Source organism: Mesocricetus auratus, unplaced genomic scaffold, assembly GCF_017639785.1.
Source record: "Mesocricetus auratus isolate SY011 unplaced genomic scaffold, BCM_Maur_2.0 Super-Scaffold_15014, whole genome shotgun sequence".
Taxonomy (NCBI): Eukaryota; Metazoa; Chordata; class Mammalia; order Rodentia; family Cricetidae; genus Mesocricetus; species Mesocricetus auratus.
The window spans coordinates 22,726,139-22,870,317 of NW_024429186.1; the positions used below are offsets into that span (position 1 = coordinate 22,726,139).

At 38.1% G+C, this 144,179-nt stretch overlaps 1 protein-coding gene across 3 annotated transcripts; it reads right to left on the reverse strand.

Moving 5' to 3' along the window:
- Nucleotides 1-17,683: 17,683 nt before the first annotated feature.
- Nucleotides 17,684-109,347, reverse strand: Flrt2 (fibronectin leucine rich transmembrane protein 2). 3 transcript variants are annotated; one of them, XM_013112231.3, is made up of 3 exons: nt 109,235-109,347; nt 108,752-108,999; nt 17,684-24,394 (listed from the first exon to the last, which is right to left on the reverse strand). In XM_013112231.3, exon 3 carries the CDS (start codon nt 23,991-23,993, stop codon nt 22,011-22,013), a length of 1,983 nt encoding a protein of 660 aa, XP_012967685.1. In that variant the 5' UTR covers nt 23,994-24,394; nt 108,752-108,999; nt 109,235-109,347; the 3' UTR covers nt 17,684-22,010. The 3 variants fall into 3 exon arrangements, with proteins under 3 accessions (XP_012967685.1, XP_005068488.1, XP_005068489.1); XM_005068431.4 differs by lacking the exon at nt 109,235-109,347 and having other exon boundaries at nt 108,752-109,178; XM_005068432.4 differs by lacking the exons at nt 108,752-108,999; nt 109,235-109,347 and adding an exon at nt 105,368-108,688.
- Nucleotides 109,348-144,179: the final 34,832 nt, after the last annotated feature.

The window sequence follows — 144,179 nt, forward strand, 5'->3', positions numbered from 1 at the left end:
CTCTTAGCCATCAGTCTGGGGTTCAAGTGCTCCCCTTGTGCAGTTAGCTGTCTTTGTGGATTTCACCAGCATGATCTTGACCCCTTTGCTCATCACTCCTCCATTGCCGTCACTGGATTCCAGGGGGGTCAGTTCAGTGTTCAGCTGTGAGTATCTGTCACTTCTTCACTGAATGAAGGTAGTCATCAAACTTAACATCAGGTAGGGACTATTAATGTAGATAAGATTTTTTTAAAGACCAAGAGGTTTTTTTAAATATTCACAGCAAATATACTTGGAATACATTAGACACCTACTGTTCTTCATAAGCTATATATACAAAATCATGTGACATACTTTGAATCTACTCAGCTCATTTTGAATTTGTTCTGAGAAGTGTGGGAATCTTCTTTGTCTCTTTCCCATAATGTTTCCACATGACATCTACTACAGGAGTGGGTGGAAACCCCATTCTACACTCATTACTGTAGACCACATCCTTTATTCTTAATGACAGCACTCTCAATATCCAATGGTAATTTCATTGAAATGGTGCTATAACTGAGTCTTCAATAGTCCATTATCATGTTTTAAATAGCTAGCTGCTGTATGCAGTTGATGGCACATAACATTAATGATAGCTATTGACTCTGTCCCCCTGGGTCCAATATCTAAGGTTTTGGACTCTCCCAAAATGTATTCAAAGTTCAGAGAGTGGGTATGAAGAGAATATTAATATTTTAAAGAAGGCATGATTTTATTTTAAAGCCCCAATATTCTAAATTGTTAATATCTTTCAGGTTTGGATTATTTTCCTAACTGTAATACATTATTCTTCTAACACTTTGCACATTAGTGAATTTTCTGAATCATAGTAACTGATGCCAAAGATAGCAACTAAGATGTGCATCTTAGAAAGTGCATTCTTTTGTAATGAACTGAATATTTATGGTCATAGAGATAGGCTGCAAGTATCTAAACAGCAGATCTACAAGTTGAGTAAGGTCTTTCATATATTGGAGAATGCAACCAGAGCTGACTCTATTTAGACAAAATTATTCCAATATATCCCAAAGAACACAGAAATCTGGGAAATTTTGGCAAGTTTGCGGGTTTCATATCCACATTTTTCTGCCTTCTGGAATGCATTTGGATTTCCAAATTACTCAGGATGGCTTTCATTCTCAGCTCTCCATCTCCAGTCATGTGATATATTAAATAAGGGATAGCCTCTAGTGTAAGAATATTATACAGCTTCAGAGTAATTTGTGATATCCTCATATGCTGTGTTATGATTGTTTCCAAAAATTAATATTTTGGAAATTCAATAACTAACTTATATCAATGATCTTTGGAGATACTCCCAATATGGTAACCAATTTTATATAAAACCATCAATTTAGGATATCTCTAGTGTCATTACTGATTTTAGAAGAAGAAGAAGAAGAAGAAGAAGAAGAAGAAGAAGAAGAAGAAGAAGAAGAAGAAGAAGAAGAAGACCTATGCTACTATAGTTGCTCTGTCTTCACACTGTTAAAATGAAACTAGTTGTTTCCAGGTTCTGGCTATTATGAATAATGCTGCTATGAACCTAGTTGCAGCTGACCTAGTGGAAGCACACTGACACTGGACTGATAGCTGGGGAACCTGCATAGGGCCGAACTAGGACTGTTGAATGCTTCTGTGGCTTGGGCAGTTTGTGGGGCCACTGGAAATGGGACCAGGATTTATTCCTAGTGCATGAACTAACTTTTTGGTGCCAGTTCCTTGTGGAGGGTACCTTACTCAGCCTGGATACAGTGGTACGGCCTCAATTTGATATGCCAGACTTCGTTTTCTCCCCATCGGGGGCCTTATCCTTACTGAGGAGTGGATGGGAGTGTTGGACAGCAGAAGGTAGGGGGTAGCAGGAGGAGGAGAGGGAGGGGGAACTGTGATGGGTATGTAAAATGAAAAAAATACTTTTAAATAATTAAAGGAAAACAAGAAACAATTTGGCCCTCACCAGTTGCGAAGCAGATCCCTGCAACATAAACTTGTACTTTCCAGTTACCAGTATCGAGCCAATGAAATATCTTTTCTTTATAAATTATCCAGTCTTGAATGTTTTTGTTGTAGCAATAGGAAAAAACACCATGGCATCATTAGTGATGCTAATTAAGTTAAACCAATTCATGAATTTTCATTGTTCACTGACTTTTATAATCAAAATAAAGTTTTAGATTAATAAGCGGCTACATCTGACATGCCACAGTGTAGTTGATTTTGCTGTTGAAATTTGTAGTTGAAATTATGACTGTAATCACTACTATAGTAAGCTCCTACTGATCTGCCAGTTTACTGTCACAGCCAACTTCTTCATGGAGAAAAGAAGAGAGTCACATGGAGAAACAGATATACCTCAAAGAGTGCCTTCAGTCCAGGCATTGAGTGAGTAACTATTATTTTGCATTGGGATGATTAATCAGTTTTCTATTTGCTAAGCCTCGCCTTTTCTTTAATTGTATAATTTGTATAATTCAGATACAAATTAAATTAAGGGATTTTTGTATCCATGCTTTTATGCTGAAAATTTACTAATCCTGAAGAACTGGGTTGAATCACTGTGTTTCTGTTATACCTTTTTACTTAATATAAGGAGCATCTTTAAATTGTGTTTGCATTGTTATTTGTTATTGATCACACCAGTATTAATTACATTATCATGACTTAAACCCAGAGCTCATTTCAAAGGTGCCATTTATACCTTTATCTATGTCCAAGAGAGAAAAACCCATGTTATATTTAATTCTGATTGTTAGCTTGATGATGTCTAAAATCACATAGAAGAGAAGTGCAGGAATATCTGTAATAATTTGAGTTGGGAAGACTCATTTTAACTGTGGCCTGGTAAATGGGCTAAATTAAAATTAAACGTCATCTGAGCATGAGTGTTCATTTCCTTTGATTCCTGATTGTGGACACAATGTGGCCATCTATGTGAAGCTCTTGCTTAAATCATACAGTGATGAACTGCTTCCTAGAACAGTGTGAAGAAATAAACCATGATTTCCTTGACCAGTTTTGTGTTTTGCTTTTGTTTGCTTTTTTGTCATAACAAGAAAGATGTAAATAATACAGAAATCAGGCAGGAGAAAGTGGGGCCATTTTTGAGATAAACCTGAGTACATGATTCATAGACTTTTGGAACTAGTCTGTTGGAAGACTGTAAGTATTTAGACTTCAGACTTGAAACGTCATTAAATAAAGTGAGCACAACATAATGGTCCTTGCTGGTAGAACTTGGAAGTCAAGAATGCTGTGCAAATTCAAAACAGTGATGGCTCAGGTCAAGAGGTTTTGGAGAGGAATAGTAACTGGATTAGAAGCTGGGCTATAAGCCATTCATGTAACTATCCTTGGGAAAAAAATGTGTCAGTTTTCTTAGACCTTGAATTAGATCATATTTAAAGATAATAAACTCTTATAGAAATTTCAATTAAAGAGGTTCTCTTAGGCTGTGGTATGACTACTGCTTATTGTAGTGTACTACAAAAGACAGGTCTGCAGTGAGAAAGAGCAAATTTTTAAAAAAAATATTTAGTGAATAGAGAAGGATCAATTTTTATGTTGTGGTAAAGGAATGTGCTGAGAAGAGGCCATAAAAGCTACGAAGAAATATCTTGCTATATGTTGTGACAGGAAAAAGACACCATGTATCAAAGGCTTCAACTGTAAAAATGCAAACGTGTATGAAAAGGAAATTTTCCAGAACAGGAAGATGATAGTTTGCAAGAGCTGGTATGGATGGAAGACTCCAAAGAAACAGGGCCTTCTAGATATAGTAGGACTGATACATATATGGACTCACGTAGACTGAGGCAGCATGTACAGGTCCTGCTCAGGTCTAAGGAAGATGGGTGCCCTGCGCTGACAGGGGGAGTTGATACAAGCCCACTTCCCTAAGACAAAAGCTACCTTTAATCAACAACTGCTACAAAGAAAAAAATTGTTTTCTACTATGGAATCTTACAGGGTATACAAACCATATTTAATGGGCCCATGACCAGCAGCAGACAAAATTAAACAAACTCAATGGTATTTTTGGAGGATTTTTTCTCATAATGCTTTGTTTGGGCCCTTTTTTAATCTTACAAATCATTTGTTTACTATATTTTTCCAATTTTGTGTTTTTATAGCATTTTTGTGTGTGCAAATGTGTGTTTCTCTGCACCTGTATGTTTTTGCTTTGGTGTGTTTTTTTGGATCTTTCTTTGTAGACCAAGATGGCCTCGAACTCACAGAGATCTGCCTGTCTATACTTCACAAGATCTGGTAGCAAAGGTGTATGCCACCACACTTGGCTATTTTGGTTCATTTTTAAATATTTGCATGTTTTATCCTATTATGTTTGGTTTAATTTTTCTTAGTTGCTTATTTGTTTTATAATTAGAGAGAGAAAGGATGTAGATTCGGGTCAGTGGGAACCATTCTCTGCATTCAATATGGATATTTGCCATAGGTTCCTGCTATCATAACTCCCATGACTCCTATACTGTGAACTAAATTTATACTTCCTTAAGGTACTTTTGTTAGGTATTTTGTCACAGCAACAAGACAATAAATAATAAAGTCCTTACTGAACACTAAAATTGGTCAACATCAAATGTCAGTTCAGTGTCCCCATTCTGCCTTTATAGGTTACAAACTTGAATAGCCTCTAATTTCATGTTACTTTTATAAAGCATGGTGACATTTTGGATTTGTTTGTTGGAAAAATGTGACATGGGAACTGATATCTAAACTAAATAATTCCCTTTAAAGAAGAGACAAAAGACGTTTCACTATTGTTAATCTATCTCTGTGTGGTGTGTTTGTGTCCCCTCCCTCATATCATTCTCCACAAGTATGCATATGCATGTGCATATGTGCATGTGTGTGTAGTTGTAGGTATGGGAGAGTGTTTATTGACATGCTGAAAGCAAATTTGACTCTAAACCCGGTAGCAGTGAGGTAGTAAGAAGAGGTTATGAGTAAAAATGTTACTCCCTTATTTGTCACCTCACCAACTTGGTTCTCCAAAAATGGAAGAACTAGTTTATACACAAATGGATGAGTTACCTGTATAAGCAATGAAACAAATGAAATTTGTTAGTTCCAGAAGTCTGGACTTTCCATAATTCTGATGCCTAATGCTACTGAGAATCTATCTTTTAATTCAGCTCTACATATGATTAGATACCCTATTTTTTGTCAACAAGAGTCCTCAATTGTCAGACTGTGAGATAGCAGTCATGGATGATAATTAGTTTACAGACTTACCTTGAACTAGTATTTAATCCCATAATTGCTGAATTTATATCCTCATCATGAAGTTCTATTGGAACAATTATACAGTCCATGAAAAGCTTGGATTTAATAGACCCTGTATTACATGTGACCTCAGGCGATAATTTAGTTACATGATACTTTTATTTTATTTTCCTTTTTTCACTGAAAGGCATTTTTGTTACAGATTTATTATTCAGTAAAAGAGTCTCTCTTCTTTCAAATTTAACCAGGTTAGGGAACCAGTATAAAATTACATCCTTGAGTAGACAAATCTGCAATAGTATTAGTATCAATAAAATGCAGGAAATAGAAAGTATTCCACATGCTTCCCACAAAAAATAAGATACTTACTACAAGCCTTAAAGTTGTGGAGATTGTAAGAACTCTCTCTTGAACAATTACATCCAAGGACACATCAAAATAATCCTTCTCAAGGAATCAGAACTCTCCTGCATCTACTAGACTTTGGACATAGGAGCACTTATTATTCACTCTCTGATTGCTTTTGTGTCTAAGTCCAAATCTTGTTGTCAAGATAACTCTCTCTACCTTTGCAAGAAATCTGATACATGCACATATGGTTGGCAAAGCTTAGTTCATTTATAGAATGTAAAAGGAAAGGATCCTATCAAATAGGTTTTTTCTTTAAAAATTCAAATGAAGAAAAGTAATTATGTATTATGAAGACCAATCTGATCCAGGGCTTTGCCAAAAGAGTAAATCTTCACAGTTTGCTCCCTCATCCTTCAATATCAGATTTTCTTCTCTGTTCCCCTGAAGTTGTTTTATATGTAAAAGCTTTCTTTTTTGTTACATATCATTCTCAAGGGGTATTTTATCATATGTAACTAATTCCTAGGATAAATACATTGTGGGTGGCATTAATTACTACCTTTATTATAAATACATGTACTAGATGTGATACAAGTGTTATGTACATTTTGAACTGTTGGCACGGTATAAGCAATTGTCCCCGAAATGTTCTGGCCAGTAGAAAGGTAAATCAAGATGGTCACAAGGGTGACATAGACATACTGGATAAAAACTGGCAGTGGAAGGGCAGATTCCAGTGCTTGTTTACACCAAGTGGGGTAAGACATGAGTAGCAAGGGCTACTGGGTCTCTCTCTCTCTCTCTCTTTTTTTAAAAAAATTATTTGTTTCACTTAGAAACAATGTTATTTTACATATCAATACCAGTTCCCTCTCCCTTCCATCCTAGCTTGCCCCCCACCGACCTCCCACCACCCCACCCCCTATCCACTCCCCAGTGAGGGTGAGGACTTCTATGTGGGATCCTCAAGGTGTGTTACATAAATTAGGGGCATGGCCTAGGCTGAGAGAGTGTCCTTCCATAGAGAATGAGCCCCCAAAGTCCATTTATGCACTAGGGATGAATACTGGTTCCACTGTCAGAGGTCCCATAGACTGGTCTCTTTAAAAGGTGTGTTTGTCAGAATGTGTAGTTCTCTAGGTTGTAGTCAACAGGATTAAATCAAGTTGCAGAAACGTGCCTCACTCTGCCCACAAATACTAAGATTATAAGAGGTGTGTGTGTGCGTGTGTGTGTGTGTTTGTGCCTCTGTGTGTGTGTGTGTGTGTGTGTGTGTGTTAGAGGTGGGGGGAGATATCGGGAATGGTTTTCTGCACATTATTCTTCTGTAATTTCTATGAATCAAACTTACATCCCTGCACTTGCAAGTACTTTATAGATGGAGCCACTGTCTAGCTGCACTTTTCTGTCTTTAAAATGGATGATGTGTTTAATGGAGGCTAAAATGCCTATGCATAAAAGAAAACTCAGCAGCTGTCAGTCAGTCAGACTCCTGAAAAGCAAGCATCTGAAGGTAAAAGCAGGAGTCACAGGACTCCCACTAAGCCACCTTTTGTTGTTGCTTGTTTTGCTTGCAAGAAAGAAAATATATTTGAACCTTAACTGTCAGATGGTTTTTAATGTCCCTCCTCATTTTTCTCATACAGATAAATCACTTTCAAGAAAAGCTTCTTATTTTAAAACCATAAACCACTTTAGAAGGAAAATTCAATTCTCTTTTATTCCTGTCAAGGCTCTGTCAACTTAACACGAAGACTTGCTCACAAACAGCATGCCATCTGATTAACTGAATTTGCTAGGAGTATTGTCACTATGAAGGAAAACAGAGCAGCCATGAGTGGGAATCTCCACTTTCTCATCTTCTACTCAGCAACTGAGACAGTCCTCGGGATCCTGCAGGTATCATTAAAATAATTGGCAAAAAGTGGCTGCAGAGTACAGGCTGCCAGCTCCTAAGATCCCGTTGAATTTAGTTTATTTCCTTTCATCTAAGCCTAGCAGACATTTGCCCTATAACACCAGGAAAGTTGACTACCACTTGCTTATGGGTTTCATGTGAAGTGATAAATTATTTTTGTTTCATTTAAAGGTGTGGGTGTTAGATAAGCTTTGATTGTGTTTGTGCACCAGTTTGTTTCCAGCATTACAGAGTTGCATCCATGAAATTACAGTCATCAGAGAAAGGTGCAATACTGATCAACCAGCATAGGTGTACAACATACAGATTTGCCGTAAAATGTATACCCTTAATGTTCACAGTTATTCAAATTCACAGAATGAGAAGAATCAAGAGATGTTACAAGATGAAATGCAATTTTATTTCACTTTTCTCAACAACACAGGCAGTCCTTTAAGCTCAGGCTTTCAAATTTATATAGCTAATGTTTCTATCTCTGATTAAGTTTAGGAACGCCTTTGCAAAAATCTTAATTCGCTTTACAGTTTGCTTTAGTGGGGAAGCAGGCAGAAATAAGCAGGCACAGTCACACTAGGCTGGTCATTTGAGATGGACACCAATCAAAAGCGTGGTAAAGAGACAGGATTTGTTAGAGGAAGAAGTAGTATCATGATGGCATTTAAGTGGGAGTCGGAGATAAGCCTGCATCTCATTCAGAAATGTATGGCACTTTGGAGCTAGTCTATTTAGTGGAAGATGCCCAGGTGCCCCTTCCCTGCCTTCTTTCTGAAAAAGAGGATCTAACCTCTATCATATCTCTCTTCAGCTTGAGTGATGTCAATGGGAGCTGACAGGAGGTTTTAAACTAATAACTCAGTAGAATTTATAGGGATACCAATCACACAGAAGAAGCTATCTTTCCTCACTGCCCTTAAATTGAAATCTTCCTGGATGTCTGTCCATCTGAGAGGTTCGAGATCAAATTTCTTTCATTTGCCTTCATATAGTCTAGATTGTCTTTATCCCACCCAGGTTCAGTTGCTATTAAGTTTTTGTGGTTGTTGTTTTTTAAATAAAATCATGAAGAACTTTTCTTCACAGGGACTTGAGGAGAAGAGAGATTAATCTGGGATTAATTGATTAATTCATTAATGTTGCCAGTGACAGGTGAGCAGCAGTAAGTCTAGACAGAACACACTGGAGGGATCTAGAGACTTAAAATACCAAGAAACTGTGAGGATCCTATTTCACTGCTGGGGAGTGCCACCAGCCAGGGCCTTCATCCTTGAGATAGCATAAGCTTCAGTACTTCTATAATAAAGAAGTTTCCTGGCTCCAAAATTCTGCTTCTTATCCCTACAAATCATTGGAATTAGGGAGCCCAATACCGTGGCATATCTCATTGGGATACCTGTGAAATGGACTACCCAGGAAGTCCTTGGAGATCACATTCAAGTATGGTGAGTTCAATAACCAGATAAAAGTATGGCTAAAACTTTATGGAGGGCAGAAAGAGAAGGACAGCAACCACACTGGGAAGTAGGGTCACTTACCAGTATCATAGGCAGTAACTTGAGACTGTTCTCTGGGGAAAGGTCCCAAATTGTCTCTTCAAAGCCAAACAACAATTGACCAGCAAAACTGTCAGGTGGGTGTCAATGCAGAATAGTCAAGTAAGAAGGGAAATCTAGAAACCTAGGCTTCATATGGCCTGAATGGACAGGGATTGGATGAGAGAAATCAGTTCCCATGACACCTTTGGGTAGGTAGGAAGGGAAGTGAAAAGAGGAGGTGGTACCAAAGGTACAAAAAATGCAGTCATCCCTTAAAGACTCAAGCAATACAAACATTGCCTCATTTCCTCCCCTGCCCCCTGCCCTTTCAAGGACCTATTTATTGCCCCATTTAGCCACCCTTTTCCATTCAGGTGTTGGGGGAATTTGGTTGATCTTCACATATCACTCAAGTAAGCTGTAAAAATGTACAGATTTATAAACAATCCTGTTAGAGACTTTGATTCAAATATACACTGCAAGTCAGGGATATCGTAAGCAAGTAATCCATAAATGAGTTTTTTTTAAAACCTACTAATTAAGGTTACTTTTCAAGGAATTCTGGGAAATTTCATCAAGTTCTGGATTTGGTTTCTTGATGTCTTGTCTATAGTGCCTCAAACCAGGTGATTCAGAAAGACAGAGCATCATTTTCCAAAATGCTGACAAAAATTATTTTTCTCTCTCCTCACACAGGTTGTGGTTACTATCAGTGAAAAGCCAGAATATGTTGTTCTGGGTCACCTTATGGAACCCAACAATTAAGAGGTCCGTTTGTTAAAGATCCAGGCCCGCCTTAAATTTCTCATTCAGTCACTAACTTCTGTCAAAGTGCCTTCTATGAAATATTGCTTCTTTTTATGTTTTAAGACTATATTACATGAACAGGCAGGAGGTGTGAGACGTTAAGCAAATGTTCCAGGAGTCCTGTGCAATGGGCATTGTGCTAATGCCATAATTTTTGTATAATAGTCTCAGTGGTCCTGAGATGTGAGTGGTGACTTCATATGGTAAAATCTGAGTCTGGATGGGATGGTGTGGCTCTGCCTGCCTCAGACTCTGTCCTTGCTCAGCACTCATTCCTTGACATTTTCAAATCTAGATGCTGAATTACTAAGCTAGGAATCATATGAAAGGCTGGGAAAGAGACCAGGTAACAACATGTACATGTCTGTGTATGATGCGTGGACTCTAAGTATAAAGATTATGTTAAACCAAAATAAGGATTCTAGAGCAAAGAATAACAACAGAAATGCAAGCTATCTATGACTGACATGTTATAGAGGTGCATATAATTAGATCTTCTGTACTACTGGTATGAGATTAAAATGTGAATATAAGTGCAAAAAGAAGTGGTCATCATTTAAATCTTATTTCAAGTCAATTGATATATCACCCTGCAAGGTATGGGAAGAAGTGAGCAATGAATCCATATTTGGGACTACATCACTACTGTTCATATGGGAGTACAGAAATTTTGAGGTGTTAATAATAGCAGTCAACTTGTCAGTATTGAAAGCTATCTAAACTGTTGATAGTGATTCTTGGTCTAAGTAAAATTTCCATTGTTTTTAAATTAGACTGATATATATAAATCACAAAAGTTTTATGGTTAATGAATGCTTACTTATCCACCACATATACTGATTTTTAAAAAAAATATGTGAGGTATCACCATATTTTGTTCCTTACTGTTGCTTGTGAGAATGTGACCAATTTCATATAAACACTATTTTTAAATAGACTCTTTCTTTATATTAATTTGATGCATACTTTGGGACAACACTGGTATCTGAAAAAAGACTTTATAGTAATGAGTTCATTTATAGCAACTATATTTAGTAAATTGTTCCAAAGATGTATCTCTTCTAAATGTAATTTTTTGTCACTGTAAAGAATTAGGTGGTATTAATAGGACTGTGGCATATTTTCACTCTTGTTATTTCAGCTCTGATTTTCTGCTGCTAGATAGCAGGCTTGATGTCCCTAAACCGTCTGGTAGAATTTTAGTATTTGCAATAATTGTATCACTAAATACTTTTATTAAATTTTCTTTGTTAAATTCCTTTTAAAATATATTTTGCTTCTACTTAGAGGAAGCATAATATTTATGCAATTTCAAATTACTATTTTAATGATTTGGTATCTTTTATCATATTCCCTTACAGAATTAAAGTTTTAAAATTTTATAACAAAGAGCTAGTAAATTAGAAATACAAATAATAGTTAATAAAAGAATAGGTAATGATACTTCACTTTCAGTCCTGATGATCACTTTTCAATTGTACATTTGAAAGCCATCAATTTAAAAGTCTTAGTCATTAGACAATTATAAATTACTGGGAAGTCTAGGCTATATAAATATCCTTACTAAAACAATGTTTCATTATTGCTTCAGGTGTGTGATGTGATCAAAAGAAGACTGTTTATAGACAGGTATTCTAAGTCTAAACTTTTGCAAATTAGTATCTCATTGTTATATGTTCAACAGTAGTTTTATCAATATACTGAAGATGTTGAGAGAAGAATCACATAATTATTCTGAAACTCATCTTCTGATAATTTAAAAAAAAACTGTAGTTTTTCCAGATTGGGAGGATAGAGTAAGCAAGTTGGTATTCTGTTTATTCTAAACTACATGCTGATGATTTAATAATATCCTTTGTCTTATTCTCATGATTTCATTTCTCTAAACATGAAGCAATTGCCACATTCAGACATCAAAGACTTGGAGAAATAGAAGACAAGTTCAACATTTCAAGGGATGGTTGGGAACCTCCAGATGTTCTGAGAAATGAACCTGGCTTCTCTTTAAGAACAGTAAGTACTAAATTGCTTAGCCACTGCTCTTGCACCACTTGTTAATTAGCATGCCAAGAGTTATAATAAAATGAATGGAACAGATTTCATGGACACTCTGTATATATCCTCTATGTGCCTTCCCTAGTTTTTGATGTTTAAGATACAAGGCACAAGCACAGGACTTTTGATACCACAACTACCTCTTCTGTTTTTTTTTTTTTGACAGAAAGTAGAAAACAAGAAAAAACAGTGGCGAGACCCATGGTCCAGTAAATAATTGGTGTATACAGAATGCATTCTAAAAACCAATCCCACACATTTTAGAAAGTTGTCTTTATTATTGTGCATTTGACACTTGCTAGTCACTGTGCTGTGCTGTTACTATGGAGGTGAGTAATTTAATTCCCTAATCCAGTTGAGAAAAGTAATGTATAAATGTGCTTCTGATTCACATTAGTATAAGCTGTGTCAGAGTTCTGAATCTAGTTCTAGATAGCTTTCAGCCCAGGATTAAAGAGATATGTCATGTTTTAATATGTTAGCTTTTTGTGTGGTAGTCCAAGGTTCTATAGATTGCTACTTTCATTCTCATGGGATTGAACTCCATTACAAAACAATCCACTCCAGCTGCTCCTTACTTCAGAAAGACTAGAGAAACCAACAGTAATCTTGCTAGTGAGGACCAGTAAAGAAGGGAACAGAATAATAAGAACAGAGAGCCAGACAATCAGCACCTGTCCAAAGAAAATAGAGATTGGTTTTACTGCAATACATAGTGTTGGTTTCCTTGGAGAGTTGGCCAATAATTTCATTTACCTAAATTATAGAATAAAATTAAGGTGGGAAGAAAATACATTTCAATGTAAGAATTAATTGTCTGGCTTTCTCCATTTTTTTGAAGAAGATAGAAAATATGAGGAAAGGAACGCTGATGAAAACTATGGTGCAAAAGCAGATTCGAGGCCATTTACTTTTACTGACAAAAAGTATGTAAAGAAAAAAAATACAAAAACAACCTGATGGGGGATGTAGAAATGGCTCAAAGATCCCACAGGATAAACATTCAATTTCTAGCACCCAATGGGGCAGTTCACAACTATCTGAAACTACATTCCTAGGAAACCCAAAGGCCTCTTCTGGTTTATGGGCACAAGGCATATGTGTGGTATAGTGACATGCATCAGAGACAAAAAACAACATGCAAATGAAACAATAAATTATTTTTAAATATAATTGAGCAGAAGAGCATGAGTAACTATAAATTTACTACCAGAATACAAAATTAAGTCTCTCATTGATTGCAAAATGTAAGTGGCAAATGGTAAAAGTAACACCTACATTGCAGAGTCATAGAAATGTTCTCTCCTTGGGTTACTGCCTGCCTGGCTATTGCATTCCATGGGTGGATTTACATGTTATAGTGCTGGCATGGTGGCGTAAGGTACCATCAAGCCATTTAAAATACATTTTGTGGAATTCAGAGTACAGCTTAATGTAAGGGCTTCGGTTTGATCCTGAGCATGGAAACCAAATAATAAAGATAATGGTGATGATGATGGTTGTTGTGATGATGATGATGATAATAATAATAATAATAATACATAAGATTTTAAGATAAATGCATTATAAATCATAGTTTTGTTTGTTTTTGTTTTGTAGTCTAGTATCTTCTGAATGATCCATCTCAAGGAAACATGTTGTTTACATATCTTGAGCTGACTTTCCAGAATAACCACACCTATTTGCATTCTGCATGATGGAGGTAATGGGTAAATACAAAGTAGCGTCTTCTCACTTCACTCAGTAGTGTTCAATGTTACTCCTCACCAAGAAGGAGCAAGCCTGCTATTTCTTTTTATTATTATTATTATTTTGATTTTAAATAGCTTGTTTCACATGTCAATTCCAGTTCCCTCTCCCTCCCCTCCTCCTGCATCCCCACATTCCCCCCAGTCTCCCACCCTATCTCCATTTCCTTCCACATAGGGGATATCCAGAGTCTGTCATTTCACTCAGGGCAGGGTCCAGGCACTCCACTAAGAGTCCAGGCTGAGAGAGCATCCCTCTTTGTGTTATGGATACACGATATCTGTTTGTATGCCAGGGATAAACACTGATCCACTGCCCAGGGCCCCATAGGTTGCCCAGGCCTCCTCACTGACTCTCACATTCAGGGGGTCTGGAAGCCTGCTATTTCTATATACTATTGTGAGGCAACTTACTTCCTCCAGCTCTTTCAAAACAAGAGCAATTATAAAAAATTGGACAATGTAAAATTGTCTGATTGTGATGTCAACAGTTGTGCACAATTAAATTTGATTTGGAAGGCAGTTACATAGAATTCTGTTAACTATTCTAAAGTTTAATTTTCATCATATAGGTGTGGATATAGGTGTGGTTTGTTCACCTTGTATTGAACAAACAAAAAACACAAAAGTCATTCACTTAATGTTTCTTCAGAAACAAATACTACCAACTGTTCCACAAGTTGATGAATTTGTAATATCATCATTCCCATTTACACAAAAGGAAAAGGAAAGAGATAGCTTCAAGTTCAAGTTATTGCTGTGGTTAGTAGGCTAGCTATTAGTAGGGGCAGCTTTCTAAAATGAAGCAGACTTCTATTAAGTCTGACTTTTTAATTACCTCCAACTCTATCATTATGCAGGAAGAAACTACATTGTACATTATAGTTGGAAATAAGAGGATACAATGTGACCATATGAGTGATATTTAGGTATTTTCATTTGGGTTGTGACAATGAATAACGATGATTAGTTCTGATTTTACTGCTAACATTGAAAGGAACATCTACGAATGCTTTTCAAATGTGGAAAATTGATTTTTAACTTCCAACTGTCAGAATGTTGGATGCAATGAGGACTGGTGTGCTTTGTTGACTTTTCATGGTTGTGTCATTTTATTACAAGATTATTTAAAAGATTTTCTTTCATTTGCCTTTATTACCCAGAACTGGCTCAGATTTTTGAATTTTGCCTGTAACATAAAATTCTTCAATTCATGTAAGTTGTTCACTCAGCTCTACCTTGAGGCATAACATGATTCTATAGAAAATTTCAAATCAAATATATAAGCCTCATTTTTCCCTGTAAAATATATATGAGTGTGAAGACAAAGATTTTTTTGAGGGAGGAAAATATTTTTCATTCTGTATGTAAAGAACATTTTAAGCTATTTGGGCAAAGCTACCTCACATGGTTCAGGAGGAGGCATTTTTGATTTAAAACTACTGGTACATATCAGGGCCCTGGATTTTACTTAGCAATGGATAGGCTAAAAGAATTGGTAGATGATAGACTATGTTCAAGATTTCCAGGGTGTCCAGAGTATAAGAATGAAACAACTCTATGAAGCCAGTGAGGAGGCCTAGGTAATCTATTGAGCCTTGGGCAGTAGATCAGTATTCATCCCGAGTATACACATGGACTTTGGACTCCCATCCAACAATGTGAGATGCACTCTCACCGTGAACTCTTGGGGGAGGGTCTGGGCCCTGCCCTGGATGAAATGACAGACTGTGGATGCCCCCATGGAGGACCTCACCCTCCCTGGGGAAATGAGGGGATATTGGGGGAGTTGGGGGGAGGGCACAGGAGGAGGGGAGGGAAACTGAGAGGGACCTGGAAATGACTTTTGAAGCAATCTTGTTTCTAATCTAAATTTAAACTTAAAAATAAATAATAAAAAAGAAAAAATTAACATGACAATGGCTAGAAACTCAACTCAGCGTGTAAAAGCATTTGCAGCCAAGCCTGACAAACTGAGTTTGATCCAGGGATCCAAATATCAAAAACAGAGATCTGATTTTTGGGAGAATCTTGGTCATGTCTCAAGTCCTTAAAGTTTCTGGAAGACATTTTGATGCAGCAATATTAACTTCCCTGGAATATTGTACCATAGTACCATACAGCACACAAACTCTCAGCAAATATTCAATGAATGGTAAAAATGATAAAGCGATACTAGCTGACCCTGACAATTCAAGGAGTTTAACAGAATCCAAGAATGGGTTATGTATCATTAAGGAAAGATTACCCCAGTTTGGAGGTGTATAAATTACTGAAAGTATAAGAACTACCTTTCTCTGGTAAATATCAATATGTCCATCTATATATAGAAATTAGTATTAGCAACCACTGAAAGCCTGAAATAGCTCTGACATCAAAGCTCTATAAGATTGAATATTATCTTATTTCAAAGGTCAGTCTTATGGCTAGTTAATTTCCTGGAGATTCTATGTAATCCTGCTGGAGTTTGAGTTCTGATTCCACCATCTACAGCATTTGGAGTTATGAATCAAACACTGAGTTCTTTTGAAGTTCAGTTCTAAAACCTGAAAAATGGCTGAGAATGAACCTTATATGGATATCTTAGAGACACAAATGGAAAGACAGAGAGGGAGGGAGGGAGGGAGGGAGGGAGGAAGGAAGGAAGAGAGAGCAAGAGCACACTTATCTTCATGTGTTCGTCACACTTATCAGGTATGTTTATTCAATTTCATTGTTCATTTTCTGGTTCTGAATAGAACTTTAATAGCTTGCATGTATAATTAGCAAATGCAGTTTCAATTTCTTGCTAGGAATTTGAAACTTTAATACCAACTGAGCCCCTAATTGTCAATAAGCTATCACTGCAACAATTTATGACACTATATGAAAAATGTATCTTCTCACTTCTTCACCAGTAGATATGCCTCTTTTATTATTGTGGGCATACTGTTACGATAGGTAAACACTGCAGAATACATTAAAATGTCTTAGAAAAATTGTTTAGGAAGCGATCTTTGAGTTCCTAAGCAGCAAGGTTATTCTTCTCTGAAACTAACAGAGTAAAATGTAGCGGTCCCATAAAAAGTAGGTTACATGTAAATACATCAGGTACACATTTTTTCCAGGGTCTAGAAAGTACAACTGGCTTTTCTAAGATTTCATTATATTCTTCTAAAATCTCTGAAATCACCCTAGAGCCCAGCCAGGGAATGAAGAACTTAATACATTCTATTAAATGGATGGTTCTTATTGGCTGACAGCCTAGTTACAGTAGACTCTGCAACTCATCAAAAATAAGCAATATTAGCAATTACAGTATTGTATGTAAAGAGTTCTCAATGTAATATGAATTGCCTGTTAACCCTGGTTTTCACAGTTCACTACCCAGTTGAAGTCTTACAATTAGAAATGCTGGTTAAATGAAAATTCATCATTTTATTTCCCAATTCATTCACCCCATGTCAAATACATCAGTGGTGAAATGGTGGAGTTCTAGAAAGTTCTAAAGAAAGGGGTTCTAGAAAATCCTTTAAGGCTACTCTAGAATCAAATCAGAGTTATTTGAGTAGATGCACTACCTTTAGTAGCCTTTGAAAAGTAGAGTTGAACTGTAATACTATAATAAAAGGGACAAGAATTCTCTAAGTTTACATTCAAAATCAAGTGCATATTGTGAAAGAGACAGACTTCTGTGACTGTGTAAATATTTGATACACGTGTCTGTATTTCTCAAACACAGAATGCTGTGCTTTCTGTGATACTGTATATATAAGATAATTTTCTGAAAATATTTCAGTGGGAGAAAGGTAGGAATATTAGACTACCACATTATTCTTTTACACAAAAGACCAGTGTCTTTAAAAATAGATGTTGCTTTTTGAGTAGGAGGGTATAAATACTTTACAAACTACTTCATTTCTGCCATCTTTGCTGTATGAGAAGAATTTCATGTTTTCATTTACCTTACAGCAGCAATACTGGTTATAGTCGGTTGAACTTACTCAGATAAACACAATGAGTTTTCTTTTAAAATAAGCCTTTACTGAATATATCAACAAGGTACTGTATAGTGTAGAGTGAAGTTTGAAGTTAACAAAGTGTGCAACATGGTAGGTCTCAGAGGGTGCATGACACAGAATCTTCCAGCCCCTTGCAGTCCCTTGTCAGAGAAACACACTAAACACAAACCAGAATCAAATGAACATGTTTCAAACAGTAACAGATCATCAAAGTTAACGTTCAGTAAATATTATCATATGAGGGCATACATTGGTGATGCCTCATGTTGCCATAACTGGTTACAAATCTCACATCCCACAGACACCTTTACAAACACCCCATGTATACGTATGCATGGATTTGCATGTTTTATATTAATTTAAAAATGCCTGTTGCAATGGCCTTGGTTTGTGCTCTTCTGGTGGATGTGTACCTAGAAAACCAAACACTATAACAAAACCTGGTTTGCTAAAACAGTATCATACTGTGTACAAAATGTTTTCCCCACAATCAGTGAAAAGCATCCTCATTGCCAGCAATTATTCCAATCCCATTGATGAAACTGGAGGATATAGATACAGTTTTCTATCATTACTTATTTTAACTTTAAAAAAGAAAAGAAGCTAAGTTTGACAAGATTCAGAATTGAGAGTTGTTGTTTTGTGTGTATATCATTTTCTTGTTGGGCACTCTTCTGTGTTGCTTTCCCATTCAGTGGGAAGAACAAGTTATGAACATATGTGTTATCCCTAGTTTCTAAAGCAACAACTAAAGTTCCCTTTAGATAGGTCAGAGATAAATGCTATAAACAAAGACATCAATGAAAATTAACCACTTCACTGTCAAAAGCCACAGGGGATGCTAGAGCTGAAGTTTGTTGATCCAGTGTGGCACTTGCCTCTGAAGAAAACAATGGTGCCTTGTGTTTGGAATGGAAGCTCCCCTAACATGAAGAGCTATGTTTCCTCCAGGGGAGAAGGAAGCTCTGGCTATGTGGCATGACTAAGACCATTGTGACCTCCTTTATTAAGAAACAGAGGTGCAATATTAGCGATGCCATTATTATTTTTCCCTAAAAGATCACATTATAGTTTTTGTTTTTAACCCTTGAGAGAAAATATCTAATATTGTTTCAACAACTATCTGAAAAATTAGGAAAAGCATTATTTCTCACAAGGAAAGATTTTTCTACTTATATCATAAACATGGAAACTCCCTTCTTATGTCCGCTGTGATTGTCCCAAGTGTTATATTGCCAAGTCAAGGCATGTGAGAGTGTTTACATGAAACCCAAGGTCTCCCTAGGGTAATTTTTATCTCTACAAGCAAGGAGGTAGGTATAGGTGACCACTCTGTTTAGCTACTGATAACATTTGTGTGACCAGGCTCTCCTTTTCCTTTCACAATGTTCTCTGTATAGGTACAGTTATTGTACTGACAGGCTGTGACACTGAGATCAACTTACCTTTGACTCTTAACTAATCACCTCAAAATAAATATTGATGAGGCTGAGACAGGGGCAAACACAGGGGAAATATAACTGCAGGGCAGTTTCCTGATGAAAGCTGTCAGTCAAAATGACATTCAGTAAGGATTGCTGCTCATGTGTTTTTTGTTGTTGTTGTTGTTGTTTTAAGTTTCACAAGCTAGTACAGATTATATGATTTGATTTTGACTACGATGTAGGAGTCCTTCAAGCATACTTTTACAGATTGTAGTCTGATTTTCATGGTAGATGTCTTTGCTGTGTTGCTCATAAGATCAAAATAAAGATTCCCTTTTTCCAGAAACACCTTCTACCAGGGAAATATTGAAAGCATCTTAACCATATTACATGACTCGGCCTCTAAATTACCACTTTAACTCTCAGTAGTGTTGTGGATGCCATACATTTTTGGGAACCTCTCTGCTCTTTCTCCAGGGACAAAGAAAAGACATTTCCATGGCCAAAAATTCCACTGGGAGTGAAACATACAATACAAACAGATAAAAATGATTATCTTGTTTATAACAAAATAAAAATCCTCAAAAAAATCAAAGTACCATTATATTTTTCAGCACACAGTTTTACTTATAGTGAAATGTAAATGGACAATGAAAAGGAAACATTCAGCTAATACACAGAGCTCCATGTCACTGTCCTGATTTTAGATGATGTAACTTGCTACACAGATCACCATTCCAGATGGCCTTATTCCTTCCACTGTGTGAACCTACTTTTACAGAAACCAACAGCCCAGACCCTCTAGCTAATAGACTAAAGAGGAAACCCGAGTCACTTTAGAATTAAATTAATTCATAACTATGTTCAGCTCTACTGACTGCACAGTTTCAATGCTTGTGTCTACAACATTATCACTGCAGTTATATTTTCTGCTTATTCTGAGGGATGAGGGCGATTAAAACATATAAGTCGGGGTATATTATTAAAGAAAATAAAGCTCTTGCTATAAAGAAAAGCTTGCATAGCATTTTATACCTAAACTTTTACAAGAAGACACATCACAGTTTTATTTTGCTTAGAGAGAAAGACAAAGCAAGAAAGTATGACATTTACTTCATGAGTCCCTAAAGTGATGGATGACTGTAAAGGAACACAGAATGAAATGCCTAAATGTGGCTTTGAAAAAAATTCCCCAAGGGTAAATTTCTTTACACAATGTATGTGGTCTATAGCCCTTCTACACCTAAGGGATGACAAAAATTAGGGTAAATTATGCGTGTTTTAAAATAGACTTGCTTCAAAAAATATCTAGTATCAATAATGGATATCCCACTTTCGTCTACTCTCTGGTATTGGCTGTTCTCTGCCATGGATAGAGAAACCTTGCCTTCTCTGACTTATTCATTTTCAATGGTAGTCTTTTAGCATAAGATTATCACCCTATAATTAGCAAAATAGAGGAACATCCACAATCTAAAAATGAACAAATAGAATTTTGAATGTGGGAAAGAATCAAAGTTAATTCAAAATGGAAACATAGTATTGCTTTTTAACAATGTGCATTGTTTGGCCAGTTTTGGTGTCTTCACAGAATCATTGGCAATGAATGGTAATATGGATTTATTATACAGAAATGCACAGGGATATTTTGTGCAACCAGTATTTTTGTTCATAATTTTCCTTGAAATACCAAGCAGAGAGGGAAATACAGGTGACATATACAACATAATCACAAAAAATATATGAAAGATGATTGGAAGACAAGAATTTGAGAGGGGGTATAGGTATTAATTCAAGCTATTTCAACATGATACAAAGTCAGCTGACACAGTGTAAGAGAATCACTTATTTGTTTTTCTAAGTGGTATTGGTAATTTTTAAATAAACACATTATTGTAAAATATTCCAAACACTGTTCTTTGTTGGTCTAAACACCATGTTGATATAGCCTCAGTGAATCTACCCAAATAGTTTTCATTATCAAAAATAATTCCATTCAATATAATTCTTCCCATTATTTTTATTAGCCTCTTCTAAAAAATTATTCTAGAATATAACTCTGTTGGATAGGATTCAACCTGACATGTGATTTGAATAGTGACAGTTTTGAGGGAAATTTTCTTGCTAAGATTGATCATATTGGTCCCTGAAGATGACTAGAATCAGACTCAGGTTTCCAACTCTGTTATCACACAAGGCCAGGGAAGCATGAAGAGTGATGTTGAAGTTCACAGTCAGAAAGCCAACCCTGGGGTTTTAAGGACATTTCAGATCTCTCAGTTTCTTTCATTTGGTCAAGTAGGCCTAACTTATCTCATGGGAACTAGCTTCCTTGTGATGTTCTATTTCTTGCACTGGGTCAAATTGGAATAACTACCTCTATTATTATATTATGGATTTTTCAAACAGTGTTTCTTCCAGGTCAGGAGGTATAGAAAACATAGAAATAATTAGGCCATTCTCTCTTTACTCAAACAATCCGTCTTACCCTGATGAGCCCATCTGAATCTATCCTTTCATATGACTATCAGCTCTAGAGAAGGGATTTATTCTGACAGCTTCAACAGCAAAGTGGTTAATATGCATCTTAAGTATGAATCACTCATTCTTCTGCCTTGGCATTGGGTTCTCATTGTACAACCCAGTACAGTACTTCAGCAACATTTTTTTAATTTTAAAAAGCAAAGAGTTACAAAACTGTTTGTAATTAACTTGAAATAGAAAAGATAGCACTTTTTTTTAAATCCCATTATATAGTACACCGTATAAATTACAGAGTATGCAAATGCACAAATGCATCTGGGTAACATTTATCAAATGTAATTTGCGTGTCTCTATGTGCACACACATGTGTGTTCTTGAGAGCTTGGTTGTCCACCTGTCTAACGTGGGACCTCTGGCTGTTACGTGTGGCAGTGCTCCAGATCTGGCACACTGCTGTTGCAGTATCGCATGTTGTTGGGGATGTGGCAGTCTGTGTAATTAATGCCCCCATTTGGGGTGTAAATGGGCTGCAGTCTGAAATCTCCTTTAAGAAGCTGATCGTTATTTAAGGAGACGATCTGAAAACTGGTTTCCGTCATCTCCAGGATGGAGTTGTCTTTTTTGGTGCCTGCCTCGCAATAGTCATCTTTCCGTCGACCCCTGTTGTATTTCCATTTCTGGGAGGTGTATCGTCCCTTTTTGTGCATGTGCCAGCAAAAAACGCTGAGCAAAACCACGAGCACAAAAATCACCGCACCCCCAATTAACCCTGCGAGCAGGAAAGGGGAGCCTATGCTGTGGGAAGTTGTTTGCTCATGGCTGGAAGCAGTGTTGCTGCCATTGTTCAAATAAGAGGCATGGGTAGTGGCCTCAGAACAGATGGTATCTTCCACAGTGCGGTAGTTGAATGCATCCAGTGGCACTAAACAAATCCGATAGGTGGATCTGGGCTCTAAATTAACCAAACTCAGGTGCTGCTTCTCACCACTGACAATTCGTTCTTGAACAATGCCCCCTACGAGACTGTGGCCCATTTTCACCCATGTCAGTTTGTATGCCATCACAGTAAAGAGAGACAGCCAGCCGACTTGAATCGAAGTATCATTAACAAAATGGATGGAAAGTTGGATCCTCTCAGAAATAGGCGGGGTCACTCTTTCTCTGCCATCCCAGTCAGGGATGGTGGGAAGTTTTGATGGGGTAGGAGCTGGAGGCACAGAGCCTCTGCTGGGGCTTGGAACAGAAAGAGTAGGAGACTGAGTTGTTGGAGAAAGTGTACTTGGAGCTGGCGTGAAGACAGGTAGGCCAGGAGTTGTGGTGGGACAAGATAAAAGATTCATATTCAGCTCCCTGACAGCCATGCCCCTGACTTGCTCAGGACCTTGGCACATGAAACCCCGCACATTGAGAGAAGACGGGATATATTTGAGCCATTCTGTAACCCACTTAATACTGCAGTCACAAAACCAAGGATTATTCCGAGCAGTGAGCTGTTTCAGGTTGGAGAGATGATCGAAGACCCCTTGAGTTAACATTCGTAGCTGATTGTTGGAGATATCTAGCCGTTCCAGCTTACGGAGGTTGGAAAAGGCTGTCAGTGGGATGTGGTTTATCTGGTTATCTTGCAAGTAGAGTCTGACCAGATGCGTACCTGGGAGGTCAGGAGGTGGGTGGGAGAGCGAGTTCCGGACTATGGAAAATTCCTTGAGCTTGGTGAGATGGCTGAAGGTGCCCTCAGCAATGCCCTTGTTGGTCAGGAGATTCCCATCCACAATCAGACGCTCCAAGCTAGTGAGGTTCTGAAAGGCCATGTCTGATATGACTGCAATTCGGTTTTCGTCCACTCTCAGCTCTTGCAAGTCTACAGGAAGTCCAACAGGCACGCTGCTCAGGTGATTCTTTGATAAAAACAACAGTTTGAGGCTGATGGCCTCTCGGAAAGCTCCGTCCTCCACCCCCACTGTAGATATGGAGTTGTCGTCTAGGTGTAGTTCTTCCAGCTTCAGGAGCTGGGCGAGAGCAGCGCGAGAGATGGTCTGAATGTTGTTTTCCTGCAGATGGAGGACCCTGACGTTCTTGGGCAGGTTCATGGGGAATTCATCCAGTTGGTTGCCATAAAGGTAGACCGTGTGCACTGACTGTACATTGTGCAGCTCTGCAGGAAATCCAGCATTATTAATTTGGTTGTTGTGGAGGTAGAGTACGGTTACGCCCTCCGGGATCCCAAGAGGCACTGAGGTCAAGCTTCGCTCATTACAGTAGACAAAGTTCCTGTCACAACGGCATACACTAGGGCAGGCCAGGAGTTTTGACACTTGTGAGTATAGCCCCAGGGAAATGATAAGCCAAATTTTTAGGAAAAAAGCCCTGTGGCTGGGCCACTTTGTAGTCTGCAGGCCCATTGCTGAAGGACAGAAATAAAATGCAATGTGATGGAGGGGAGGGTGAAAATTAAAACAAAAGCAACAGCAAACAATAGCAAAAACAAAAAGCAAAAGCAAAATGACCAGACCAGGTTCTGTCAAAGTGCAGAACTTCTGTTGGAAGAAATGACCTGAAGGCAGATGGTAAAACAATCTTTCCGATGTCTTTAGTCTGTTCTGCCTATGTTGCCCTCATGTAGTGGTCCTCCATGTGTAAAACAATTCAACAGGGAGAATTTTCCACACAAGCAAAGAGTAATGCCAAGTGATAAGTACTGCCAACAGAAGTCCAGCCAGGAAGGACAATCTTGCTTCTTCTATAGTATGTCAGGCCAGCATAGAAGAACCTAGGGATTCCTTGGTTAAGCAGAGTCTTCAATCTGTTGTAGAAAAGAAGACATGAGTCAGTTAAGTGTAATAATGGTATAAGTATTACTACAACTAACTTCTGGAGCAAAACTGTGACTTGGACTAAATACTGGGAGTCAGGTTGGTGGCATTTTAAATAATAATAGTTAAGTTTGAAAGATTTTTGAGAAATAAATGATTGCAGTATGAAATCTTTAAAAGGAGATGACACTACCACAGTTTATTATCAAAAATCCTAGGCAAATTTTAAACCTCAATCAATACATTATTTCTTAAATATATATTAGCATGCTCTCATAGGCAAGTGCAACTGATATCTTGTTGAATTATTGGTGTCTTGTTAGTGAAGATTCGTTGAAAGCACTATTATTTCAAGATGGAAGATAGAGAAGTTTAAGAGAAACGACACGCAGCTCTATGGAATTTTCAACTGTAAAAATGTAAAATGGAAACTAAACCATTTGAAACGCATCCCTATTAAGAAATTCTCCCCAAAATGTGTTGCATTCCTAAACATAGTTACCATGCAATATTTTAGATATTGTAAGCAAGTTGAAAAATTTTAAGTTTCCACCTCTTGCAAAATATACATTTAAATTCTGGTACAAAATCTTGTTTGTGCTTAATGGGGAATGCTAGAGAATGAACTATAAAGAAAGGGGGAAATGAAATAAGAGAATAAGGGCATCCTGAGACAAGTATTTACTTACCTTCCCCCCTTTTTTGCTGTGAAAACACAAACACACACACACACACACACACACACACACACACACACCAAAAGTGGAACAATCATCTACGTTTGTGCTACTTGAGAGTACATTATGACTATGAAGACCAGTATCATTAAATACACCATATATTTTTCTTCTGACACCAAGATGAAACAAAACAACTATGAAGGCAATGATTTCTCTTTTATATTCCTCTTCCCTTTTTCTTCCTGTGGAATAACTTAAACTCATTACCAAAGAGACTGACAAATAACAATATAAGACATGTATCCACCTATTCCCTCCATTGGACTGTCTAGGTATAACTCAATTACATCATTGTGATTATCCTAAGAGTTGTCAACCTCAAATTGGGAAAAAATTTATTTCAACAGGACCATCTTCCAATGAGAGCACTTTCTTGCCTTTACAGGATGACTTTTTAGCAAATTTTGAAAAGACAGAAGCTACAATTAAGATAGTCAAGGCAATTCAAGGATAGCACTCATGCCTTCTTTTTCCACACTGTGTTCCATCTGCCTTTAGATGGAGAGGGAGAGAAGTTAATTGAAAGGTGCCAGATTTGATTTCCCTACAAAATAAGTTAACATGACAGGACAGGGCTGGCTGCAAGTCCCGCAATTCACACCAATGGAGAGATTGGAACAACTTGTATCCACAGCACAGAGGATGTGTTTGAAACTGCTCCTTTAGCTATCTTTAGGCTTACAATTTGAAAATAAAAAAGGAGTACTGTAAATGTTTTCTAAGTAGTACAGATAGTATACATTTGTTCTGCAATTAAAGGATAAAAAATCAAAAAAGCTTTGTAACACCATATATAAGTGTGTGTGTGTGTATGTGTGTGTGTATGCGTGTGTGTGTGTGTGTGTGTGTTTGTGCCATACTTAGCTAAACTTACAAACACATGAGTTGTTGGTAGGAACACAAAATTTCAAGATATGGATGTACATTTGAGCAAAAGTCTTAGGAGAAAACTGCAAATTGTCTTGAATTTTCCATATAATCAGCTTTTACAACCTAAGTTAATTCACAGTTTCAATCTAAAGTCATGTATTTTTCCATGTTCCTGACGCAGAAAAAAATGCATATATATCATTTGCTGAAATCAACAAATACAGACATTGGAAGCAATCTTCTAAAATGAATAACTATCACAAATGTTGAATACAACATTTACAGATATTGGTTGATAAATAGAGGTATTTGTTGTACTGTTTGTTGCCTGGGTCATTTGAGATCAGTTGAACCCAGTGACATAATTTCTTGTAAAACTCTGTTAAAGTTGTTATATAAAGTATCTTGTTCCTTCCACGAAATACTTGTTGTACTGTTCAATAAAGACAGAGCAAAGCCCTTTCCTCGGGACAGACACAAATAACCACATAGTCACACAGCAAATAGACATGTAAGGACAGACTCAGATACAGACCCAGAGACAAATTCACAAGACAGCCTTCAGGCAGGCACAGATTCAGATTCATATAACAGGCTGGACAGACAGACAGAAAGATGGACCAACGGACGTGATAGATAGACAGACAGAAGACATAGACAGGGAGCATGAAGTAAAACGTTCAAATCGGGACTGATTCATGGTTGAATATCTCTAAGGGGAAGTACTTTTATTTCCTTCCTTAATGCAACATCTATGCATTATTGGTAACTCACAGTTAATTGCTAATGTGCTTAGTTCATTCATAAGCTGGCATGTGAATTTTGGCCTAGGGCATTTAGATGTTTAGTGAGAGGAAAGATTATGCAAGCACGTAATTAGCAAACTATATCAAAAGTTGTGACGTTATAAATCACAGAGATCTGGCCCTATGTAATGGTCTTTAAAACTAAATCCAGGCATATAAAAAAGGAACAAAAACATTCTAGAGATAAGATGGATCTGAAACACAGAAGTGTCAAAGCAAGAGTCCATCTAGAAGTTTGTGCTATGAACACAGACTGCCTGCAACTTAAATCAAGAAATAAACCCCAGCCCAAGCCAGAGGACTAAAGTATCTACTGCAGAACACTTTCTGCAAATATTTATTGTCCTTTTAGAATACAATAAAACATTTAAAAATCATTATATACTCCATTTACAAGTCGGTAATAGAAACAATTTTTTTAAGATGAATGCAAAATATAGAGAACAAACTTTTTATTTTTCCATACTCATATGAATACTATCATCCCAGGAAACCAGATTAGGAAGAATGGCTATACAGAACTTTTTGGGCAAAAAAAGAAAGTTGCACCAAAAGCTAGATTGTAAAAAAAAAAAAAAAAAAAAAACGCTGTTCAGAGACAATGAGAACATGTTCCATACAATCTTTTGAAGGTGATAGTGACAATAGCAGTTATTATAGGCTACTGTAAGTTAATTTAACTCCTTTCACAGGAACTAAGACTCAAAACATAAAAATCATGCAAAAGCTGTCTGCACATTTCTACCATAGTTCAGCCTAAGAAGTGAGTCTTTTTAATTAATTCCAGAAGACTGAATAGCAGAGAATGCTTAATAAACCCAGACAATAAAAATCACAGAACAGAAAATAAGACTCATCAATAAGCACTGCCAATCATATCACATAATTATACCAGGATAAACCTAATAAAATCTTCATGGTTCCAGAGCTAGCCTCACTCTCTGTGAAAGGACTGTGAAAGGCCAACACTTGAGTATCATGAGATACCTACAAGAAAGTAGGTCTGATCTTGAAATTTTCAGAAAAATGCATGGAACTAGGAAAAAATCATCCTGAAACAGAAAGACAAACATGGTGTGTACTCACTCATAAGTGGATATTAGATGTAAGGCAAAGCATAACCAGGCTACAGTCCATAACACCAGAGACTCTAGGTAAAAAGGAGGACCCAAAGAGGGACACATATGGATGGTCCCAGGAAAGGGAAATAGTTAAGATCTCCTGGGTAAACTGGGAAAGGTAGTAGTAGGGAGGGGATAGGGCATGGAAATATGAGGGCTGGAGATGGTTGAGTTGGGGGAGGGACAAAGAGGGGAGAGGGGGAGCAATGAAAGAGATATTTTGACAGTGGAAACTATTATAGACTTTGGGAGAAACCATGTACTAGGAAAAATCCCAGAAATCCCAAAGAATGACCCCACCTAAGATTCCTTGCAATAGCGGAGAGGGTGCCCGAACTGGCTTTTGCCTATAATGAGAATAGTTACTATCTTAATTGTCATCATAGGACCTGCTGGAAGCAGATGCAGTGACCTACAGACATGCACTGGGCTGAGCTCCTGGAGAGAGAGAGGAAGGATCATTTGAGCAAGGGGAGTCAAGATCATGATTGGAAAAATAACAGAGAGCTGATCCTGAGTTCGCTGACTCTGGACTGACAGCTGGGAACCCTTCATGGGACCGAACTCAGCCCTGCGGATGTGGGTGACAGTTATGTGGTTTGATCTATTGGGGGGCTGGCAGTGGAACCAGGACTTATCCTGGGTGCATGAACTGGCTTTTTGTAACCCGCTCTATATAGTGGAATACCTTGCTCAGCCTTGATACAGGGGGGAGGGGCTTGGTCTTACCTCAAGTTGGTGTACCACACTTTGTTGACTTCCCAAGTGAGGCCTGACTTCCCTTGAAGGAGGGGATGGACAGTAGGATGGGGGGAAGAGGTGGTATAGGAAAAGGGGAGGGAGGGGAACTGGGGCTAGTACTTAAGATTAAAAAAAAACATTTTTTTTCAAGACAGGGTTTCTCTGAATTGTTTTGGAGGATGAAAAACCATTTAAATAAAAAGAAAAGCTAGTAGGTCTGGGGATGCAGCTTAGTTGGGAGTGATACACATATGCACCAAGTCTTGGGTTCCATATCTATCACCAGGTAAACTGGCGTGCTGATGCATACCTATGATTCTAATAACCAGATCAGTGGTTCAAAATCTTCTTTGCACACACAGTGAGTTCAAGGCCAACTGAGAGAGAGAAAGAGAGAGAGAGAGAGAGAGAGAGAGAGAGAGAGAGAGAGAGAGAGAGAGAGAGAGAGAGAGAGAGAGCGCACTGAATAGGGAAAATCTTTCCAGGATTGTGTTCCACATTTTTTGGAGTGTAGCAATTTGAGCTTTAACTCAGAACCTTAAAGCTGTAGTGTCCACACAGTCATCTGGCCTGTGAATGACTTCCTTGCAAGCTGGACTCACCAAAGCAATTTAGAGATCTGGTACACAGCTCTTCATTCCTAAGCACAAGTTAAAGTACAGTGACATATCAATGGAAATTACTTGTTAGATGATCAAGCTGTGGAATTAGAAGAGAAATTTGAAAGAATCGCCTCACCCCATCTTGGAATCATCCACCCCTGAAATATATCATCAAGTGAATATTCTTCTTTTCTGAAACAGAAACGGACATGAAACGATGCCAGGGAGGAGAGAAAGATGAAGGGAAAAAAATGAGATAGTTTAAACTGTGGTTCATTTCCTGGCTCCAGTACGTCTAGAGGTGAAAATATTAAAAGTAAAAATAAAACGTACTTTAGCCAAGCATAGACCCTAAGGGGTTTAAAAGGTTTTTCTCACAAGGTTTCCACATAGTTAGAATGGCAGAAATAAACTTCAAGCAAACAGCCACCATTGCAGAGTCAGATACAAAAAAATCTGAATATACATTCACTGCTGCCACCCGTCTGGCTCATTTTACTGGGAGTTGCAAGTGAATGCCTTGTGTTTCCTGCAATATCAGAGCCTGCCAGACAATGACCACTTTCCACATTAAGCATCCTAAAACTTAGTTTGAATCAGCAGTTAGCATGACCCGTTGTCTTGATGGACACACATAAAACAATTCCTGATGACCAATGTCAGAGCTGTTGATTAGTACTCATGCAAAGCAAACTGTAGAAGGAGAAAATGAAATAAGAAAAGACAAATGGAATATGCATGGCATATCAAGGATGACCCTCCTGTAGTTCATACCTATAAATATGTTAGTTCATTTTTTAAGGTGACTACGTATTCATGTTGTATTGATGTTTCCCAGGTAACTGATAGTCTATCCAGCTATGCTCATGAAGAACTACTTTCACGGTATCTTAACTGTATGTTCTTCTCTCTTCTGCAATAGTCACAGAGGAGTTGGTTTGGCATTTTGAAAGATCAGTGAGTTTGGAGTCAATGATCTCAGGTTATCCACTCACTGAAGTAAGAGCAGTGTGGTGGTGCCAGGACTCACTCTAGATTAGCTGTGTTTTCAGAACATTGGGAAGATTAGGTTCTGAAAGGATAACCATGGAAGACTAGCAATTGAACACAAATATACTGGTTTAAAAGAGGCAGAGCACAAAGTTGTACTGAGTAAGGGGTGGTATCTGAGGACCCCGAAACTCAAACAGCATTTTTACTTATTCTCTGCGTTGTCTTGAGCAACTGACTTCACCTCAAATAACCCACGTAATCTGGGTAAAGAGTACCAGGAGGAAAGAGTACCAGCATCTATTATCATCAAGACACAGAAAACGGTGTTCACTATGATGGTCTTCCCTGCTATTAGTTTAGACAGCACTTCCTGCACCCCAGAGCATCTGGTTCTCATTCAATTGAGGTACATCTTTCCAACCCAGACAAATTCACTTTCCTTCTTCCATTCATAGGTTACAACTTTCCCTTTGGTTTTATACTGCCTCTTTTCAGCCACCAGTACTGTAAAAGCATGTAATGGATGATCAGTGAATAGGAGACATGGCTGGAATCTGAGGCCAGTTATGAGCCATGTGGCCTTGTTCCTTCATGCAGTCTCCTTGGAGACAGAAGCTGGTCAGGTTTTGATCTTGGTTATTTCGCCAGAACACAGATCTGCATGTGGCGAGCATTTAAGTACTCTTTATAAAATGAATGAATGAATCAAAGAGTGACCTTCAGACATTGCTCAGTGTGAAGAGGCAATCTGTAAACCTTTTCAACATCTTCAATCTGAGGTTCCATAAGTAATCATGAAGCTAATACTTCAAAATGGCTTTTAAAAGTTTTAGCTATGCCAACCTATGCCTAACTACTGAGCGATCGCGGAATGGAAGAATAGTCCTGAGCATTAAGAAACTAGGTGACCTGAGAGAGAGGCAGAAAATGTGCAACCAGAAAACAATTGCAAACTCCTGTAACACTGTACTTGCTTTACAAAATAACACTAAATTCTTTGGTCTTATTTGCCTAGCAATAGGGTCAATGTGAAGCATGTCCACACCTAATGCTTCAGTTCCATGAGGGCTGTGAGCTGAAATAAGGAAACACTTTGTGGAATACTATAACATGTATGTCTTTCAGGTGACATAACATCAATATCTTCTAAATATTTACAGAAATTCATTGAGGCTGTTCAAGTGAGCTTTAATTGCATAGCATTTTATCATTCTACATAGTCAGTATCAATAAAAAATAGGTCAGTGTCTTTGAGAGCCATAAAAAAGGCAATGGGAAAAAATAAACTGAATCCAAAAATATAAACATGGCCTACTTCTCCACCAAAATATTTCACCACACATAATATACACATCAGAAGAGCCTCTGTCTCCTTCACAAGGAGAATGAAGATTTCAGTGGGCAATATTAATTAGACATGAAATGAAATTACATACTCTGTATTTCCAGGTGAGTTATCTGGGTTTGAGTCTTTAAAAAATGAAAAATTCATCACAGGAGTTCATTTGGCATCCTAGTCATGGCTCTAAAGTGAAATGGTGGGAAGTTCCTTTCTAAGATGTTAGTCTTTACAATGCAGCTACTCATCCACAAAGCCCCACCATGCTGAGGCATCAAGGCTGCATTCCAGGAGATATTTCCGGAGTTGGGAAATGAAAAGGGGAAAAAGGAGAAGAAAGATTATTTGTCCTTAGACTGACTGTCCCTCTCTCATTCTCTCAAGGATGGTCTGTCTGCACAGCATGATGGGATACAGGTTAAGATCAAATCACTTCCAATACTTAAAATAAAACCCCAGATAAGCATAATTAGCAACTTATCTGAGGTAGCTGCACAATGCATAGGAGAAATTTCTCAAAGGAAAATACATAAGACATTACAGAAGCCTCCATATATAGGGGTGCGGGTGTAATGAGGAAGAGAGTGGTGACTGAGAAATCACATAGATATGTAAACATACAAGCAAATCTTTGTCTGGATTACATAAAGTCAGAATGCTGACCATGTATTTTGTCCCAAATGTAAAACAATTATGCACTGTGCACTTGTACCTGTACTGCCAATTGGCTTAAGTTATTCAATTATAGAGAAGAAGAGAGGAGGGAAAAGGGAAGGGAGATGGAGAAGGAGAGGTGAGGAAGGGAGTACAACAGAAGAGACCACATATGCCTCTCCCCCCAAACAAGGTACATTTTTACATATCCTTATTTTTCTGTTTAAAACTCAGGCTGAGTTGATATGTCTTCAGGCCTATGTGAATACCATCACAAAGGTAACAAAATTGAAAGGTACCCAAATCTCTCTCTCTCTCTCTCTCTCTCTCTCTCTCTCTCTCTCTCTCTCTCTCTCTCTCTCTCTCTCTCTCACACACACACACACACACACACACACACACACACACACGAACATAATTCACATGTAAGGCCATTCAGTTCCATCTTTTAATCTTTGTTTTAACCAGCAAATTCTTGGGCAGAACACCAGTGCTCTTCAATGTTAAATGCAAATGAGGTAAAAATGTCAGAGAGTAGTAATGAAGAATATTTGAAACAGAGACAGCTTTGAGGACATCGTTACATGCTTGCATGTGAATGGACTACTCCTGCCTTCTTTAGCTTGGCTGAAACACAGGCCCTGGTTGTGAGGAATATTGGAAGTCCACAAAACAAAGATCCTTTAATAAGCTACCATGAGAACGTGACATCACCAGCCTGCACCTCCAATTGCTCATGTAATGCACAGAAGTGTCAATCTTCCCCAATCATCTAAACTTCAGGTCCCTCATATGGTAGACACATTCAAGTCCACTCCCTTCCTTCTACCCATGGAGGCTGTTTTGATAAACAGCTGTGGGAAAATGAGTTGAGATGGAGCCACCATGGGTGGCATTTTAGAGAACAGCACTCCACTGTAAACTTGAAGAGAATGACATCCAATGGCAAATCTTACTCAAAAATTATGGCAGAGTACAAGTCAAGGAGAAGGACCTATGAGCAGATGACCCATGATTGTCATTTTCCAATGGACTCCACCGTGAAGGGACAGTTCATGTCACCCCCCACCAGTATTCACATTTTAGTGATTACTACCCTTTCACTTCAGATCCTCAACATTCAAAAATTTGTTATTATAAAACAATTAATTTAGACTAGTGACAATTTAAATCAAGTGAGGTATTTCAGACATTTGACTGTATGTGTTTATATGTGTATATATGTGCATGAATGTATTATGATCATGGCTGTGGGTAGAGACATGTGTGGATGGTACACATGTGCGAAAGTTGGAAAACAACCTTGGACATCACTTCAGGTGCCTTCCAAATTTTTGTTTGAGACACAATGTCTCATTGAGCTGAAACTTTGCCGACTAGGCTAGGATGGCTGGGCAGTGAATGTGGAACGTTATTCTATCTCTACCTCCCATCTTGCCATCACTGAGGTTAAAGGCACATGGAACTATGCCCAGATTTTTATATAGTTCCTGATGATCAAAACCCCACATTTGTGAAGCCAGTGCTTTACTGGTTGGGTCGAGTTCCTAGGACTAGATATTTGCTTGCAGCTGATGTTTCTTACTTAATCATCCATTGTTTAGTGTCTCCTGTGTGGTACAAAGCAATAGAGTCAGCAATAGAGTCCTGCAGTCAGCACAGTCATATGACTAGAAATTTAAAAAATGTACAATCAAAAAGGCAACAAATGAGATTTTCAATGATAAAAGTATCAGTAATGTCGTGAAGAAAATCAAATGTGACAAGGAATACACGGGAAGAGGTATAGGATGAACCAAGACAGGGCAGACATGAAACTGTCGTGCAGAATGAGATGTGAGAACAGCTGTTAAACATGAGGACTCGGGAGAAGGAAGGACAGTGCAGTCATTATGTAGACCTGTTCCAAGCCAGGTACAATGCCATTAGGGGAAAACATCCTGAATGCCTTAAGCAACTGAGAATGATTAGCTTGTAATGAAAAAAAAAGAGTCAAGAGTTCTGCTGGGCTAGGATGCACAAACCATGCTGCTTTGGTAAGCTTTGAAATAATATTCTTGGAGTGATAAAAAGGCTGCTTCTGGATGCCCTTGAGAAAAGACAGGATATCAAAAGAAGACAGGATTTGGACATTGTGTGGATGAATGCAGTGAAGAACCAAAAGAAAGTCATAATGAACCAGATAGGGACATGTGTTGTTGACAAGAAAAGAAATCTTAAGATCCCCCAGAATCTTTCAATAATGACTTCAGTGTCTCCCAAATACTCTGCATATTTTCCTGCTCGCTCAGATTCTCTTTGCAACTAGATAAAACATAAAGAACAAACAAACAAGTAAAAATAAATAAACAAACAAAAAACACTGCTTTGAGCAAGAAATGAATTTTGAAGACAAAATGGTTTACTGGGACTGGATGAAGGCAGTCATTTAATTAGTTAGAAGGGTCTTCTCCCTTGTCTCATGAACATAGAAGCCTCCCTTTCAACTTACCATAGCATCCATTCCACAGGGATAGGCACAGGCTTCCTGTTTTTCTTTATCAAGTAAATTGGTCACTACCTATAAATTATTTGGTGTGGTGAAGATAATCCCTGCATCTAGGCTCTATGCAAGCCACACATACATTAAAATAAAGTGGTTAATGAGGTTTGTTACTTTTTAATAATTACATTTATGGAACACTTCTCTACACAAATGTGTCAGGAAGCCTTCCTGTTGACAGGGGCTCCTCCATCAGATGTGATGGCTTGTTACCATCAATTGTTGCATAAATAGAAACATCATTGAGGAATTTTGGATTCTAAGTGCACTGACAAGGCAGGCAAAGCACAAAACTTTAGAAAATGGCATACTAGTTAACTGCTAGATTTTCTAGCTCCAAATCATACTGAAATTAAATAAAATTTCATTATCCATTCATGCATGCAAATTCATTTGCTGAAGTCTTAATCTACAAAATTTTAGAATGAGGCTATATTTAGAAATAGAGGCTATTATCTTACCTCTAATGTCTTTATTTAAAAAGACAAACCAAAATCACTTAGAGTCATACTGAGGACAGACCATGTCAAGACACACAGGAAGAAAGTATGGCTTTATACCATCCAAAGGGAAAGGCCTCATAAGAATCCTGTCCCTATCTTTACTCTGAAATTTCAGTCATCAGAATAAGAGAAAATAAGCTATCACTGCTCCAGTCACCTAATGAATTGTGCTATATCATGGCAGGGCAGTTAGTCCAGAGAGACAGACCTATCTTCATAATACAGCAACATGTGCAATAAGCACATGATATCTCAGATAGCAAAACTCACAGTTACAGGGGATAATTAACAAACATCCACCTTTAGCCAGAGACATAACTCAGTAGCAGAATCATAACATGCAAAAGGCCATCAATTCATTTTTCAACCCCCTGCCTGGCTATAAGGAGAAAGAAACGATCCACTTGCATCTACCTTGCACAGTATGTCTGATACATATATTTAACTAGAGGACATGCTTTTGTACATGTTGCCAATTTTGAATCTAATTTTGGTTGCAGGCATCCCCCCAGAGCACTTCTTATTCTAAGAGATGAAAACTGTCATTTCCAAGGTGCTGTGGTCTTAGTGGTTCTAAGAATTTACCTACCCCCTCTTGTCCAGGACAATGAGTTATGACGGTATATCTTCAACGATGATCCATTAACAAAAATGAAAACTGCTGCTAAGTGTTCATTAAGATAAGTGATATCACCTAACTCTAATTGCTTTCTCAGACCATGGAAATCACTGATGTACTTTGATATTTTATTGACCCTCTGCACGAATAGCTTCAAAAACTAATTTTCTATTTCAGGAGAGAAATATGCCAGAGAGAGGGAAGTGGAACTTTCCAGTTGACATTTGATCAATCCCAACCATGTTAAAATGGTTCCCTAGTGCTTGAACTTTAGAAACCACAATACTGGGAACAGACCCTACATCCTCAATGAGGGCAGAAAGCATCAGAGGATGAAATTTGGTTCTTGAAAAAAGGAGAAAATTTACCTAGGGTTGTGGTATTGTTTGTATTCCTTCAAAGACATGAATTAAACATAAAAAGTATGTGAGCTACGCTTTTGGATAACAGTAATAAAAAGGTATGAGTGACAAGGTCATAGACCACTAATCATGGAAGTAGTTAACATAACAGAGAATCCAGCATCATGTGAAAGCAAGTGGAGCACATTGCTGTGTGAGATTTGTCAACTGATTTTATCTTCCTGATAGGACTGTGAAATAGCATTACTACATGGAACTGACAGTCAAATATTTAAGTCACTTTTCTAAAGTAAGGTAATTCAGAACTCCCTGCTAGGGTCTACGTACTGGAAGCTTCCCTGCCAATACTATACTTGATACTATCTTCTCCTGCCCTTAGTAAAATACTCAGGTTAATATACAAAGTATGAACAGGATGACAAGAATATATTATTCTAGTTTCTCTGCCAGTATTCTGTTGACATGTTAGTTTGTGAAACGTGACAAATTGTGCAGAGCATGTTGATCTTAAACATTCAATCCTCCCACATCATCTTCCTATGTGCTAGGATTGCAAGTATCCAGATGATCTATGCCTACTGACAACTGATCACAAGAGTCCAAGACTATGTAATGTCATCAATACTTGCTTTTATTTTTCACTATAACTATGTAACTAAATAAACTTTTTGTAACAAAACAAAATATAGATGCACAAAGGAGTTACTCATGAATGAAAAATTAGTTGGTTAGCTAAAGGATAGACAAAGCAAACAACCAAAAGAAGTCCCACATTTTCATGTCCCAATCTTTTACTGTTATATTCAAGGATGAAGGGGGAGAAAGGAAAGATTGGAAGAATGGGGAGAAACGTGATTAGCGCACAACAGAATTTGTATGAAATTAAAAAGTAAATAATAGGAAGTAAAATAATAATACACAATAGCAATATTTTTAAAAATTCACTGATGGTAAGTCAGTTAAAAGTACTACTGAAGGGAGGCAAAGTGGAAACTTGAAATATTCATTCCTGAAGAAGAGAGATGGGAAAGTAGAGATGACTCCATGAAAGGAGAAAGCCAGGCTGCCTGAGTCAGCAACTCCGTATGAAAAGTGAAACCTGGGCTCCACCCCCTGGCAAGTTCATGTCAAACCATGTATGGTTTGCGTATAAATTGCCATTTAATGCTTATTTCTTCATTTTACTGTTGTAGCTACCAATTCTACCTTATATTGGATAACTTGACTACAGCAGCACTTTCCAAAAAGCACAGTTTCTTAGCACACACATTCAGTAAGGGAAACCCAGGCGTTCACCATCATTCTGTTTTATGTCCCTTTAAATAACATCCCTCGAGCATAGCTCCAAAGTTCAGCTATTCAGATAAATCTCATTTTTCTGTACCCTTTTATTGATGCTATAATCTGTTCAACTAAAAGAAAAACCTAAAAAATCGTGTTGAAAAAATCCCAAGCTTCCTTTTAAAACTTTCTTGGAGGTATATTCCAATTATTTCTCAGTTTTCCATTCCTATCAATTTCAAAATTAAATTAAATCAACAGTAAACATTCATCCTTGAAGTGTGATCTACCAAAAATTGTAATGTCAAAAACATGGAATAGATGGTTAATCCTCTGCCCTTAAAGTGTGACCTGCTGGTAATGATAATGTCCAAGATATGAACTAGGTAGTAAGAAGTCAAAAGATGTCCAATATAATATTTTTGAGATTTTTTAAAGTCTTTGGAAAATGTAGCCTCTCTTGGTAAACAGAATTGACACAACAGATAAGATTCAAACATGTAGAAAACACAGAAAAAATTAAAAGCAATTCAAGATCTGGAGAAAAGTTGGAAATTCTACTTTGAGTTCTGAATAATACACAAATGCATCTGTGTCACTCAGCCTTAATTATCACCACTCAGGGTACCCTCATAGGAGTGAAGCAATCTGTTTTCTAACTATAATATGTGTGACAACCTTCCAACATCTATCTATAATAAACAATACAACATTCTACAAGTGGAATAGCTTCATGAGATTATTTAACTCATCAAACTAATGTAAAAAGGAATGGGCATGAACACTGATGAAAGAAATACATCTTAATTCAATCAAAACAACCCAATTTCAACACATGAAAAACTACTTTGTTACTTAGAAACCTGTATGATCTGTACATTTACACACACACACACACACACACACACACACACACACACACACACACACACACACACAGAGTGTATCCAGCCCTCTGTAAAATCCAATGCCCAGGATTTCAAGTTGCCTCTTCCTTATAGCACAACAGGGTCTCCATCTCCTCTCCTCTTTCATTGACTACATAAAACTAATTCTGTAAGATCATAAAAGAGCTCATAAGTGGACAGTGTATACAAAGCAGCTTTTAGGAACAAAAAAATAAATAAACGGATGAATAAATAAAGCATTCTAATGTCTCACCTGAAAATTATTTATGACACAGAAAAACAAGGATGAGGTAATGAATAACTGCAGGCAGAACATCAAAATGGGTCCTTCCTGTTTCCCAGACTCCCTGGCAGTGGGATTGTAGGCTGGCATTGCCTGATCCATGTCTAAAATCCATACATGAGTGAGTACATTTCATGGTTGTCTACATACCATGTTTGTCTTTTGGCAGGATCTCTTGAGCAGATTGGGAGCATGGGGGAAGGGGAGAGGGACCCGGGAAAAAGAGAGAGGGAGAAGAGAAGGGAAAGGGAGGACATGGGGGAACAGGAAGTTTGAGTTGAGGCAAGAATATAGATCAAGATGAGAGATACTGTAATAGAGGGAGTCATTATAGGTTTGAGAAGAGTTCTGGCACTAGTGAGATTTCCAGAAATCTACAAAGATGACACCAACTGGCAAACTAAGCAATAGTGGAGAAACTACCTTAAATGCTCCTCCCTGATAAAAGAGTTCGACTACTTCCTTATATGCCATCCTAGAACCTTCAACCAATAACTGATGGAAGCAGAGGCAGACACCCAAAGCTAAACACTGAACTGAACTCCTGGACAAAAAGGGACAGAGAGGGAGGACTGATGAACAAAGGGGTCAAGATTAGGCTTGCTTAACCCACAGAAACAGCTGACCTGAACAAGGGGGAGCTCTTGTACCCTAGACTGATGGCTGGGAGGCCAGCATGGGACTGATACAGAACTCCTGAATGTGGTTGTCAGTGAGGAGGCCTAGGCAATCTATGGGGCCTTGGGTAGTAGATCAGTATTATCCCTGGTATACAAATGGACGTTGGGTGCCCATCCCACAATAAGCGATACTCTCTCAGTCTAGACTCTTGTGGGAGGGCCTAGGCCCTGCACTGAACGAAATGACAGATGCTGGATATCCTCCATGGAGGGCCTTAACTTTCCTGGGGAATGAAGTGGGAATTGGGTGGCCGGCTGGAAGGATTGGGGGGGCGTGGGAGGAGGGGAGGGAGATGGAGCTGGGGTTGATATGTGAAGCAACCTTGTCTCTAATTTAAACAAAAAAATCTAAAATTAAATAGACATAAAAAATGAGAGGTAATCAACAAAGTTGTACCTTGTACAAAAGAAGGAGAAGCTACTTATTAGGGAGACCTGAGAAACTGGAGAGGAAGTTGCATGTGAGATAAGTTGTGTTTTCTTGTTTATATTCTCTAGTGAGATGTAAGAAAATTATTCTCAGACATACCCTCTCCCAAAACACAACACAAGAGCATGCATGGCCTTTTATCCAGAGTTAGGGCAGATTTCTCTGAAACATATCTTCCAATTGATCATTAGTCTCATTCCCCTCAGCAGTAAAATGTCTCCACATAAAATCCCATGCCTGAAAAGATGCACTATTTATCTGGGACATTATATGCAACTTTGATTTCCAGTAAGTTGCCAGACCAATACAGTTGACATGACAAAAGCCGCTAATGTGAAAGTGAGGTTGATAAAGTATGATTGTTCCTTCTTCAATTCATTCTTCAAAAATAATAAGAATGTTGGTCCAATTATACTTCTTTGCCCTGTGTGTAGGACATTACTCAATGACTCTTACTTTGAAGACTCCAATGTTTTGGACAAATCCTGATGCAGACAAAGCGAGCAGGGAATGTAATCAGTCATGATTTCTCCAATTTGTTCTTTGAGCTGCAGGGTACTTCTATGAAATCAGAAGTGCCCTTTCCAATCAGAGACAGACAGAGAGAGAGAGAGAGAGAGAGAGAGAGAGAGAGAGAGAGAGAGAGCAGAAAGAAGAACCACGGATACAATAAGACTTCTTCCATAAAGAGAAATCCAATTACAGCAAAAGGATTGACCCAAGGTTATATCAGCAGCATTATCAACAGCATTATGACTCTGAGAGATTCGACCAACCGTTGGGGAAACACCTTGGCCAGGAGAAAGCAAGAAAAATCATCAAATGCACGTATCTGAGAAAAATCCATGCATACTTATCTTCATTTACTGTGTTTATGTATAACTACAATATATCTGAATAGGTAATACACTACCATACACCATTAATAAATATTTAATGACAAATTTTGTTCATATTAATATGTTGTTAGAAAGGTAGCACCTATAATAATCAAGAGAATGAACCCACATCCAAATCTTGAAGTACAATTCATAGACCTTTATAATATGAAGGGAAACATTCGCACACATGAGTATTCTGTGCCTGGTACAGGCCAGCACAACTTTAGTGCTCCTCATGGCCATCTCAATCTCTGAAGCTTTAATAATAATGATGATTAGTAAAGAGCTAATATTTGTATGCAACTGATTCATTAAACAATATTCTGACACACCTCATTGGACATGTCACAGTATCTTGGAAGCAATATCATCACAGGTCTGTCTCTATTGAAATGACAAAACAGAGCCTTACCAAGGATTTGCTTCAGCTGGTCTAAGGAACAGGGAGCATAGCTTGGAGTCAAGATCTTCAGGAATTATTCTCTGGGACATTTATCTATTGTACCATGCCACTAACCACAGGTGCACCCAGGTGTCTCCAATTAATGAGAGATCTCCAGTTTTCACAGGTGATTGGTGATACTGGGCATAATTTTAGGCATACAAGTCTGACTATATTTCAGAATCCTTTTATGAATTTCTGGCCTGATTTAAAATTAAATGTGATATTAAAGCAACTCTGGCAACAGGGAAATATCCTTCTCCTGTGTTGAGCTACAGCAAGTTCATCTTGGTTCACAATGGTATGGAAAGCCATTTACTGCCCATCAGAAGACATATTATGCTATGGGTTTCTATCATAGTGTACTTCCCTGAATGTTTCTTTCCCATTGTGCATCCTGCGCCTCCATGAGGACTGTCTTATATCCCGTATCAACCCAGAGTTACTGGGCCTTAGTCACTTTCTTTATGAGCTCAACAGTGTGTCTCATACATCATCCTTTTTCACCTCCCTGTCTACACGGATTCATGACTCAATAACACTTTCAGAATATATAATGTGAGGAATATGTACCACTCCACCTTGACATTAGTCATTCAAATACCATTTTAGTACTAGAAATTCACCAACTTCCCACTCGACCTTGTCTTTGATTTCATGTCATATATTTACCTTTGATGTTGGGCATTTATTACAAATGAGATAAAGTGTCCCATCCCCTTAATCCTTTTCTCTATTCTGTCTTATGAAATGAACTGGAACTATTGACAAAAGCATTATGAAAGTATCCTTGTGCCCATCACTGTGACAAAAATGTGAAACACCCCTTCAGTTTTCCATGGGTGTGTGTAGCCCACCTTTTTGTTTTTATTTTATTCCAGATATAGTATCTCTTAACTATTTGACATAGGATAAATCACTTTCATTCCCATGCTATGATTCACTCATGTGTAAATTGAACATATGAATGTATTATAAGCTGAAAGAGTCCACAACACACACACACACACACACACCGAGAGAGAGAGAGAGAGAGAGAGAGACAGAGACAGAGACAGAGAGACAGAAAGAGATAGCGACAGAAAGAAATTAGATCAAGTTAAAGTTAATATTTATTCAACTAAATATTAGTATGCCACATAAATTTTAGAGTTAAAGGAAATGATGTTCAATTCCTTAAACATTGTAAATATGTGTATGCTACTGAGAAGAAACTAAACGTTGCTATGTCACTTTTTGTTCTCTCAATATAAGGTAGTAGCAACACCTAACTCTCAAAATTACTTTGAGGACTGGGAACAGAAACATGTTTTACCTCTGGTCACTACCTACTCCACTGTCTTTTCTAAGAGGTATGTGTGTGTGTGTGTGTGTGTGTGTGTGTGTGATAGAGAGAGAGAGAGACAGAGAGACAGAAACAGAGAAACAGAGACAGAGACAGACAGAGAGAGAAAGAGACAGAGACAGAGAGAGTTATGTATTGTGTGATAGGTATATGTGTGGGGGAGTGCATGTGACTATATGTGTGTATATAGGTCAGAGGAGAACATTAGGGGTCATGATCTATAAATATCGCTAGTCTCTTGAAACAAGATCTCAATGTACCTGGAACCTGAGACTTGGTTTTTTGAGGGATAGGCTCGTGGCCAGAAATCCTCCAGAAATCATTCTGTCTGTGCTTTCTTCAATACTCTGTATAGATGCTCATGATCATGCCAGATTTTTACACAAATGCAGAGGCTTTTCAGCTCCATTCCTCATACTCAGAAAGGATGCACTCCTACTCACAGAGACATTTGCCAGGAAGCACTCCTTTTCACAGAGACATTTCCCCAACCATAATAAAGCTATCCTTGAGGTTTATCTAGGATAACAAAAAAAAAAGACTTTGACTCTGAGCAATATTAACTCAAAAAGATCACCTTGATTCCATTTGCCACCTTAATATGAAGGATCATTTTATTCCTTTTATTATATCCCATGCATAGCTGAACTAAACAGATTATGCATGGTTAAGTCAACCATGTAGCATGTGTAGTAGAATGAGGAGACCCTGGATTCCAGACTTTCAATCTTTGTCTTCATTTTGTCGTTGATTAAACATCCTGGGTGTCTGGGGTTGTGTGTTTTGAAATTGTAGCAGGAGGGAGTTTTCACAATAAGTAGGGTCTCATTCAGACTGAGATCCTGAGTTCATTGATGGATGGATGGCTCAGTACTACATCAAGTCCAACCGCAAAGAAGCCCTGTGAACTACAGAATGTCTCAGAGCATCTAAATGCCACCATCAGAAACCAGAGCTTATAGTGAATCCCCTACGCACAAAGCTTTCAGGAAGATGATAGAAATGGCAATGACCTGTATATCTTTCACATTTCTGGGATTCCTTATGATTTGCTGTCAAGACTTAACTTGAAAATCTAAAGTTTAGGACTCCAGAATAATCTATTTATTCAACTAAAAGGTCTGCTTAATACCTGGGTGAATGAACATAGTCAGTCAGATTGTAGATCCAAACACTGCTCTGCCATTAATGAGCTGTGGGCAAATATTTAACAAGTAATTTAACTTCTCTAATGCAACATTCCTTGCAGACCAGTTGCAAAGATTAAATGCACAAAGATTTTACTTAGTAAATAGTCTAAACGGAGTAAGTGCTTAATAAATGGTAATCATTATTTTCATCATTAGATATAGGTTATGTCTCTGTGAAGTGACCATCTTAAGTTTTGAGTGCAACACCATAATTCAAAGAGTTGTAAATATATAGAAGCCATCAGAGACAGGCTGACACTGGGCCAATCAATTCAGCTAATTTTCTAACAATGAACAAATTACTATAACTGTAACTACAGAAAATTTGCTGGTATAAAAGCAATACTAATAATATCTCTATTCTTTGTAGTTCGAAGCAGCTTTAACATCTTATGTTGTATAATTTAAGCCAAATATTACTGAATAAAACTCAATATCATTACATTTCTTTGCAGAAGTAGAAACTACTGAGGAGAGAAACAGTCTCTATGAGCAGAATGGGAGTGTCTGGCTTGTTTACAACCATTCAATATCTTAGAGAAAACTACATGTTGATATTTCTTATATTTATCTTTCAAATGAGAAAACAGTGTTGTCTTTGAAACTAACTTAGAAACTTTTGCTATCTCATTGAGACTATCCACCAGTACAATTTAGAAAACAAATGAAGAAATTAAGCATCTGTGACATTTTACACATAATATTTCTCTTCATAATTCAATCAAACAACTCCAAATGACTGCATTTCATAATAAATTCAGCTCTGGTGTTTGACAAGCCATCTCATACAGGTAGAGGTACCTTCAGACTCAAAAGAGAGACAGATGACTATAGAATTCCAAATTTATGAGAGTTAAAGTTTAAACTTTGTTTTCCGTGGAACTCAGAATCAAGACAGGTGAAATTCATCTGTGCAAAGCAGGCTAAATGAACTTATGTGGTAACACAGTACAAATGGATTGTGGCTAGCTAGAATGTACCTAGGCTTTCTCTCAAACTATTCACATGTTGTAATGTTAGTGAGAAGTCTGGTCATCAGATGATGGCAAATATCCTTTGGAGACTACTTTAGTAACTTCACTTGTCCTACAGGGATGTATACTAGGGCCATTTGTCAAGCCAAGCAGAAGCCATGACCAAGTTGTATTTCCTTCTGACAAATTGAATTCTAACAGTCTCATCTTATTCAACCACAAATTTCTCTAGGTTAGTCAAAGAACACGTTGAGTAATATGTTCAATATCCTTGCAATACATTTTCCTTCTTACAGTTTAATTGATATTTACATATTAAATTTTATCTGAATGATTTTTTAATTCAAAAGCCCTGAAGTAGTCCTGTTATTGTAGTGGCATTTTATGTCATATCTAAATTGATCTAAACTTGAAAAGCTGGTACTAGTTTTCCTAACTATATTTTCATAATAACAGAATGAGCCAGAGCTAAAAATAAAGAAGAAGAAAATAGTTGCCACCATTAAAACATTCTGATTTCACCTTGATTTTCACCATCAGGAAACTATCATTTTTAAATGTTTGCTTGCATTCTGAGAATCCTATCTTTAAAGCCATATGCTATCTCTCTGCTCAGCATTCTCATTACCATTTAAAGTGTGCTTAAAATCAAGTGAAAGTCAACACATCATAGAATAAGTTACAACAAGTGTGTTTGGATCTTTGCAATTGCGAGGAAACACCTCAATTCCCCAGGGACCATGATGATAGGCAGAAAGGGAAAATATTCCAAAACATAATCAAGTCTCAGGAAAGATGATGGGTAGTTATACTAAAATTCCTAAACTTGAAGTTCTTTTATCTACTTGCACATTGAATAAATCTAGACAATATATTTTCCCCTAGCATTTTCACATTAGAAATTATTGCATTGGCTGAAGAAATCAGCTAGCAGAAATACCTCTTGCAGTAACAAGCATAAGGACCTGAGATATGATTTAAAGTGCCCACTTAAAAAGCTGGGCACTGCAACAGTGTCCAAATGCCAGGTACTGGGAAATAGAGACAGGTAGATTCCTGGGGCTCCCTCACCAACCAGTCTATGTGAATCTACCAAATAGTTCAGTAAGTGAGAGCCTGCCTCACAAACTAAAGGGAAGACTTAGAGGAAGACACCTGGTATTAGCTGGGTCTAGACACATACTAGCATACAAACCTACACACATATGTGCACTTATATGCATATCACACACACACACACACAACTTCAAAATCAGCTTACATTATGCTGCTGTCTAATTCTGGCTTTGTCTACAATTCTAAAATCAAAGATGACAAATATCCAAAAAATATGCTCAACTTCAAAAAAGAAAGAAAGGAAAGGAAAGAGAAGAAGAACAGAAGTTCATGTTAAGTACAGCTTTGTTAGAGAGATATATATATGATACATTTTGATTTTTTTGTGTGTGAGGATAAGAGCAGATAGTTATTGTACCGACTCCACCCAAAACCCAAGAGGACCATTTCTTTGTCTGTCTCCAGATCTGCAAGAGTTGATAACTAGTGAAAACAAACAGGGCACCAGTTCACAGCTGTCTGCTTCCTGCACCCTGGGCGAGTGACAGCCTCCCTGCCTTGTACAAGGAGATGATTTTTGTTTTAGGGGCAGCAGTATTTTCAAAGAGTCTTCCTGACTAAGAGAAAAAAAAAGAATGGCAATTTCCTGAGATATGTAGTCACTGGTCTTTCCTTATATGAATGAAAATAAGGCTATTAACAACTGCGGAATCCTCAGAGGTGCAGACCATCCCTGCCCAGGACTCATGCAGACACCTAAAGGCATACCAAAGAACAAAACGTCACCTGTCAATCAACTGACAATCTCAAATCTTCTTGAAACCAGGAAAACAGACAAATGCATAGGTAAGGTCAAGAAAACATAACTGACAAAGAACGGCTGAGATTTCCCATAGTGATTCTTTATATATTCCCTTATAGGAATAACTTTGGATTTTACTTCTAGGCTCTTCTGTATTATGACTTCAAAGAAAAATTTTAATATTAATCCTATTGGTAGATACCCTTTGAACACAGTCAGCATTTAGAACTTTGATAAAAGCAGGGCATTAATTCCTGAGCTCTTTTCATATACTTCAAAAAGATCTTTATTTTATACTATTGAACAAAATCCATAATTTCTTATGATCATATGCATATATGTACACATAAATAAGTAAGCATTAAGAGAGCCCTTGAAATGTGTGTGCATTAACTTCTGAGAACATTCCCCATGTCAGGCACCTTGTTGGGCATTTTTAAATTATTATTATGTTTTCAAAATGATCTTCAGAAAACTCCCTGGAGGTCCTGATTATTCACACATTTGTGAGACTTTTAAGACTAAATAAAATTAAAAGTCACACTTGATCCTATGCATATGAGACTCCCAAACCCAGGTTCAGAACAATTTCTTTTTTTGTTTGTTTGTTTTTATTTTTCGAGACAGGGTTTCTCTGTATGGTCTTGGAGGCTGTCCTGGAACTCGCTCTGTAGACCAGGCTGGCCTCGAATTCACAGAGATCCGCCATCAGAACAATTTCTAACACTCATCTTTATGTTAGCTAATTACTAGGAATGTTCATGGAACTGGTAAGAAAACTTTAGCTCTTAAGATTGTAAGGAAATCATTGCAAGTCTGAGATTCCAAGGTTTTAAAATATAATTATATATGTGAATAAACTTCAAATGAGCAATACAGCGATGATCGCAAAGGCTCTGCTTCTTGCAGAGTTCAGGAAGGTATTTCCAAAGAGTTTTCTAGAAACAAACGTCAAGTTAAAGGAGCTTAAGAGGTATAGCAAAGAGATGTGTGGGAGCAATTTCACACAGCCATGGGCAAGCTAAACCTCACCAGGCATGTTTAAAACAAGAGCTGCACACATAAGAGACCTAGTTGCAAAGACATCCATGGGAATCTCTGCCAGTTCACACAGACCTACAGGCAAAGGCACACGTGTGTGTATGCATTCTACATTACACACATGCCAGGCTTCCTAGCTCTTAGGATCATGACCCACATTTCTTCTCCTCTCCCTTCACTAAGAGCACACTTGAAAAGCAGGCAGAACCTGAGCACCCCATCCTATCCTTTCCAACCTCCTGCTTCTTTTGGCAAGCTTTTAACTTGAGTCTTGAACATGAACTGGTGTCTGTAAAATATCTTCTGTTATTGCTTTGTGGATCCATCTTGAGCCAGGTGCCTATTTGCATAATATTTTTTCATCCTGCAGACATGTTTCACAGTCACATATTTGTGCCACATTCATAGAAGCGTTAGTTTCTTGTCCTGTTACTGTGATTAAAATTTTAAAAAGCCTACAAAAGAAATTTAAGGAAGGAATTATTAGCTCACCTATTGAAAGTATAGTCTGTAGTGACAGAGAAGTCATCGCTATAGGAGTTTACGAAAGTTGATCTTATTGCATCTGTAATCAGGACCCACAGAGATAAGAATTCTTCTACCCAGTTAACTTTCTCAACTTCTTCGGTCTAGGACCCTAGCTTATTAAATGCTGTCACCAATATTCTAAGCAGATGTCCTCACCTCAGTCAGTCTAATCTAGATAATCCCTTACAGACATGGGCAGACGCATTTCCTAGGTGATTATAGAATATCATGTTGAAAATCAATATTAATCACTGCTCCCATCAAGATATCTGAGATAAAGACTCATACATTTTAAATACTGCCTACAGTCTTCATGAATTGCTTTTAGTCTATCATTGGGTGCAGGAAAGCCCCAGAGAATTTCCAGGCAGGTCACCTTGGTGAGTAAGTTACACCTGGGCAAAGTTTGGGGCAGCTAACCAGGCTCATGTGCCTCTGCACAAGGCATGGTGTCTGAATCCTCCTCCTACACAAGTGATATCATGTCCTCAATCAGAGAAACGTGCATATTTTGTCCTGTTAAGACAAGACAAGTATTCATTCTCATCATTGGTGAATTGTGTATGTATACTAACCCAACCCTTATTTGAATTTTTTGTAGAAACTTGATTAAGAAGCTGAAATCGTAATACTATAATATGAGCAGACTTAAGAAACTCGTTATTGTTAAAAATATAACTTTTAGGTAAGGCAAAAGCTAATTACTTACGGTCAAAATTTCACTAGCTGATTTCTGTGAGATTAGTTGGTTAATCCTAATTAAATCCTTATGCAAGCCATAAAAATCAGTACTAGTTTTAATGAATTTTAACATAATTTCTTAATAAATAGCTGAATATCCTAAGAAAACAGAAAGTTGAGATCTATACTCTAAGGTGACTAGTGGCTTAAAATATATACCTACTTAAGAATCAGGAGTTAACTATCTTTAATATTGAGTCAGATGCAAAATTATTTCAAGAAAATGGAGAAATACATAGCCAATTAAGAATCATTTAAACATTGCTAAACAACCAAAAGAAATAGATAAGAGCTGTTAATGATGTAGAGGTTTTGGGGAGATGACATAATGTTACTCACTCGCTCTCTAAAAGAATACAAAATACTGGATGATATATCATGGTACTGACCCTCCTAAAGCACATAACACAAGTAATGTCCTATTAGCATGGCCTAATTTCTGCTCCACATTTTCCATGTCCTCAAGGCAGCAGACTTGTAGTTAAAAGAGGGACCATATGATAAGTATGATGAGTCTTAGACTAACTACAATAACCATACAGGCAAAAGATACACAATGACAAAGAGGTTGAAGATTGGATGAAAAAGATGGCAAGAAGCTAGCTAAGATTGCATGCAATGCAAACCAAACTTTACAAAATTACAGGGTTAAAAAAACTGACTAACCATCAAAAGTCATTTGTACAAAAAAAAACAAAAACAAGAAAACATTAATCTATAAACATTACCTAGATATCTTCTAAAACAATATTTATAGCTTTTCTTGTTCAGTTAAGCACAACATTCTTAAAGAAATATAATATAACCCACTGTCAATCATCTATTTAAGAAAAGAGGAAAATATTTCCTGTATCAGATCAGAAACTAAACAGCTTATAGAAAGGGAAAGAATATTTTCCGTATTCCCATTCATTCACTGATCTGAAAATTATGAATAAAACATTTATGCAATTTGGGCATGCATCATAATACTTATTCATAAAATTCTTGTGTTCATGAGACTAACATACTAGCTTACCTTGTATATGCATGTTCCCTAGAACACCATATAATTTCCCACATGAATATAGGCAGAATTCTGGGCATTACAATTATTGATAGGGCAGATATTTCCACATGCAAAGGATATTTGCTCTTACAGAAAGCTCTATTATTTACTCTAGGGCAGGAAAAGAGATGGTGCACTTTATGTTTGTGCAGCTCCACGATATGCAGTTAAATTGCTAGTAGACTTGGAGAAAAAACTCTGGAGGTGTACAACAAAATGTGAAGAGGAGTATTTGTCCTTCTCTGTGCTCACTTTTAAACTTTTCTATTTTACTCATCCTCACAATATATACTGGTGAGTATTAAGATATAAGAATGTCATCTTTATCCTGCTGCTTCCTCACCCCCTTGTAAAATAGTCTCATAAAATGTTCCAATTGGATAATCAATTGGATTATTCATCCCTAGTGAAGACTATTCCTCTGACTGTGGGTAATTTTTAGTTGCCTATAGTTTAGTTGCCCGGGGACTTTTGGGCTGTCACCATCTCCATCAGCTATTTTTGCTGTCCTTGTTTGGCTCATGTTTAGGCAGTCATGCTAGTGGGTGTAGCTTCTGATGCTATCAGTAGTTTTTGATGCTATCAGGGGACAGAATCTTAGCGAAAAATCCCTGTTCTGATGGCTGCCACATTATGCCCTTCCCCTCTTCAGCAATGATCTCTCATCTCTGAAATTACACATACAATGAATCATTATACAGATTCAGCAGCTTTTACTTATGTCTGTAGGAAAAAAATGTCTATTTTAACATTTAATGTAAAGAAGTCATGAATTTGACCAAGAGAAAGGAGAGAGTATATGGGAGAGCTTAGAGGGAACAAATTAAAGGTGGAAATGGGGCAGTTATAATTTTTAAAAAATAAAAGCAGTATTTAAAAACAACAAAATAATCTCATTTAAACTGTTGCCTTACAATGACTCTACTTTGGTTACTTTATGTTAAATAAAACTTATTACTCATTTCAAAGCATATTTCATCTTGTCACATCTATTTTAATGACCAATTAAATCTATTACTATGATGTAAAGAAATTGTTCATCTGACAATCCTTAAATCACTTGGTAAGTTACTTTGTGATTTTTCAATTAGTGCAGTAAATTATTCATTTCTTGACTGTTATGTGTGATTTAAACAATAAAATAAATGTGTGCTAAATTTACATAGCAGTCTGTATGAGGTAAGGTCCTTTTATTCAACATGTCTGTAACAGTCAAGGTTTACCTGTTGGAATATTTATTAAACAATTTAAGTTCTATACATTTACCAGTTAAAGCAATGCCTGAGTTATAAATTAGGAGGGATACTCACTTGTCACTCAATAAATCAAAGACAACCAAGGAGAAGCATGTAGTTGTCTATAACCCTGGATATACTAATATTTGTATTTTTCTCGTATAGTTTTATGTATTAATGGGCCAAAGCAACTTGATAGTTTTTTGCAGGCTTGAATTATTGTGTCTCTCAATCTCCTAAGAGGTACCCTAAGTTTCAGGTGCATAATAAGATGTTCTGACAGGCATCAAGCAAAGGACAATGTTGTATTGTATAGTCAGTCTGTTCATCTTTAGAATCCAAATCCCTTCACACTACAGACCTTCTAACCAGGAGAAGACACCTATGATTCAAGGTGTCTCAAAAGCTGTGACTATCTGGTGGCTCTAACATGAAGTGGCAACTTGCACTCTGTTTTCCTAATAGTTGCATTCTTATTGATTTTCATGACCAGCTGATTTTAGTTCACATGTGAGAAGTTTGTAAGGTAATATTTTTCAAAAGCACCATGTTGAATGTGGGTTCAAGGAAAGTTGATAATTCCAATACCATGGTAAGTAAAAACTGGATGGGAATGAGAGAAACAGCTTGATATGCTTAGACTGGTGTGTTAGTGAGGCTGCTGGGCTATGCTTGGAGAGTGAGGGTTATGCATATGGACCTGGGCCTTAGGCACTCACGGGTTAAGACAATGTAAATGTTGTATGACAGAGACTAGGCAAGAGAGTTGGAGATGGCACATGCAGGCAAGGTTCCAAGCAGTCAATAGTCTGGGACAGTGTACAAGTGTGAGACCCAGGCTATACCTAAAGATTTGAAATGGTTTTGTTAGCATCACTACAGTTTAGAGTCAGGAAGCCTCAGCATATTGGAATGTCACAAGAATGCTAAGCATGGAGGATAGAAATGGAGTAGGAGTCCTGGGACCCTCTGCATTGACCAGACTGAACAGGCACATAGAAAGTGTTACCTGGGCTAGGTCTAGAAGCCAGTCCTAAAGGGTTCCAAGTCCTAAGAAAGTATAAAACAGAAACCAAATAGTGCATTGCAAGTCTTTGAAACCTCCCTTGCTTAATTATACAGTTAAAAATGATGACTATTTCACTATTTCCTACAAGAGTGAAAGCCAAAAGAGGATGCTTTATTTCTCAAGCATAGTATTTAATTTTCAATGAATTAACTGACTTGGAATTTCTTTCAAACTACCTTGCAGTTAGCTTTTTTTCAACTTACCCAAAGACAAAAGTAAAAAGAATATTGGAAAAAGAATGGCTCTCACTTCCTCTACCAAAAAAAAAAAAAAAAAGGAAAAAAAAAGGAACCACAAACAATTCAGTGACTTACTCAAGGCCACTCAGCATTCAGAGGAAACAGTGATTAAATGTCTGCTGATTCAGTGAACTTATGACTACCACAAGCCCCAAAGCACACACTCAGTATGAATCATCAAATAGCACTTAGCCTATGCCTCTTCATATGATGATAGGTAGATGCCATGGCCTTCACGTATCCAAACCCCTATTCTATTTTTAACTGAATATGTTGACAAAGGCAAGAGAGGATGTGATTTTATCCATGTACTAAACCTATCACCTTGTAGAACAAGTAGATACTAGTGATTCAGCTTTTAGAGGATAAAATTTCATGTTTAAAAGAAACAAAACAAAACAAAAAGGGGAAGACAAAAGCTGACAGCTATTACTAAAAACAAATTAAAGAGAGAATGAATTCTACACAAGAACTAAGGAAAATAAATAAATTAGTCTAGAACATTGACAGGCTTTGCTACATCACTACCAAAGTACCTCTCTGTGATAACCATCTTATCTCTCAGGACCTAACCCCAGGGGATTTTTGAAAGTCACAGCCTGCTGTGTGATTGGCATTGGGTGGGCAGAGAAAACAGAGAAGGCTACTCTCCTAGGATGTAGAGCACAGCATGACTTTTTGAAAGAAAGAAGTCAACGTTTGAGAGTGTAAACCTGAAGGAATATTGAACTGATAATAGGAAGTTGATCAGGTTAACTACTTTTCTGAGAACCCTTGTATTATTACTAATAAAATAGTAGATTCTACCTCAAAAGCTATGCAAACATATCATTCAATTACTCAAAGGTTCCTTAAACTTTAACATCAACACTACCCTGAAGACTTTAAACAAACAAACAAAAAAAAAGATGAAACTCTAATTCTGCAAAAAGTCGACACTAGCTTTAAATTGATAGTAACACTAAGTAAATAATGTTTAGTATTGAAAAACTATACTTGGCATCTTTTAGAAGACTGTGGTCTAATCCAATCACCACCAATAAGAAAGGATGCTAAAATAAACTACCCCAGAATAATCCCTCAATAACTTCTCATGCCACAATTTTTCGTATTTTGCTGAATGAAAATGCTAATTAAAAATTATGGCCATGATTTAAGCAGGCAAAATTCACACCTAAAAAGGATGTTAAAATCATGACTATATTTGTGTCATCTTTGAAACAGGAGTTCCAGTGCCAAGGCTAAAATTTGTATTTAGTCTTTGGGGATCCGATATGGTTTGTTTGAACTGTCAACTGTGACCACATCTGAAGAGGCAGCTTTCATTTATCTGCTGACCTTGTGGTGAGTTTTGAATAACAGAAATGTCTTCACTTGGGCAGTGTGGGGGTTGGGGTGTCTCCCTGATCAGGTCGTTTTATTTCTTGCAACACTTGACACTTGAAAAGCAAATTCCTATTAAAATGACCTCAAAATCCAATGTTTCTCCACTTTAAGAGGTGAAGAGAGCCATAAACCACAAAATTATACAGGCAATGAACAAACAAAACAAGTCAAGAGGATCCAGAGAGCAGAAGGGCTCATCAGCAGAAATTCACTGCAACTATTAGCACATGGGTGTTTGCTGTCAATGTCAATTAAAGAGTCCAAAACGACCTCTGCTTTTACATTTTCTGGCATTCCTCAGGCAGCTACAAACTAGATGATAAAGCGGTCTGAGTGTAAAAAAACGTACTTGTGCCCACTTCCTGAAACACTGTGTGTGCGAGCCTGTGCGCATACATACAGCATTTCTTTTGGAAACAAGGCCATACTGAGCTTCCTCTTTTGAGGGTTAAGAGGCACTCACAACACACTTGTTTAAAATACAGTAAAAGTAACAAATGCCATGCTAGAAACTGGTTATATAAAACAGCTTGGATTTCACTGCAGTTAAAGGAGACTATTGATCTGGAAAGGAAAACCAACAAAAGTAAATACATAAACATAGCTAGAATTTTTAAGCTCCCTGGGAACTTCCTTGTATCACCAAAGTTCCTATGAATAAGCAATCCTTGTGTCTCGAACTTTCTGATGAGAATTTCTTTTATATTACTTTGAGGTCACACTGGGTAAAATGCTAAGTTCATTTCCAAATGGATTATATGTTGACCATTCCCATGAAATTGTGCATTTTATATGGAAACTTTATTCATATATATTCAAGTGTATTATATATGCATATTTGTACCATATTTTAAAGATTTATTCTATTTTAAAATTATTGTGCATGGTTGTTTTCTTTTACGTATACAGAGTACAGATGTTTATTAGCAACCATGGTGTTTCTGGAAACCAAGCAAGGGTAGTCTGCTAGAACAAGAAGTACTCTTAACCACTGAGCAATATCTCCGGTGCCATTAAATACAATAATTTAAAAAAATTACACAACAAAAACTATTACGTAAAAATTGATACATACATAAAAGCTTTAAACGCTAATTTTTTGCCCCATCTCTTGTTTCAGAAATTCAACATGCTACAGCAATCACATCTAACATGCTATCTACCTACTCATCGAATTTGAACTGTTCAGTATAGTGTTTTAACCACAGGGCAATGCTGTGCTGTAGACTTCTACAGCATGTTTTTCTTTCATCCTGAAACTTTATGATTGCTGATTGAGCACGATAGTGTGCACTGCCTGGCAAACTGAGATTAGAGAAAAAGTTCAGGCTCTACCAGTAGGATACAAATGCAGTTCCCCACCCTGTCTGTGTGACATGCGAGTAAGTTATTTAAGTTCGTGGTGCCTCATTTCCCTCACTTGACAAATGGAGGTAAAATATTTATCATAGAGCTGTTTTAGGAATTAATACCTTGGCTAGGGATAGCTTAGCTGCAAAGCACTTGCCTTCCATGCAAAAGATCTTAGGTTCAATTCATAAGGAGAATCAATACTATACTGAATATAATATATAGTGCATACATAAACACATGCATAATATATGTGTGTGTCTATATACTGTATAAATGTTGACTTGCATAGAAACATGCTAGTTGTAGAAAGTATTTAATGAAATACTTTCATTTACTCATTAAAAGCATGAAAAACTGATGCCAAGGAGGACAATATAGCAAAATATTTTCTGTAATTGTCAGCAAAACTGAAGCACTTTTTCTCTTCTACAGCATTGGGAAATACACACAGAGCCACTCATCTCTGGTTTGACATCTTCTAGACCTTACAACAAGCTTCAGGAGGAAATACAAGGGACCCTTGCAGCTTTATTTCTCTGTGTAACAAATGTCTTGTGGCTTAGATTTGTACAAAAATGTAAAAAAGAATATATCCTGATTCCTTGAAGTCTAAATAATAAACTCAAAAATACAATACATAATAGAAAACTCTATATCCACAGTGGCATGTAGATATAAAAAATAAACACACATGTACATACTTAGGTGCACACACAATGATCCCTTTGCTGAGTTTACAGTTGCTGGATAGTTTACTCTTTGGCTTTGGATTGTGAAAAATCATCACTAATCCAGTGTTGCTTATCATCTGAAATTAATTTCCATTTTTTAAAGTGGATGGATTCAGTGATACCATTACACTGAACACTAAACTTCCCTTTATATGGGGAAGTCAGAATAAGTCTAGTATAATGCAAATCCTGTCCTGAAAAATGATTATGGACTCACATAAACCTGAAAGAGATTAGTAAGGGAAATAGAATGTCTCAGCAAATAACTTCTTCTCGACCCAGAGGGTAGACAGTCTACTCAGTAAAAACGTGATCAGAGATGGTTTGCAAAGGACAGGGCTCACCCAATGCTGATTACAGATGGGGTGGCAGGCATTATCTCCCTTAATCTCAGCCAGCATTGTAGGTATCACTAGACTACTCCCTGAGGAAGGAATCAGAGCTCAGAGTCACACAATGGGCGAGAAGAGGAGTTTGAAATACTTACATATTTCTTGGAACTAAGTCAAACATGTATTTACTATGTCACAGAGATCCAGGCTGCCTCTTGCCTTTCCCGGATCTATCTATTTTTTTTATTTATTCCTTTGCCATTGCCCCAACTCATTCACTGGATACTTTTTGAACGCTAGCCCCTTTTCAGTGAAAAGCAAGCAAGGATACAAAACCCTCCCCTGGCTCCCACAGAGAAGGAAGGCCTGCCTAAGGTGGGGCCAGCGAAGCCTGAATCCATGAGCATTCTCCCAGAAGTGCAGCTGCAGACATGTACACCATTTCTGCAAGGCTCATAAAGCAGCTTTCAGCAGCACTTAGCATCCCGCGTGAGTATGCATCTGCAACAGTAGCCAGCCTCTGCACAGTGAGCGATTCTCTGCTGAACCCAGGCAGGCCTGCGTGTGAGCAAAGCGCCTGGGAGCCAGAGAAGAATGTCCATCCTCTGTGGCTCTGGAGGGTGTATTGTCACACCCTGAAAGACAGGAAGAGGAAAGCCAGCCAAACACTGTCCATGGAAGAGCCTCAGCCCCACTATGTCTCCCAACCCAGGCACTCAATGTGTGTTGTTTTACAGATTGCAGAATGAATATGCAGAATAAGAAAGCATTGTGCATCTTTCATCAGCCCCGACATCTTTCTCATTTATATATTTCTGTTGTTTGGTCTCGAAATATCTTTCCTAATTATTTAAACAAGGAAATAAGTATCATGTCCTGAATCAATATTCTACAACCTGGAAAGTGCACATTCCACTCAGAACAGACAGCTCAAGTCTTAGGCAAACATTAATCAACTCACTCATTCATGTTATGAGGTAAGTAGCTAAGAAGCCCTGGTTCAGCAGTGCTTAGAAAGGTTAAGACAACAGAGCAATTTAATTGGAGGGCCTTCCAGAGTCTTCAAGCTAACGAGCAAAGGAACGTGGCAGTCCACGTTCACTGAAAAATAAATAAATCTGACTGCAGTGCTAAAGACAGTTCATACCATAGGGCCAGTCAATACTAAAACACTAATGTCAATCACCAGCTGTTCTTACAGGATTCACATACTCGTGCCCACATTCTGATTAACTTAAGAAAGGTCCTTGTTCTCCAAGCTGATCCCCAGGAGGCTCTCGCTCTCTGTTCTCTATATTATGACAGGCAACTTTCTGCACTTATTGACTATAAAGGGAACTATATTTCCTTCTTTAACAATGCCTTGAGGCAACCTTCCTGAATGGTGCCAGGAGCTGTGATTCTGCTTTTATTCTCTAGGAGTTCAGGAATAGGCTCCTAGGAACTCTCAGTGGCATCAAGGGCTGATTCTGGAAGTACTTGTGGCTTTAAGCACCTGCTGCCAAAATAGAACCACACTCCTAAAATCCATTGTACTAACCCACATTTGAATTCTGCTCAGGAAAGAGTGTCCATCCATTGCTCAGTGAATTAACCCCTTAATGACTACTACTGTGGAAAATGTAATGTCCCTGTTTCCCAGGAGCAAGAATCTGGAAGGGTTTAAGAATACAAGCAAAAAATTCAAGAGTTTTATATATGTTTTAATTTCCACATTTTGATGATATGATATACTTCACAAAAGCAAGGCAGACACCATAAGTATTTAAATCATTCTAAATATTATTTACAAAAGTACTAAGCAAGACCATTTGATCCTCAAAGTTGAACCTTGCCTGTAATGTTCATTACATATAAAGATTATCATTCATTGACATTACTGCACACAGTTCTTAGAATCATAACCTTCCACTAGCTATTCCATTCCTCAAAAGGGAATTTTCCGTAGGTTCTTTCCAAATTAAAATTCTTCTTCTTCTTATATTGTATATGTGTTTATTTGATACTAAAAAGACAGAATTTACTGAGCACTTCTTTAAGGTGAAAAGGTATGTACACGAATATCTCATGCTGTTCCCGGAATGGGCACTTAAGATTGGATGAATTACCATTGCTATTATACACCCACAATAGTGATGACATTAGTAAAATTTGAGGGAATTTAACTGGATTTGCCAGGCACAATAGTTAAAGTGACTTCATTTAGCTCATGGAACAGTACTGAAGTTGGTTTTTTAGTTGTTTCCAATATACAAGGCAGAAACTGACACCACAGAAGATAAATGTCTCGGTACCTCTGGAAATAATTGCCAAGACATTAACTTAGAATACTTGGTCCTAGACTTTGTAACTTCTGTGTAACTACCTCGAACAAATACTAGGAACAAATGAAAATCACTCAGTGGAATTCAAAAGGATGTCTGAAGTCATTGAGCAAATAACTTCCCAGGTTTCTATTTCAAACTTTCTGGCTATTTCCATTATTCTTAAATGAAAATGAACCACTGCTACATTTCACTCAGAGAAAAATACTCTTGCACATCAATCAATGCTAGCTAATATTTCTTATGACCAAAATAATGGTCATATAACTATTGAACATAACTGTATCCAAACTCCACTTCTTTTAACTTACCACAAGTCTGTGGTACCTAATAGCAGGACACACACACACATTAGTCTGTATATCACACAGGCTATAGTTTAGTAGTCACCATTAAAAAAAGATTTCCCATTACTAGAGGTACATTACAAATCCCTCATAGTATGTTTATACCAGACAACATTTTTATTCACATGTGCATATGCCAATCATAGCCAAAACTGTATCCTTTCAAAGGCCATAATCTTAGTAGAATTGAAATGACACACACTTTTGTTTATGACACTTCCAAGATGTGAGTGGAATGAAATGAAAAAAGAAAGCAGTGCCAAAATAATATTTAAAAATTATATCACTTTTTGTTTAAGTGCAATATGAGAAAGGAATATTGACTTATCATTCTCATAAGTTCTGTAAACATGCACACTACTTCACCAAAAATCAAACAAAAATAAATCCATCATTTAAACTTCATTTCAATAAATTAAAAGGAAAAAAGAGTATATAAAACAAACTTATAGGAATATTTGCAATGTCACCATTTTCTAGAGGGAATTTAATGTCTCATTTCAGCCGATGATGGATGCCTGCATCCTGGAATAAACCTTCAATGCTAGGGTTATTGTAATGGTAAGCATGCAGGTCTAAGAAGACCGAGGTTGTGAACTTGGAGTAAGGAAACAAGTTCTACAACAACCACCACAGGCTTCCAAGAAGCTGAGATGTGGTAGAGTTTCCTGAACTGTTTCAACCAGAACTCCACGGCGCTACCCAGCTATTGTTTTCCTTTCTTGACCACTAAAGCAGGCCTTTCCTTAGCTGAGTGGCTTTCTTCAATGAGCCACTGCAACCACAAGCATCTCATACAGAGCACTGTCTGTTCTCTTTTGGAATTTGGAATACCAGTTGCCCTCAATGCAGCCTCCAGACCATCACTCAACAAATAAGAAACCAATTTGCATAAATTTCATTTCCACTTTACTTAACTTTAGAAACATCCCATTGTACAGGTCACTAAAATTCAAGGGTACATGTGGTCAGTAACTAAAAAGCACAGACTTAAGAACTATTTGAAATAAATAACTGGATCAGGAGAAAATCTTTTCCAAGAAAGAAATATAAAGACCTGAGTGACAGTGAAAAATGTCAACATGGAAGAAAGTGGGATCACTACTATGTTATCGCATCTCTGATTAGCTAGAGAGGCAGCCAGAATTTTTAGAGTGCCTATGAGGTATCCCAGGTACTTTAATTGCTTTTCTGTACTTACTGTGTAAAAGGGTCTAAAATTATGAGATATTCAAAATACTGTAAGAGCAGAAACAAGACACAAATGGAGTAATACCTGGATCTAGACCCATTTCCTTAACTTTCTGTTGTGGTTTCTCATCAGTCATTTTAAAGAGTGCTTTCCCATGATAGGAATTGGGCTGGTAAACACAACTGAGAACTTCAGCAATGCACTCAGTTTTGCAGTGTTTTGCACCCTTGAATATGAGCTAGCATGAAACGTTGGCATTAAATTAAACCTTCCTGAGGTTGTGTTTGACAAGCTGGACCAAAGTCATAGTAGAGGAACACCTCTACCATAGTAGAGGTGCAATCATACATGAATAAATATTTATTGTGTAGACACACTCATAAGGAGCAAACACCACATTTCCTTTGAAACTCGCCAAGCTCCCCGCAATGCCCACAACACCTTCCCTGGATCATTCATTCTGGCCCACACTGGCTATTGTCACAAAAGCAATCACATTGTCCCACCTATTAGGCAGATGTGCCTGACATCTTGACATTCTATGGATTCTCACCCAAAACTCATGCAAGAAATAGGGGCAGGGGAGTAGCTCAGAGTTCTAAAGGAATCTCAGTCACAAACACTTTGGAGGAAATCCAAGCAACTAAAACCAGGAAGAGAGAAAGAAGATAACATGCAAATGTGAGTGAGGAAACTGAGAAAGTCGAAACAGTCTAGTGCATGCTCAAGGACAAAGCTGCAAAGATGCAGACTTCTGCTTCTGACAACCACAGCACTGTGTGTATGGGATGACCACTCCTTAGTTGTCCAATGTGTGGTATTATTTACAAATTCAATAGAAAGTTTTCACAAGGACTCCAGTGGTGTTGCCACAAAAAGCTGTCAATTTTTTCTATTTCAGCCTCTGTGCATACTCAATAGAAACTGCCCTACCATAAAGAAAGCCTTGCTTATGATAAATGACTTAAGTTATTGTGCAATTAGAATAAAACAGAAATTATATAAAGTGCCCAAGGATACCAAACCCTGAATATGATATTTTTCTTGTTTTTGTTTTTCCATTTTACAGATAAAGTAAATTGAGGTTTGGGAGAAGCAAAGTATTTTGATCCATATAGCAAATAAATTTGAAAATAGGAAGAATGGGCATTAAGGTCTTCTATGTATTTTGTGACACTTTCCTAGTTCTTTTACCTATTTTCAATAACCTGTGTCTAAATGAACTTAGTATTTGCTCAAGTTCCAAATCCTGGTACTAGGGGTTTTGGTTACAGATGCTCATCACACCCCACTCTGCACAAACAAACAAATTCCAAAGAGTTATTGAAACCCTGGTGACGGTTTTCTTTATTTTAGCCTACATAAATTACACATTTCAAAGCAATAAATAAATAAAAAGGGAAGAGGAAGCTATAATTCCATTGAGCAACAGGGACTTCTATTGGCTCTTATTTTCCTCTTCAATGTTTCACATCCCCCATACCCCTGAACAACTCTCACTGACTTCAAAACCAGCTCCTGTGGGAAAAATAGTAACGAGGTCAGAAGGATCAGTAGGAGGAGGCCCTGATCTGTAAGGGAGGCATAAAGAAACAGAGATTCATTGCAGATGCCAGTCATCTCAAATCATATGTTCAAAGCATCCTCCCAGTGCTGATCTCTATCAGGGATCTGGGTTGGCTCAAAAAGTAAGAGTTTCCATCTGGGATGGAAGTGTTCCTGCTGCACAGATATTTCCCAGGTTTCTAATACTGTTCCAGGTTTCTGTGGGCCAGTCTGAGTTTGATGAAGAGGGACGGCATCCATGTCAACTGGACTTAACTTACCCCTACCATGACAAGGCAGCCTTACTGCACTTCTGTAATTTCAAGAAATATATTTTTGTAGAAGAAAAATACTGTAGATTGAGCTAATATATACAACAAAACTTGTGATATAACTAGAACACTTCTTACAAGAAATTTCTTGTGCTATCAAGCCCCTGCCTCTCCAAACTGCTAGGGCATCTGTTTCTTCTGCTGCATCAGGAATTGGAATCTGCTTGGGTGTCAGGAGGATGGCTCCCTCCATCCAGTCTGTCACTGATTCACAAACTGACTTCTTTGAGAAGCCATTTAGGTACTAGTTCTTACTTTATCATCCATCCACCATCATTGTTACTGCTGCATCACTATTCAAAGTCATTACAGACTTACAACAATGAGCCTTTGATAACAATGTTTATAATAAGTTTTCCCACTGTCTAGTTTAATACAGCAGGCCTTTAATATCTGTTCCGCCACAAAAGGCCCCAAGTTTCATGCTCAGCAGCTTTCTAGGTGGTTACGGGTAGAGCTGAGAGGGACAGAGAAAAAAAGTCCATGGCATCTTTTGAAACAATAAACTGAATGTCCTTTCATGTAGTGATTGCAAGAGTAAATAATATAAGTTCTGACACTAAAAACCACTGGTCTGTATATTCTCAACTCAATCTTGAGTAACTCTCCAAGTATTCTGATGGTCATATGCTGAAAGAAGGTCCAAGTCTGTCCTTCACCTTCTCATACAAGTCAAGGAAATAAAACACATTCTGGAGGCAAGGCATGGTCCCCAGAGTCTAATAAGCACACTATCAGACAGTCCACTGCCTAGAAAGTGAACACAGATTAAAAAGTATAGCTGTGGGGAATTAGTTAAAACCCATTCATCTCTGTTTAGTCATAGCAGCCATGAGCTTGTACCTAGGATCCTATCTATAAATGCATTCCCTTCCAATGTCAACAGGAGTTTTGTTACAGCATTGCAGAGGAAAATAGATTCAGACGTCATTTACAATGATTCATTTTGCTTCCTCTCCTGCATTGTTATATATATTGACAGAATATAAATACATTTAAAAACGTCAATTTTGTTCTGTAGTGTTCTACTGAAACATCCAAAGGAGCCCTGAGAATCAAGATTTGACAGGCTGTGAACAAATACTTAAGTGGGGGTGACCCACAATGGAATTTCATGGGGCCTCTGACAACCAGCTCACAAAGAAAAGTCCAAGTGCTTAAGCATCACAGATTGCTCTTGACTTATTTTGAGATTTGAATTTCCATTTTATTTTTAACAAGAGCTTTACAGTTCGCTGACAAATGTCCCGCACTATATTTAGAGGAATAATAATATTTAAGATCAGGATCACACACTGACAGAACTGGCTTTCTACTTTGTCTCCACAGACAGAGAAAGCCAATGCACACAGGAAAAAATTCACATCAGTGCTTTGCCTCTTCCAGCAGAATGATCAGTTCCACCCTGACCTCTGAAGTAAATGGACTTATCGGTGTGTCAGGGATGCTTTCAAAGTCCATCTATGATGACTTTTCCCCCTATGAACTAAAAAGTTTCCACCACTAAGCAGGCAATTAGTTTTATCCAAGGAAAGCTTCAGAGCTGAAAGTGAGTTTGAAAACAAAAATAAAAAGGACAAATAGCTTGTTAACCTAGCCCCAAACAACACAAATAGGGCGTACTGCCTTTGCATTTGGAATTAGATTTTTCAGCAAAAGGAAAAAACTGTTTTTGGCCTTCCTTGAAAGAAAGCTAGAGGCAAGCAATATGCTGATTAGTCTTCAAAGGAGAAAGGGTGTTGAAAGCTTTTAATAACATGTAAAAATCTCAAGTTTGCAAGCCACAAACAGCAAACAATGGTGATGCTTTATCACATTATAAATGTAAGTTACTCTGTCTATTATTTGGATCCAGCAAATTTTTCAAACAAATCAGAATGCCTTTACTTCTATACTCAAACCGATGGAAACAGCCAGATACTTTGACGTATTCAAAGACAACTGTCATTATAAAATTATATAATATTTGTCCTGAAAAAGACATACATCATTAAGTGAACACTGAATACACACAAAATTGAATAACTGAGTATTGGCCATGAGTTTCTGAGACTCCTTCTGTTAGTCAGATTTTCAAGTATAGCCCACATTATCATTAGTTTCCTCATGATGGTCATTGTGAGTTCCACAGACCATTATTTGGAGGAAATGCAGCACATAAATAAATAGCTCTATGGGTTCAAAAAACAGGCATCTACTTCAAATCTCCAGAGCAGCAAGGAAGCATTAAGATTTCCTGAATCCTTAAGGGCTGTACCCCTCATGGTAATATGCTAGGCTGTGAACTGACAGCATCTCCTTTAGTGCTTCCCAGGGCTCATTGAGTGAAGACTCCACTTCTCTGGTTATGAACATATTACACTCAGAAGAGAAAGGCTATCTATGGCTGTGATCCTCCTGTAAGAAGGTGTCCAAAAGGCCCTTTGACTTCTCTCCTAAGCATTCTCACTATGCAGTTCCTACATTGAGCTTTGGAAGTGTGAAGAATGTTCTTCATCCACTAGTCCACTACAGGCATGGGAAGGAGAACAGAAGGAAGCATTTTCAACAGACCCTAAAACATGCTATCTTAGGGTCTCAGAAATCCTAACTGTTAATCTCCCACTACTTCATTAAGCTCTGCTAAGCTTAATGAATTCCAAAAGCACAGATATATTTTCTTTCCCCACTTCCAAACTAAATTTCCATTCCAAAAAAGGTAAATTCAGGAATATTTGTAGGAGAAGAAGCCCCCTCCTAAGCTACATTTATTCTACGCCCTCAAGAATACAGATGTGACAGACACATGCACTCAATGCTTTGTGCAAAATAACACCATTCTTGCTTTTAGACATAATATTAGTGCATAGGTTCATCTGGTTCTGAGGTTCTGAGTTCATGCACTGGAGATAAACAAAGATGATGGTAAAGTTTGAGTCTGGCCAACTCAACCAAGTTTCCCTGGCCATCCTAATTAGCCATTCCAAGTTCTGTGTTAGAATCTGACACAAGCACAAGAATTGTATACCTATGTTGAGCCCAGAAAACCACAAGTGATAAATGACTAAAAGCCACAGAGAAAGCATTTGTTTATCCAGACCATGGAACTTTTCTGCTGGGTAAATCTGTAACATGTGTGGGTGGTACCCAGAGACCTGAATGGAAATGAATCTTGGTATTGTTGGCATTGACCTGATTTACTCTTGAAAAGTGGCCAAAGTCTTTGTTTTCTGTATTGTTTAGGATCATCCTGGATATTTCATCTTCTCAAAATGAGAAAGAAAAGGTAGAATTCAATTAGTGTGAAAAAATATTCCATTTGGGATAATGACTGAGAATATATCATCATAGTCAATGAGGACATCATGGACTCCTCATAAACCTCTGATCAAAATAAAGTCCTGCAGTTTAGGGGAAGAGATTGCACCCAAATTGGAAAACCTAGAAAAAGTTTCCATGTGTAATGATGACTTAATAATAGCCACGGGGCTTGGCTCCTGAGCACTGGGCAAGGTAACTTTCAGTGTATTTAAGGAATGAAGGTATAGACTGAACTGTCACAGAGCAGCAGAATTGAAGAAACAATATTGAAACGTAAACAAGGCATCTACAAGTTTCTAATACAGTGATTCTAGAAAAGGTATCAGGACCAGGGTACATAGCAGGACAAATGCCTCTACAATGACCCTGCCTCCATTCTCTGCAATCTTTCTGCATTAGCATTTCAGAAAGAAGGTGTTCTGTGTCTCATAAAGGGCAAGCATACTAAACAAACCATAGTTCTTAAAGGAAATATATGGGTACAAAACACACTGTCAGAAATTTGAATGTAATCTAGCATACTGAAACTTATTATTTATTAACACTGATATTGTATTAACAGAAATATCTGGCAGTCATGAGCTAAGTCCTCAGTGATTTGTTCTTGATTAATGACGTAAGTCAAATGTCCTTATCTGGGAAATATTCTGAAAGCACTAACTGTTGGGAGCTTCCCCTTGTGATCAGGATTCTTACGTTTACATTATGTTCACAGTCCCTGTGCATACCCATCTGTGAAGACTATTATAATACAGACTAATAAAAAAAAGAAAACGAAGAAGAAACAATACACTGAATTCCCCCAAAGGCTCAAGTAACTCCAAGAGGAATCTTGAGAGAGTTTAGAAGTCCCAAAGCTTCCAGCACCATCACCCTGGGAATGATCAAAGAGATTATACCAATCTAAATGAAAGTCTGCTTCTTTAGCACCCAGATGAGGACACTGTAAGAAAGTCAGCCTCTCCTAAAGTATCCAACTAGAAGCACCAGAATAGAAGATGTGGCACCTCATGCAAGAACTTCCACATGCTGTCACTGCTGAACAATTCCCCCCTCGTGTCCTGCTTCTTCAACAGCTGAAAGAATTGACACGCCCATGAGAAGGCGTGGATACATTTTTCTGTGCTTACGTGATGTGCTAAGTCCTTCATTGCAGAGGGACTGTCCAGTCATAATACAGCATAGCAAAATCCACATGTGAATGAAGAAATTTTTCAACGGATGTCGACCGTTTCTTCATCTTTTCAGCAAAGTAGCAAACAGCAGTAAAAGTGAAGACAGAAAAATGCAATTGAAATTCAATGAAACAATTTTTTTCTTTTAGGGATATATATGTGTTCATGTGTGGTAAGTGGTGTGCTTGTGGTGTAGCAGGATAGAAAATGGAATAGCCCCTTTGCTTTTCTTCAGAATATCATTTTCCCTTAACATCATTAACTTCTTACATTAATTCTATTTTTAAATTAAGTATAATTACATCATTCTCCCATTCCATAGCCTTTCTCCAATACTTCCCTTGCCCTGCCTAAATTTACTATCTCTTTATATTTAATAAGTATTATTGTATCTGTCTGAATACTAATGAGTAAATATATAAATACTACTTGCAGAATCCATTTACTGTTTCTTATATGTGTATGTTTTCGAGGCTGATCACTTAGTATTGGATAACAATTTAAATTGCTCATCTCTGGGGAAGATTGATTCTCTCCCTCTCAGAAATCATTAGTTGCCTGTAGCTCTTCATCTAATGGCAGAGTCCCATGAAATTCCTCTCATCTGTGTTGACATGTCAACTGGTTTCACTGAGGAGGTACTGTCTAGACAGCCATACTGTTAAGATTACATGGGTGTAGCTTCCCTCTCATATCGAAAAGACACAATTTCACAGCATCCCTTTTGATATGTTCTCTAAGCTGTAGATATTGGGATTCCATTATAAATGTATCAACTGGCTCTAGGCATTTCACCGTACATTGCTGTTCTCTGCATATGGACTAGCTGTAGCTTCCTGTAAAAGCTCTCTCTGCTGCAAAAAAAAAGAAGCTAATATGAAGAAGATTGGAAGGTACATTTGTCATCTTTGTGATTAAAATATTAGGCTATTAACATGCCCCCATTACTTTTGTGGTCATTTATAACTGATAGGTATTTCCTTATGAAAGGGTATGGATGACAATTCTGTTTTGCTAGGAATTCCAAATTTCTAAAAATGATGACTCATCCACAGAAAGCTTTTTACAGGAAAGTCCTAGCAAATCAATGCAAAGAATGACCAAGGACTGGAAAGCTAAATCTGAAGGGTGGATACTCATGAACTCAAGACTGCATACAGGAAAGCAATGAGCAACAGAAATTTCCTCTTGATAGTTATTCAGAAACATTTTCAAATTCAAGTTCTCCCTTCACAGGTAATTCACAGAATATTGAAACCCAGCTCTCTGAGGCTCTTAGTTATCTATGAAGAGTATGAAAATGTATATAAATTAATTACCCACCGCACAGAATAACACGTGTTGCAAATGAGAAGAACAGAAAGCAGCAGGGTACATTTCTGTGCATCCAAAGGATATTCCAATTGTTGTACATTTACCAATCCTCGGGTAAAAATTTACATTGTGCCAAACTATGAATGTAAATTTGTGCCTAGTTTTGATCAGGACAAAGGAGAAACACCAAGCGCTACCATTTGTCTTGCCCATCATTGTCCTATAAATAAGGAAATCAATGCTTAATACAAATTCTTTCCATGAACTTGGCATCGGAGTATTCAGATGGCTGAAAATCCTAAGTCGTTTTTGTTCAGCCTCCACATCTTGGATCAGAAAATAACGTGCGATTGGCTTGAAAAGTTAATGGGAATGAGTGAAATAACAACTACAAAAATAACTGCATAAAGGAAAACTTGTAGTCATTGAGCATTAACCTAAATTGGTATAAATGGTTAAAAAAATATGAGCTCAGGGGAGAAAGGAACTACCTTCACTTAGAGTAGTCTGGGAAAAAATATGAGGTCAGAGAAGAAAGGAACTATCTTCATTTAGAGTAGTCTGGGAAAAAATATGAGCTCAGAGGAGAAAGGAACTACCTTCATTTAGAGTAGTCTAGGAATTCTTCATGGAAGATAAGACACTGAAGACAGCCTTTGAAAAAGAAGCAGAGTTCAGATAAGCAGAGAAGAGGAAATCCTTTACGTATGACACAAGTGAAGTCAGAGAAATGAGAACATACAGAACCAAAAGATGACTGGGAGACATTGCAACACATTATTAATGTTGCTCATGCCAGTTTTGAGCCTCTGCTGTTTATGGGTTTACAACCATTTGTTATTTTCCAATAATATTGCTATTGTATAATATTCAGATGAGTGTAGTGTCCATTTTCAAAGTACATGAAAAAGTCAATGAATTGGAATTTCATCCTTTCAACAATATGTACACACTCGTGTTTTTTTGTATCATGGAATGCAAAGCACAGGAGTTTCTGGACACATGGTTTTCATCACCAGAGTGGGGAACAGAAGTCACTGGATGCTTTGACATGCTTATCATAAAACACTTGATAAAGAAAGAAGGTGCTGATGCTGTTCTCCAGGCATCAATTGCACAAGTCAGACAAACACAACCTTGTATAGTTCTTCTCCTATTATCCTAAGCAATTCCAGTTGCTAGAATTCCTCCCTCAATACTACTGTGACAACATCATGGAAATAATACTGGAAAAATAATGGTTGTCTTTCATTCTACCTTCTTTAAGAACTAATTATTGATCTAGCTTTAGGACATGTCAATCAATGAAAGGAGAGATCTCAGAAATAAGATGAGCAGTTTTCCCCCATGCCTTTACCAAGTTCTATCAAGAAGATTGGATTACATTTTGTACCTTGCCAGTTTTTGTAGGGAATGGGAGTATGGGAGTATCATAACACACAGTACTTATCCATCTGATAATTCACCATTCCCCCACTACAACTTTGATTAATAGATTTTTAGCATTTCTGAAGTGTCTGTGTGTGTGTGTGTGTGTGTGTGTGTGTGTGTGTGTGTGTAAGAATGGAATAATTTTCGTTTTGAAAGAAATGATAGAACATTTATAGACAAACTAGCTGATCACAAGTTAACATCATTTCAGTCTTAAAAGTGATCTGTTCATCTACAGAAACATACTAGCCTTCTGTGCAGAAGCAAAGCTTTGCATTTAAAACATTTCAGACCTGCTCAAAATACATGAAGAAAGCATGATTCTAAATCTTTAAGATGTGACCAGAACCAAAGATCCACTGTTATCAATTACATCACTCTGACAAAGACCTGAAACCTTGAACAGACATCATCTAAGCAGAGGGTACTTGTCAGTTACTAATACAGCAGTAGCTTCAATGCCTGAACTCCTCTTGCAGCAAGATTTCAGAGAAATGTCTGAGTGTATTTTACAGAGTATCTCTAGTTTCATGAAATGATGAAATTGGAGAGAAGATACAAAGTATGCTTCAAAACCCTGCATGCTGGCAGCATAGTGGTGAATACTTTTTGATATGGCATTTGGTAGGGAAAGAAGGAGGGTCAAGAGTTCAAGGCCTACCTTGAAAACATAGGGAGTTGCAAGCCAGACTAGAATACATGAGACCTTGCCTCAAATAAGACACAACTGAACAAACCAGTATGAACAAGGATGGAACGCCATGCACTTCACTCTTTACTTCTTCATTTAGTTGTACAAATTAAAGCATACCAATGCAAAGTTTTAAATAAGCAGTAAACCCCGAATTGTGAAGTCATTTAGCTGATTACAACACCATGCTCATATTGAGATGAGAAAACACAACCAAGGATTCTAATGTCTATAACAACAACAATAAAAAAAGAGCTGAATTACTTCAATTTCAGTCCCCATAAGCATTTCGAGTTATTTACAACAGCCTCAGTTCTCTCATAGACTCTAATCTGAACTTGGGTTTTGAAACTTACAAAACCAAGTCTTTAATCTTTAGTGCTCAATGGAAATTTGACGCAGAAGTCAGAAACATCTTTAAAGAGCAGCGATATGGCTCCTGTATTGAAATGACAACTCTACACTCCTAAGTGATGGCTGTCAATAACAGAAGGCAGACAGAATAATAGAAATGGTCTTCATATTTGATATGAAAGCTTGTCACTTTCAGCTCTTGATTTTCTCTAAGGTTGAAAGATAATATGCCCATTTGGAGAAAGGCTGTTTAAAGAATGCTGGAGTAAGCAAACTGAGCATAGCAACAACTTATAAATACGACTGAGACTCACTGTCACATTCAATTAACTCGATTCCAAAATTCAATCTAGCCAAAATATTTAAAAGAATAAAACCCTGGTCACCACAGCTATTGTAATCCTTTTTCAGTATTAATGAAAATACTCTCCAAAATCAGGAAGAAAAAGGATAAATCCTTAATAACACTACGCCAAGATTGATTGGCATTCTGTCATTGTCTCATAATTGTTCAGCAAGATATGTGTGTTTTTATTATCTCTAATAGAATCCTAACAAGTTATAGTTACAGAGACCCAGGTACAAAATAAACCTTACCTGAAAATCTCAAAAGCATTCCTTATTATGAATGTGTATAATCTTGGATTTGAACACTCCAGCACACTCACAATGTCCTGGCCCCGAATGGTCCTTTGTTGTAAACTTTTAACCACACAGCTGAAATAAATGCATCCAGTGTGGGTTCCTGCAACATGAAATGACTTCTTGTCCATGGTGTCCTTGCCCTGCTCTGGTTCCACAGTCCCAGAATAGTAGATTCCACTTCTGATTCTGCCCTCCTTCTTCCTGATGCCATTTCCTGGTCAGCCAAAGGAACCAGAGGAGTTCAAATTTCCCCTCCACTCTAGGTCAGACTGAAAAAAGAAAACCTGCATTGACAGTGGTAGCCTTGACAGTAGCTGTTTAGCTGCCAAGGATGTGGAGGGATGGCAGAGCTTCTTTGCACAGACACATTTTCTTCTTTCTTCCCAGGAGAAACCTAAGAATGGTGCTCAAAGGCAAAATGATGTGCACCTGTGACTTTGGCTGTGGCTGTGTCCTCATTTTCTTCCAACAGGTCTGTCACTGCTATGCCACACGCCTGCCTGTACAACATGCCCGGCTAAACCTATATCACTGTGTAGTTCTTGCTAGCAAACGGCTGTGGTTGCTAGGAATTTGCAGTTAAACTATTCTATCAATTATGAAAGAAATTACAATATATCATGTTCTTTCTAAAATACCAAATCCATTTGCCTGCGTTTCAGTTGAGATAACATAATATCAAAATAAAGCAAAGAGGGAATAAGTGAAAGTCAGGGATAGTAAGAAGGAAAATAGACCAAGGAATTGAATGAAACACAATACACTTGTCTTTCAACATCTGAGGGTTACTGATGTCAAGCCATGCCGACCCTAAAATCTCCACCACTTGAATGCCTCTTATAAACTGATAATATGTGCATGAAATTTATGCCCATCTATATTCATATTTAAATAATCTCTTGATGACATGTAATACTGAATACAACATAAGTGCTATATGAATAGTTATTCATTTATATTTGGGGGATGACTATAAAACTGTCCTTGTTCAGCACATCTAGATACACTTCTTTTTAACCCAGAATCATGTATATATGATTTGCAAAAGTGCAAATATGTCAGACCTGCACCTCATATCCTTTAACTTCCGAAGCAAGTAATGTCTTTTCCATTTGACTAACAGTGGAACTGGAATTCAAACTGTTAAGTAACTGAGGGCTGATGGTGTGGCTGAGAAATAAAGTAAAAGCCTATCATGTGTTTCTGTGTGTGTGTGTGTGTGTGTGTGTGTGTGTGTGTGTGTACTGTATATAATATTCCGTACTTATTCTCACTCTTAATTTTAAGCAGAGACTATGTTATAGGAGAGTTAGCATACATGTAAGGCATCCTCTTAATGATCTGTGGAACAAATGTTGTATATTGACCAGCAATTCCATTTTCGCTTTATAGTACAGTGGATCAACAGATACTGGAGAGGTAAGACATGGCAACCAAACTGAGGTTGGATCCCATAATAGTAACTAATTGAGTGGTAAAGGGGACAGGATCTGAACTTCCATCGCTAAGAAACTTCATAGAAATAGAAAGAAAAGAACAAAACAATAACTGTAGGTAACCTGGGTGTCTTATACTTAGTCAACAGCTAGTTCAGGCTACTTACATAGAATATTTTACATTATAATCCCCATAAACCTGTGTAATATGATTAAGATTCAGTTAAAATGAAGACCAAGTTATCTAGCTACAACTGATGTTTTGGTATTGATGTTTCATATGCAGTCTCTAGGACACCCAATTATTTTATTATCTCATTACAGATTTGTACAATACGTCTCTAATATACAAACAATAAAGAAATAAATCTGCCCAAACTCATGTGTTCTGTGCTTCAAAGTCCCTATTCTCCACTGAGCTGTTTCCTGCCTTTAAGTAGATTATCTTTAATTAGTCTTTATTTGTCTACTTATGGAACAGGATAGTTCAAAGAATCTCAAGGAACCCAAGTCAAGAACAGAGATGGTTCATTAACATATTAGTTATCAAACTCCTTGCTCATGGCATCATACATGCTGCCAGAATGTCTGTGCTGAGAGGAGGGCAAACCATGAGATTTTACAGGACTAGTCAACCAAGATAAACTTCCCTCTACTGTACCCAACTCTAAGCTATTTACAGATTCCTAGGCAGACAGGCATCATTACACATGAAATAAGTGAGATGCTATCTGCACTTTACAAAGAGAAAGAGGAGAGCAGAAGGAAGGTCTATGCTGTAACTCCCAAGGAAGTGACTGGACCCTTTTAACCACACAATAAGCAAACACACATTGTACACACAGAGAACAGCTTTTCTTTCGTTCTCATGTCTATCTCAGATGCAAAAGGAAGCTTATAGGCTTTAAGCATACTAGGATCATCTCAAAGATACAGGATGGAAAACAAGGATCAAGTTATGTATATGTGCAATATATGTAACACATATATGTATTTGCCCGGTTTTTAGCCTCTTTAAAATAAATCAGAATCCAATAAAAACATTAGCATATTACTCATTTAAACAAGTTTTAAAAATACCTCCTCTCAACTTTGAATGATGTTGTAGGATGAGAAATTGTGTATGATTAAACTAAGCTTCGTTGCCCTTTAATACCAATACAAATAGTATTAATGTTTGAATTTTCATAGTGTATTATCCTACATCTGGCAGAATAGACTGCTCTTTAATTGTGACTAATTCACAAATTACTACACCATGAAGTATTTATGTTTTCTTCATTTCTAGGAAGCTGATACATGGAAGGGATAAATTTCCTTTTCATGCCAAAGATTTAATAGGACTGAACACTGACATTATTTTTCAGCCAGTGGATGACACTTCTTTTTCCTGCGAAGTAGCATAAGAATTATAAGCTCTGTAAACTCTAATATGCACATTTATAGCAAATAGCTTATACTAAATATCGCATTTTCTAGAAGTCTATCTCCAAAGTAGAATTTCTACCTTGTTCAATCAAACACACACACACACACACACACACACACACACACACAGAGAGAGAGAGAGAGAGAGAGAGAGAGAGAGAGAGAGAGAGAGAGAGAGAGAGAGAGAGAGAGAGAGCAGAGATAGAAAAACAGAGATATGGGGAGATAGAGACATACACAGAGAGAACTATAAAATTGATCCTTTTAAAATATACAGTTTGTCTAATATTATGCTTGAGAATTCTGCCAATGTTTTATTAAGCATTGAAGCATTTGGTATAAATATTTAATTTTCTAGAGAAAAATATCTGATTTGACAAAAATGAAAAAGTACTGTTAATTTTGTATTCTTTTCAATGAAACCTCCAGTTGTGTATTTCTCGTCAAAGTCACTATCATCTAGTAAATTCCATTGCCCCAGGCCATGTACATCAAGTTCTTGAGGTCACAACAAAGTGGAATTTCCCCACTCTAATATATCTGTCAGTTTGGCTCAAGTACTTTATAAGGCACCAGATCAGAATGAATAGGCAAGTACCATCACATGTACCAACCTCTATCTAGGTGTAACTCCTCTGTCCTCTAGTCAGCGCCCAGCATGTGTATCATCATATTATACCATGAGAATACTACGACTGAGAGAGTAAAATTTATAAATTTCCCTATTTTTTCTTTTATCATCTGTTAGCATGGTATATGTTTGGCAGAAGATACAGACTTTTCTTTCATATTCTAAAAGTTTGCAGGAGAATCCTGTAAAATTAAGTGTGTGTATATTCATGATTAATCAAAATCTGTCCTTAAATAGAGAAGGTTCTGCCTACGATGCTAACAAAGCAGCATCTTTTCTCCCTTACCATAAAGCTTGGTGATATTTTGCAATAAATTCCATCACACATTCCAAGGCCCCATGGATTCAACCTGTGTGAATATATTACTGTCACACCAAGCACATTTTCCCTCGTGGCATGTAGCAGCTTTCAATCTAGGAATCCTTTTATGCTATTTCAAAATGTCTTTCAAGCGAGACATCCTGAAATAGCAACATTTATTTTAAGATTTAACAACCTATATTTTAAAACCTGTAGCCAGATTTCAAGGACGGACACACACACACACACACACACACACACACACACACACACACACACACAGCAACACATGTCTTTGTACGTGGTTTCTGATATCATGTGGAATGTTAAGATTTAAATTAGCAAATAAAGAAATAAATTACCATGCAGGAGAGATGACAATATTCTTGTGAATTAGATTAAGAAATTGTCAGGGTTTCAATTAGTATGTAAGACACTGAACAGATACTATAAGATCATTATTTCTACCCACAGACTATTTTCAAAACCTGCAGGTTCTGCTTGTCTCACAGCCACATTTTAGCTTAAAATGAATGTGACAGGTTTCTTATGAGAAAAGTAATAGCACACTAGCAATGTTTTGACAAAAGTTATTTTTATTGCCCTATGTGTACTGAGGCTTTTAATATCAATCTATGCAAAAATATGTACATTACACACAAACACACACGGCACTCCTGCCTGCATGTCAATTAAGTCACACAAATTTGTTTTTTCCACATTCCCTCATTCACACACTCAGGGAAAGAAACACACACACACAAAACACACACACATACAAATCAAAACAAACCAGTAGCCAGAATTATTGCTTTGTTTAGTTGTTTTTTTTTTTTTAATTTTTAGTTAAGTCACTAAATTCCTGTTCCTAAGATCCTTGAAAGGAAATGTGGTGATAAAATTGAAACTGTAGCTTGAATTGGAATCCCAGAATTCCACAACCTTTGTACTTTGACTCTACTGCATATCATCTTCAGATTCGCACATGAAACTGCCTATTTCTTGCTGTCACAAACAGTACGTGAAGCCAGGAAAAAGTTATTTATCACATGGTAAATCACTTCTCTTCTCTGTAATAGGAAATTACCAGTATGCATTAAACAGCTTACTTTATTATATCATAGAATTCAGGTGAATCTATTAAATCACTAGTTAGGATTCTCTTTTAATGTTAAGAAATAATATTTGAAAATTCCAAAGACTTGGCTAACTCCTCAATTTATTTACTTCTCAAGGAAGCCAGGATTGGACTTAAGAGCTAATCTGTAGATGTAAGTAATTGGAAGAGACATTAGGGCAACAAAAGGAAATCAAATTGTTATTACTATATGAAATTAAGAAATGAAACAACTCCATGTTTGAAACCACCTTAGAGACTCATGATGATTTTCAGACATGGGATTTACATGTGAACAGGCTATTCTGTTTCAAAGTTACTGGTAGACAGCTCACAGAAAGCCCTGGAGATGGGCACTATGAGTAGCCTCATGGAGTGAATAAAGCAGCTGATGCCCAAAGGATGCAAATCTTCAATTTTAAAACTATAGTATTAAATTATATACTGTTTATTTCAGTTAGAATAGCAATGGTAATATACTTATAAGAAGGTTACCAAGATTTAGACGAGATCTAGAAAATGGTATAATACAATCTTGCTTTCTTATGCTTTCATTTAATGCTATTTAAGAGCCTTATCTATAGGTGAAAATCAGTCTTTCTTGATGACATCAAAGTATCTTCAAATAGACCTGAATAAACAGACATGAAATGGTATTGGTTTGTCCAATAAGGATACAATGACTTAGTCTTTAAATCTCAGGTTTCTAGTGGTTATTTATGATTTTTTTATTTTTAACTAAACTCCACATTCCCAAAACAAAACATTTTTATCAAATGAGATAAGCCAGTGCTTATTTTACTATTTCTAAATTGCTACTTGACACAGCTTTTAAAGAGCAATAGAGCGTATAAACTAAGAGACAATGCAAACCTACCCATTCAATTAGTGTTCAAGTTATTAATAGATGTTGGTCAAATCAATTCATGAGGAATGAAGAAATGCTTTTTGGCTACAATGAATATATAGATATAAATATAGATATAGATATATATTAGGAAGAGGTAGTCAGTAAGATATTTTTGCTATATGATCAGCAAACAAAATCAACAAGAAAGGAAACTCCTGTTATCTCCCATTCTCTAATGTCAGTCACCTTATATAGGATAAGGACCATTATCCTGACTGCTCAACCAAGTATCATATTCATAACTAGTTTTGAGGCTCTTTCAATGCTAAGCCTTAAGAAGAATAAATCATTACCTCTCTTTTACCTCCAGTATACCCATTGAGATTGACAGTTAGTCATCCTCTACAGAGTTACCTAAAAGTAAGAGACACCCTCATGGTTTCTGCCTACAAGGAAATGTTTGCACTGTTTCATGTATTTTGGAAGACACTTCCATTACTTTTTTGCTTAGTTGATTTGTGCTCATTTATCAGAACCAAATGAACTATCAGGGTTTGAAACTAACACAAGATCTGGTTTAAAAACCAGACCAAGAACATCAATACGCCTTTGGTGTTTGTTACACAGCATAACCTATCCAATCAGTTTAATTATTTCTCATCCCAATGTTGCTATTTCTTAACTATGCATCCCGGGCAATTGGGTAACTGTTAAGATAGGGAAGAGTGCCTGTGATAATTCATATTACATTACTTTCTATAATGGCAAGCCTGAGAAGTGAACAATGCACATGAAACTTCAATTTTCTAAAATAAAGCTATTCTTAAGTAGTAGGTATCTTATAACATGTATGTATGAATTTTAATAAAAGATTTCAAGACACATTTTATACTATTTATTTTTATATTTATCATGGTAGAAAGCCAAAGAAATGCAGAGAAATGGGTCCAGGATCTGCTTCACAACCCCTTTATCTTTCTACGTGACCATAGAGCATCTCTGTTTCAACCTGTTGATTTTCACTTGCAATACAAACGTCCCTTTGGCTAATTTCATTGGGCTATTTCCCTTGGATCATTGGGACCACTTATGGTTTTTTTTCTCTTTATACTGCTGAGCCATCAATAGGTTTCGTTCTCAAGATCAACAGTACAATCATGTGATAGTGTTGTTTCCTGCAAGTGAGCTGTTACAGCTTGATGAGTGACCCAAAGAGAAGAAACATGAACTGTGCTCATGAACATCAGACTGTTTGGTGAAAAACATGAGGGATACATAATAGAATGTAAAAAGAAAATATCAGAGGCCCAAGGGAAGTTTTGGGAACAAGCACAATGTAGTAGACATTATCTAGCCATCTATTCTCAATGATGCCAGACAAACATCTGCTCATCTAATCCTTGGAATTAATCTATGTGTTCATACCATTAAATTGAATATACCATAGAGACACAATTTTTTTTAAATTAAACAACCTTCAGTAGATGTCAGGCTCAAAAATGTAGTAGATAAAACCCTAGAAACTAACCAGGAGTGTCACAACATCTTTTAGAAGCCAGTGGTAGTTTGGTGTCCATGAATATTTTTACCCAGTTCATCAGTCATCCACGAATCTCTTTCATAAGGTACCATAGCTATAACATGTAGTCCAAGGCTAACTCATAATTTTAAAGAGTAAATATTTTTGGGAAGCTCCCTTACAACACGGGTTTCAGTCAGAGACACTATAATGGGACCGAGTTTTCTCCCTTACTGAAACTGGCTTCCTTAGTCAGAAAACATTAGGACACCCATAACATTATGAATCCAAGTGCCTCAAAATTCAAAGGAGGAGGCTCTCTGGAATTTTAGGAACAGCACAGCCAAACATTAACAACAAAAAGCAAATACAATAACAAAAAATAGTTCATTATTTATCTGAGGCTCAGATAATATTAAAAATGTTTTTATTATTTTGCCTGTAAGAGTATTTTTGATTACCTACAAGCATGCAGTACCTGTAGAGATCAGAAGAGGGTACCAGATACCCTGAAACTGGAGTTGCAGGCAGTTGTGAGCTACCTTGTAGATGCTGAAAATTGAACCCATGTCCTCTGCAAGAGTAGAGCCATCTCTCCAGCACTGGGACTAATGGTTTTTAAAGGTTCCACTAGAATACATTTACAGTTAGGGCAATTTCCCATTGAATATAGAAAGTGCTATTTCATGACATTTCCACTTCATCATTTTTGGGGGGGCAGCCATTATGTAACTTTATTAGTTGTCAACAGTATCATGTGTTGTAATAATGGAGGGAGAGTTTCCACAATGGCAGGAGCCATGCATCAGGGTGACTTGTCATCCACCTGCCAGGGTTCAGGGAGTGTTCTAGTATATTTCCTAGGCTCATTCCACACAGTTCACAATTTAACAGATGGCACCATTAAACAGTGTCCCTGACAGTCAGTCTGTTTGAAAATCAGGGCAAAGAAATGAATGAAATTAAGCTGACTAGAATAATTCATATTCTTTTTCTTTATAGTATGCTGACAATGGCTGACAAATTTCTAGGGGATGTAATCTCACCAAGCATGCACAGTAACATTTTAAAACAACATAAGCTTGTAAGATACCTTGACAAACAGTGTCTTTCTCACCCCAGGCTGTGTTTCACTTCCCTCAGTTACATGTACATCTCCCATTACCATCTAAAAGCCAGAGAGAATTGCACACTGCTCAGGAGATGGCTTCAGAAACTGTGGAGACATTCATAAAGCTATATTCAGATCATGAAGTAGTGGAACACAAACACATCATACCATTTTCTGAGGCAAAGAAATATGTGCTGTGTGTAAGAGAAATGTAATGGAGAAAAATTTTAGCATCCTTAGGCTTGATAGCGAGCCATTCACACAGTAATACAAGCAATATTGGTGTGATTTTTGAGCTAGTACTTTCTGTTTGGAGTACTAGGATAACATGAAAAGGTTATCATTATAATTAGGAGAGTAATTATCATAACTGGGTAGTTATTCTTCTGTCTCAAGTTTAACTTATTCCAAAAGATATAATTTTAGGACAAAATAAGAGAAAGGGATACTCATATAATTTTTTAAACTCCCTACTGTCACAAGATCTCAAGGAAGCATGATCAGCCTTATGGACACATACATAGCTCCTTATGCTTCCTCTGAATACCTTCATTTTTTATTTTGTTTTATCAGGTACTTTGATTCGAATGAATTGATATGTGTTGAGTGCACGAGGAATCAATTTTCCTTGTGTGATACCATATCTAATTCTGTTAGATCAGGATAGGTTCCCTACTTCTGGATACAATCATTTCAATGAACAGAGTGACTAACTACACATCCGTACATACAGAGAGAAACAAGGCAAGGTGAAATAGTTTCCTTATATTGTGTATATCCACATGTAGATAATGGAGGAGAATTTTAATTAAGATTGAAAGGTAGTACAGGCAAAATATGTCGGTGATGTAGAAATGAGGAAAATACAGTAAGAGATTTATTTAAAATCCTGGCAGTATAGTAGAGTTGCCAGAAAGTCAACATTTAGATTTCATAGGAAGCCTGAAATAGTCCAAATGGAAAATAAACTAGGTACTCTAAGGAAAGTCACTAACAAGGTGATGATAATCACCAGGGGACCAAGATCAGAAATGACATCTACAACCTGCAATTCAACCTGAGGTACATGGGAAGGGAGATGAATCCCAAAACTTCATCAAAAGAAATGACCCTTGTGAAATTGCAAAAGTAGCACTGTCTCCATTCCTCCTTGTCCCTTCCTGGAAGACAAGTGTCCCATTAATCTGACGTAGTTGTGGCAAGTTTTTAAAACGGGTAAAGAAGGAGGAAGAGGAGAAAATTAGAATGAATAGACGTTTTATAAATAACATATATATGCATATATATGAAAACGCATGTTACATATTTATATAAATATGGACATAGGTGTGTACATAGATTTCACACACTACACATTAAATGTAGCCACGCCATAAACCAGTTCCCTGGCTCCCTTTCCTCAAGATGTGAGCCTAGCACACTGAGACAACACCAGAAGTACATGAAAATGAAGACTATTTGCTCATGAGTAAATTTAATCACAAAGTGATTACTTACTTCACCTGATATAATTTCCTATTGCTTATGTGTTTATCTAAGTCCACTTCTTTTATCAAGAACCAGCTCAGAGGCCACTTCTTCTTAGATATTGCCAATGTTCCCTAAGAGAAAAAGCCTCACTTTGCTCTGCTGCAACCTATGTGTATATGCCCTCAACCATCAATTTATGATCTGTCCTCCCATCATTGTCCACTGAAGAAGTGAACAACCTGACCACTGTTCTTACCCTAAGCACACATATGATCCGTTTGTATGCATATTTGAGTGCATCCTTGTGTACATGTACCTCCATGTGTATTTCTAAGCTGTGTAAACACATTTCAAACTCATAGTCTCATGATTAAGAAGCCAAATCCCCAAGAAGTCACTAGCCATCTTACACACATTATCCTATCTAGAAAACGCTATGTAAATAATGAGCTCTTTTATTTCAGGAATGCATTAATTCCAGAAGGCTGTTATCTGTGCTGGTAATGGCAGTGTCATAGTAATCGCTGGAAAGAAACACTGTGTCAGATATTCAGCACACAAAAGCATCCCTGCAACAACATGTTGATCTAGACAGGACATGTAGCAAGAACTCCCAGATTAATGAAATCTCCATGCTGAGATGGCACTTTGCAGACAGGCAATCATCACACTCTCTCTTGTGATGGGATTTTAAACCATAAGCATTAGGCAGCAAGAAGTACTGTAATTAAAGCTTCAGATAGAAAATGATTGAAGAAACACTGTGAGAAACTTCTCCTTTGAAAACTGTATTTCAATTCTCCTCGTGTCTCTGTAAGAAAAAAAATGCTCTGACAGTCTATATCTTACTACCGTTTCATTTAATAATGCATATTGACGTTTATCCAGGAATATTCGTCCTTGATTTACTTCTCCTTTCAACTCAGCTAAGTGCATGCCTGTTCCCAAAACTCTGAGTGTTCCTATCTTAATTTCTCCATTTCATCTTTTTCCTTTCTTCCTATTTACTTATTTCTATATTAAGTTTAGAAACACGGATGAAGCTTGTAAGGTCCAGCATGGGGAAAAACATTCTCTGGAAAAACCTCAGAATGGTTTTGTGAGTGACAAGAACAGTTTACCTCTCATTCTGCTTACAGAACAAAAATGTCCACTAAACCTCCAGAAAACATAGGTATTAATGCTTTTGTGTACACACACACACATACAAGGACACATACAGTCCAAGGGCAGCACGGAATACCCGGTGACTTCCTTATCATAACTACCTGTCCCTAGAATGTTCTGAGAGATCATTTCTGTGGAAATCCATTCTGTGCTTTATTTCCTGAAAATTCTCCCAATGGTCACTGCTTTCCTTTTAATACGAACAAACAGAACAATAATTAATTAATTGAAAACGGCTCTGAGAAGAATACTTTGGCTTTTGGCATCATATACTTATCTAGGTCTGTGCATGTTATCGCCACTAATATTACTCATTTTCATAATATACAGTTATTATCAAGGAAGGTGTGGTCATCATTTCAGTGTTCATATAGGTGATGCCGAGGTATCATGAGATGCACAGAGTATCACACTCGATTTTGTAATATTTTAAAACTAGCATTTCAGCTATCTCATTAAAAATGTTTTAAGAAAAACATTTCTTAAATTCTTTTAAGCTTCCAAACCAGTAGGGGCATCTGTGTTTTATTCTGGTATTTGTGACAGTATTTAGCAGGCAGACTACAAGTGGTATAGGAATTGTGCCAAGACAGAATTATTTATAACTAAAGTAAAGGCTAATAGTTACCATGCACCAGCCACGTTTTGAAATCATCTATATGTTAGCTGATGTAATCTTCTCCACTACCACATAAGATAGCCATCCAGTTAATATCCACATGTTCCAACAGGAAATTTAAGATATTCAGAGACAACGGGCTTGTCCAAATTGATACAGTGCTTGCAAGAGATAGGAACTAAAACTAGGGAGTTTGATTCCCTTGCCTGCTTGACATTTTCTGTACATTAAACATCCTCTAGGAATAATGTAATATTAAGGATGATTGTGCTTTTCTCCCAAGAGCTTGTTCCAAATGTAAACTACATTCCATCTCAAAGGAGCATACTTTAGCAACACAATTTTATTGATGTTTTTCTTTTAACCAACAACATTATTTAAATATGTAGTTCAGGGAATGAAAAGAGGATATTTAGGGAGTAAGCTAGAAATTTGAAAAGGGAAATTTTTTAAAGTGCCTGTTGTTAAAATTGACATATCAAGGACAATACTCTACAAGTAGTTTCCTAAAGATCCAATCAGTATTTTTCTATATTATTATTATTATTATTATATACAGAATCTATAAATTATCTCTAGGACATGAATCCTGGTCATTGTAAATGTCCAGACAACAGTAATTAGTTCTGATGCTTTGATATTTATTTTAAAAGAATCATCTTTATATTCCATCTAGTTCTATATAAGTACTTAACTAGATGAGCAAAGTGATACCTATTTTGACTAAACAAATACTCTTAGATGGTGCCATGGAATTTCAGTCTACATCAGAGCATTCTTCAGGATATGACAGATACCCAATGGGTCATGGTATATGATCAAGGTAAATGGTAAGTTGTACAAGCTGAGAAAATGACTCAGTGTGTAATGGCACTACACACCAAGCTTGATGACCTCAGTTTGATCCCCCAAGTTCCCATAAAGGAAAGACAAAATCAATTACTCTAGGCTGTCCTCTGATGTCCACATGTGCACTGTGCTACTCATGTATACACAAACACACACACTCGTGTGCATGTGCACGCACTAAACACATACTTTATATTTTTTTAATTAGGAAAAAAGTTGCGATTTACAAGATGAGATTTGAGATTTGAGATTTGGCAACTTGATGGAGATCCTCTATACTTTCAGTGAACCAACATCATATTGACAGAAATCAGAAAGCTACATGTGTGTGTGAGGACATTCATGGTCATGAATGCCATAGTATCCATGTGCAGGTCAGAGAATAACTTCAAGTGTCAGTCCTCACTTTCCACCTTACTCTAGTCAGGGTAGTTTGTTGTCTGAAACTGTGTACCCCAAACTAAATTGATTGTAAGTTTCCAGATCATTCAGATTTTCCTTGTCTGGGATTACCACTATGTGCTACTGTGTCTAATTTCTTACATGGACTCAGGAGACCCAAACTACAGTCATGCTTGTGTGGCCAGTGTTTTTCCTGAACAGCTGTCTCCTCAGATCATGTGTACTTTTGTTATTGTTTCTCTTTTTTTTCTTGTTTCTCATCTTTAAAAATGTCACCAAGGTTCTTAGTTGCTATATTCATTTTTTTCCTATTTCATCACTCAATGAATTTTAGCATTTCAATGCCAATACATCGGAATACAAGGGCCTCAGGTTCAGTTATGAGCAGCGACAAACAATAGCAAATAAAATATCCTTACTGTGTTTCCAAGTAAGGTATTCCTTTCTATTAAGAGAACTTTTACACAAAGAGCAAAATACAAATGCTAATTGCATACTAAATCTCTAAGGAACAAAGCTGCATTTTCAAAGTGATGTCTATTTCCAGCAGACAGATATTATTAGAGGATGTCATGTTTTTTTTTCATTGTGTTTTGCTTTGTTGTTCATCTGCATCACAGAATTTTTCACAGTGTGACACATACCTAAGGGGTGAGAGTATGTTGTCCAAACATGAGGCAAAGGCGAGCCCCTAATCCTATAGGACAACAAACTACCCCGTTCAGCCATAGAGACTAGAAATTGAATAGTCAGATGGTGGCCTTCATATGGTAAAGGCACTCCACTAGGCTAAGTTCATAAAATTCAAAGCAAAAGTTCTTCTTTTTGACTTTACATTCAGAAAGGAATTACTACTGAGATAAACATTGTTTGGACTAGGTTAAGGGCTACACTAATATTCATAATGTTAATTGTTCTGGTCGATGAATGGACATGTACAAATGGTTCAAGTAGAAATTACATAACTTAAAGACGATGCAGCTTCTTTGTATTTGAGAAATTGTATTCATGGTCATGTTTCTGTGTAGGACTCAAATTGCAGATGTGTGTGTGTGTGTGTGTGTGTGTGTGTGTGTGTGTGTGTGTGTGTATTATGCTGCAAAGGAAGCATATACTGCTAATTGGTAGAAAGAACATCATAGCCATGACAATATCTTGACTAATATTCATCTTTAACAGTTTGGTTTTTTACTAGATGGAAGTTTGGTGAATCTCTCAGTTAGACCACTGAACTAGCCTTAGAACTTTTTGGAACTTCAATACATACTTGATGATCACTGACTCTGGCAAGAAATAGTTGGGTTTTTTTTTTGTTTTTTTTTTTTTTTTGCTTAAACATATATGGTGTCCTGCAGAGTGTCATAAAACCTTCTACTAAGTTAAGCTCTTAAAAGAGAATAAAATAAGAGGTTTTCCCTTTCTTCTCCCTAAGAATGAAAAGGGAGGCTTTGCTTTGTGTTTCTGATAAGATTTTCTTTCCAATTTAAACCCTCAAAAGCACACTTGCCAAGTATATACCCAACCCTGCAAGTCAAGGAACATAAAATCTATTGTGCTTCTTTAGGCAGAACTGACTGTTAATACATCCTGAAAATCACCACTTAATTCTATTTCTTTCATAGTCCTCATAAAGTCTTTATCATTCTCAAAAACTAAGGTGGAGAATAAAAATGCAAACAATTTACAGTGACTTATTGGAGGTAAGTTTCAATTTCTCTCTCCTTACTCTTATCCCTACAAGCTTTCCCTCCCTCCTTTTCATTCCTCCGATTCCTGCCTTCCACATGCTGAATCCCAATTACTATCAAGACCTGAGGATAAAAGTATGGATTTCACATCTATTGACCCCAATAGTGTCAAGATGAACGGGTGGCCTTCATTGTTGCCAGTGACATCAGCTCTAAGACAAAGATAACACATGGAATGGCAATTAAAGAAAAAAAAAGGCAAGCTTACATTTTAATCTTGCCAAATATGTAATCAACAGCCCAACCTACAAGCAATGGTTAGGTACAACTTGTGTATCCTGTCATAGATTTCCTAACCATAAACAAATATATAAGAATCCATACTCTCTTTAAAATTATGTGTATGGGATGATATGGTGCTAATATACACCATGGTGTCTCCTCATCGAGTAGTGAGTAGCATTTCTTGGCAATAACTCTGAATCTATATATATTAGTCACTACATTTCTGTGCAGTGATACACAAAATTCACTCCTAAGAATATATTTTAATTTGCCCAAACATTGTACCATGTAATTTTGATTTTTGTTACTGTTCTTCTTCTGTCATGGTTTGAGAATGCATTTCCTGGAGCACTATCTGGTCTATGTAAGCAAGGGTAACCTTGAACCCTTGACCTTTGTGCATGCACAGCCAAATGCTAGGGATAATAAGTAGGTACCATCACATGTGAGTGACACTTTATATGGATTCTTTCATTGTTTTGTTCATATTTTTAAGACAGGTTCTTGCTAAGCAGTTTGGCTGTCCAGGAGCTCAATAGTAAATACCCTGGATCCACCAACATATCCTGTCCTCATTTGTGTTTCTTGGCCCATTTAACTTCAAGGCTGTACCATTCATTAAACCCTTTTGTCCTTCCTGGATATTACACAGGAGAGGCAGTAGCACACTGCATAACCATCACTAACACTGACACACTATCTGACCTGAATCAAAAAGATAAGAACCAATATGTAAAAAAGCAGCTGTTCTTCACAGCCCTGCTGGATCCACCTTATCTGTTTTGCCTGAGTAGCTTTAATCAACAAATTCCCATCATTGAAATTCAGTAAAGGATTCACATGCCAAATACTGCATAAAGAAAGATCATCGCTCCCATAGTCTTCACTGCAAATTTTCAGAGATTTAATACAATGGCAGACAATTTAGATGGGGGAGTGTCAGGTGTCATTAGGACAGCAGGTTAGGTGTCTTAGAGTTGCAGAAATAACTAACTTCCTTCCAAAATACATAGGTGTACCTCATAACTTGCCATAATCTCATAGGTCTCCCCACTTTACCTGTCTCAACCTCATGCTTCACAGTACCAACAATACTATCATTCTTAGTGCCTCGGTGCCTAGAAGACTTATTTTCCATTTGACAGGGCTGTGACCCACGCCAGGATTAGCCATGGCGGCGCCTGTCTCTGAGGTGTTTTCTTGATGACAATTTAGGCTCCTAAGTAATTGACACAAGAATATATCAATAGCAAAGTTTCCTGAAACCACCAGAGGTACTTATCTAAATATATTTTTAAAAGAAGACAAATTGAAAAACTTGGTAGCATTTATTGGTTTCTTTCCTGCATCAGGTCCTCAGGTAAAGGCTTCCTACTGAATTGTCATTCAATCCTCAGGCAACTCATTAAGATGTTTTTAATCAATTCTTCACACATTGTACATACATGAAAAATGAGGCTCATATATAGGTTAAGTATCTTGTCAACACTGCAAGACTGGGAAACAATCAAGGTAATTATAAATCTAAGCTGAATAAGTTGGGGGCCAAGTCTTTATCTACCAATGTTGGTAACATGGACTGTGAAAAATCAGAAATTAGCCTTTGACAGATGAACACAATCCTGAGGCTAAGTCATTTCACTTAACACAAACAGATTTTTTTAGAAGCAGCATAAAAAATAGAATGCAGTGCTATTTATAATAGTATTGGTCTGTCAAGAATCCCATGTAACTGTGGGGCTACATTCACAGTCTCAGTTGTTGACAAAATAAATGTTTCTTAGAACAGAGACATATATTTATCACCTTCAGCATTCCCCTCTCTGAGACTCCACACACAGGAGAAAGTAAAATGTCATAAGCACACTGGAAACTTCAATCAAAGACACAAAAACTAAAAATGAAAAAAAAGGATTAGTCCCCCCTACCCAGTTTCTCATTGTTTGGTTATATGGATACACTTTCTTTTTGATAATAATTGAATTGAATCTTCAGTTATCGCTTTGGGTCCCTTGCAATCTAAAACATAATAAACCTATATAGACTTTGAGGACCAACCTCTTATTCAGATACATTCAGTCCCTGCATGCATGCCTTTATTAGTATATTCATGAAACAACCAGGCTATAGTAGTCAACAGTGAAGCATATATAATACCAACAACAATATACTATAGCCTTATGCAGAGTACCATGTTCAGCCTATTTTTTAATGTTTCTGTGAACTGGAAAAAAGTATTCTCACTTTGCAGAATTGGCTTAGATAAAGCTAACAATAGTCTCAAGTTTTCATGCCTATTTAATTCAAAATTTATGTGGTGCCTATAATTCCATCCACATAGAGTCATGTTTGCATGTGTCAAGGGAAAACAGCCACCACCTCTTCAGTCCCTTCCTATTGAACAAGACACACAGAGGTGATCCTGGAGTCTCTATTGTTACTACAAGGTCTTCCCATAGTTAACTAGATGAAAGCAAGCATTTCACCCTTTTTAAATTTTTTTAATAAATTAACAATTAATATCCCTTGGAGAAGTATAAGTCCTACTCTACAGAAAAGACACATTGAAGGCTTATTTTGTATCCCTAACATACCTGCACCTTTCTCCAGTACTCTCCTCTTCACCCACCATTCATTTTCAAATCTTTCTGCTCAATCCTTTTCATCCTATTACTTCAACTGTGATAAAGAGCTCCCATTCATTACCTTCCTTCCAATATAGTACACCATTCTTAATTTCAAGGAGAAAAAGAAATGGGATTTGAAGATTAGATTCCCTTTGTCTTTCCATCAGGAGTTCTGATAAAAAGATGTAGTCAGTGTTGTTTCCAATCGACCAGTCAAATGAAGCTAGAAACTTGGCAGTAGATTTAATTATTTAGAAGTCTCTCTAAGCACAGGGAAGAATTATTTGAATAACAATTTATTTCAGGAATTTGTATGCTATATTCAGAGAAATTCCATTAATGATTTAGCAGTTTCAAAGCATAGAGCTTGAAAGGACAATGATGGTTAACCTGTTTGCACACTTGTCATAAGGCAACTGAACTGATATTAAATCATCTAAATGAGACCTCATGTTGGTAAAACCTGGGGTATGGAAAATACTAGACCCTTCCCATGATACCACTGCCGGATCTCCAAAGTGTGATATAGAAGATCAACTTCCCCACATAAGGAATATTCAACATTACTTTGCCTTAGCTCACAAATATGTTCTATAAATCATTGTATTTATGGCTGACACTGAGTTTACAGATTGTGGGAAAACCTTTAACTTCTGGACAAAACAAAACAAACACATGTAAGTAAATAAATAAATAAATAAGAGAACATTGGGATAGAGACATAGCACAATGACACTTCTTGATATTACAAAAGACCTCGGTTATGTTCCAGTACCTACATCAGAGCTCATTCCTATGCATAATTACAATTCCTGGAAATTCAATGTCCTTTTTGTGCATCTATGGGAAATGCACACGTGTAGGCAAACCCACACATACATAAAAAGTAATAAATCTTTTAAAGAACAAAGGAATACAGACTACATTTTCCCAACCAACAAAAGGGAAAAAAACTGAAATTATAATTTTTCATCACTGAGGAATTTGGAAACACAAACATCATATAATTTTAGATATTAATATCATGCATAAAAGAAAAAACACTTGTTAGCAAAGTATAATGACACTGATCCCACACACTGAGCAAAACAAAATGTGTCCCTTATCACAATATGATTGAGAGTTCATCCACATTTAGAGAATATATGTATTATTAATATTTACTTCTGCTTTCCTCTTTGCAACCACTCTCTTTCATTTGTTCATCTGTCTGTCCCCTAAAAGTCACTCCCAGGGGTTCTCTAAAATACATGTTCATTCTCAGACACTCTTCCTGGAGAATTGCACCTAGTGGAAACACTCACAGAATTGTCCCCATAGAATACATCAGCAATCCTGTATTGGCTCATTTATAGTGACAAGAAGAAATTTAGTAGAAAAACTTTCCTTCCTCCTATCCTATACAGCCTTCCTCTATAGGCAGCTATTTTGAAGAACATTTTGTAGTGGTAATTCTTTTCTATCAATCCCCATTTCACTCTCTTTGAAATGATGAGACTGCTGGAAAGATTTTCCTTTCTTTCTCTTTCTCTCTTTCTTTTCTTTTTTCTTTCTTTTTCTCAGAAAGAGAATGGATTTTATGAGCAAAGAGGATACTTATTGAGAGGAGTAATAATTATTTCCAGAGTGTCTTACCTTCCTCTGGACCTCAGAAATAAATATTGTTATAGAGACATGCATAGTGGCCAGACAGACCAGGATATGCCATGCAGGACATTCTTATCTATGTAGGATAAATCAGAAACTTTAAAGCCGAATTTCATGTCAACTTGGTTGGTAGATATGAAAGGGCTTTGTGCCTGCTATAGTGATATATGCCAGCAACACATAAGCTGTCAGTCAAAATGGTACAATGAGTATTATATATCAGATACAAAGAGAAGGGAGCATGTTAACAAGCTGGGGATGAATCAGATTTCAAAACTAGTCTGTGTAAACCCACGCTCTCTGGCCTTTCTCCTTCTGTACCCTACCACTATGATGATCATCAAAATATGATCAAAAGCATATGATTTTTGTACTTTTCAAAATATTCAGCTGCCTTCAAGGATTCCAGCGAGCCAGAGTCTATGGGTTTGCAATATCACAAGCATCTCTTTGAGAATAAACTGCCACACCACTAATTTTGGCTATCAAGCTTCAGTTTTAAGAATCCAATTCAACATAATCAAGTTCTAATGTCTCTGATTACTCCTATTTGCTCTTGCCTGGAGGCCTGGAAGGAGTACAGGTTTGACAAATATAAACAGAGGGCTCATGATGCTGTTGGAATGTTCTACCTTCCTGTTTTCAAAGCAAGAGGCGACACTGCTTTGAAAAGTATTCCACGGAGAGAACAAAGGAAGCTTCTTCTATTAGATCATTTAAAACCTTTGTACATCAGCATTGTTTTTACAAACTCCATAAATACTAATATGGTCAGTCATGAAAACTCTATGGGAGCAAATATCCCAAAAGATGGATTCAGGCTGTAACAACACTTAAGTTCCAGAGGTACAGAAACAAACATTGGAGCAGTTCAGCCCCTCATCTTTGCAAATAACATTTGCTCTGAGTGAGCTCACCGACAGAGAGCAGACACTGAGAATGTGGGAGCATTTTAAAGCCATGTTGAAACTAGTAGAAAAATATACAACAGCCAATCCTTAATCTACTTGAGAAAGGAAGAAATGTCCTTGAAAGACCAGTGACAACTTTGGGAATAAAAAAAAATTAGTTTCAGATCCTAGACATCAGTCTGACCCCCTCAATTAACATGGGGTGTAATTATCAGGAAGAGTGGGAGGCAGGTAGCTGCCCTTGAGGTCAGTGAAGGATAAATGAAAGGAGGGACTGGGTGGAATTCACAACACTGGTCACAGTTTTAAGTCTCTGTGAAAGCACTAAGGAAGAAATATCCTCATAATGCAAGAAACTGATAACAGGTTAACTCTTGAATCCCAGGCATCAGCCTGAGAATTCAGCATGGGACTGATCAAGACCCCCTGAATCTGGGTGTCAGTGAGGAGGCCTAGGGAATCTATTGAGCCTTGGGCAGCAGATCAGTACCCATCCTAAGTATACACACGGACTTTGGACTCCCATAGAACAATGTGAGGTGCACTCTCACCCTGAACTCTTGGGGAAGGGTCTAGGCCCTGCCCTATATGAAATGACAGACTATGGACACCCCCATGGAGGGCCTCACCCTCCCTGGGGGAATGAGGGGATAACGGGGGGGTTGGGGGGAGGGCATGGGAGGAGGGGAGGGAATGGGAGAGGGACCTGGAACTGACTTGTGAAGCAACCTCGTTTCTTATCTAAATTTAAACTGGAAAATAAAATATATTAAAAAAAAGAAAAAAAAAAGAAACTGATAACAGGAGAGGTAAAGATGAAGAAGAATGGTAGAGAACATCTCTACTTCTAGCATTTTGGAGGCTAAGAAGTAGGATCAAGAGATTATGGCAGACCTGAGCTACAGAGTGAGGCCAGCCAAAACAGAAAAGACAACATGACTCAAAGTAGTGGTCCCACATAAGCAGTGTCTCTTTTCAATAAATTATCTGTGAATGGAGCATGAATAGAACTATCCCAATAGTGTTCAGCTCAATCTAAAACACCTGACATTGAAATCTGAAAAGTTCAAGTAAGCCCAGCAATAAGAGGAGGGAAGGAGTCACTAAGCCCTAGCCTGACCTACTGATGCTTGTGGTACAGAAAATGGAGGTGCCCGGCCATTCCCATAAAAATTGACACTGTGCAATTATGCGTCATGTTGAAATGGACTTGCTCCTTTATAATTATAAAATCAAAGTAACAAAAATTTATACCCCATTCAGTGCAGAGTCCTAGATAAAACACTCAAACATTTGCAGAGATCTAAAATGAGCTACTGTTTCCAAGGAGTCATGGAGTTGGATGACTGTAAGGATGCTCTCCAACATTTTCCCACACCTGGGTACTACATTGTGTCAGACAAACCCATAAGTGAGCTCATCTAGACTGACCCAGGTCAGAAATAATCTGCCGTGGCCTCATGACTCACTGCAGCTAATGGGGTATGGTGACAAATGTGTGCAGGAATAACAGAAACTGCAGTCTATTGCCTTAAGGGAAGGGAAAGAATTAATAAACAGACCCGCTAGTTTCAAAGTAATAAATGTATTTATGTGAAAATATAATGAACATGTAACTGGAGCATCTTAATTATAATTCTGGAATTTAAAACTTACAAATTTAACTTATGCGTAAGTTTCCATGGGCAGAGAGTCAAAAAGAGAGGACAGTGGTCAAAACACTTCAACAGACAGGAGACTTACAAGCTTTGACTTTGCTTATTTTCAAGTCATCAACATGGAATGAGTCTTTCCTAGTCCATTTCTGGGTCATTTTTTCACTCAATAAAAGTCTACCACCCAAGCAATTACATAGATTGAGAAAAGGAGCAGACCTGACCTATTTATAACACAGTCAATTCTCCATTATTCCAGGCTCTCTCTCAAGCTATACACTTTATGTTGTTATCTGCCCTCTGGTCACTTCATTGCCCATTATCACCTCCACAGGGAAAAGAGGTGAATCTCAAATCAATCCATTTAACTATTTATTAGCAATGCTGGTAAGATGGCAAGAGGAACATAAGGGAAAGCCTCCTCTACAATTAAAGTCGCCCACGATCTCTAGGTTTTATCTGCAGGCTAGAATCCCTGGCAAAAATGTTGCTGAAAGTTGTCATGTTTTATTTTCAAATGAATGACACTTTCAGTATTCCCGTTTCAGTGAACTATATTGAATTATTCAAAACCATTTTCTTCATTCCAAGCAATGGCAACGATTACATCACAATATCTGGGATGGTTCCTCTGCATAAACAAAAATGCTAATAATTGTAATGTAGGATAAGGAAACTAAGCAACCCTATCAGTTGTGCTATATACAAAGCAGAGGCTTTCAATATTAATCAGAGGAATGCACTTCACATGTGCTTTGTAAAAAATTTAAAGTGGTATTATGCATGAATTGAGTAAGCAGCATTCTAAAAGAATAACTATATGATGGATAACATTATTACTAACCTTTATTGGTGGTGTTATTATTATTGATCCTTTGGATGAGAATGTGGCCTGTCTAACACCTTGTACAGTTCAAGACTAGGGAGAGGTCACTGCTTCATAGCATCCCACAGATCAGTATTAAAAATCTGAGATGTCATTAGCCTGCAGTGTGAAAGGCCTTGGCCTTGTGAAAAACCATCTCAGGGTGTGAAAGAAAGGACAACACACACATGAAGCTAAAGGAACTTTAAAAAGTGCATATCAAAATATATCCCTCATGTTGTCCATACTTTTCTGTCTGTGGTGCTTGTCTGTTTTTCTGAAAAACAGGTCCAAACACAGACACAGCACATGAAAGCAAGTCATCTCTAACCACCAATTTGTCACCCACCATGGAATCAGATGAATACAATTAGAGTTGGTTTTTGACCCCCCAAAAAAGCAAAGGAAAAGAAAAAAAGATCTAAAGTTTACCCTCTGTAGTTTGGAACTCATCAACTCATCATAACCTTCACTTGCCCTTGGGTGCACTCAACATGCAAATCCAATAGAAAAAGCAGACCCTGTTTTGTGGAGAAAAAGTTATAAAGAAGTTAGAATTTCTAGTCTCCTTTTACCCTCTGTGGAGAGCCCCTGACTCTTAGAGAACACTGTAAATAACGAACAGGCCTAAGAAAAAATACTTAAAACCAAAGAAGAAAAACTATAAAAAGAGAGCAAATGTACAAACTCTTACATGTGCTTTACTTTGTTCTCTTTAATTCTGCCAAGACAGATCCATAAAGTTAATTCAGTGAGTTAGGCATTTTATTCCATGTGAAAATACACATCTATATGAGCATCTATTTAACAAAGTTTCACTTGGAATCAGCAAAGACATACCATGAAACAAAATTATTTCTTCAAACAGATCTGTGCTATGTGGCATCTGAATTACCTCATGTGTGGGCTGGGAAGCTTGATGCTGATCAGGGTTTGGCTAATCAGCAGGTATTTGCCGGTAAAACCTGCTTAGAGCAAGTCAAAAGGGGGAGGAGGCTATATTTCTTTCCATTAGGCAACCAATGTAGGGGAATGGACTGTATTTCTGACAAACAGCGCTTCTCTGCTCTGGTGTGATGATCTTTTCCTTCATGATCAGCACATGAAGCTACAATGAACTCCTTGAATTACATATATGCAGAACTTGCTTCACCAGGCATTTTCATTAGCACTAGGAAGAAAGAATGACTGAGTCGACGATCTGCTAATACAATAAGAGACATAGATATGAGTAAAAACACATTATAATACAACACGAACCAGCAGCCAGTGAAGTTTTAAATGATGCTTGGAGAAAACCAGAGATACACATGATTTATGCTGATTAGGAGAAAAGCTTACATCCCCGTGACTTCTACAGGAAAAGTTTCCTAAAAGAAGAACAATTGGTTAATATTCTATATAACAGATAAACACCATGGGAAAGGTTGATTTTCTTAAGTTAGTTAAATACATAGATTGGGTGTTTGAGGACAAATGAGAGCTTGGTTTTTGAGATCTGGATAAACATGGATCTTGCATGGAAGACCAACATATTCAGACTGGGTTTGTCTAGAAGGACAGCAAATCCGAGAAACAGATGAGATGAATGAAGAGTATGATACAACTATATCTTTTGGCTTATTTGATGTTTCAGTAAATTAATTCTAGGAGTCGTAAAAACAGTATGGTGGTTCAGGGGAGTATTGATGGAGAGAGAATCATGGGACACTGCTGCTTGCAACCATGAAGCTAACCCTAATGCTCTCTCTCTCTCTCTCTCTCTCTCTCTCTCTCTCTCTCTCTCTCTCTCTCTCTCTCAAATCCCCGTGACTCTCAACTAGACCATTACATATCCACAGAATATTTAGGTCAGAAAAAAATGAAATCTAATAGTCAGATTACAACAAAGAGCTCTTAAGAGCTCATGACCCCAGGTTCCTCCAAAGTTTACTAAGGCACATTCTCTCCAAAGCTACATTCCAAAAGCTTGCATTTTTATTCAGTATCTTCACTTAAGCTGCAGGTTAAGCTATCACCATTTTTTGAGCAAGGATGAAACCTCACATGAACATTTACTGCAACTCTCTTGCACAAAACTTAGCATGGTGAGCAAGCAGCACGTGGTTGAGATTCAGTCTTTGCCCGGTCCTCAGTTGTAAGTTCCTGACTCCTACGGAAGTCTGCCTGGCATCCCTCAGAGTCTTAGAGTATTAGACTGAAGTTTTAAATTCCATTGCTGTCAGCACTACTGACTTTCTTCCTTACCTATTTGAGTAAAAAGAAAAAACTATTTTTTTTTACAAAATCATTTTCCAAAGAATTTTAATCTCTCCTGCTTTTTCTAAAATGGCAAAACAAGGTCTTATTGTTTTCTGTTAGGTGGAATTATAGCTCAGAAGCTACTTAAAAATACAGTACCAGGTTACAAAGGGTACTCTGGTGCCTGCCGCTCATGGTGCAATTTGATTAATTACATGTACTTGTGTACATTATATATTATGTGATCTTAAAAGGAAAAGCTACTATGTTTCCCTACTTGGTGGTCTGGACCTGCCTAACATCCTGTTAAAAGTACCTTTTTATAAAATCACTACACTATACACTCATAATGTTAAAAGATAAGCAAAGCTCATACGTATATGCATACTATGTAGTATAGATATATATCATTTTGTGCATTTTGATTTATAACTATGTATACATAAATATATATAACTATATATATTGTTTTCTACATGCATATGTGAGTATAGTGTATTAAAATTGATTTTGAACAGTGCACCTGAGAGCTATACTCCCTGAGAAGCCTTTAGGGAAGCTGTGAAAATTCCTGCTTTTAAGTCAGTTGAAACGGCTTTTGAAAGACACGCCTTAACACTGAACTGATAGCCCAAGAGCATCATCCCACATCTAATGTCCATCATTACATAAGGGTTCTAGGTGGTTTTCCATTGCTCTGAAAAACACCAGGAAAGGGTTCTCCTTGGCTTATACCTACAGATCGCATGCCACCATTGAGGTTGAGGGAGGGCAGGGCAGAAGCTGAAGCACCTGGACAAATGCTGCTAACTGATTGTCTCACTAGTTCAAGTTCAACAGCTAGTTTTCCTTCTTTTCTTTTCTTTCTTTCTTTCTTTCTTTCTTTCTTTTTTTTTTTTGAGATCAGGCTGGCCTCAAACAAACAGAAATCTGCCTACCTCTGCCTTCCCAGTGCTGGGATTAAACGTGTGTGCCACCACCGCCTTGGCCTCAGCTAGCTTTCTTACACAGTCCTGATTGGCTAAAGATGGTCCAGTCCACAGTGGAATGACCCCTCTCACATAAACTATGAATCAAGACAATATCTCACAGTCATGGCCACAGACTAGTCTGAATGAGGTGACTCTTCAGTTGAATTTCCCTCTTCCCAGCTACGTTGCATTGAGTTGACAATAAAAACTCAGCATGATAATTTAGGTATAATCATTGCACAAGGACAGAAATAATATTAAGAAATATAACAATAATTATAGTGTTAATTTTTTACAATAAATTATTTTCATGACTCTGCCAAGAGTCATGGGCGAAGTGATTTGGGCAAGGCAAGTGCTTAAAATCCATTTTGATAAAAATTGCTCTATCTTGAAAAAGACATAATTACCATAGCTCACTGTGCTTAGTGTCCTAATCTGGAACCTGGGGTTCTTGCAAACATTGGCAAAGGGTGCAAGGATATACTTCTATGTGAGAGAGCACATTATACACAACTCTTAATACTCAAAAGGAGTATGAACTCCTTGGTGTAAGTGTCTGATTTGGAGAAATTGAGAAAATTTCTTCATTCTGTTTCTCTGTCTTTTCCCAGCTCCAGCACAAACCACCTTCTTATCACCATTCTCTACTAGGTGAAGGCTCCTTTTGTCACTGTATATAATTTTACCTTCCTTTTTCTCTGCATGCATTTCCTTCCTTCTTTCCCATTACTTCTTAAGCTAGAAATGGGAAGCTTCTTTACCACAAAAAATACATGCCCAACCTTCCAATTTTCTACTTAATGAGACAAAGATTAAGAAGCACTTTAAACAATAGCACATTTCACCAAATTAACAAGTAGGGAGAACCAACATTAGGACCTAAGGTTATCACTGCCTGAATGCAGAATTCCTTTCACTGCATATTCCTGGCTCACTTACTCAGGTGGACAGCAATGTCTTCAATCATGCATAAACTAGTGATGCAAACAGGCTTTGCATTGACCTCTCTTGCCACCATCTTGGAGCTTCAGCATAGGACTCATTCACTGCTTCCATCTTGACTCTCCAGTCATGCTGGTCATTTATGCCTGCATTGTGTGTCTGGTCCATGACAGGTGCCAAAGGTCATTTTCTGAGTGATTGAGTAAGATTTCTTTACCATATCATAATCTACTTTATAAGAGGCAGACATGTTCACAGCATTTGGTACTTTTTTTCACACACTATTTCCTTTGACCTACATGGAAAAGAAAACTTCCAGTTTAACAACTACAGGCACCTAAGGAATGCTGAGAGTTGGACAAATAATCCTCACCTGGGAAGATCCTATGAGTTGGTTGTCTGATACCAAATGTTCAGTCCTGAAGAAATGCTTGTGAGTAGCATTGTTCAGACTGAGCAAGTTATATATGAGAGGCCTGAATTTGAAAGAGAGCAAGGTGGGGTGTATGAGAGGGCGCAGAGAATGGAAAGAGAAGGGGAGAAATGTAATTACATTATAATCTCCAAAACGGAAACAAGGAATGATATGAGAAAAACAGCAGCTAAATTAACAACAGCTTATTCTAGGGTAAATAGTACTTCCCCTCCAGTCTCCAAGACATAAGATATATTTATATGTTGCAAGGGTACACACTAAAATACTAACTCCCCAGAAAGATGCCTATAAGTTCTTTTAATTTGAATATTTGAATTTTAAGCTGTAGCAAGCATCTTCTTTCTTAAAATCTTAATAAAGTATTTAACAAGGCCAGACCCAAAAACATTTCGGTTCATTTTGCCAAACCATGAAAGCAATTTTCCACTTTTAAAATGCCATGGATTATCATGGACTTTACAAGGTACTGTAAAAATGCTAACGTTAAGGAAGACTTGGGAGTAATGATGCAGAATTTACTGCAGCCCTTGGAAGCAGAGGCAGGCAGATCTCTGTGACTTCCGGGTCAGCCTGGTCTACTTTGTGAGTTCTAGGACAGCCAGGGTTACACAGTGAGACCTCTGTTTCAATAATTTCAAAAAGCATAAAAATAATTAATAACAAAGAAATTAATGAAACAGAAAGCAAACTATCTTTTAGAACTTGGACATGTTAAAAATTAGAAATTGTAAACCAATTAGATTCATTGGTTAAAAGATTCATTCTGACCAGGAATCACCACCTCAAGAGAATTTTATACATTTTACAAATGTGCTATGTTTGTGAAACTTTGGATCAACAATCATTAAAACATTCAGAATTAGCCTTCACAAAAGCCTTCTTGTAAACAAATTAGCAAAGTGCTATAAATGTGTGAACAACTGTTTAAAATGGGACAACTGAAACATTCACAGAAATAAGCCATAAAGACTGTCTCCTAATGCTATCAAGAGTTCATAACACTAGTACCAAAAAGTTTTATAATATATATTTTCATCAAAGCAAATCAGATCTTTCTACTCATTGATAATGAATGAATTTATTGTTTTTTTAACCAAAAAACTAAAATGACAGTCTTACTTTACAAGGTAAACTTTTTAAAAAATGCATATTGTTTTTTTTATTGCTACTGTTTTTACAAAAAGTAACTCTAATACGTAAGTTTTAAACTTGGTCAGAAACAGAAGCAATTTTATTTCAAGGGAGTGTGCAGTTTCTTCCAATAGAGTTCCTTAATAGAACCCATCCATGTTCAATTCAGTCTCTGTCAGCTATTCAGTAGTACATGGAAACGAGAGACTAATCCTTCAACTTATCTCACTCTAGTTACCTTTTGGGCTTGCAAAGAGGAGCATCAAAACAGAGAAAGCTCACCAAAGGAAGCAATCAATCACTAAATGAGTGGAAGAAAATCAAGATGCATGGGTCCAAAAACACTTCATAAGTTAGGTGAAACCACATACATACACAAGAACCAAGACTCAAGAAAGAGCAGGGGAATCTCGTGGTTAACCTGTTAATCAGACAGAAGCTAGCCTATCCTAGCACAAGACAGTCATGCAATGATAAATGTTATCGACATGAATAATGCCTCTTTATGAGGATATAACACTGTATTGTAACTTAGGAATTCCACACGCATTAATCTTATTTGACCTCTCAACAACTCTGGTGAACCCTGCAAAGAGGAAATTAAGTCTCCAGGAGATTAAGCAGTTCCTACAAGGTCAAATATAGGAAGGACTATATGGACAAAAAAAAATCACATTGTAATTTTCTCCGCCCCCCCTAGAAAAAAATAAAAACATCATTTCCCATGCTCTATCATAGTTGAGGAGCCAAATGCCTATAGCATTCAGCAGAGAAAAGCTCATGATCTTGCACAATAGTGGAAAGGAGGTGGGGAAAATGCAAGTATTTAAAATGTACGCATATCAAAGACTGCCATGAAGTTTTGGTATTTAACAAAAATACCCAACTCTGATCATTTTTCTTGGTGAATCTATAAAGAGTGAAACTTTTGATCCTATTTGGAAATTTGTGCATCTACTTCATTAAGATTTAAGATGAATGTCCATGATTAACAATTTGCAGAGCCAGGTTACCCTTAGCTTCATTATGTCACTTAAGCAGAAGCTGGACCATTAGGGAAAATGAAAACAAAAATGAAATTTATAATAGAATCTTGAAGGGCGATGCTTATCTAAGCTGTTCTCCTTAGCTCCCCTTTGTCTTACATGTAGTTAAGCACTGGAACCCCTTCATAATTCCTTTCTCCAAGCATCTGCATCCAAGCTTGGGAGCAAAATATAAAAGAAAATGATCCCAACGGTTGTCTTGACACAGGGTTCTCATGAAAGTGACACCCACAACCAGCTGGCGCTAAGAGTGACACCAACATGTGAACCTATTTCAGGACTAATATGTGTCTAATGCTTTCCACTTAGCCATGTGACCTGTGTGGACTCCAGTGAGCAGTGTATTTATGAACCTACACAGGACCCTCTGCTCTTTCACTCCTGGAAAAGGTGGTCTCAGTGAACATTGGAATCTATGAACTTTCAGACTTACTTTTCAGTAGGCTAAACTCCAAACCCCTTCAGAGTCTTCAAAAGTTTGTCTGGGGTATTCTTTTATCTTTATGAAAGTTTGGATAAAAAGAACTGGAAAACAGCACTATAACTGAAATGAACAATAGGGCCTGTAAGCCTAGGTCAAAGGAAGGCTTCTTCCAAGTTTCTTGCACATTTCTCTAAAATTAACATGAGAATAATCAAGGAAAGGCAATGGTTTGCAGCTCCAATGACTTATTTTGTGAATGCTTCCAAAAATGGCTGAAGTCTTTAACCACTAAGCTGGCAAGAAAAGAAAAATATGTCCTTATTAAATATCAGAGCGTAACTGACCAGTGTTTGAGGATTGTGAATGAGGCCTTCTGACTTCCTCAATTATACCACAGGATTTTCTGTGACCTTCCCTTATTGCAGTTTGGTAACAACGACACTGCTTTGTTCAAGAGACTCGGGAACACAAGTCAATGCACACTTCTGCAGAAACACATCCCGCATTAAATTAAGTTAGAGGTGGTATTTGAAAAATAAATAACGGAGTTCCAATTCACTGCAAATGGTACAGGAGGCCAGTAAGTAGGAAGCCTTCAGGAGAAGGACTTCTTTTAGAAAGACGTTTTACAGGACTTTTTCTGCGTCATTAACTCTCCTGGAATCCTGAACATAGCATGATGAATTTCCCTAAAAAGTAGCTACTGTTTAATTTTGAAGCACTTCAAAGAGCCACAGTAGAAAGAATCAAAGAAAACCAAAAAAAAAAAAAAAAGACCAGTAGATGTGAAATTTGCCAAAGGGTAGAAAAAAATGGGGGGAGGGGATAGGAAGGTTCTAACAGATTTTGACCATGTACTCAAAATACCAGTGATTATTTTGCTAATACAGTGTTTTACTGTTTCATGCAACTGAAGTAAACCTCTGTATTCATCAGAACACAGGATATTTTTATTACTATATTTGTGTCGTAGCCCTTAAAAAAAGGAATATATTTATACCCTTGAAAAGAATCAGTCCGAAAATAGCCATTGAGGTGTATGGGTTTCCATTTTGTTATAAACTTGGAGTTTGCTTTTCATTAGAGAGAGTCACAACATATTGATAACACCGCTCCTTCCCTCAATATATAGTTGTAGAGGAAAAAATATGATTTCACAAAGGCAAATAAATGAGGGCAGGAACAGTAAGAAAGAAAGCCCCTGGGTATACTATAATGGTTGTTTAACTTCAATAATAACAATAATTGGTCATTAAAAATGTCTTTGGTATAAAACCTGCCCAAGGGAAAGAAAGAAAAACTCCTAAAACCTCCACATCCCAAAGACCAGTACATGAAAAACATGTGGAAAATGTCAGATAATGATATCCACCCAAGTTAAGAATTGCAGAAAACTTTGGCTTCAATTAACATTTCCAATAATCAACTAAAATTCGGGCTTCTACTTGAAAAGCCCAGAAGATAAAGTTAGATTAAGAGTCAGGTTTTTAGATTTCTCCTTAAAAGGACCATCTGTTTAGAAATACCCTTCTTATACTCCACCTAGTCCCTCATCTGCAGCTAAGTTCACAGCAGAAGCAAAGCTGAATTTAAAGACACATGCACATTGCTACAAAAAAGTCAGGTTACCACATTTACTTCCCAGGCCTGTCTCAAGTTTCCCCTGTTATGTAAGCACTTAGGGGCAATAAAATTCCACAGACATTCAGCAGCAGCATTGTAAGTCTCAACACAACAGTGGCCTTGAGTGTACAATTCTTTCAGGCAGTATACATTGCTAGGTTTTAATTTATGTTGATCATATTGTCAATGTTTTATGGAATAATTATTTAGTAGGACTCCATCCCATGATAACATTTTATTATTGTTATTAAATATCATTATCTGCACTGAACTCTGCGTTAGAAAAATCAAATTAGAAAAAAATATGAAATATTCAGAAAGATCTATGGAACTGGCAGGTCCCCAGACACACATCGTCTGTCTGCAGATGCTGATGAGAAGAAAGAAAAACAATGAGTATTCACTTCTCACAGATAGAGGTCACTAATGGACTGAATTTGAATCGGTGTGACAGAAACCACAAAGTTATTAAAGCAATCCAGTATGTGTGTTGGGGGGAAACTTGAATTAAAATTAAATAAACCAAAAGATGATTATCCATAAAATTATGGACCAAACAGAAACAGAGTTCATCCCCTTCACCTTACTGGAATATTCTAAACAGGCAGTAGGATCTCTGAGTGCCCTCACTGTTTCCTTTTATTTATTCATTTTGAAACTAAGGAACTGCTGACCACAAATGCAGCCATTCTTCCTTGTAAACATATAGAGCTGAAGAGTCAAATTAGACTAGATGATCCATCCCAGTGTCTACAGAATGAGAATTCTGGTTGTGGACATACTTTAAGTCACAACTTCAACTAGGGAAGCTTAACCACTGCTTTATAAGGTTGGTCTAAATCTAAGTCAAGCTATCCAACAGACCAAAGTAAATGGAAAGGGCATCAGAGGAGGTTCAAATGAGATTCAGCTTTTCAAACTCAGATACGATCACATCATCTCAAACCTTGCATACAGGAAAACACTTGAGTACCCCAGAGTAGGCCAGCATGGCATAATTTACTAGTTTTAAAGCATCTCCTAGAATTTGTAAAACTGTAGTAAACTACATTAAGCGTGAAGATATAGGTACCCCCCAAAAGAAAGAAGCCCAGCATTCCTTGTCTAAAGCAGGTTTTGCAACAGTAGAGTTGATTCAACTCATTTTACAGTTCCGTGTTCCTACCATCCAACACATAGAATAATGTTTAAAATCATGTCTTCCAACTTCCTACAGTCACAGATATTTGCAACTTATTGTAACAGTGTGGTGCCGTGCTGTCAACAGTCATTAGTAAAGGTCCTTAAAGAGTTTTACCCTAGCCTGTTTTGATTTCTTCTCAGGCTTCTAAAAAAAAATGGGGGTGGGGGGAATTGCATGCATTCAGAGGCAATAAAATGGGCAACTTTTCTTGGTGTGCATATTCCCTAAAGATTGATTCTCCTCTAATATGGTGGCCAGCCAAGCCACATGTATCTGGTAAATATCCTTGGTGATTTAAAAGACATAATCCAGTTCTAACATTTCAGATCCTGACCTAAAATTTTATATCCATACGGCAACAATCAAATACAGCCCTGGATAAATGCCAACCAGGCATTCTATTTACCCCAGAATGTTTGGGAAATACTTCTTCGCTGATTTAATAAGGTCATACCAGGTAGGACTAGAGAGGATCCTGCTCTGATATGGAAGACATCCTTCACCTTAGCTTTGGGCTGGGGGAAGTTAGCCATAATAAATTTAGCAATAGTCCTGTAAGTGAGTGGACATGCTCCGAAGCTCACTGGAACCCTGTGTGATGTAAGTAGCCTCCCAGCTGAATGGGGGAGCAATGGCTCCCATTTAGAAGAGGCTGCAGACAGCAGACACAGCATGCAAAGAAATCTGATCAGCACCTTGCACTCCTGGAGGAGCATTTGCAGGGATTTGCGCCTTGCATTTACTTGATTAGTTTACTGTTAGCTTTACTGGGAGATACCCTCTATTAGAACTAATCACAAGCTCTCAGGGGGAAGATATTCATTCAGAGAATGTACCAGGAGTTTCCAGAAGAATTAATAGTGATAATCATAATAAAGATGATACCAAGGCCTCAAGAGTTGCTTCAGAACTCTATAGTGTCTTAAGGGGTCATGGTGGTGCTGAATCGTTTCTGCTGCCTGTCCAGGAGTGAGCAGTAGCTATTTTGTTAGCTGAAGTGCATGGAGCTGCTGTTAAAAAATGGTGAGTGTCTTCCCTCTGGTTCCCTAGCCTCCTTGCACACTGGAGGCTATTCTCAGCTCCCCCACATCACTGAGTATCAGGCCAAAGGAAAAAGGGGCGCTCTCTGCAAAATCACTATCCCCAGGCAATGGAACATACATGCACATCCATGACCATACCTCTTCTCTCCTCTCCCCCCAAAAAGAGCAAATTTACATCTCCAATGACTAACGTTTCATATTACCCTTCAATGAAAATGTGACTTTTATAGCTCATATTTTATGACACCAGAAGGTGAATGAAATTAGGGAAGACTCCGAGGATGTCTGGGATAGGGTGGGGGGTGGGATTATACGTCTTTCCATTTTGCTTTCAAGATTCATAACCCTGTCCAAAGCTAAGATTCAGAGAAAGCAGAGAAGCAGGCAAGCAAAAGTAAGCGTCCTTTCTTTTTATAGGAAATAGGGCTGAGAGAATGCGAGAATGAGGGTGAATGAGATCCATCAATCATTCCCTGGATTGAGGCACACTTAAAAGTCCTTGGATCCACAATTCTAAATGTTCAAACTGTACAGAATCAGACACCAGCTGAGGCCCAGGGGTCTCCCCCACTTGGGTGGGGGGGTCGATTCACACAGCTGCCAATCTGGCACTAAGAAACACCAAGACACCTCCCACCCCCACAGCCACACACTCCCATTCCTATCCCCAGCTAACATGACTGTGGAACTGCCAATGCTGAATACCCGTCCCTGGGACCTTGAACTTAACACCCCCCCCCGTCTTACTTTGACCAAACCTGCTAACCCTGCTAAAGGCTCTCCAAACCCAGAGTGGGGGAGGCAGGGTTAAGGGTGCGCATTTACCTGCTAAGGTTTTCCAGATCTCCCTCCAGCCCTGCTGGTAATCCCGCTCAGAGCAGCGCCCTCCCCCAGATCCAAACTTTTGCTGGGTCCTCCAGGTGGTGGCGGCGGCGGCGGCTGCAACCCAGCAAGGTCTCTGGCTGTGTCGGAGCTCCTAGAAGCTGAGGCCAGAGCCTCAGAGCGGTGCGCGCCTCCCGGCAGCTTGCGGGAGCCTGAGCGCTCGGCTTGCCTTGCTCGCGGTCGCCTACATCCCCTACGGAGCCGCGGCATCGTCTTCCCCCGTCCTCCGCCACCTCCGCCTCCAGGGGGTCAGGCATGCCACTTTATCTAGGCTCGGGTAGCCGCAGCTCCGGTCTCCTCTGCTCTTTCGTCTCCCCCTCTCCCCCCTCGAAATCCCCCAAAAGTAGGGCGTTCTAGGAGGGCGGAGGAGAGCGTCCCGACTGAGTCCGGGACTGCTGGGAGACAGAGGACCGCGGGCGAACTGGGTCCTGGGAGAACTGGGCGGGCGCTCGGTCGCGGCGAGTGTGCGGACCACGCGCAGCAGGGCGTGCAGCTCCGGCTGGCTGCGCGGGGGCGGGCGCGGGGCTGACTCCAAGTGCAGCCTCTGCGGGGCGCGGGTCTGGAAGCTGCTCCAGTCACACTGCTGCCTAGATCGGACCCGGCCGCTAATGTAGACGCCAAGGTCCCCACCCCCACCCCTCTTGACACTCCCGGGAGATGTTTACTGTAATGAATTCGCGGGACCGGCTTTGCAGCTTGCGCGCCCCTCCTCTCCCTCGGTCCCTCGTGCTCTGGCGCGCTCCCCTCTTGGAGTCCTCTTACTTGGCCTCCCTCTTCTCCTCCCTCCCAAGCCGAGTCCCTCCCACTTCTCTGGTTTAAAGAATGCTTGGGAGGAGCCGCCGCAAACCTAAGCTTTCCAAGAGGCAAAGTCAGATGGGGCTTTTAACCCTGTCTTCCCTGGAGAGAGTTAGGTGTACCCGGCTACCCCAGGAATGCCAACTTGACCCAGCTCCGCGTCTCTCTCTATCCTTAAGCCTCAGGCGTCCTCCCTACCCTCAGCTTCTCTGAATGGTGAAGTACCCTTCCCTGTAGTTCGGCTGCTGGACGTGTAAGCCAGAGGAGCAGTTACTTAGACTCAGAAATGATCGAAACTTAACATTACAGGGTAAAAATATAGCAAGTCTCTCAACCAAAATGGCGTTATTTCCCTCGCAGGCAACATTGGGGTTGTGCGGCAACCCCAGCGCGTCAAAGGTCTGCTAGTCAAGCTTTCTTCCATAAACTTTAATTGGAGGAATTAGAGTTTGGCATCATATTTAAGCACATCCACTTTCCCCTGTCACCCTGGCTGCTCCTGGCAAGAGTGATGTTCAGTAGATGAGTTGTCTCTCTAAATTACGATGGACAACCGACAACGTCTGCTGCAAAGACTATGAAAACGGGCTGTGTAGTCAAAACGTTCAATCGGCACACCTTTCCCACTTGGGATTCCCTTTGCAAAAGGTTAAAGAGTAATCTAAGAAATCTGAGACAAGTCTCTTTCATTTGATCTTTTTCCTCTCTTTTTGGCAAGGGGGTGGTGGCCTGATTTGTTCCTCCATTCACTGCTGCCCAGAGTCTCCAGCAAGTTGTGATCGTGTTTTAACTAGTCTGGAGAGGGGCGGAATACTAACAGAAGAGGGAGAACAAGCCCGCACCAAGCATTAGGCTGCAATGAGGCGCGCTGTGGGTAGGGCCCCAGGAAAAGCAATTTGCAAGTTGAAAGCTCATCCTGGACCAACTCCCTGGGGATCTTCTCAACATTCTGGGCTGACGACTTTGGCAAGGGCGTTGCCTGGAACCCGCTGGAGATGATTTCCGGACGAACCCCAGGCGCGACCGCACTCCTTGTCCTCAGTTCAAAGTCTGAGTCACTTGGCACCACTTCCCCAATTGTTTTTATTTCCTTACATCGCTGTTGTGTCTGCTACCTTCATGGATTTCAGCGCTTAAATCCTGGTAAGACTACTTGGAGAAACGCCCGATTTGTCTCCCAAGCCACACAAGGATCCACCCAAAACGCACCCAGACACATTCATTCGCACACATTGGCAGACACCGCTGAGGTTCAAGAGAGCTTGCCACTCTTCCCCGTCCTTTATATACACAAAGGCTACTAAAAAACACTTATGTTTAGCCTGTCTGTTCTCCAAACTCAAAGCGCAACTGACAAATATCCAGGAGAGAACCGGGCATGAATGGAGATTCTGATCTAAGGAGAATATATAGAGTCATCTCGAGGACTTCTGAAGAGAAACACCAAGATGACAGCAGAGATGGCGGTAGCCTTCAGCAGACACTGCCCCTGCCCAAGCCCCCAGCAGGAAAAATAATGTATTCAAACAGCAAGTGTGGGACCAGTCTTTCCAAGACAGACAGGCTCTTTCCTCAATCTTCCTTCCCCTGATTAGTGCAGAGTCCTTAGCTAGCTCGGACCCTTGATCTTGGAAGGGATTACGAAACAGAAGGGATTCGCACCGGCGCTGAAAGCGCCAGGAATAGCCCTGGAGAGGTTAATTTAACACAGAAATCTATCCAGGAGGTCCCTAGCCTGGTGGGGACAGTTGGATAGGTCTTTTCCCCTTAGTACTCTTGGCGTCTGCTTGGCCTTGCATTCAGAGTCTGGTGGCATAGAAGGACCCAACTCTATGCCCCAGGCATGCAGCGCAGGGAAAGTGATCATAGGTCAGTATTGGGAGCTCCAGGGGACTTCGCCATCCCCCGCGGGTGAGTTGTGGAAGCGCAATTACACCAGCCCTGGAACTACCAGTCCCTGGAACAAGATCAGAGCAGGAAAAATCACACTAGATTGGAAAGAAAACGAACCAGCATCATCAGTTTAATGGCTAATTAATCCCGGATTTAGGGCACAACGGGGGTAGAGGTTTCAGATAGGGACGTTTGATAATAATTTAACACTCTGTCATTCAACACAGATGAGTACGGGATGCTGCGACTTACCGGACTTAAGAGAGTCATTATAGGGGGAATGAGAAGCTGGAGTTCTAAAAGCATGGGGGATTTGGAAAACTCCACATAGGATCGATGTTTCAGGCAGGCAGAAAATGAGGGGTTTTTACCCCACAACTCAGTCACAAAACTCTCTAGACTATGTGGATAAGACGAGAATATAGAAGTCCTCCAAGTAGGGGTAGAGAGAGAGAAAAAAAAATCTGTTTTCTTTGGGTATAAAAAGAGACAATATCTAGAACACCCACCCGGTGACCACCCACCACTTGTTCAAAGAAGAAAAAAAAAGAGTAAATTTTCCCAAATAACGTGGTGCCCACGTCAGAAAAGCTAGGACAGTCACTAGAAACTTCACCTGGCATATAGCAATTCCTTTACCTGGTGGTCTTGTCTCCTTAGCTCATCCGAATCCGACCGGGTCGGGGAGGTGGAAAGGGAAGAAGCTGGCACGGCCGCCGAGGGACTCCCCGGGCATGGTATTGTTTTAGGGGTCGCCGCCGAGGTCCCTCCTGTCCATCGTTGAGAACTGCCACCCTGGTCCTGAGGCTCAGTGGACGCCGTGACCAGTTGTGAGCTGCTGCCTCAGCTGCTGGGAACTCGGGACGGAGGACCAGAATGGAGCGCACCTGGAAGTAGACAGAGCTCTGCTTGTTTGAGAGGCCCTGCCTGCACTTGGTGTTATCTCCCAGCGCACATTCCTTGGTGGTGACAATGGATGACGCCAAACTCACGAGTGATGGCGACCGCTTTCAAATGTACAGCTAACTGCAAGGTACCCGGCAGCGAGACAGAATGCTGCCGTCCCCCTCCCCCCTCCTTTCCCTCCCACCGAGGAGGGAGCTAGCTTAACCCTGTATTCACCCTACACTCCGGGTAGAAGCAAGATTGCTGCGCTGAGAAACCGCAGGCGGTGGCTCTCCCGGCAAAAGCTTTTGTTCACGTGCAGTTCCAGGGGGCGTGTGGCTGTCTAGGGGCACTCGCGTGGCAAGATGCCAGTGGCGCGCTTTCCGAGCCAGACTCGGGAATTGGTAAGGAGCCTAGCATTTCATCCGAACCAGACCCAGCCCTCACAATCTATTTTTTACCTCCAGTTACCGGATTTACTGAAGTTGCCAGAAAAGTTGGCTTTTATTCCTTTACTTCTGTGTCGTCGTCCCCCACCCCCACCCCAACCCACCCCGCCCCTGGTATCATTTCCTTTCTCAGCTGCGCTTGGAAGACTTGGAAATCTCTGATCTAGTTCTAACTCTTAACAGAATAGTGCAGCGCCAGAGGAATGGAGGAGGGTACCCACCCACTCCTGGCAAATTTAAATGAAACCACAAGGACAGTTGCCTCCCACCTACCCATCCGAGGCCAGTGTAAACTAAATGACATCATTCAAGTAAGAAAGATCAAGACACCTGAGGAACCAGTGGATAAGAAAAAAAAAAAGAAAAAGAAACATGATACGTGTTTGGGGAAATAGTCACAAAGAGAAAGGCTAAAATGTAAATACACGGGGGATAGAGGAGGAATAAAAAAACAAAACAAAAAATGAAGAAAAAATTAAAAAGCAGGAAGGGGGAGCCTTGAAACAGCAGATCAGCTTTAAAGGCGATTTGACCAACAGTGTCTCCCTGGCTTGCTTGGAACAGGTTAATCAGATAATAAACTCCTGCTTGGATTTAGTAAATAGCTTTGCCTAAGCATTCAGAACTTCCAGGAAGTTAACTGAATGAGCAGAGAACCATCTCGCTGACCCTGAGAAGAAACTTAATTCTGAGAAAATCGTTCTCAGGCTCCTCTTCTCTACCCTTCACACTCAAATGAGTCAAGACTGTGATCTGAGAGCAAACCCAGATGCGGATGCGTGCAAGGGCAGAATCGCTTTTTCAGGATCTAATCTGTACTAAAGAAAGAAGCAGGAAGCTGTCAGAATGCTCCGAGAGTCACAGGTAGACCTTGCTGAAACCGGCTGGTTTCAAAAGCGAAAGCGAATCCTGCTTTTCCTCGGAATAGATCCCCGCCCCCCACGCGGAAACATACCCAAGTCACTGTGAATAGAAGCCACTCCAAAAGCCTATCTGAGCCCTGCCTCCTGAGAGGCCTAAGGAGTTCCTTCCAGACCTCAGTGAAGAATTCCGTTGTAAATCCTTCTGATATGCCAAGGTGGCAGTAGAGCATAGGGATAGCTCCTCGAGCTCGTGAATCTACAAAGAACACCACACTGTAGGACAAATGTGCTCCCACCTGCCTTTAAATATCCATTCTGCTATGAAAGTGTGCATACGTGCCCCCCCCCCCCCGCAGAACCACTCTTCCCCTGCATCCTTCTTCTGAGAAGATTGTTTATTGAGTTCACCCTTAAAACCATATTTTGGCTAACTGGCAAGTGGAAGCTTAAACAGGCTTTGCTTTCAGATTTACTCTGCTGGAAAGAGATGAGTCTACCAAGGGGAATGGGAATGGTTATCAATACGTAGATATTATTTTCAAGTATTGGCGAATTCTAAATTATCATGAAACAGTGCCGTGATCACGATCTTTTTAAAAAGTTACCGGTGATGTTATTATGATTATAATGTAAGTAAAGAAAGAACCACAACAAATGTATGAAGAGATGCAATGTAATAAGTTTCTTATCCACATGACAAAAGAGTCAGCTTTAGGCTGGGCTGTGGTGGCACAGGCCTTTAGTCCCAGCGCTCCAGAGGCAGAGGCAAGAGGATATCTGTGAGTTCAAGGCCAGCCTGGTCTACAGAGCAAGTTCCAGAACAGGCTCTAAAACTATAGGATAACTCTGTCTCGAGAAAAAAAAAGGAAACAAAGGAAGGATGGAGGGAGGGAGGGAGAGAGGGAGGGAGGGAAAGAAGGAAGGAAGGAAGGAAGGAAGGAAGGAAGGAAGGAAGGAAGGAAGGAAGGAAGGAAGGAAAAAATCAGCTTTAGAAATGCATGAAGAAGGTGGGGCCAGACAGAGCAAAACAACTCACAATCTGTGATAGCCTTGCTATTTTACTTGTATCGAGAAACAATCACTAATAAATCAGAGTGGTAGTGGTAGTTTAAAATGAGAAGAAGAAAGACAAAAGGAAACAGAAAGTTCACTAGCAACCTTTAAGGCTTTAGTCCTTGATGGAGATTTTCTTGCAACTAAAATTTGATTGCCTTCTCAAGCTATTTATCTCCCTTCTAATATCTCAAATTATTCTCCATTAATAGATACCATATGCACATGGGTACAGGAGCACACACACACACACACACACACAGAGAGAGAGAGAGAGAGAGAGAGAGAGAGAGAGAGAGAGAGAGAGAGAGAGAGAGAGAGAGAGAGAGAGAGAGAGAGAGAGAGAGAGAGAGAGAGAGAGAGAGAGAGAGAGATACTGGCCTGTCTTTCTAATTCTAGGTAACAATTAAAATAACACAATACCTGGATCACAGAAGACAGGTTCTTCCTCAAGTACTAAAAATTTCAACACTGTATAAATTCAAGTCTGCACTGAGCTGGTGACTGTGCCAGTGTTACTTGATTGAGAAAATGGGCATATACCTACTCCACCAGGGAATCCGCATAAGCAAGGTGCATTAGACATTCATTTGCTCACTATCGTTAATGGGGCTATCCTAACATTATATAGTCCTAGAATTCACAGCATAGGCAAATTCCTTCAATCTTAGTATAGGCAGCATTTTGTAATGCTCTCATCTTGCCTCCAAATTTTTATTAAAACTGAGAAACCATGCGAACACTGCAATAAACTAAGTTCACATTTGAACACTTTCCCCTATATTAGCATCCCCTAAAGATGCCTCCAGTCCCTGCACTCTGACAGTTTATCAGATTCTTTTAATTTTAAGATCCCGAGGGTGTACACACACACACACACACACACACACACACACACACACACACACACACACACACAGTTGGACTCCAAAGGTCTACTTTGGTTTCTTCCCTAATCACTGTCCACCTTATTTTTTTCAAGGCAGGCTTTCTCAATAGAACTTACAGCTCAAAACTTGGCTAGCCTGGCTAGCTGGTAAGCCTCAGGGATATTCCTGTCTCCTCCCCAGCATGACAATTACAAGCACACTTGCTCCTGGTTTGTTACACAGGACATTAGGATGCAAACTCTTGTTCCCACAATTGCATGAGAAGCACATAACCAAGAAGCCACCTTCCCAGCCCTGATCCTGAGAGTTTTGAAAGTGAGGATTAGGGATTTTGTGGCATTTCTCAGTTTGAGTTTTGTAATATTTTTCCTGTTTCAACTTTCATTGCGGTTCTTGTGAATAATCATTAACCAATCTCATGGGGTCAGGTACCACTTATTATGTCAAAACTGTAATATTCTTTGCCAATTTTTCTGTCACGAAGTTCTCTTTACTTTTGGTATTCTCTTCTTAGGAAATAAATTGTTAAATTCAGCCCTCCCTCATAAACTTAGGATATCTAAGAAAGCAAAATAAGAGTCCCACCTCACTGTTAAGAACCCCAAATATAAATAGGGTTTCTCATAGAGAAGTCCTTAGGAAATAATTATGAAAGTCTTATGATACTTTTTATTTTTTTAAACTTTGATGTACAATAACGGTCTTGCACACTGTAAAGAATTGTCACTCATATTGGTTTAATAAAATGCTGATTGGCCGGAAGCCAGGCAGGAAGTACAGGTGGGACAACCAGACTAGGAGAATACTAGGAGGAGGAAAGCAGAGATGTAGTGGCCAGGAAGAGGCAGAGGAAGTAAGACTAGAATGCCTTACTGAGAAAAGGCTAAACACAGATAAGTATGATGGGTTAATTTAAACTGTAAGCGTTTGTTAGTAGTAAGAATGAGCAATAGGTTAAATAGTTTGTAATTGATATAAGCTTCTGTGTGCTCATTTGGGACGAAAGTGACACAGGACCAGTCAGGACAGAAACTTCCATCAACAACAATTTAAGTTTTTTTTTTATTTTTGAGAACTAAATACATGAACACTGTTACCTACATCATTCCCATCTGCCTCTTTCCCTCAAAGCAATCTCATGCCCTCTTCAATCAGTAGTGTCATTAATCATTATTGTTTTACACACACACACACACACACACACACACACAGAGGCACTCACACACACATACACATACACGCATGCATGCATGCATGCACACACACAGACATAGAGTAAGAAAGATAGAGAGCCATTTAATATTGCTTGTATCTCCATATGTCCAGGATTATCTATGTGGGATTAGAGATACTCTTTTGATTCTGGTCCTCAGAAAAGACAGATTCCTCCTCTCTCAGCTACAACTGAATAACAACTTGTAATATAGTTCTATCTCTAGGTGCAAGTCAAGGTGGTATTTCTGCTGTCCACATGGCATGTCAAAAGGTAATGTCATTATGCAGTACTTATTCGGGCAACTACATTATGAGGTTTTATGGGTCCATTTCCCATGTTATGCTTAGGTGATGTTATCTAACATCAGACATCATGGAATTCTGGATTTTGCGACTTTTCAGGCTCTTTTTCCACAATGTCCTTTGAGCTTTTTATTTGTAGAGTTTTCATTGAAGATGTTCCAGTTGGGATTGATAACCTACATGCCTTACTTTGCATTTTGACAAGTTGTAGGGATTCATCTGTTTGAAAAGACTCTTCTTTGATGAAGGCTCAGAGCTAAACTTATATGTAGACTGAAAGATAAGTATTTATAACAGGGTTAGGATGTATATTAGTTTAGATAAATGGCAGTTTCTGGTCTATGACCTCTCCAGGTATAGATTGTTAGCTAGGTTTATAATACTAGGCATTAATTCCATACTGTTGAGCATACCTCTAATACAATTGCACCATTGGGAATATCTTGCAAGCACAGTCATTGTCATGGTTGAATAGGACTATTTATTTTTCCCCTCCCTTACCTATCACCTTCTGATACTATGAGATCCTTCAGTATTTACTTAGGAGAAGGTTCCATCTCTTCTTTGTGTACTCACATTGAGACACTTTTCAACTAATCTGTGTCAAAACAGAAATTGTCTTTCTTCTGTCTTCTTGGTGCTTTGGGGTATTCTTCATTTCCCTCCATATCACTACATCACACTTCTCATTTGTTCAAAGTTTCAACATTTCTATGCAGAGACAATAGTCATTGTGTCCACAACTCTCTGTCTCAACCTTTCACATTTTCCCACCACTTTACTGATCATTTCAGTCTTCCGTAAGGTGAAATCTATCTACATTTTTCTCTCAACTAGGTCTTGCTGTTGTAAAGAATTATATTGGTTGCACTCTTCTGTATCAGTAATACCCAGTCCATCACTCTTTACCTGGTGGATGCTCAAATATGGCTTGATTTCACACATTAAACCTTTGACATGCACAGAAATATCCTTTCTTCTAAGTTGGGGACCACTGTAAGGAAATTCATAGCTAGAACACAGTGAGTAGATTGCTTTTCTTCTATTGCAGGAGTAGAAAATTTATGAAATTATTTTGTGAGTGGGGTAATTGTCCTGCCATCTGCAACTCTGGGAAACAATCCCTTCTGATTTGAAAATGTCACACTGCAGACTATAGGGTACACCCCACAAAAGTCTGTAGAAATCATACAACACGTAGCAACCCTTTGATGAATAGATTTTGTGTCTATGCTGTGAAATTCTCAGTCTAGTGGAGACCCAGAGACAAATAATTACATACTCATTTTAGAAATAAAAAATTTTAGTATGTGCAAAGTGCTTCACTACTTTGAAAGATGTTTCTCTAGAGAGAAGGCCTCCTTGAAGTGATGATGAAGTTCTTTTGACAGTGTACTAATTTTGTATGGGCCTCTGTGGCATTACTTTATATCCAGCCTTCTGCATGTCACAGCCCTAGAGCTACTGGAGTCTCTGGTCCCATGTAAAGCCCTTTAGACCAGATTGAAAGTCAGCCTATAAGTAATTTCTTGAACATCCATTTTCCCAGATCTGTTTTTTTTCATTACTGTGTATGTTACAAGATGATTATGCGTGAACAAAACCAGAAGGTACACACTGACAGGAAACAAAAGCACATTAAACCGTGGAGATTTCCTCCTATGTAAACCTGCCATTTGTTCTGCAGTTGCTCTGTTCCAACAGAAGGCTAGCAAAACCTTCATGTATGTTCTCCAACTGCACTAGGGGGAATAACCTAGAGACACACCTTTTTAAACAAGGGGTATAAAAAGAAATTCAAGATCTACCAAGGGACTTATTTAATCCTAGATGTTGCCATCATAGTAAATGCAACTGAGCTTTGTATGTCTAATTGTGACTCTGATGAGCAGAGGCAAATCTTATAACCCAAGAAAGCACATTTAATTGAAGGTGTCTGTCTAAGATTCTGAATTAAAACTGATATGTTTTCTCAGTTTCTGTGTATTGACATACTAGAAAAATAAACTTAACTTCTTAGGATGCCAGAAACAGTATTCAAGGCTGACTTTTATTAGGAAAACAAACACATCTTCACACTGGCTTGTTCGATTACAGATATTCCAAACTTGGACTTAGAAGATCTTATTTCAAGTCTCCATCGGTTTATCAGGTAATCATTAAATGGCTCTCAGTGCCAGGCTCCTTACTATCAAATAAGAACATTTAAATCAAGTTTACCACCTAGGATGCATGTGTAAAAATCAACTCCAATGAGGCATCTCAAGCCTCAAAATAGGAAGAAATTGTCTTTACATAGTTCAAATGTTCTGCAAAGCAAAATGCAATGTCTAACGTATGTCAATCTAGATATTCCAATACCTCTTCATAGAGTTTTATTTGCATGTTGCTTCACTCTTTTATGGTCACTTAGCTCTGCACAACCTCTCTGAAATTCCCCATGCATACAGCATCGTAGTTCTTGCAAAGTTACTTTTCACAATACCTTCAGGTATTACATTTGATATCAAAGTTTGCTCATAAAATAAAGTATATTTAAATCTCAGAGACTTTAATCTGTCACTGTGTCATTTTAAAACTTCACATTATTTGCTGAAGAAATGTTATTTCATGCTTCCTCTTCTTATTAATAGAAGTAATTGTAAAGGTTTTCAAGTAGTCCCCCCACTTGTCAACTTTATTATGTCCTTATATTATTTTACTGCTTGAAATTCCAAGACGTAGTTATCTCATTTACTTACTCATCTTGAGCTACTTGGGTCCTGTGTTTCCTCCTTTTTCTACTTGAAACATTTCTTGAAATTTAAAATTAGCATTAGAGCTTGGTAGTAAAATGGTGGAATAGTTTTTCATAGATAGTGTTTCTACATCTCTATATTGTCATTTTGAAATTTCCCACTAGGCCCTAAAGAGCCACTCAGGATAGCTAGACTGTTTTTTGCAGATTAGCAAAGGTATTTTACTATGAAATAGTTTTGTCAGTTGATTTTTTTGCTGAGACAAAATACCAGAAAAGCACATACATTATTTTGGCTCATAATCTGAAAGCAAAGTTAATCATGGGAGAAAAGTTTTGGAGTCAGGAGGCAGTTGATCGCAGTAACTCACAGTCATGAAGTAGAGAAAGCTGAACACTCAACTCATTTTCTATTTTTACTTCTGTCTGGGACCCCAGCCCACAGGTTCATTAGAACCACATTCTGGGTAGGTCTTCCACCCTCACTTAAATCTTTCTGGAAACACCTTCTAAGACCTAGAAGTGTATTTCCATGATGATTCTAACTCTTGTCAAGCTGACAGAGAACAATCATCACACCTCCACATCTTGTCAACCTGACACCCAAACACATCAGTTTTACAAGATAGCATTCTGCCTCTGGTTCCTAATGATTCATTTCCATATTATAATGCAAAGTACATTTAGATGGTCTCTGAAAATTCCCTTATCCATTAATATTCCCAATATTGCTCAGTATGTCCAAAGCATTTTGAGACTGAAGACTTTAAGCCACTAAAACCTAAGTTATATTCATCCTATATACAACAGAATAAGCATTCCTAGAATGACGAAGAAATACTAGACCAAATGACTGAAACAGAGCAAACACCAAAACTTGCACCTTCATGTACAGCATTTGGAACTTCTTATTACATCTCTGAGCAGCCCTGCTACTCCAGCTTTGGTGCCTACCGTACACATATACTCTTTCTTGGGCAGGTTCCAATTCATACCTGGAATTTTGTGTGGTGAATATCTCATAGTTATGGCATATCTATGATCCTGGACATTCATTGTCACTTAAACATTATATTTTCAGTGCCATGGTCTTGCTTCTCAAGACTTCCTTAGGAGGAATCCAATACTGCAACACATTGGCTGACCTTAGTAAATTTCTGAAAACCTTGGTGCAAACTTCCCTAGTTCACTTATATTTGCATTTCTCATGCATGCAAAACCAGAATTATACAGACAACACTATCAAGTTGTACTGTCAGCTCAGTATATAGCCTGTACTCTTTGAATTCAGCCTTATTCACACAGTCTCAAGACATGGGAAGATGAAGTAAGGTTCTTTTTTTTTTTTCTTTTTGGTTTTTCGAGACAAAGTTTCTCTGTATTGTTTTGCAGGCTCTCCTAGAACTTGCTCTGTAGACCAGTCTGGCCTCTAGTTAGCCATAGAAACTTGGAGTAGGTGGTAAACACGTTTAATCCCAGCACTACAGAGTAATGGAAGGCAGATGGATGCAGGAATGCATTGCTTTCAGTCTTCAGTCAGGCTGAGCACAGGCTTGCCCCTTTTGTTCTGAGCCTTGGTAGAGGTAAGAACTCTCTAGTGACTTGGTTGATTTGCTTCTCGGATCTTTCAGTGTCGTCCACCCTCCCTCCCAATATCTACAATCTATGTTATACTCTGAAACCCCAATGACTAGGCTTCTACTGTTCACATTTCTCTCTACATTTTTATTTTAAAAGCTCTCATCATTATGATCTGTTAGTTCTCCTTGCAGTATCTAGGGATTCCCTAGGCTACAGCTCTGAAATCTTCCACATTTCTCTTACAAACCAGATCCAAAGGCTCATGAGGCACATCATTAAACTCATCACAGCAATGCCTTCACTTTTGGCAGAAACTTTATGGTACCATTACACTATTGTATTTTGCAGGCAGGCTCCCATTGCCAATCAGACAGTTTGTGGCTTGGTTGGGGTTTGCATTTCTCATTTGATAACATGCAGAATACCTTCCTAATCCAAAGATGCTAGAAAGCAGGTCGAGGGAGTAACTAACCAATACATGATTTGACTTATGGCACACTCCATGAGATGTAACCCATACCCAACGATGTCTCTGATACTAGAAAAAGGAGACTAGACTGGCCAGGGCCCATAACACCAAATACTACTGTCCTAAAAAATAAAAAAAACAAAAAAAATGTAGAAATAAATGACTCCTAATGTCATTATGCTGTACTCATTAATCACTCGTTCAGCAACTGTAATGTGTTGGGTTTTTGTTTCTGTTCTGCCAGATAATGGCATGGAGACTTCTTATTATAAAAACTTAGCTTATAGTTTAGACTTCTTCTTAACTAGCTCTTATAAATTAAATTATCTCATTTGTATTTTTGTCACATACCTACCACCCTGCTTCCTCTCTGTCTTGTCTCTCCCCAGTGCCTAGATTCCTTTCTCTGCCTGGAAGTCCTGCCTATGCCCCTGTATAGCTATCAGGCATCCTGCTTTTAGTTACACCAACCACAGTAATACACATTCACACAGTGTGCAAATATCCCACAAACCACCATCATAGAAGCTTCTTTTTTATTCCTTTTTAAAATTTTTTTAATTTAAATTAGAAACAAGGTTGCTTCACAACCCTATCCCTACTTCCTTCCACATAGGGGATATCCAGAGTCTGTCATTTCACTCAGGGCAGGGTCCAGGCCCTCCCCTAAGAGTACAGGCTGAAGAGAGCATCCCTCTTTGTGTTATGGACACATGAAGTCCGTTTGTATGCCCAGGCCTCCTCACTAACTCTCACACTCAGGGGGTCTGGATCAATCCCATGCTGGCCTCCCAGCTGTCAGTCTGGGGTCCTAGAGCTCCCCCTTGTTCAGATCAGCTGTCTCTGCTGGTTTTGTCAGCCCATTCTTTGTCAGCTTGCTCATTGCTCCTCTCTCTATGTCACTGGCTTCCATAGGTTCAGTTCAGTGTTTAACTGTGGGTGTTTGCCTCTGCTTCCATCCGTCACTGGATGAAGGTTCTAGGATGGCATATAGTGTAGACATTAAGTTCATTATCAGGAATGGGCATTTAAGGTGCTCTCTCCACTATTGCTTAGCTTGCCAGTTGGTGTCATCCCTTTAGATCACTGGTGGTCTCATTGGTGCCAGATCTGTCTTCTAACCTATGACTTCCTCTTTTATGGTATTTCTCATCCTGTTCTCCCCCTACTCTACCCCCAACTCAACCATTCTGTTACCCCATGACCTCTCTTCCTCTTCCAAGCTTCTTTCTGCAGGAGATGGGGACAAATGCAGATACAACAACTAGACATTACACAGGGAATGAAAGACCTTAGAATACTCATCCCTAAAGGGAATGTCTCCAATGACAGAGTTTCTATCCCACCAGATGGCTAAGGTTTCTTATTGACTAGCTCTCTCTTAATTATTAACCCATTTCTTTTAGTCTGTATATCTCCACATTGTCTTGATTTACCAATGATTCCCCAACCTCTTGCTTTCTTGGCAGCTACATGGCGTCTCTGTGACAACTCACTCTCTGTATTCCTCTACCAAGAATTCTCCTCATCTGGTAATCTTGCCTATACTTCCTGCCTGGCTACTGGACAATCAGCATTTATTCACCAACCAATAAGAGAAACAGATATTCTTAGCATACAGAAGGACTTCCCCCATCATGTTTCTATCAGATTCCTCCCCTCAGGACTCAAGAACCCTGTGGTACAGGAGGCACAAATAATATAAGAACCAAAGCAGATGGAGGACAGTTAACAAGGTAATGCACATGGTCAAAGCATATATGAACTTACAGAGACAAAGGCAATATACACTATAGGTGAAGCTAAAGGTAGTCACAATGTTTCTAGTTATACCTGAATTAAAAATTGAATTCCACCAAAGACACGATATTTTCTTTCGTGTGTCAATCTCAAACAGATGGCTTTTTAAATTATAGGGTTGACTCTATAAAAGGTAAGGAGACCTCAAGATCACAAATAAAATGTAAACCCAAAGCAGAATGAGATACCAATTAGTACCCACTGGTATAGTACCTCTTGGAGAACTGTGGAAGCTAGTCTGCAGGGAGGAAATTTTCATTTAGGTGAAGATTTATTTCTCTGTCCTGAAACAAAAGTATGTGATGTCTTCAACACTAAAGTGTTAACATTTAGTTCTGGTACACAACTCGGAGCAATGTCAATAGCCTTTGTTGTTTTGCAGAACTCTAGTACCTTCCTGCACAGTAACTTATAAGAAGGTGTTTTATGCCCGGCATTAAGATTTTTTAAATTTATTAAACTTCCCTTGCTTTCTGGGAGTAGCATTGTCCACCTATTTAGGGCATCTCTCTTCAAACTTCTCTTAAACAATGGCAATTAGCCTACAACCTAGTAGGTTCCCATAAGGCATTTCATACAGCATTAGTTTTGGTTAACCCACTCCAACATCTTCCTCTCACTCCCTCCATCTCAGATTAAAAATAACTCCAGTATCCCCCATTCTTTCATATTGCATGAGTTCTACTATCACCTAATCAATTATATCTTTAAGTGGTTTGCAAGATAGATTTTTTTTTTTTGGTTTTTACAAGACAGGGTTTCTCTGTATTGTTTTGGAGGCTATCGGTCCAGCCCGGCCTTGAACTCACAGAGATCCGCCTGCCTCTGCCGAGTGCTGGGATTAAAGGTGTGTGCCACCATCGCCTGGCCAAGATAGATTTACAAATAACATTTTCATGTACTTTCAAACAAATTAAAAATTTATTTATTCTTTTCCTCATTTGCCCTCATTTCTTCCATACCCCAAGCTCCTCCTTGCTTAAACTTTTGCACCCCTTTTTGTCACATATTGATTTTTATGTGATCTTTATTTTACTGCCCATCTTCCATTAATAGAACCCTATCCCAAGTGTTTCATTTCTACTTTCCTAGACTTTGCATGCTACAATACAGACCTGGCAAGCAATGCCCTCACTGATGCAATAATGGCATGAAACTTGTGGAGATAACCAACTATTCTTTTTTTTTTTTAGGGCTTCATTTACAGACAGAATTTATGACTGAAACTGTAAACCTCTTCAAAAGCCCATGAATGGGAAGGTCATAGAACTTAGCAGGAAATCATCTTTTATTACTTTGCCAAATGGTCAGGTTTTCATATTGTCTTCTAATACTTATACTCACACTCATAGACCTGGACTTTCCTCAAGTCTGCTCAGAGAAGCTTCCTTTTGCAGTACATAGCCATCAATGCAGACTTAAAAACTGGTCTATGAGCGCAGAATAACACTGCCTATGGTTCTCAAGTTCTTTGGAGCAGCAGGTGGTTAGAAATTTTATTAAATCATACATGTGATTTGCAAAATTCAAAGGAAAAATAAACAAAGTTCAAAGTGACTTATCCTTCCCACTGTATTTTCTTTAAAAAGACAACATTTTTTTCTTTTCTTTTTTTTCCCTGGTGAATTATTCCTTCTTTCTAAGTCTTTTTTTATTTTTAAATTTAAATTAGAAACTAGGTTCCTTCACATATTAATTCCAGCTCCCTCTCCCTTCCCTCCTCCCAAGTCCTCCCATCAAACCCCCATCCCCCTCCCCCAGTCCCTAATCCCTTCCTCAGGGAGGGTGAGGCCCTCCAGGGGGTTGTCCATAGTCTATCATTTCATCCAGGGCAGGGCCTAGGCCCTCCCCCAAGAGTCCAGCAACATTTTTAAAAAGCCTATGAAGCCACATGCAAAGGAAATCTGCTGTTTTTGTGTTGGTATCTACTCAGACACATGTCAAAAAATTCTTCTGTTACTACAACTTCAGGGATCTGTTTACTAGGGTCAAGGCACAATGGATGGCTATTTATCACAAAATTATGAATTACCTGTATGCAAAGAAGTTTAATTTTTTTATATATTCAAATACTAAGCATCTCTTGTGCCTCTGTCCAGCTACAGCAATGTAAATACCAATTTTTAAGAATGTCAAAATTTTCTTTTTATCTTCTGGCAAAAATAAGAAACAAAAGACAGATGGTTTAAGAAGAAAATCAGACATAGTATCTCTTGCCAAGGGGGAAATATAAGGACAACATCTTGTCTATCAAGGAACTTAGATCAAGGGCCTTTCTTTACTCAAATGGTGACAGCTCCAGAGCTATGAGAAACTATAAAATAAATAACCAAAGCCACCAAAGGTACTGCTTCTACGTGTTTTCCACTGCTGAGTCTGGAAAAGATAAATCTGTCATTTTACCAGGAAAATGTCCTGACAAACAACTCCAAAAAAGGGAGAAACCCCAACAAGGGTGTGTCATGTCTTTTACATTTGGCTAGCTGTCATCATGCTCTTTGGGGCACTGTTGAGGAAAACTTGCTGGAAAAATAATACCCATCTACCTTTAATGGCACAAAAAAAGTTCACTACAGAGACCATGTTTGTCGTACCACAAGTATCAAGACACCAGACACAGGGCCAATCAATGAACACAGGTGCTAGTTGTTTTTCTTTGTTCATTTTTCTCCAACCAAAGATTCGGTAAAATCAAGCTGGTGTGTCCTTTAGTGACTTTTTACCATCAACAAGACTGATTTTTAAGCCTTAGAAACCTACTATGATGAAGGAGGTTAGGACTAGATCTGCTAGGTCTGTGAGTCATTAATCAGCTATTCTGCTGGAAGCAAATGCAGTGCAAAAGAGGAGGGATCTTGGGTGTGGACAGAGAAGGTGTGTGTGATCTTGGGCAGAACAGAGAAAACAGTTATGAAGATTTTGAAAACTGTCTTTAATTGAAAAAAATGAAGACATTCTCCCTATAGACACAAATCATAATGCTTTTATGTATAAGAACATGTCAGAGCTGCACTGTGGTGACACATGCCTTTAATTCCAGCACTTGTGTGACAGAGATAGGCAGATAGATGTGAATTTGAGACCAGCTTGATCTACAAAGTGAGTCCCAATACTTCCAGAACTGTTACACAGAGACACCCTGTCTCAAAAAAAAAATAAAACTAACATGTCAGTATACTTTAAATCTATTGTTATATATGCTTATGTATATTATGAATTAGGAAGGGAGCTTGCAAGAGTTGGAAGGGGAAGAGAAAGATAGGCTAACAAGGGGTGAGTGGAAACAAATACAAGGGTATAGAGGTATTAGTGTTGTAATGAAACCTATTATTTTGAATCCTAATTAAAAGTAATAATAAAATTGAGCCTAACTGAATTCTAGTATCAAACAAGTCCCCAACAAGTTATATTTTCAGGAAAGTTACTTAATGACCTTGTGTCCCAGATACCTCAACCATCATGAGAGAACAGTGATGTCTAGCAAGCTGTCTTTATACCACTCTGCATGTGTAGAATAACAAGACTGTTGCAAAAATGTTGGAGTGTAATTCATCTCCCAAGGCAAAGGTGTAGATTTCATTTAGAAGATGAGGATGTTTCTTCTTTAACCCTATAACTTACTGGAGGATGAAAGTCAGGGTTAAGCCCCCTGGAAACGAATAAGTTCTGGTTTACATTTCTGCAATTATTGGAGTGATAAAGGTTGATCTGAAGACATGACAAGTATGGTCTTATGCTGGGGTTAGAACTGGAAGAGCCTCATTAATCATGCTCCTTTGTGTTACAGGTTCTGTAAACACTGCAGAAGCATGAAGTACAACCCTACTCTTAGTAACATCTTTCCAGCCTAACCCCAGGAAGCCTTTGAGATTTCCTTAAATGACTGGATTTCATTTCAGTCATTAGTTAACCCTGCCTAGTGGGTGACCCTGAATCCCACCAGGCAGAAGTAAGGGGATATGCATTCAAACAGTTCAAACAAGGTTTATCCTGTCACATAACCATTGCGAACAGTAGGAGGGCTTTCCTTTCTCAGGACCAGTCAAGTTGTTTATGTGAATCACATAATATTCCACATTTATTTGCTTTTAGACACTTAACGCTACAAAGTTATAGTTAGGAAAAGAGCACTGGCAACCCTTCCTGTGAGTTTTCTGGGGGAGATTAAAAGGAAAACATTATGTCTACCTGATTGCTGAAGTCACTGGCAAAGCGTTTTGTGGAGGAATAGGCTAGTTATACAACCAAGAGTTCAGGTCATTCTTGTCGATCAGAGGACATTGGAAATTTTTGCAATTGTTTTTGTTTTTACTTATTTACAAATACTTTTCTTCTTGGAAATGTCTGAAAATCTATCTTGTTGTAATGAAGTAGTCTTTAAAAAGCTGTAACAGGAAACATCTCAAAAACCTTAATGCTAAAAATAACAATGAAATAATTCGAGGATCAGAATTTGAGTGGAACATTTAATCATTTACTATAGTATTATTAATTTAATGAGTGGCATTCCAATAGCTAAATTGGTTTTGGAGTTTCAAACACAAGGTAATATTAAATAAAAATAAACACTAATATTCTGCTAGTATTTAATCCCATTGACCATCTTACTTAGTTGTAGTTTAGATGACCTCTAGCTATAGTAACTTAAAGGCGGGTCTAAAATTTTTTTCAGTCATGTAACTTTTATACTAATTAATATTTTTGTATATTACAAAACAGGATCTAGGTAAGCAATCATAAAAGTATCACTAATACATATATAGCTGAATAACAACAGTGGGTAATGCATAATCATTACCAGAAATATGACACGAATGTGGAAATGACAATATATGTGCAGTTATGTACTAAGTATGTTAACAATCAGCATAGAAATACAGCTGTGGAATTGTTTCCTAACTTCTTCATGTGATGAAACAAAATGTAAGCATAATCACTTAACCATTATCTCTCATAGCTATATGACATTACTTACTGAAATTTAATAAATGTCCAATGAACTTATGCATCCTTTCAACCACTCTTGGTTGGAATTTTCTTATTCCCTTCAGTTTTTTCCCAATTTCATCCTTTCAGAATAAACTTCATAAACATATGAACTTTTTCATTTTCTTCAAAATAATAAAGATTTTTGGTATGCACGTGTGTGTGTGTGTGTGTGTGTGTATGTGTATGTGTGTGGCCTGAATATGTGTATGTACCAAATGAGTGCAGTACACTAATGGAAGCCAGAAGAAGACATAATTATGAGTCCACAGATGTGAGTACTGAGAGCCAAACCCAGATCCTTTGTAAGAGTAGCAATTGCTCTCAACTACTGAACGATCTCTGTAGCCCCTCTCCTTTTCTTTTTTGAGCATGTGAACAGTATATTGAAGCATGATCATAACTATTCTTAATAAAAATCCAAAGTCAGATATTGGAGTAAATGCTGAAAGATCAGAGAAGTAAAGGACCAACCACAGTCCCCTCTTGCCTCTCCAACTCCCCAGACCCAAAAGGGCCGAGATCCAGTTTATGCCCTGCCATATCACTTCCTCTCTCCACCAAGCCACATTATGTCCTGCCTCCTATCTATACAGATCTCCAGACCTTCATGGTTAGCTAGTGGCTAGATCCATTCCCTGATCTTCAGGCTAACTTTATTTGTCAGAATACAAAGAAAATATCACAACAGTATATAGATTTTATCGCATTTAATTATTTGCATCAATGTATATTTCTCAAATATTCCTTTATGCCAAGAACTATATTTGCTCATCATAAGTGGGGAAGTAATTTAGATAATGAGTGAAGCAATAGAGAAACTCTAGAAAGTTACAACAAAATTAATGTTTAATGGCATATTAAGTGGTAGGCACTTAATATACCCTATCAGAATCAGTAGCCTTTTCTGACATGGAGTGGGACACTATGGAAACATATTCAAAGTTGTTCATGCCTGGAATCTCTATTGTGTAGGAAGTAAAAAAATGATATAGAAGTAGCAACAAGCCATACAATCCAGGTTAGGAATATGAGCATTCAGAAGTAGGGAGCCTCTGACAATTCAAATGGGATAACAATTTGTTCCAAATTTTGCTGTTGCTGCAAACTCTGCCATAGCCAGTGTGAAAGCAAAGGAGCATGGGTGTGGGCCAATAAATTTTTTTGACAAATAGCAGCTATCAGAATTTGACTCCCAGGTCAAAGACTGCAAGACTTAGCAAGCTATGTATGAGACAAAACTGCAAAGGAAGGGGTGGGTAAAAGTAAGGATGAGGGAGATTTGTCTAGATTCTGGTCAAATCTACATTTAGTGATACATATCAATGAGTAATCCTCTCATAATAACACACAGAATGTTCTGAAATATACAGTGATAGAATAATGTATGATTATCAATTGAAGGATGCCTTGAAACAATACTGCCAAGAATCCCTGAGTTGAATTAAGCATTGTAATAGAACCAAAGCCTGAGGCACCCATTCTACCATTTGTACACATTATGATGCAACTCTACAACCTGCTAAACAAATAAACATTTTTAATGCTGTACAGAGGAAGACAGTATTTGTTTGAACACCACTAAGTCCTAAAGAAAAAAAAAAAGGTGTTTGGTACCGGGAAACTATTACGTTCTGTGTAATATTTTGAAGCGCTTAACAAAGAGTCACACATACACTGTAGAAAAGGGGGTAAATATGGAAACATTTAAAGAAAGGATGTGACTCACTGCAAGAGAGTCAATCTAAAAATTCAGGGAAACAAGGGAGGAGGCCATGCAAAAATCCAGCTTGATAGGAAATAACTGCTTGGAGAGCAGATGGTGTACTATCTCGTTTGAAGAGATAAGATGAGAGAAGGATCTGCATTTATCCTAAAAATGTTACGTGTTTTCTATTTCACTTCTTTTCTTTGAGAAATGGTTCTGCCCGTAATTCGTCTTTATTCAAGATTGGAACTTTTATAAAAGATAATATCAGTGTTATCATTTGAAAGACAGTTTTCTCAAACTGCTCCCTCCCTCCCTCCTTCCCTCCTTCCTTCCTTCCTTCCCTCCCTCCCTCCTTCCCTCCCCTCCCTCCCTCTCTAGCTCACTCACTCTCATCTCTCTCTCCACTTTTGGCTCCCATAATTTATATTTTACAGAAGAATGTGGAGTCAGAGTGTTAGTATCGCAATTAATGTTAAAATGTGTGGCAACTTCCAATTACTTTTCTGCAAGAAATTGGCAGATGCTCTTCTCCACTATGAGTAACAGGGATCCCTGCCTGTCTCCTTTCTGGCAAGCTTCTTTCTTGGGTCATCACAGACTGTCAGAGAGAGACGCTACAAGATAATTCTCAGAGACTGTAAGTTCGAGCTTTAATCTTTCGTCGTTTTTAGCATCTAAAATCCAAACACCCTCTTGTACCGACGTTTACTATGGCTCCACCAATTTTTATTCTCTGAACACTTGGCATCATTATATTTAACGTCTGTAACTTTTGGCATGTAACCCACCAGCAAACAAGGAAACATTTCCTTTTCATGTACGCCTAGCTGTGTCAGTGTGCTTTAGATCTCAAGCGCCACTCCACAAACTGTTTTCAAATGCGCTCCATTGAAAGCCAATGACAGCAGAGCAGATCCCTTCGCCAGCTCTCAGCTCCAGCATGACGAGCTCTGACTGTGTCCAGATGTATGTGGGTAAGGTTTCATGTAGCTTGCCAAAATGAATGTGTGGGCACATTTGAGGATTCTGCATTCCCGAGAGTATGCATTTGAATATGTGTGTGTGTGTACATTTGTATGTGAGTGTGTGTATGTGTGTAAGTATGTATATGATATATACTTTCAAAGAAAAATACTGAAGTCAAAAGTTAAATTCAGTTTATTATAAATTGTGTTTAGGACTGTAGACTCCAGTTCACATTCTTGTTCTTATTAGTATTTTAACTTACATGGACTTCAAAAGCTCCTTCTAGCTTTTACTGTCTATCATACAGTAACAAACAAACAGGCATTACAACTGATGATGAAGCATGCTTAATGGCATAGTTTACTTTAAAAAAAATAGAAACAGTTAAAAAAGTACTATCTTGCCGGGCGGTGGTGGCACATGCCTTTAATCCCAGCACTCGGGAGGCAGAGGCAGGTGGATCTCTGTGAGTTCGAAGTCAGCATGATTTACAGAGCGAGTTCCAGGACAGCTTCCAAAACAATACAGAGAAACCCTGTCTAGGAAGAAACAAAGCAAAACAAACAAACAAAAGTACTATCTTTGCTAAAACAAATATGTATTTATTAAAGTTTAATTCTAAATGCTCCTTTGTAAAGTATAAGTTGGGTATAGTGGTGAATGCCTTCAACACCAGCACTTGGGAGGCAGGGGTAGATGCATCTACATGAGTTCGAGGCCAGTCTGGTCTACCAAAGTACTGTAGTGCCAGAACAGGCTCCAAAGCTATTTGGAGAAACCCTGTCTTCAAAAGCCAAAAACAAATAACAACAACAAAAAGAATAAATATAAAGTATAGACTGGGGACATTGTCCGTTAGTTCTTTTTTTTCTTTTTTTTTAATTTTATTTTCCAGTTTAAATTTAGATAAGAATCAAGGTTGCTTCACAAGTCAGTTCCAGGTCCCTCTCCCATTCCCTCCCTTCCTCCCTAGCCCTCCCCCCCCCCCCGTTATCCCCTTATTTCCCCAAGGAGGGTGAGGCCCTCCATGGGGGTGTGCATAGTCTGTCATTTCATATAGGGCAGGGCCTAGACCCTTCCCCAAGAGTTCGGGGTGAGAGTGCACCTCACATTGTTCTATGGGAGTCCAAAGTCCGTGTGTATACTTGGGATGGGTACTGATCTGCTGCCCAAGGCTCAATAGATTACCTAGGCCTCCTCACTGACACCCAGATTCAGGGGGTCTTGATCAGTCCCATGCTGGCTTCCCAGGCGGATGACTGGGATTCAAGAGTTAACCTTTGTCTGGTCAGCTGTTTCTGGGGGTTAAACCAGCCCAGTCTTAATCCCTTTGATCATCAGTCCTTCCTCTCTGTTACTGGCTTTCTTGAGTTCAGCTCAGTACTTAACCAAGGGAGTCTGCCTCTTCTTCGATCAGCCACTAAATAAAGTTTCTGTTTCCCAGACTCTCTGGCCATAGGATTGTAGGCTGGCACTCCCCAGATCTATGTCTAAAATCCATATATGAAAGAGTACATGCCATGTTTCTCTTTTTGTGACTGGGTTACTTCACTCAGGATGGTTTCTTCTAGTGTCATCCATTTGCCTGCGAATCTCATGATTCCATTATTTTTTTCTGCTGAATAGTACTCCATTGTGTAGATGTACCACATTTTCTCTATCCACTCTTCAGGTGAGGGACATCTAGGTTGCTTCCAAGTTCTGGCAATTACAAATAAAGCTGCTATGAACATAGTGGAACAGACATCTTTGTTGTATGAATGGGCATCTTTTGGATATATGCCTAAGAGTGGAGTTGCTGGGTCTTGTGGTAGGGTTATTCCCATTTTTCTGAGGAATCTCCATACTGATTTCCAAAGTGGCTGAACCAGTTGGCACTCCCACCAGCAATGGAGGAGTGTTCCCCTTTCACCACATCCCCTCCAGCATAAATTGTCATTGGTGTTTTTGATTTTAGCCATTCTGACAGGAGTGAGATGGTATCTGAGAGTTGTTTTGATTTGCATTTCCCGGATGGCTAAGGATGTTGAGCACTTTCTCAAGTGCCTCTCAGCCATTTTAGACTCCTCTATTGAAAACTCTCTATTTAGTTCTGCAGCCCACTTTTTAATAGGGTCCTTTGTTGTTTTGGAGACTTGCTTCTTGAGTTCTTTGTAAATTTTGGAGATCAACCCTCTGTCAGATGTGGGATTAGTGAATATTTTTTCCCATTCTGTGGGCTGCCTTTTTGTCTTGCTGACTGTGTCCTTTGCTTTACAGAAGCTTCTCAGTTTCAGTAGGCCCCATTTATTAATTGTTGATCTCACTGTCTGTGCTACTGGTGTTATGTTCAGGAAGCTGTCTCCTGTACCAATTCGTTCAAGAGTACCACCCACTTTCTCTTCTAAGAGGTTCAGTGTGGCTGGATTTATGCTGAGGTCTTTGATCCATTTGGACTTAAGTTTTGTGCATGGCGATAAACATGGATCGATCTGCATTCTTCTACATGCCAGTCTCCAATTATGCCAGCACCATTTGTTGAAGATGCTGTCTTTATTCCATTGTATATTTTTAGCTTCTTTGTCAAAGATCAGATGTTCGTACGTGTGTGGGTTAATACTCGGATTTTCAATTCGATTCCATTGGTCTACCTGTCTATTTTTGTGCCAATACCAAGCTGTTTTCAGGACTATAGCTCTATAATAGAGCTTGAGGTCAGGGATGGTGATGCCTCCGGACGTTGCCTTGTTGAACAGGGTTGTTTTGGCTATCCTGGGTCTTTTGTTTTTCCATACAAAATTGATTATTGTTCTTTCAAGGTCTGTGAAGAATTGTGCTGGGATTTTAATGGGGATTGCATTGAATCTGTAGATTGCTTTTGGCAGGATTGCCATTTTTACTACATTGATCCTACCTATCCAAGAGCATGGGAGATCTTTCCATTTTCTGAGGGCTTCTTTATTTTCTTTCTTTAAAGATTCAAAGTTCTTATGATACAGGTCTTTCACTTGTTTGATTAGCGTTACCCCAAGGTATTTTATGTTGTTCGTGGCAATTGTAAAGGGTGATGTTTCTCTGATTTCTCTTTCAGCCCTTTTATCATCTGTATATAGTAGGGCTACTGATTTTCTTGAGTTGATCTTGTAGCCTGCCACTTTGCTGAAGGTGTTAATCAGCTGTAAGAGTTCCCTGGTAGAGTTCTTTGGGTCATTGATGTAAACTATCATATCGTCTGCAAACAGTGAAAGTTTGACCTCTTCCTTCCCAATTTGTATCCCCTTGATCCCCCTTTGCTGTCGTATGGCAATAGCTAGAACTTCAAGTACCATGTTGAAAAGGTATCGAGAGAGTGGACAGCCTTGTTTTGTTCCTGATTTTAGAGGAATTGCGTTGAGTTTCTGTCCATTTAGTTTGATGTTGGCTGTTGGTTTACTGTATATAGCTTTTATTATGTTTAAGTATGTCCCTGTTATCCCAGATCTCTCCAAGACCTTTATCATGAAGGGGTGTTGGATTTTGTCAAAGGCTTTTTCAGCATCTAGTGAGATGATCATGTGATTTTTGTTTTTCAGCTTGCGGCCTTTTGGCTAAGATCAAGTGTTGTCCGTTAGTTCTTAACCACTGAGTCTTTTCTTCAGCCCAGGGCATTGTCTGTTAGTTAAGAACTCTTGTTTAGCAACTTGCATTTACACTCCTAAATCCATGTCACAGGGGTCCATGTTCTCATACCTGTCTGTATCCTCAGCACTTAGCAGGACACAAAGATAGAACAGGAGGATCTCTGGAGTTTGCTGCCTGGTGACTACCCACAAAAAGCAAGCTTCAGGTGAAAGGAGAGATACTTCCTCAAAAGCAAAGTGTGGAGAATGGTAGAAGATGATATCTGATGCTGTCCTCTAGCTTCCACACACACACATGCATACATACCACATACACATACATCACACTCACTCACACACACATTTTTAATGTAAAAAGTAATGTCATAAGTCAAATAACTGAAACCAAGACTGTGTGTTCATTTCTAATATTCAAAATATTCATATTTAAGATAGCTTTATTTTCTTAATGTGTCTTAGTCCTAACTTAATTCTCTCAGTTGCCACACAAAGTGGATAAAATTCCATCTCTTATTAGCTCCATTAAAACCACAAAATTCCTTCTCTTATTGGCTCCATTAAAACCACAGAAAGGTGATATTTGCAATCTGTGGTAAAACATCATTGTTCTGTCTGAAACAAATCCAGAGTAAACAAGATTGTAATTTAAAATTTTATAGCTGTAGAACACCAAATGCATTTCAGACAATATAAAACACAAAGTCAAGTTTTGCTTTACAAATCTTGCCTCGGCCAATAATTAACTCAAGTCATTTGGAGAACACTCAGATACCCACTACTTAGAATATGCTTACTTGCCCTATATTATCCCAGGCTGATGGTTGTGATATAGCTCAATATCATTTTATCCTTATCAATTTTGCAAATTACATTAATGGATAGACATGTATTTCTATGTATTTCTAGTGACTCTAACTCTTCTATTTGAAACCTCTTAGAAAGAATGTTGTGCTAGCACATATGTAATCCCAACTTAAAGGAGGTAAAAAAAAAAGAAAGATAAAGAATTCAAGGACAACTTTGTTTATGTTGTGATTTTTAAGATAGCCTACCCTACAGAGATCATTTTACAAACATACATATACACACATAAATACACACAAACAAAAACAAAGCAATATGAACAAACAAAAAATAAAGTGAGGAGGGATAAGAGAAGGTAATGTACTTTTTCAACCTCCTTAATTTTCAAGTTTCCCTGAAGCAATATAACTGTTGGTATTGCACATGGTCAAGGAACCTGGGAAATAGTGACTTCTACAAATATTGAGAATTTCCTGCACACATCTTGAACAACCAGGCCAGGTGGTAATAGCAGAACGATCATTAGTAAGCATGTCTAGCCATGGCCCTTTAGCATTTGTTCTTATGAAACAAGCAGAATACTAAGTTGCTTCAGTTGACTATCATGACCTACATATACTTGAGGAGGCCATCAATTATTGTCAACTATAAATTGCCAGGCTTCTTTTACTCTAGAGCATGTCTAGAAAAGGACTTACCAATTTTATTAGCAATCTGAAGTTTGACAGAATTACAAATAATTCTTGCAAAACATTCTAGTGGATACCAATTCAAAATTTAAAGTATATTATTACTTCATTTTGTTAACCACTGATGATTCAAAGAAAGAATTCATTACTGAGTAATTAAATAAATTAGGCAACTGATATTCAGCAAGGTCAACTATCAAGAAGAGAAAATATGGCTGATTTAAAATATTGTGATTTTTTTAAAGATAGCCTCCCCTACAGAGGCCATTTTACAAACACACACACACACACACACACACACACACACACACACACATATTTCCCATCTTCACTGATTTCTGCCATTCTAACTGCAAACATTCATTGTGTCCCCAAAGGAGTAAACAACATTTTTTCTTTTATGATTCATTTTTATTTTGTGGATATGGTTTTTGCCTTATATCTCTGTGCTCCACATCTACTCCCTGTGCACACAGAGGCGAGCATAGAACCTTGAATACCATTTCAGGAATTACAGATAGTCGTGAGCCACAATGTGGGTATCAGGAAATGAACCAGGGTCTTCTGAAAGAGCAGCCAGCACTCTTAACCACTGAGCCATCACTGCAGCTAAACACTAATCTTTCATATCAATGCATTTATATGAATCAAAACTCTTCAACGTGATGGCCTACTGATAAAACTCATTTTCCTGGAAATTCCCCAAATATTTACTGAGTATTAATAGAGGACAAATGAAAACCAAATGTAGATAACAAAAGAGACATGTATTTTCTCTGACAAAGTAGAAATGTTGGTATTCATCAAACCTAGATTCCCTTTACATCCTTGAGTTTTATCTTTTTCTACTATCTAATTAACTCCAGACCCCATTATGAGTAATGATGTCAGTGGGAAAGAAGATATGGCAGAATAGTAAAATGGATGTAGTTTCTGGGTTAATTATTTCATAGGCAATTTTTTGCTTCTATTTTCTGTGTATTCTTACATCATTAATAGGTGATATCTCTTTTGAAGAAAGAAAAATTTAAGGCTACTAAATAAACCCTCTTGATCTATGTCCTTCTAGTATGTAGAGAACAAATACATGATTTGGATACTACTTCATATTTTCCTTGCTTTCATGAAAGCTATTCCTAGATTCAAATAATTTGCTGCTCATCAATAGATTACCATAATCCATCAGAACAAATGATTTTAGAAGAGTGCAATTACTAGGAATAGCTGGACAATAGTTTTGTTAATACTAGGAGAACTGGGACAACTACTTTTGGTATTAGAGTTTTTCAGTATTTCCTCCGGGAACCATGTACATATCATCCTTACATGAGCACAAAAACATCTCTTTCCCTGTTGGTTTCCCTAGGCATAGGTTTATGCTCAGTATGTCAGGTGCAAGTCTAAGTATTGACTTCAATAAAAGATCTCAGATTAATCTACTGTCACGATTTTTTCCAAATATAATTCTTCTATCCATGTTGCATAAGTTTTGGAAATTTTCCTTAAGTAAATACATTTGGAAATTGCTAAATCCTGAAACCCACACAGTGCATCAGATTGTAAGAGCCAGAGGTGATGGATGATTTCAATTAGTGTCCTCTGGACACAACATGATACATATATTAACTGACAGAAACTGTGTTAGTATTCACAGACCCTTCCCAGGTTCAAGTCAGAAGGGGTTTCAGTTCTGAAATGGAGAGAACATTGGTTCCTTTCCCTAACCAAGAAATTATCTCCAATAGGTACTTGTATGAAAAGGAAAAATGGTCTTCCACAATGGAGTCTCACTGGATAATCATAACAATTCAAGGTTCTTAAGCTCAAGAGTAGATGGCCAACACAAAACAAACACAATGCTATCTTTGTAGATACTTTTTGTGCCATATAGCTTTATTCAGGGCCCCCTTTTTATTGATCTTTTGCATGTATGTTTTGGTTTCTCTGGACTTTGTGTGTGTGTGTGTGTGATTTTTTTTTCCTGTTTGCTTTTTGTTTTTTTAAAATAGGGATAGGAAGACAGAAAATGGAGTGGGTGGGTAGGAAAGTTGAGAGGATCTGGGAGGAATTGGAGAAGGGAAAATTGTAATTAGACTATATTGAATAAAAACCAATATTTTCAACAATGAATAAAAATAATCAAACTTACCTAACTATTGCAGGCTTTATCCAAATACACTTATTACTGACATTTTGGAACTCATTCCCTATGATGGGATAACTTGCTCAGCCTAGATACAAGGGCAGATAGTCCTGCCTCAACTTAGTATGCCAGACTTTGTTGACTCTCCTAGAAAGGCATATCCCCTCTGAGGAGTGGATAAGGGATGGGAAGGGAGGCAGGTGGGGTGCAGGATAAGGGAAGGGAGGGAGAACTGGGGTGTGTATATAAAATGAAAAATAATTAAAAAAACAAACAAATATACTTCATTATAACATATGCTTCAGTTACTTTTTCAACTTTTTTGTCTTGTGACCAACTTTATTTTTAAATGTTTATTGATTTATTGTTAGTTTTTAAGTATATGTGTATTTTGTATGCCTGCTGAGTTTATGTAGTTTATGGGCACAACATATATGGAAGAGACTGAGTTGGCCAGAGGAGAGCAATGTATCCCCTGCAAATGGAGTTACAGGAGGTTGTGAGCTGACACATGGATGCTAGGAACCAAACCTAGATCCTCTATCGGAGTAGCATGCGCTCCTATTCACTGACATATATCTTGGAGCTCCTCATTAATGTTTATATCTTAATAGTTTGAATTGTTGCCTCTACATCTAAGTGACCTAAAAGATGACTATAGTTTTAAAACACATCCCTTAATGCCTCCAAACCCTTAAAGACACAAATTCCTTCAGATACATTCCCATTTTCTTCTGACTAGACCACTCTACTTGGACACTACATGATCAAAATTGGATAACTTTCTTTTGAGCTTCGTCAGACTCATTTCCACTGAAATCTGGAGTAAGATGACTGCAGTAGGTAAATTTCCCCAGAACACTGTAGACTCTTTGGGACCCTTCCGAGTTTCTATTCTCAAGATATCTGTGATGCTTCTACCACTGTGACAATAATTATGAAAAGTCTCTACATATTACTAAGGACTTGGAGAGAGAGAGAGGGAGAGAGAGAGGGAGAGAGAGAGGGAGAGAGAGAAAGAGAGAGAGAGAGAGAGAGATATGACATATTTTACAGTGCTTTCAGTTGGCAAATGTTGTAAGTCCCATTTTCTGCATTCAGATTTATCAAAGTCAAGCTTGAGAAAAATCCAGGACAAATCCTCCCCTTCCTAGTACTGGGCAGAACTCCCAAGGCTTTTGCTATTGGATTATTCATTGAAAAGTTATCTTCTGCTTTTAGCCTTCTCAAATGCTCAGGGTTTGGTTAAACGAGCACACAGTTGAGCCATTAAGAGTAGTTAACTGCTTATACCCTGGGGAATGGAATGGGGATTGGGTGGGGGGCTGGGGGGGGCTGGGGGTCAGTAGACATGGAGGGGAAGGAGAGGGAGCTGGGACTGACATGGGAAGCAAATTTGTTTCTAATTTAAATATATAATAAAAAAGTACAAAAAAGAGCTGTTAACTGCTGTGATTTGTGTATTTTTCTTTGTTCTCTTTCATTAATGATACATAACAATTTGTCTCCAGAGATATTTTCTTTCCATCTATGCAGAAGAAAAGAATCTTACTTTCTTTCTTAGAAAGTGATGTCTCATGGATGAAGTCTCATTGAAGTCATAATTAAATTTCATTTGACCACATGGAGCTGTCTGTCAACTCTAAGTATTTGAATTGCATTTGTATATTTTGTACCTATCTAGTATTTGTTATAGACTACAAGCACATTCAGTACTCTTTAATTTTCTTGGATACATAATAGTGTTGTTTAAAATAATCTAGCTGACCCCAAGCCAAATGTCATTATTTTATATCTTTGTCTTTCAAAATTACTAAAAAATATCACTTTCTATTAATCTTCATATTTACACAATGATTCCATCTAAATCAAGGATCACTATGCTGTATTCACAGTATGTATCTCCCATCTTAGAGGAATAGGATTAATTTAAAAGAAACCAAATGTTAGGGTTTTCTCCCAAACCTTATCTGAACATCCAGGGTTTTAAATATTGTGAACACGGAGTTTAAAATTGGAGAAGTACCTTTTCCCCTAGATCCCTGATTTTATGAAAAACAACGAATTTTGGAGGAATTTCTTTATGCAGTGGATGTGCACATGTTAGCCAGTGATAAGTAATTAAAATAAGAAATTTCTTAATTGTTATTATTTAGCAAATCACATCATTTTGTACTCAATCTATGGTCCATTCAATCAATTACTTTAGAAATCCTGATACAATATCCTTAGACAGTAGCTACTGGAAAAGAAATTTAATATTCAGTATACAAAGAAAAGGCTTTAGAAATTTCTTCTCTCAGGCCTGGGAAGTCTATGAGGCCTCTGTTAGTGGATAAGCATTTGTCCCTACTGTACAAATGGACTGAGGAATACTCTTTCAGCCTAGACACACAGGGGAGGGTCTAGGCCCTGCTCCAGATGATGTGACAGACTTCTATGATCTCCCATGGAAGGCCTCACTCTCCCTGGGGAGCAGAAAAGGGATGGGATAGGGGTCGGTGGGGGACAGGGGAGGAGGAGAGGGAGAGAGAACTGGGATTGACACATAGAACACGTTTGTTTCTAATTTAAATAAAAAGTAGAATCTAAAAAAATAAAAGAAAGTTTCTTTCCTTGTTCGACTCTTCAAGGTCAGATTATGAGTTTTCAAATCAAGTTGAGACACAATCAGTGGCAGAAACTTTTAATTTCATTTTTTGAAATATTTGTTTCTGTCTCAACTATTGTACAAACACAGTATTAACGTAAGAAGAAAATAATGATAAAAGAATTGGCACAGTTTTGGTCTCCCCCACAACCTAATTTTTCTTCTATTACAATTACTTTATGTCCCACTAGTTCTGTGTATAAGTCAAATACTCAGTCTTGCTGGGCTTTAGTTTCACTGAAAGAAGACTTGCCTACAGTCCTTCCCCATGTACCTCCACATTTACCTACCGCCTGTAGTCATCATAGTATGGAGTGTTGATTTTCTCTGTCTTAGAATTGAAATGCAATCACCTAAAGATTTTCATAAATCCCCCTTTCCCTAGTTTAGTTACATTTCTTTCCCAAATGTCCCGATATTTTGAGTGGAAACATGTGCCTTCTATTAGTGTTTTTGGTAGAACAGTTACACAGGATAACCAAAATTATCAAGTATACCTCTCAAGAGAAAGCAATTCCTGTGAGTGCTCAATTCACAACTAGTGAATGCAGCCATCTTCACTTGGATGCCAGTACTATGTGCTTAGTAGGTGTCTTGTAGGAGGCTCTGGTATGAAATAACATTTGAGGCAACTGTCTTTTTATGTGGTTCTGAGATTCTAAGTGTTTCACAAAATGGCTATGTTATTCATATTATTCATATTAATCTACCTGTAAGTCTTCACTATCTGTTTCCATACCTGTCAGATTATTTGAAGCATACCCAAAAATGTCTCTTTGAGTTTCTGCTGTACAAGTGTGGTTAAGCCACCTCTGCCTTTTGTCAAGGTCACTGCTTCTTAGTCTTTTCTCCCTTCTACTCTTGTTAAAATTTGGTCTATGTCCATAGGGAATGTCTTTAAAGTAAGTGTAGTCCTAACTCTCCTTTGGTCACATAATTTCTGAAGCTTCTTGCTCAGAGTGGAGGTCAAAATCATTGCAATACCCCACACAATCCTTGTGATGCAAACCATGAGCTTCTACCCCTGAGCACCTACTGATTTCTCCTTTATCATTGCTCTACAATGTACTGACCCTTGTTCTTTCTCCACATGGCAGGAAGACTTCTACCTCCTGCTGCCAAAATTCCAAGTTTTTCTCCTAGTTATCTGTTTAGCTTTATCTGTCCAGACTACTTATTTACTTCTTCTAAGTCTTTGTTTAAAACTCCTAGCAAGGCCTTTTCTAAACAACTCTACTTAAAGTGAAATTGTCCCACTACTGGGGACTTCCTGTTTCTATTTCCTGAATTTATTTTGTCTATATTAAATTCTCATCACCTATCTCTCCATTCCTTTTCCTTATTTTATTTACTCTCTTCTTTCTTGTGGCTGTGAGCCATGAGAGCTAGACATTTTTTTTAGTATATCTTAATTCAATTTCTTCAATGCTGTATCCCAGCCCTAAGGAATGGGAAGATATGATACCCAATAAATATTTATTGAATTAAATGGATAAAGTATCTCATTGTAACCATCCCGCAAAGCACTGTTATCTCCACTAGCAGATAAGGAAACCAAGACTTATAAAACAGAAATAAATAGCTTCCTGAAAGCCCTGGAGCCCATAAAGCACTGAGCAGACCTTTTCTTTGAGTCAAAGAGGTTGACCCCACCACATTTTCACAATCTTTTCAGAATTCTCTTTAATCAATTTCTACAGCGATAAATAAGAAAGTAGTTTCTGCTCAAACCAGTACCTCGTCAAAATGAGAGAGCAATGTAGACTATAACCATGTTTAAAAGACATGTGCCACTGTCATTTTCCAGCTCCCTTCTCAGATGACCCATGAGTTCCCAAAGCCCCCTTTAGAGGTCTTATTGTTATACGAGTGTGCATTCAAGTGTTACATTTAACCTTAGTGGAATGGCAATATCCATTATTTTTCCGTTTCTCATTTCTCTCAGTGCGTTATATCCTCTAAAATTATACATTTATTTCTTTGCATATAATATTTCATAGTGTATTTTCTTAGGAATTTTTCTAGATCTAGGTCTCAATGCTATATTTTCTATTATAGCAATGATAAAGGAAAAACTTCAGATTTTATGTAATATCTTGAAGTTCAGAAAGCAATTTTAGGGTATAGTACAGTAAATTTAGATCTGCTCTCAGCAAAGAACTCTGCTTTTAATCTGTGAAAACAAATACATCTTTAAAAAGTGCTATTATATGGTATCTTTAAGAATCTATGAAGATCAACAGCATAAATACTATAATACTCACAAGAATCATCAGACATGTCATACCCATTATTGCATTTGTACATTTTACAAAACAAATGATGCTTATGCACCCAAGTTCAGATTTAGATAAAACACCATAAAGATAAAATTATCTTGTACTAAAAAGTATAGGTCACATGGGTTATGAAAAGCCATTTGAACACCCCATAGTGAGTTACACTGTAAAGAAATGCTAATGGAATGCTACAGAACAAAGCAAAGATTTCACTCATAAGTTTTGCAGTTGAAGAACCTTAAGACATGAGCATGAGTAGGAAAGAAGATTTCCAAGATACAGATTATTTACCCTCAACACAACCATGCCATAAAATACTAACCAGTGTTGGCACTAGTTACCGAGGGAAAACTAGGTAGCGCTAATATCAACCAATTATGGAATAAGACCTTTCTTTTCAAATTTAAAGATTATAAATGACATCAGATCTTCTGTGAATATTAAAAATGTGGATAGAATTCACTTCTCTTTTACTGTCATCATGTCCCACATTCAGTCATAATTGAGTTACTGAATTGAGAAATCTGTAGAAGGGAATTTATTTTACCTTTTATGTCAACATCACAATGTGTCCAATTCTCATTCTTTTCTCCCTCAAGTTTATTTCTTGTGTATTATACCTGGTGTTTACTGAAGAGAAGGGCCTGCATGCAGGAAATGATTCTTAACAATATTGGATCCTCCAAAAGGCTTCACATTGATTAGGCTCCCACGATGAGAATACAATGAAAATACAGTGACTTATGCCAAAGAGAAATGAAATCGTTTTTAACCCAGTGAGAAATGACTAATGTTTAGATTGAAAAGACTTAATTTAGTCTGAGATTCAGAAAGCATGCAGATCTTGATTCTTAGTAGGAAACAGGGAATGTGTGGGGAAGTGTGGATTGTGGATGGTGGTTACTTACACTGATTCCCAGGAGTACCTGCTAACAATTGTCACAAGGGTGAACACTTGAAAGCCCTGAATAGAAAGTCTATCAAGGCTGCTTTCCCTTTTTAGCCCCTCAAATTGCATTTCTAAACTACCTTCATGTATATACTATATTAATCCCTCCCCTTTGTTCCCCTAAAACATTGATGGAAATAAAAGAAGTTTTTGAAAGTGTGAATGGCTTTCTTTGAACAGAACAGCACAAACTCATACACAAAAGCCTCTGCCCTTAAGTTCCCCCAGGGCCTGATTCTAGGACCTCTGTTCTTGGGTAATAACTCTAATTTGGTTAATAACTGGAATAGGAAGAAAAGAAAAGAAAAACAATTCGTATAAATACTACCCACTGCCCTAAAACCTGTCTTTGAATAGATTGAAAATCTGAAAGCCAAGGACAGCTTTTTCATTGCATTCTTTTCCATACTTCCTTTTAAAACTCTCAACAGGAAATTTAAAACATGTGGACACAAAAACCATGTCATTTTTGACGTTTACATAAAACTTGTCTCTGTTGATTTGATATTTATTTAAATTTTAATACACAGTAACAATACATGTTCAAAAATTCCCCAGGGGCTTACCATGTTGTTTCTAAATGGCATGAATACTATTGACCATATTCATTTTTTAAAATTTTAATCTTTTATGGACTTTAATGTCCATATATTTAAATCATTCTTGTCAAGCCTTAAGGTGACAAAATAAAAAATTGAGGAAACGAATATATTCCTTTCGTAACTGTCTTTGATATAAAGGGAGAAAATAACCCCTTTGTCTTCCTTGGCTCCAGTATTCAGCAGTTGGCGTTTAATTAAATTGGTTATCAGGAATGGAATCACAGAGCAAAGCATCTCCCTTTTCTCCTGATTATGGATTGTAGTTTGATGGTAAAATTGTTGGTTGTATCCCTCCAACTTGACAGATTTTGTGTGATTAGTGTCTTTGGCCTCTATTTTTTTTGTCACCTTCACACAATAGATGCCACAAAACCAGCATCACCAAGCAAAATGTATTCCCCATCCTCTTACAAAGGATTGTTTTCTATCTTCAATCTTCCCTTCCTGTGGTGGATCTTTAACTTAGTATATCTGATAAGTCAGGACAAAGTGACTGATCACGAAGTCAGTGTGGTTGATATTTTAAAATTAGTATAAAATGAGGTTTATACTTCTGAACTTCCCTAGTGATTTTTAAAATATAGACAGGATCATTTGCAATTAATTCCTTAGATACACTTTTTAAATAAACTGCTATTCAGCAAAACTGTTTTCTGTGGATGACCTAAGCACTTAGTTATTGAACTGGGATTCTACACAGGTTTGTTTTTAGGCATCCTCAAACAAACACACCCATTTCTCAAACATTTGCTCAAATGCATGAATATGATGCATCTCTTACATAGTTTATACAAACATAACCTCAAAGTACACTTACCCTGTGGATTTGCTAACAACAGCCATAAGGAAAAGACATCTTTGAAATTACCTTACAAGCAGTGATTTATAGACACAGATACATGAAGGAAGCAAGACTTCTCCAGAGACATCGCTTACTAACAGACTTTGTGCTCTTCTGTGTTCTAGCTATGCTTCCCTGTAAGCTAATTTCCTGTATTTCCACACATCACTTCATGCAACTTTCTCTTATCTTAACTGTCCACCTGGATTTTCAATACCACGCCTAGATCCTTGTCTGCTCAAATTCTTTAAAGTTGTTTAGTCTCTCAGCTTCACATAATCTAGGTCTTTTCAATGAAGACAGCTTGCATTTACAATGACTGTGAATGGAAGTTAGTTTACGAGACAGTGCTTTCACTGCCCTAGGATTATAGCTTATTCTTTGTCTAATCAGTTAAACAGAGGGCCCACGTCATCACATAGACTAACAAAACCTTGCTATTGTATGACTTTATCTTGAGAGACGTGATCAAACATATCTTTACCCTGGGTCAGGCACTGATGACAAGCCCAAGGAACTATTCTACCCATGCCTTTTACTGAAGTGGTGAGATTATTAGTTACTTATGTGACTACAGATGAGGGGTTCCACATAACCATGTGGTTGGCTCCAAGCATCTGCATCACTCTTAAGCACCTTAGCATTGGCAAAGACTCATGAGATCTCCACCTCTAGGACTTCCTATACAAGGTGGAGGCAGCTCTGCTGGGAAAAGTTACAGACCACAAATGTTCATGCTATCAACCGTCAGAAGGGGCCTTTCAAATCCTGTAGCTTTTATAAGCTTCCTGAGACTTGGACATTTTATTTACTTCCTGGGCTTTAAGCATTTCCCTCCTCTCTCTCGTACAGGGGGATGCGGAGAGGTGGGGGGGCTAGTGGAGACACTACTGGGGGTTCTTTTGTAGGAAAAAACTAAGCAACCCTTTCTAAGCCAGTCTGGCAGCTGTTCAGATAGAAGCTACAGTTTTAGAAAAGGGATCTTAGATTTTAGTTAATGTAAGAGGTATCTCAGTCTATTACATGCTGCTACAACAATACTGAATACCTCATATGAACAGGGATTTCTTCTCCAATCTAAAGGCTGAGAGGTCCAAGATAACGTGCTAACATTTGAGGAAAAAATTCTTGCCACATCATCCTATGTCAGGAGGGCAATGCGAGGAACAGAAGAGCAAGATATTCTGAATGCTTCTGTATCCAATGAGCATTAACCAAATCAGAGGAGCAAAACTCTTCACAATCAAAACATGATCCACTGTGCTATGCCTTCCAAAATGATCTTGGCAGTCAATCACTTTGTGCTACATAAACTTGAAATTTCTTGTTGTGTGATTTTCTAAGCTGACAGAAAAAGAGTCTAAAAGGAAAGAGACATGTAGTCAGTACTTACTGCACTAGTGTTTGCCTAACTGACTTTTCTTTGGCATTAAAGTTCTTTAAAACCATGATATGGGAAGGACACCATATTTGTAGTCAAAGAGCCTAGATGCACCTTACTAACATTGTAATTCTGACAACCTTACAAAATCTGTAGCCCTTGAGATTTTCAACTGGACAGTAGAGTTAATGTTACATATTATTGTAAATACCATTTGAAATA

Excerpts from the sequence above, each read along its gene's own strand:
- Flrt2 (XM_013112231.3), bottom strand. The coding sequence starts at position 23,993 with ATGGGCCTGCAGACTACAAAGTGGCCCAGCCACAGGGCTTTTTTCCTA.